The sequence below is a fragment of the Carassius auratus genome, chromosome 5, assembly GCF_003368295.1.
Source record: "Carassius auratus strain Wakin chromosome 5, ASM336829v1, whole genome shotgun sequence".
NCBI lineage: Eukaryota > Metazoa > Chordata > Actinopteri > Cypriniformes > Cyprinidae > Carassius > Carassius auratus.
Window position 1 is genome coordinate 6,775,873 of NC_039247.1, and position 112,603 is coordinate 6,888,475.

At 35.6% G+C, this 112,603-nt stretch overlaps 6 protein-coding genes, 2 long non-coding RNA genes and 1 pseudogene across 14 annotated transcripts; 5 read left to right on the forward strand and 4 right to left on the reverse strand.

Annotated features, from left to right (window-relative positions):
• The first annotated feature begins 12,940 nt into the window (after window positions 1–12,940).
• LOC113072713 (low-density lipoprotein receptor-like) lies at window positions 12,941–32,517 on the forward strand. Of its 5 annotated transcripts, none has more exons than XM_026245688.1 (21): window positions 12,941–13,084; window positions 14,704–14,877; window positions 15,364–15,582; window positions 16,721–16,960; window positions 17,095–17,307; window positions 18,343–18,572; window positions 18,676–18,805; window positions 21,276–21,463; window positions 22,339–22,522; window positions 22,933–23,145; window positions 24,039–24,222; window positions 24,366–24,567; window positions 27,171–27,335; window positions 27,478–27,678; window positions 28,363–28,906; window positions 29,424–29,543; window positions 29,650–29,757; window positions 29,835–30,068; window positions 30,874–31,192; window positions 31,259–31,364; window positions 32,424–32,517. In XM_026245688.1, the coding sequence occupies exons 1-21, from the start codon at window positions 13,027–13,029 to the stop codon at window positions 32,448–32,450; spliced, it is 4,059 nt and encodes a 1,352-aa protein (XP_026101473.1). In that variant the 5' UTR covers window positions 12,941–13,026; the 3' UTR covers window positions 32,451–32,517. The 5 variants fall into 5 exon arrangements, with proteins under 5 accessions (XP_026101473.1, XP_026101485.1, XP_026101491.1 ...); XM_026245683.1 differs by lacking the exon at window positions 12,941–13,084 and adding an exon at window positions 14,077–14,218; XM_026245694.1 differs by lacking the exon at window positions 12,941–13,084 and adding an exon at window positions 14,077–14,218 and having other exon boundaries at window positions 15,364–15,576.
• A 1,130-nt stretch (window positions 32,518–33,647) lies between these two features.
• LOC113072764 (uncharacterized) lies at window positions 33,648–36,643 on the forward strand. Its single transcript, XM_026245736.1, has 3 exons — window positions 33,648–34,695; window positions 34,832–34,914; window positions 35,664–36,643. The coding sequence occupies exons 2-3, from the start codon at window positions 34,852–34,854 to the stop codon at window positions 36,069–36,071; spliced, it is 471 nt and encodes a 156-aa protein (XP_026101521.1). The 5' UTR covers window positions 33,648–34,695; window positions 34,832–34,851; the 3' UTR covers window positions 36,072–36,643.
• Window positions 36,644–38,019: 1,376 nt separating this feature from the next.
• LOC113072758 (RING finger and CHY zinc finger domain-containing protein 1) lies at window positions 38,020–42,929 on the reverse strand. Its single transcript, XM_026245725.1, has 8 exons — window positions 42,859–42,929; window positions 42,329–42,448; window positions 42,081–42,196; window positions 41,872–41,950; window positions 41,685–41,788; window positions 40,215–40,244; window positions 39,899–40,019; window positions 38,020–38,636 (listed from the first exon to the last, which is right to left on the reverse strand). Exons 1-8 carry the CDS (start codon window positions 42,910–42,912, stop codon window positions 38,505–38,507), a joined length of 756 nt encoding a protein of 251 aa, XP_026101510.1. The 5' UTR covers window positions 42,913–42,929; the 3' UTR covers window positions 38,020–38,504.
• Window positions 42,930–45,550: 2,621 nt separating this feature from the next.
• On the forward strand, window positions 45,551–48,478 carry LOC113072748 (potassium voltage-gated channel subfamily V member 2-like; annotated as a pseudogene).
• A 2,439-nt stretch (window positions 48,479–50,917) lies between these two features.
• Window positions 50,918–52,590, forward strand: LOC113072773 (uncharacterized). The gene is made up of 4 exons (XR_003280338.1): window positions 50,918–51,064; window positions 51,280–51,334; window positions 51,928–52,026; window positions 52,108–52,590. It is a non-coding gene; the product is annotated as an uncharacterized LOC113072773 (long non-coding RNA).
• A 6,687-nt stretch (window positions 52,591–59,277) lies between these two features.
• On the reverse strand, window positions 59,278–79,911 carry LOC113072780 (tankyrase-1-like). Of its 2 annotated transcripts, XM_026245752.1 has the most exons (28): window positions 79,343–79,911; window positions 77,999–78,223; window positions 76,984–77,079; window positions 76,507–76,543; window positions 75,499–75,574; window positions 73,879–73,899; window positions 71,617–71,711; window positions 71,399–71,465; window positions 71,054–71,240; window positions 69,653–69,771; window positions 69,481–69,572; window positions 69,256–69,334; window positions 68,407–68,578; window positions 68,229–68,308; window positions 67,928–68,073; window positions 67,670–67,835; window positions 66,354–66,573; window positions 66,146–66,255; window positions 65,550–65,738; window positions 64,140–64,377; window positions 63,389–63,468; window positions 63,192–63,312; window positions 63,010–63,107; window positions 62,864–62,938; window positions 62,576–62,681; window positions 61,313–61,499; window positions 61,064–61,220; window positions 59,278–59,691 (listed from the first exon to the last, which is right to left on the reverse strand). In XM_026245752.1, the coding sequence occupies exons 1-28, from the start codon at window positions 79,833–79,835 to the stop codon at window positions 59,605–59,607; spliced, it is 3,819 nt and encodes a 1,272-aa protein (XP_026101537.1). In that variant the 5' UTR covers window positions 79,836–79,911; the 3' UTR covers window positions 59,278–59,604. The 2 variants fall into 2 exon arrangements, with proteins under 2 accessions (XP_026101537.1, XP_026101544.1); XM_026245759.1 differs by lacking the exon at window positions 73,879–73,899 and having other exon boundaries at window positions 59,450–59,691; window positions 79,343–79,835.
• LOC113072807 (uncharacterized) lies at window positions 79,788–82,192 on the forward strand. The gene is made up of 4 exons (XR_003280341.1): window positions 79,788–79,926; window positions 80,481–80,518; window positions 80,680–80,734; window positions 80,935–82,192. It is a non-coding gene; the product is annotated as an uncharacterized LOC113072807 (long non-coding RNA).
• A 239-nt stretch (window positions 82,193–82,431) lies between these two features.
• On the reverse strand, window positions 82,432–93,131 carry LOC113072791 (glycerol-3-phosphate acyltransferase 3-like). Of its 2 annotated transcripts, none has more exons than XM_026245769.1 (13): window positions 92,923–93,131; window positions 92,523–92,700; window positions 91,663–91,729; window positions 90,016–90,310; window positions 89,448–89,522; window positions 88,689–88,778; window positions 88,325–88,418; window positions 85,814–85,929; window positions 84,260–84,315; window positions 84,040–84,125; window positions 82,898–83,026; window positions 82,738–82,817; window positions 82,432–82,654 (listed from the first exon to the last, which is right to left on the reverse strand). In XM_026245769.1, exons 1-13 carry the CDS (start codon window positions 92,985–92,987, stop codon window positions 82,555–82,557), a joined length of 1,431 nt encoding a protein of 476 aa, XP_026101554.1. In that variant the 5' UTR covers window positions 92,988–93,131; the 3' UTR covers window positions 82,432–82,554. The 2 variants fall into 2 exon arrangements, with proteins under 2 accessions (XP_026101554.1, XP_026101562.1); XM_026245777.1 differs by having other exon boundaries at window positions 92,523–92,708; window positions 92,923–93,125.
• A 2,405-nt stretch (window positions 93,132–95,536) lies between these two features.
• On the reverse strand, window positions 95,537–106,439 carry LOC113087315 (uncharacterized). The gene is made up of 9 exons (XM_026255568.1): window positions 105,607–106,439; window positions 105,232–105,500; window positions 104,875–105,129; window positions 103,629–103,654; window positions 98,097–98,637; window positions 97,387–97,671; window positions 96,660–97,275; window positions 96,285–96,553; window positions 95,537–96,182 (listed from the first exon to the last, which is right to left on the reverse strand). Exons 1-9 carry the CDS (start codon window positions 106,437–106,439, stop codon window positions 95,884–95,886), a joined length of 3,393 nt encoding a protein of 1,130 aa, XP_026111353.1. The 3' UTR covers window positions 95,537–95,883.
• Window positions 106,440–112,603: the final 6,164 nt, after the last annotated feature.

A 112,603-nucleotide genomic window follows, 5' to 3' on the forward strand; every position in this document is an offset into this window, starting at 1 on the left:
TCCAACTTTTTTGGAATCGGGTTTGTAAAAACAAAAGTGCAAGTAAAATCAAGCCTGTTCTATATGCCTTAAAATGTTTAATTTACCAAATATTTACAGCCTTCTCTCCTTGTTATAACAAAAGCAACAAACTCACTGCTTATGAACTGGTGGCACTATCTCAGCTGGCAGCTGTCTGCTGGACATAAGCTGCTCTGGTAAATACAGTCTATGATTATGTGGTGAAAGAAGCAGGTCTAATTCCACCTCAGCATAAAACCTCAAAGCAACTGGAATGAAAGGTTTAGAAGTCACTGGAGATTAGAAGAGCAATCTGCAGCAGGAACCACTCTTTGATTGTGATTAAATATGAACAGAAATTTCCCATACCTGAAGATTTTGGCTCCTTGAAGGTGATGTTAGCAAAGCTGCTTTCAGGCATTTGCAAGACCTCCAACTCAGCCATGTGTTTATCAGCAGAGGTGACTATAAATTAAATATAATTATTTATGACTTTTATATGCAATATAATGGCAGAAAAAAAGTATTTCTGATTGTAATTGTGTTGTATAAAATGCAAAAGCAATTGGTATTTGCACTTTTAAATTATTTATTGGCACTTTTTGACAGTTATTGGCATTTGAACAGGGCATCAATGGTTTTAAAATTTAAAACCAAAAACAAATGTATTTTTGTCCAGTGGTTTGCTTGGTCAGTGTACTTGTGCTTCCTTCTTTAAAATAAACACATTTTCTTTGATATGTTGTTATCTAATGCACATTGGGGGCAATTCGCATTTTTTGTTATAGGCCAAGTTTTATCTTTTTAGAAAAGATCTTTTAAAGGGAAATGTTCTTCTTTTGGTTCAAAGGTGACATTTAGAAAATCTTGCATTTGTGCAAAGGAATAATTGCACTCTTGTCTTGGAAAGCAACCCATTTGAACTTCAACAGGCAACATAATAAATGTCAGAAAATCATGAAGCATTCTTAAACTTCTACTTCTACACAAACACACATACAGACATACAGACAAATGTGCTCACCCAGATCTGGAGAATTGTAGCCTCAGTTAACATCTTGTGAAGCAAAAAGCTGGAATCATGGAGATGTTTTTAACTACAAACTGTTACTTCCATAATCCATAATATTGCTTTCTCCAGTGGGAAAAAGTCATCTCATCTGAATCAACAGGATGGACTTTTTTTTCACTGCAGGAAGCATTATCATGGGTTATGAACTTGAATTTTGGCCAGAAAGAGATGACTTAAAGCTAACACTTTTATGATTGATTTTTCTATTTAACATGCAGCTTTTTATTTCACCAGGAATAAACTGATGGATTGCAGTGGTGTGGATTACTTGTGGACTATTGTGATGTTTTTATCAGCTGTTAGGACTCTCATTCTGACGGCACCCATTCACTGCAGAGAATCTACTGGCGAGCAAGTGATGCAATGCTACATTTCTCCAAATCTGTTCAGATACAGAAACAAACTCCTCTACATCAGTGGTTTTCAAGCTTTCAAGAGTGACCCTTTTTTGTGTGTGTGTGTGTGCGTGTGTGTCAGAAGACAAGGCTCATGTTCACTGAACTAATGTGTGTGTTTGTTGCTGTCGATGGAGCCAACGAGTGTGTGTGTTTTGCTGCCGATGGAGCGAAAGTGTGTGTGTATGTGTGTGTGTTGCTGCCGATGGAGCAAACGAGTAGGCCTAATATATATTAATGAGAAGGGTGGGCCCGCTTATTCTGCATAATTTGGTCGCAAGCCGGTTCGCAGGATGAGAGGCCAACACGCATGTCCGTAGAAGCATTCAGTTTGTTTCGTTGTTTCGTTTTCATTTTGGTTAAAACTGGGAATCCAGTTTCAAACATATAGTGGTGAAGGGTAGTAGCAATGAAATGCTTGCTTTGCTCAGCATGGGATACTCGGTGACAGGGGCGGATCTAGAAAAATATTGATGGGGTGGCGAGAAGGGAGCAGGGATTTTTGAGGGATGGCAACATATGGCAGACGTATATATACTGAATTTAGTCACAGTTATCACAGTTTGATAAATATATGTGCACACTACAAAAGGACACAGGATGCCATTTACAAACTTGTTCTCATGCAATCAATGTCTTGAATTTGAAACAGTTCATATAAGGAATAAGTGACCATATAAGCACCACCACTCTCACTAATGCATACAGTATGCATCGACATGTAATTAAGAGCTTTATAAAAGGTTCAGTGATATCAATATGTCAATTTATTATAAGAAACTTATAAGAAAGATTTTAACAGCCAATGACATTTCCAGCTGGGGAGACTCAACTGATTTTCTACTGTTTAGTGTTAATCACCATCTAACTCAACCAGTCAAGAGCTACATTTAGCCTTAGATGTTATATGAAAATGGTCCCTGAAGCATAGGTTTTATTAGCTGACAATAATAATAAATAAATAAACATTATAGGCACAAATACAAATGTACTTTTAGAAATTGTTTTTGAAAAATATGGTGTTATTGTTTTGGCAAGTTTAAATTAAAACTTCTATGAAAACTAGTGTGATATTCCTTTAAAATAATGTTTTAGTATATCTTTTAATTATATTTTACTAAGCAATTTCTTACATAATTTCTTTGAATTAGACCAAACTTTTATTTTGGTGGGATGTAAACAGAGTTTCTGTGTTTTTTAATTAACTATTATTATTAGCTATTAAGCCTACTTGAAGTATAGCATACTCTACTGTGCCATAGTACTAGATTTCTGTTTTAATGTCTTCAAGTTATACCAGAATTTTATTTTGACAGGTTGTCGTAAAGACATTGCCGTTTCTGTCAGTCTGTGTATACGATACGAATGAATGATGATAGTTTTATCAAATGAAATGGTGAAATCCTCTCATAGCGCACTGACGTGCACATGTGTAGCCTACATCATGCATCAATATAGTGAAGAGCTGAAAACACCACGCGTTCTTCAGTGTGTGTGTGTGTGTGTGTGTGTGTGCGTGTGTGTAGTAGAGCACACATTCCCAGAGACGTGTATAACAACACCTTCAGGACCGCTGCTGGCCAAATGGTTGCCCTGAGCAGGATTGTATTGTTGTGCCCTCCTTCCTCAAATATGATGATGAAAAAAAAAACACCTACTATAGCGGTGAAAAAAGAACTTTAATCAAATAAAAAACTAAATGAATAAATTGTTTTATGTACAAGTCACAATTGTAGTTCTCGACATTTACCTGTGGCTATAACTTTATTATGACTCTAATTTATTTAATAGTCTCAAGCATTCAGAAATCATGCAAAAGGAAACTAAGCAGTTTTACTATGATAAAACCATGGTTTATTTTTGTAAGGGTTGTAATATGCACGTTTTTTTTTTTTTGTTGAAGAAATTATAAAGGCTGTGTCATCTAGCAACAAGGTGGCCAAAAATGAAAGATTTAGTGAATAATTTGAATGAAATGTTTGGTCAGTAGCCTAAACAAGGATTTGATTGTCCTGTAAGTGTAACAGCAGCAATCACATGGCATTTGTAATAACATGTACATAAATTGTTTATTTTGTATTTGCTTACATTATGTATTGTAAAAGTGTAATTATTAACCAATCATTATTGCCTCATTTTTTTATATAATGCATTTTAAGTCATTTTAAAGGCTATTGATGGCTTAGGTATGTTTTTATAACAACAACAAACAAAAAAATATTACAGTATATTAATACTTTGTAAATTATTATTTGAAGTAACAAAACCATGGTTAATTTGCAGTTACCATGGCTACAAGAACAATGATTTGTGGTGTTATTGTTAAAACCATGGGTAATTTTTGTAAGGGAACCTGAGAAAAAAAGTGATAAACGGGCCTAATTTTTACCTAAATGATTTATACTTTATTGTAATATATATTAAAAATGTATAAGGTGTGCATTGTAGCTGACACCTAAATGAAAACATTACAATTGTTTTATGAATGCAAGTCTTTCTCCTCAAATGCTATTGAGTTTCAAATTTACCTTTGAGCCCATGTGAAAGAGTGGCATAATTTACATATGATTTATAGATTATTTTAATAAATATAAAACATTTAATTCAATTGTGCATTATAGCTGACACCTATATGAACAATTACAGTTGTTTGTATGACTATAAGTCATTCTCCTCAAATGCTACTGACGTTAGAAAAGTGTATAACAATATCGCATGTAACTTTAGAGATGGTCCCTAAATTTGAAACGTTTTTTTTTTTTTTTGGAGCAACTGGGATGGTGCCCCCTCTGGGAGTTGGTGCCCTAGGCATATTGAGTCAGTTCGGGAGTTCGGAGCGGGTTCGCGAATCATTTGAGTCAGTTTGGGGATGGCGAATAATTCGAATCAGTTCGGGAGTTCGTAGCGGGATCGCGAATCATTTGAGTCAGTTATAGTGATCGCGAATCATTTGAGTCAGTTCGGGAGCTCGGAGCGGGATCGCGAATCATTTTAGTCGATCAGTTCGGCAGTTCAAAGCGGGTTCGCGAATCATTTGAGTCAGTTTGGGAATGGCGAATCATTTGAATCAGTTCGGGAGTTCGTAGCGGGATCGCGAATCATTTGAGTCAGTTATGGGGATCGCAAATCATTTGAATCAGGCGTGGTGGCAGCAGGGATTGCAAGGCTTTTTTTTAGGGTGGCTTTTGTCCTATGCCACCCCGGTAGATCCGCCCCTGTATATTAGTGGTGGGCTGTTATCGGTGTTAACGTGCTGCATTTTTTTTTTTTTTTTTTTGTAAATGCTTGAAAAGTTTATAATCTTTTTTTCTGTGAAACCTCAAATGATAACGCAGAGGCAGCAAGAGCGTTTGTGTTTTTTGGGCGGCTTCTGTTTCTCTTGAGGCTTCTCAATGGTCGAGACCTGCTCTAGGCTCCGCCCATCACATAAAGAGTGGGTGGAGTCAGAGGAGATTGACTGGAGCTGTCCACACACAAGCTCGGCCACGTTCCCGTCTCTGTCCTCTCCCTTAGAGACATATCATCATCATCCTCATCGATCAGCATCACATCTGTTTTAACGTCCACCTGGATGCACGGAGCGGTCTGAGCATCCTCTGAGCTCTCCAGGTTACTAGAGTCAATGTTAGCCATGAGGAACGACTTTTCTATGTCCAGTGATGGGTCAATTAGACTGTCCTCAGTCTCCTGGTGCAGATATTGCATCTCTTTCAGATTCTGGAGATTGGAAACGCTCCATACGTTACACATCTGTTCATTCACAGTCGTTTCTATAACACCGTTCACTGAGACCAGATTCGTTTTCCTTCCAGCTTCGCCAGCTGTGACCTCTAGGGTCACTTCGGGTTCAAATATAGTCTTCTGCGGGTCCCTGTAAAGTGTCCCAGCCTTTTGGGAACTGTTCATCATACACTTTTGCTTCTTCACACAGGTTGTCTTGCCGCCAGAGCCTAGGACAATAAAAGAGAGCGCATATATTTTATTGAAAAACCTGTGCATGTAAAACTCTCTATGATGCTGTTAATGTTGCATTTTGGTTGCTTAAACAAAAGGGACAAAAAGAGTCTCGCTGATGTTATATCTATAGATCTTACTTGACTCCTTTAATATAAGCCTAAAAGATTGCTTTCACCCATTAGTGTCATCCAATCATATTTTCCAGCACTTCTCCTTGGCAAGCCACACAATTTGAAGTTAACATTCATGTACAGGAAAAGTTATGATGATTAGCAAGTAAAATTGCAATTTATCCAGAAATTTTTAATCTGTCTTTCTATCTATACTACCATTCAATATCTTTAAAAACTGTTTTGCAATTATTGGCTGCAATTATTTGTTCAAAAATACAGTAAAACAGTAATAGAACAGTTTTCTATTTTAATATATTTTAAAATGAATTTTCAGCATCATTACTCCAGTCTTCAGTGTCACATGATCCTTCAGAAATCATTCTAATATGCAGTTTCACTGCTCGAGAAACATTTCTTACTATCATCAATGTTGAAAACGGTCATTAATGTAATACATATGTTTATAATTTTTTTTGATCATGTACAGTGGGTTGAGATCATCTTATACTCACCAGAGTTAGCGTTGTCTTTGGTGACCATGGCAAGTCCTTTCTAACACACGTCTGAGAGAGCTGGTCCAAGAGACGGCTCACATCTGTACCGTCCAGTAAACAAAAGAAATAAGATCTCCTCTAAATCCTCTACAGTTTCAGGATTACCACAAACGAATTAACCTTTCGCCCTTCGACTACCACACTAATACCTCAACATCCTTTTACTTTTAGTATCCACAGATACAGCACCACTAATGCTCCAGATGTTGCATACAAGAAGGTAATGCAAAACATCCAGCTACAAATGCTTTAAGAAACTGAGAGAACAGAAAGATGAAGAAACAGGAGGAGATGAGGGGATGAGAATGGGCAGTTTTTTCTCCAGCACTCTCCACAGGATGAATAAAGGCATAAAGCCTTTAAAAAGCAGCAAAAATAACTCAAAGTTCCCACGAGACTTCAAGGCATTTTCAGAAGAAGAAAGAAATTCTATCTTGAAGCGGCCGTCACTCGTGAGGAACACAAAAACAGACACATCTGCATATCAAGCGTTTGGATGCAAATGATTCTTCACAAACTACAGAAAACAGCCTGCTTCTTTCGTAGTAAAGTTTTGCCAAAGCTTAGACGATGTTGAACTTACACTTTTCTTCTGTGATCACAGCAGCTCTTGTACTCACCGCTCCAAACACACTGATTACACATGACTGCACTTTACACACGACAGAATCAGGCCTTTATAAATTAATGATGTCTATTAGGCTATATGAGTACAGTCACTACACAACAGTAGTGTGTAGACAAGCCCTTTTTTTGTAAAGTTTTATATACTGTATATATACAGTCAAGAATTTACTATATACATATATATTTAGAATTCTTGACTATTACAGTAGATTAAAGCAAAAGATACAAATAATTTTCCTAAAACATACATAATTTATATACTTATATTATTATGGTTATAAGTATAGTTTGCTTTAGTGTTCCAGTCGGAAATATCATTTTTAATTTTCCAAACATTAACATTTTCCAAACAACAAATTATCATTTCGCAAAGATGGTGCATGCATGAAAATCTATCCACTAAATTCCATAAACATGACATTGCATCTACAATAATTAGAAAGAGAGAAAACTATGACGAGTAATTTAATTGTGCTTCAATGCTCACTAGGGCTATTAACAGAATAGCACTTATTAAGCAACAAAGATCGATTTTGTAGTGTATATTACAATACAAAATTATAAATGTCTGTGTATACCATGAAATATATAATACAATTATAAATGATACACACACACACACACACATATATATATATATATATATATATATATATATATATATATATATATATATATATATATATACATATATATATATATATATATATATATATATAAAATTAAGTTGTTCTGAAAACAACTTTAGTGAGAAACCCCCTACTCATACACTGAACATCTACTAATGAATAATACACATGGAGCACTTGCACATGTGTGTATGCAAAGGGAAAGAGAGAGGACACTGAAATATTCATGAGAAACAGCCCTCCACTCAAACTCCTCCCCTACCGACACAGACACCATTAAAAGTGATTTGATGTACAATGCATTGTGTATTATTTATTAATGTCAAGGAAAAGCAAACATTTTAAGTTGAATACTAAGCAAAAATATAGAAGAGGCAAAATGTAACACTTCTGTAGATTTTTTATTTCCTTTGAATGTTTCCTTGCAAAAACTTTATTTTGTTTTATATGTGACCCTATATGTGAACCACAAAATCAGTCATAAGGGTTACATTTACATTTTTGTTGTGATAGCACAATATTTGGCAGAGATACAACTTTTTGAAAATCGGAAATCTGAGGGTGCGGAAAAATCTAAATACTGAGAAAAGTTTAAAAGTAAAATTCTATGCAATGCATATTACTAATCAAAAATTAAATATTGATATATTTACAGTAGGAAATGTAAAAAATATCTTAATGGAATATGATCATTACTTAATATCCTAATGATTTTTGGCATAAAAGAAAAATCGATCATTTTGACCCATACAATGTTTTTTTGGCTATTGCTACAAATATACCCCAGCCCCTTAAGACTGCTTTTATGTTTCAGGGTCACAATATCCTATCTTTTTAAGGCGATGCCATTCTTTAGTAAATGGCTGATATGATTGACTAACCTTAGCTGTAATTCACACTGCTGTTCATCAGAGTGGGTCAAGTTCCTGAATATAGAATATGTATAAGTATTTTTCTTACAGGTAGACTGTGTGGAGTAGAGCCCTGCGCGGGACTGTTTTCTTCATCCCGCTCCCGCCGAATTTCTGACCATTACCGCCCGCTCCCGCAACATATGTGTTTCACTCCCGCCCGCTCCCGCAATATGTATGTCCACTCCCGCCCCGCACCCGCAAAACTCACAATAAAACGCACAATAATAGAGATGCATTGATTTTGTGTCTTCTCCCGTCCCGCAGAAAAAAACAAAAAACAAAAAAAAACACGTATTTGTATTATTATTAAAGAGATTCATGGGGTTGTTTGTTTCGTTTCCCTGACCTGCATGTAGAAAAAAAAAAAAAAAGACAAAACACACAATAGGGTCATTCATAGATATTAAACATGCAATTTAGTAATATATGAAAACACCATAATAAAGACAATACTGTTCTCTACCTTGCACAAAGAGTAATTTCAACATAGGAATTAATTATTTTTGCATTTTATTGCATTTTCTGCTGAAATTCTCATTATCGCAATGCGTCCAGCTGTATCTTAACTTATGTTATGTTGTAATTTAAACAAATTACAATTAAAATATTCTGAAAAAAGTAAATGGATATTCTTCTATAATTTTTCACATGACAGAAAAATGACAGACTGAATATTCATGTATAATAATAATGATACAATAGTGGAAATATAAAGTGTCCATGACTAATGTTCTCATCCTCCGCAATATTTTTTGAGGGTCATTTACGCACACAATTTTTTTTAAATATAAATCTTGATTTTAAATTAAGCAACACATGAGGCAGAACCTTCGAAATACCAGGCAGATATCTTCCTATTGTTCCAGTTAAAAGTGTAAAATTCTCTTGTCAGAATGTGTACACGACAAATTGATTATCATCACCGAAACGGGTAGTTTTCCACATTTAGAAAAATATTAGATTACAAATTTTCTATGAAAATATACTTCATTAATGACTGATTATATACACAGAGTAAAAATTTTGCTAAATCATCATGGCTTCTCTGTTGTTAGCAAAACATGCTAAGACACCTCAACCTCCGCAACACCATTTTCACTCACCGCAACAATTTAAGGCCAGTTGCGGTAGAGAGAACCTCTTTTTCGGTAATGAGAATTTAATCATACAGACTATTGTTAAATGTATATAATGAGTTATTAAATTAAATATTATTTAATAACAAAACAAAAAAGCTTAAGCAAAGGCTAGGGTGACCAATTTCAGAGAAAACGTTTATACCAACCCACCAAATCCCAGGAAGGAGAGAGACATTATGGGTTAGAGGTTACAGCAGTAGAGTAGTTATCAAAAATTGTTGGGAAGCCTACACAAATGTTGGTGCATCTATCATTATGAGGACTTTCTATAAGTGTAATGATTTTTATACTGAGCAACAGAACTTTGTGTGTGTGTGTGTGTGTGTGTGTTCACTGCTGTGTGTGTGCACTTTGGATGGGTTAAATGCAGAGCACAAATTCTGAGTATGGGTCACCATACTTGGCTGTATGTCATATTAGAATAATTTCTAAAGGATCATTTGACACTGAAACCTGGAGTAATGATGCTGAAAATTCAGCTTTATCACCACAGAAATAAAATTCTGGTTTAAAGTATATTAAAAAGATAACAATCACTTTATCATAATATTACTGTTTTTACTGTAGTTCTGATCAAATAAATACAGCCTTGATGAGCAGAAGAGGCTTTAAAAAAACTTTTTATTTTTTATTATTGATGCTAAACTTTTGAATGGCAGTGTATTTAAATATGAAAAAATGCAGCAGTTTTAAATTCTAATTCAAAAACAATTATTATAGAATGGTTAGGGTTAAATTGAATGAGAACATCTTTAAGGAAAAAATAAAAATATATTGTGAATCATATTTTTAGGATGAGCGATTTTGGAAAAACTTTAGGTTCACACTTGGGTATACTCTTTACCAGAACCAACTCTTTCAGTAGAAAGAAAAAAATCCACTTGAGTTATCAAAGACTACATTCCCACTGTCAATGACTATTAATAAATAGTTATTACATATTTTATTTTATATAATAATCATATAATTAAGAAACATTATTTTGTAATAATGCATGGTGAATAATTTTTTAATAATAAAACTAAAATTACAAAACTAATATTAGTCTTCTTTGTTTTCTAACATTACACTATTAAGTATTTATTTTTGTGGAAAACCACAGGGTGCCCTTTAAACTGCTTCTCATAAAACCTATTCATAAAGCAGCTGTGACAGAATTTTACTAAGGAATGGGGAGAAATCTTAAGCTAAGAAAAAGAGTGAGGATGACCTTTTTGGTATGGATGATGTCAGCATGATTACTAACTACACCCACAGTGATTGGCTGATAAGGGATGGGTCTCTGTCAGTTATTTTATAATAGAAATATTGTAGAATGAGATATCATGTTGCCATAATCAAATAAAGATTTCAAAATAAAAATGTTGCAATATTCAAATAAAGTTTGAACTAGAGTGTCTAATTATACAAGCATATGTTCAGCTAATTGTCAGCTTCTACATGTCTGCATCTTATAAATAATTGTTAAATGTATAAGCAGCCTTTTAAATAACAGACTAGAATTATTATGGCTGATATGACAGTAAGATTTAGTACAAAGGAAAAAGAAATCCAAACTGGATTGCTGTGGAAACAGCCATTTTAGGATTGTTTAGGATTTGGTCTTTGTGATTTAGGTGTCCTCTTGACTACCACTAACTTTTCACAGATTTAAGAGCTGATTTTTACATAAAAACACTTTATGAAGTACTCGAAGAAGAGTCCTAAAGATGTGGAGTTAGGAGCAACATTTAGTTTCACTTAAAATATTTTGTGAAAATGGCCCCTGGTGTTTATACCCTATATTATCTAGTTATGAAGCACTGCAAAATAATTTATGCCAATATTATCTAATTTATTTTCTACATTAAATATTATTTGTTTGACTATACCACATACTTAATATGCCTATTATCATTACCGAAATCATGAACCTCATTTTCGTAACCTAAATATATTTTATTCCAGAGTTTTAAGTAACTGTGCATGACTGTTAATAAACCATTTTTAAAAATGTGAAAATGTATTATTTTTCCCCACATCACTGGACTTTTCAGAGTGTTACGGTAATGAGATTTTTAAGGACATGTTTTGGAAAATATGTTCAAAAAGTTGTTAAATTGTCAGTAAAACTTTTTTAAATTTATGGTCACTGACACTTCAGACCCGGCTCTTAATGCTTAAAAAGAAAATTTGTTGATACAAACATTTTTTTAAATGTCATATATGAAATCTTTGAAACTACGATTTCGTGAGAATCACCCAATAGCCTACATTCAATATAATTTCGTTTTTATCAAAAACTTTGCACATAAAAATAGACTGCTTTGCAAAAAAAATATACATAATATGATAAACTAGGCTACATGAAAAACAGCTTTACAATTATTAGCCAAATGTCGCAGGTATTATGTTTGAAAAATACAAATAAGAATAAAAACATTCAAACTTAGGCAGCCTGCTCAATAGCACTGGCATCATCACGCCTCTTGACCTAATTAACAAATGGCAACTAGGGGCTGTGCTCAAAAAACAACATTAGGTTCTTTTCTACATCATCTATTGACATCTTCTCCATCATGTCGCTAGGCAACCTCCCTATCCCGCGGTGTTTTTTTTAGCCGCCCATTCCCGCCCGCAGTAAAATTCTAACCGCCTGCTCCCGCGAGATTTGGGTTGGGTCCCGCGGGACCCGGCGGGACTCAATCCCAATGCAGCCCTCTACTGTGGAGGAAGTGTACATTATGAATGTTTTAATCTTTGATATTATTTGATCCAGATTTTAAAAGACTTTATCGCCCTCTAGTGTCTGGGGAAGTCAACTACCAAATCCCAGTGCTGCTAAAGTGATGACAGTGGTTGCTTTTACTTAATTAACTGGTAACACTTTACAACAAGGTTCCATAAGTTAATTTTAGTAAATGTATTAACTAACATGAACGAACAATGAAAAATAAATTTATTTATTAAAGTATTTATAAATCTTTGTTAAATGATAGTCAATGAAAATACATCCTTCATGTTAATTCACAGTGCATTAACTAAAGTTAACGAGCACAACATTGAATTTTTAATAATGCATTAGTAAATGTTGAAATTAACATTAAATATGAATGCTGTGGAAGTATTGTTCATTCTTAGTTCATGTTAACCAATGAACCTTCTTGTAAGTATTACCAATTAACTTTTATAAATAAGTATTAATAAACTATACGATAGAATTATACATAATTATATAATCGTATTTTAAAATTATGGGTTATTTGAAAGGCTATTGTAATAATGAATGTATTTTATTAATCCTACTAAAGTACTAATGTTAATGAAATTATGGAATTTAATAAATTATAAGTAAATTACCATAGTAATTGCTTGGGTTTTTACGTGTATTCGTTATATTAGTAGTAGTAATTTATTTTTATTTATTTTTTTGCATTATCTAATTAAAAAAATATATTATTATTATAGAAATGAATATAATTACACAGTATTTAAAGTCTATTAAACGTATTAAATCTGACATGACTTGTGGGTCTGTGTGCTGTGTGTCATCTGATCAATCAAGACGATCGTTCTCAGCCGTCCTCACGCGCGATTAAAGCGTCACAACTCGAGCTGAAGCGGTTTAACCGCTTTTCCTTCCAGTCATGTGTTTCTTTGTGCTGCTGAATGTCGCTTCAGGGATCTTTTTTCTTCTTCTGAGAGGTCAGATACAAATCTCAAGTTAAACTTCGATGTAATATTTTCCTCCGCTAATTTATCTCGTGCAGAAACCGAGAAACTTGCAACAACAAACAGGCCTTCGTGCGAAGCGACAAACGTTCTGCTTGTCAGCACTTCATATAGGCTAATGTGTGGTCATTAAAATGCAGTTTTTTTACCAAATTATTTTTTACATGTTACGTCATTAGTTTACTTAAGAACTATATAATAGTAAGTTCTTTGAGGCGTTGCCTGAATTTGCATCAATTAAAATATACAATTTGAAGCTGCCCGTGTTAATCAGATCCATGTCATGGTGGTTGCTTTAACTTAATTAACTGGTAACACTTTACAACAAGGTTCCATAAGTTAATTTGAGTAAATGTATTAACTAACATGAACGAACAATGAAAAATAAATGTATTTATTAAAGTATTTATTAATCTTTGTTAAATGATAGTCAATGAAAATACATCCTTCGTTCATGTTAATTCACAGTGCATTAACTAAAGTTAACGAGCACAACATTGAATTTTTAATAATGCATTAGTAAATGTTGAAATTAACATTAAATATGAATGCTGTGGAAGTATTGTTCATTCTTAGTTCATGTTAACCAATGAACCTTATTGTAAGTATTACCAATTAACTTTTTTAAATAAGTATTAAGTATACGATATAATTATACATAATTATATAATCGTATTTTAAAATTATGAGTTATTTGAAAGGCTATTGTAATAATGAATGTATTTTATTAATCCTACTAAAGTACTAATGTTAATGAAATTATGGAATTTAATAAATTATAAGTAAATTACCATAGTAATTGCTTGGGTTTTTACGTGTATTCATTATATTAGTAGTAGTAATTTATTTTTTTGCATTATCTAATTAAAAAAAATTACATAATTACACAGTATTTAAAGTCTATTAAACGTATTAAATCTGACATGACTTGTGGGTCTGTGTGCTGTGTGTCATCTGATCAATCAAGACGATCGTTCTCAGCTGTCCTCACGCGCGATTAAAGCGTCACATCTCGAGCTGAAGCGGTTTAACCGCTTTTCCTTGCAGTCATGTGTTTGTTTGTGCTGCTGAATGTCGCTTCAGGGATCTTTGTTCTTCTTCTGAGAGGTCAGATACAAATCTCAAGTTAAACTTCGATGTAATATTTTCCTCCGCTAATTTATCTCGTGCAGAAACCGAGAAACTTGCAACAACAAACAGGCCTTCGTGCGAAGCGACAAACGTTCTGCTTGTCAGCACTTCATATAGGCTAATGTGTGGTCATTAAAATGCAGTTTTTTTACCAAATTATTTTTTACATGTTACGTCATTAGTTTACTTAAGAACTATATAATAGTAAGTTCTTAGAGGCCGAATTTGCATCAATTAAAATATACAATTTGAAGCTGCCTGTGTTAATCAGATCCATATCTCATGTACCCTAAAAACAATTTGCAAAAAAAAAAAAAATACAATTAGAATGTGCTTATACTGGAATAATACTTGGTGGTCCTGAATGGCTTTAATTTTTGTTGGTTTAAATTATTGCTGTAATTGGAATCTGTTGAGGTGGTTTGCATGAGATTGACTTGCTTTGGCTTTTTTTGCTCTAGCTGAATGTGTGCAGGCTGCAGGGGCTTCTGATCATGTTCCCCTGCACTGCAGACTGGGCTTCAAACCCTGCAAGGACGGATCCGAGTGTGTGCTGTACAGTCATGTGTGTGACGGTGAGAATGACTGTCCTGATGGCTCTGATGAAGACGAATGTGCAGCTGTCTGCAGCATAGGTATGTTTTTATAGATTTTAGTAAACATCTTGGTCCTCACAATGCACATTTACTGTATAGGCCTAGAAGACCTATTTATTTGAATTGCATGTACAATTTCCATCTTTTTACACATTTTTAACAAAAGACTATTCAGTTTTAACAAACTAATAAATTTAATGTGGTGCATATTTGTAAATACATAAATTAAGCATGCAAGATTTCTGCACTCAGAAAAAGGCACAATTTATTTTATATTTGCATCTAGATTGCCTAATCTGATTTTCCAAAATGCATTGATTCAAATGGATTAGAATCTAGATAAATCTGTCAATTGAGAATTTTTTTGAATCAATTTAATAAATATGAATATGGTTAAATAAAATAATTAGTTAAAAACAAATTGGATCATTGATGAATGTACACAGTGGGTATAGTTGGAATAAGTTCACCCATCCCTTATATATTTGCCTAATATTAAAGCATTGTATTTCCATCTGTTGTCAGGTCAGTTTCAGTGTGCTCATGGGAAGAAGTGCATCGAGCGCCGGCAGGTGTGTGACGGTGTGGCTCAGTGTCAGGATCGCTCGGATGAAGTCGACTGCTTCAAGTCAGAGGAGGGCTGCGGCCATCGCTGCGATAAAAACCGCTGCATCCCAGAGTCCTTTGTTTGTGATGGAGACACGGACTGTGTGGACGGCAGCGATGAGGCCAGCTGTGGTACAGGTTTGAATTAAGTTTAAAAAGTAGGATTAATGGATTCTAACTAGAACAGAGTGTAAAATCATCTGGTTGGATCTGGTTCACATTGTAAATATACACACTTATTACTGCATATATTTCACATAAAATGAAACCATATATAACATTTAAAAAGTAAACATTTTCAATAGTAGTCAGGTGAATTCAGGTACACTGGGCCATTTTTTGCTATTGAAATGACTGGGGGGGTGGGGGGTACAAAAGCTGTTTGTACAGTACTCTCAAAAGGTTCTTAATGTACCTTTAGGAGTAAATGGGCTTCAGAGGTATACCTTTTTTTTCTGAGAGTGCATGTTACATTTATCACCTGATCTCATTACATTGCATATTTAAAAGGTGCTTATGTAATTTTGACAGCTAGCGGTTGAAATTTGTATTGCATACTAAATTCAAAATATAAGAGTTGTTTCTCTTGCTCCCTCCTCCATGGACTCCGCACTCACGCAGGTTCCATATTGAAGACAAAACTTGAACGAGCACAATTAACACTGGAGGGTGACGAATCTTACACTTTAGGTTGAGGAGTTGATTTATACATGTTTTAATGCCTCTGGTCATAGAGGTTTATAGATGGATGCGGAGGCTTTTTAGTACTGGAAGAATCTGCGATCTCTGACCCAGTTTGTTTGCTGGCTTCCTATCTGTAATACGCTGTGTTTTCCACCAACTGGTCTAAATTTACTATGAACAGAATCACAAAGACAAAAAAAATTGACATCGAACACATTTCGAAGTTGTATGTGAACTTGGCACATTTCCTAAATATCTGCAAACATGCCATTTTTATGCTTTAGAGCAGGCAAAAAATATAAATATACATACAGCAATTAAATGAAAATTAATTATTTACTCACCCTCATGTCAGTTCCAAACCTGTTTGCATTTCTTCTGTGGAGTAAAATCAAATATTTTTTGAAGATTGTTCGTAACCAACTAGTCTGACCCATTGACTTCCATAGTATTTTTTTTATTTTTTTTATCAATACTGTGAGACCCAAACATTTAGGTTATTACAACTACAGTACAAAAAAATTATTATATTTAAAAGTGATTGTTTCCAAAAACATGCCTTTAATCTTGAAGATTGCTTTTGTCTTCTCAGATATTAACCATGATGACGATGATGATGATGACAGCAAAGAGGATGAAGAGAAGGGAAAGACAATAGAGGATGAAGTCTCAGGAAAAGCTCCTGTAACCAAAGGACCTCTACGCTGTTCAATCGGCTCGAAGTTATGCAGAGACGGGACAGACTGTGTACTCTATAATCACGTGTGTGACGGCGAGCACGACTGTAAGGACGGGTCTGATGAAGACGAGTGCTCTGTGGAGTGTGAATCAGGTGAGGAAACCTCGTGGTAACGTAATAGCAGCTGCTCACAACATGCACTTATATGTACTTTAACGTGGTCAGAAACTCTTCCTCAATTCCTGCTCTTGTGTTCATATTGCAATAGTCTGTCCATCTGTTGTCAGGTCAGTTTCAGTGTGCTCATGGTAAGAAGTGCATCGAGCGCCGGCAGGTGTGTGACGGTGTGGCTCAGTGTCAGGATCGCTCGGATGAAGTCGACTGCTTCAAGTCAGAGGAGGGCTGCGGCCATCGCTGCGATAAAAACCGCTGCATCCCAGAGTCCTTTGTCTGTGATGGAGACACGGACTGTGTGGACGGCAGCGATGAGGCCAGCTGTGGTAGGTGAAAACCTATACTAACTAAACGAACTAATGAAAGGTTTAAATTAATCAAATTAAATTGAATAATATAATATTAATATATTTTTGTTGTTAATTTTTTTTTTTTTTTTTTTGTCAATGGCAACTAAATGTAATAAAATGATTAACCCTTTAACTGCCCCACCAAGAAAAAAGCATTTGAAAAAATTTTTGTTTGCATTTCTTATCTCCTTATGTCATTAGTTACCACACTCAAATGTATTTTTTTTTTTCAACACGTCCCATAATTTTTAAAATATCGGCCTCTACCAAATGGTTGATATGTCACTTTATGGCAAAAGTACCGGAATTCATACACATGCTATGGAAATCAGAAAATATGAACTATAATGAATGATCAGAAAGTTATATTTCTCAGCAAATAGTACATTCTGACAGCAGAAAGGATTATCTGAAAACATTAGCTTAGCTTTTCTACGTTTACCATAAAGTGACAAATCAACCATTTGGTTGAGCAGGCAGTTAAAGGGTTAATGAAACTGAAAGGAAAAATATTATAAAAGCAAAACCACATAATAAGGTAACTAAAATATTATATTTCCATTTGAATTCAAATGTATATTTAAACATTTATATTTTTGGGGTTGGTTTTTGTCCAGTGTTATTATCTTTACTGAAACTATTCTAATAAACTGAATTAAAGCAGAAATGAAATTAAATTAATTATAAATATTTTTACAAAAAATTAGAAATGTTACCTCCACCTAATTGGACTGAAATATTAAAATGAATAAAACTAAAATAAAAGCGAATAAAAATTGCAAAAGCACAAAAATGATTAAAATTAAAACTGGAAATATATATTAAAATCTAATTTGAAATGTTAATAAACACTATTTTAGCATAGAAGTAATATTAAATTCACACTGGTCCATTATGCATAATGTTATGCACATCTGAGATCAGCTTTACAATAGAGTGCAACAGCAAGGTTATGGATGTAAAAACCAGACTGGTTTTCTTCATAATGAAATGACGTGTCCTGTCCTGTAGGAGAGGAGAGCTGCAGCAGTTCTGAGTGGCAGTGCAGCAGCGGTCAGTGCGTATCGGTCAGTATGCGCTGTGATGGACCGCCGGACTGCAGAGATCATTCAGACGAGGAGGACTGCGCTGAACCTCCACCATGCAGCACACGACGCCGCTGTCCGAAGAGCCAGGAGTGTCTGCTGGACGAGTGGATATGTGATGGAGAGATAGACTGCAAGGATGGCACAGATGAGAAGGTGTGCTGGGGAATCCGTGCATTAAATGACCAAACGCACTACATTGTGCATTATAACATGATTAATTTAGTTGTTCTAATCTCACCTTTTCTATGTGAGACAGAACTGTAAGGAGTCTCCAGTGCAGTGTGGTGAGTTCCAGTGGCCATGTGTCTCTAACACGCAGTGTGTTCCACAACACTGGCGCTGTGACGGCTCTGAAGACTGCAGGGATGGAAGTGACGAATCTGGATGTGAGTTAACAGTTTTGTCAAACTGGAACAGGCTGAACCCAGAGAAGACCCCCATGAAAGTTCATCTTCATTAAACATTAGAAATTATTTTTAAAGTCAACATTGAAATACGAACTGATCCCATTTATTTCAATTCTCCAACCACGTATCATACAGACTTTTTACATAAAGAGAGTTCTCAAAGGAAAAAAATAGGTTTCACTAATTTTATATTCTCAAAAACTCATCACATGTATCATAAATGCATCGCATTAAAGAAGTTTTAAAAGAAACTTAATTTAAAAGTAAAAACAAAAAAAAGTTTTGTTTATTATAACTTTCAAGTTTTAAAATGACGTGTTTGGGGTTCTGATTAGAAACACTTTTAAAGAATCCCCATTTAGAAATGGATTTTGTTTGAGAATAATTGGCTGAACATCTGTATAGACTAAAATTAAGGAAATCTACCATTAAAAAAATTTGAGATTGGTATGGTTTTCAAAATATTTTTGAAAGGCTGCATGTATTTAGAAAAACAGTTATATTAAATATTTTAACATAAAAGAACTGTGTATATAGTGCTGTCAATCGATTAAAAAAAAGTAAATAATTAATCGCACAATTTTTTTAAATTAATCGCAATTAAAAGACTGAAACTTTTTGGATATGTAAATGTAAAATGTAAATAATTAATGTAAACTCAAGACAAAGAAACTATTTAAATTCAAAATATGATTGTTTATTGGAATTTTTGTTTATCTTGTAACACAGATTTTCTCATGTAAACAACATACCTGCAATAAACCATCAATATCCTCCAAATTAACTGTTGGCTTGAAAGCCATATTTATTACAGAAATAAAAACACAGGTATGTAAGTACCATTTGAATTTCAAAACAATCAATGCCAATAAAAAAACACAAATTATTTCCATGTTGAATTCTAAGTGGACTGCAAAAAAATTCCAAAATATAGTCATTGCCAGTGCTTTAAGTGGGCCAGTACGCACTGGTACCGCCACTTCCAAATATAGCTCTTGAGCGTACCGCCACCTCTCCGTGCGCCCAGAACGTGCTTGTAGCGTATCGGTACGCTCATTTGGACATCTGTTTTAATAGAGGTTTTAATCTTTTACCTGCGCTGCCGCTTTTCAGAGCTCCCTTCACAATGCAAGCTTCCTAATTCATCCCACCCAGAGCAGAAACTACATTACCCATTCACCCTTAAGTTATACAAGTGAATAGCGCATGTGTCGCTTTTCCCACTGTTAAGTGTCAACAACTCAACGTGGCCGGAGAAGGTGTGTGAAACTCGTTGTGAGTTATACTAAAGCAAAATCTTGAGTATTTATTGTCTGATAAACATTAAAAACTGTCTGCGGAGGTTGAGTCGTCCTGCAGCCCCCGCTGGCTGCTCATTGGCTGCAGCATCTTTTTTCTAAGTTCTAAAAAAATACCGTAGACGGCAAGGCACAAATTTAGATATTCATTTATCTAATTAATCTATAGCCTATGCACAAAGACAATATGATCTTTTTGTCCCCTTTTTGTTTTAAAGCTTGATGAAGAGAGAGAGCGCAAGTTGCTGCAGCTGAGGAGGACAGTGATGCAAGCGTACAGGAGTGATTGACAGTTCGCGGCACTGTGTACAAAAAATACTCCGCTACACAATTATTTCGTTATTTTCGTTTAAGCTTATTAACGTTAGCGTTACAGAAAGGTCTGATTTACGCACTGTTACAGTCATTGTTTTTTTTTGTTTTTTAAACAATGACATTTGAGTTCATGATTTTAATGTTACTGTTTCTTGTGGCAGACTAAATGAAGAGTAATGTTTCTTGTGGCAGACTGAAGAGTAATCCGGCAGAGTTTTATACTGAAACTTTCCGTCTAAAAGTCCTTCCTTGGTCTTATCCATATTTCTTTGCACGTTGAACACACATGGCCACAACTGGAAATAAAAAAAACTGCAACCGCGTTAATTGCATTATTTTTTTTTAACGCGTTAAATATTTCAAATTAATCGAATGCGTTAACGCGCTAATTTTGACAGCACTTATATAAATATATATAAATGTCATGTATTCCTTTGATACAAAGCTGAAATTTCAGCAAAATTTCTCCAGTCTTCAGTTTCACACGATCCTTCAGAAATCATTATAATATTCTGATTGGAAACAATTATTCTTCATGTGGATTTTTGAAAAGTATAGCTAATCAGAATCCCAAAAATATTTTTTAAGCTTGAAAGTTAATCAACACACAGACGCTTTTTACTTCTGTAATATGATGCATTTGTCAAACAGGATATTAAATGAGTAACACCATTGGAGAATTTCCATATTTTACTTGAAACTGGGAGAGAGAAAAAGTGTGAACTATTTAAATAGGATTATTTAACAGTAATCATGGTTTCACTAAGATTACCTAGCTCTATGTCTGTATCTGATCTGATCTGCAGTAAATGAGTCTCTGGTCTGTGTTTTGGCAGGTCCCAGTGTGTCCTGTCCTCCTCATCTGTTCCAGTGTGACAGTTCGGAGTGTGTGGACCCATCTCAGCTCTGTAACGGAGTCACTAACTGTCTGGACGGTTCTGATGAGGGCGGCACATGCCAGACAGACAAATGCTCAGGACAGTCGAAGTGTGCACAGGACTGCCACAGCACACCTACAGGCACGGTATGAGCTCCTCTTTCTGTTTCAATGTTAGAAAATGTCTGCTTTGAATATTAAAAATATAAAGTTTGAATAATAATATTAACATTAAAATTAAAAAGTTTGGGGTTGGTTAGTTTTTATTTTTGTATTTTTTTCTATCTCTTCTGCTCAACAAGGCTGCATTTATTTGGGTAAAAAAAACAGTAATATTGTCAAATATTACAATTTGAATACATTTTAAAATGTAATTTGTTTTCTGTGATCAAAGCTGAATTTTTAGCATTACTCCAGTCTTCAATGTCACATGATCTTCAGAAATCACTCTAATATACTGATTTACTGCTCAAGAAACATTTATCATTTTCAATGTTGCTTAATTTTGTGGAAAGTTTTTTTTTTATTTTTTTTATTCTTTGAATAGAAATTTTTGAAATTTATTAAAAATGCCTTTGCTGCTATTTTTACATTCATGCATAATGCATCCTTGCTTAAAAAAAAAAAGTAAATTTCTTACTGACCCCAAATGTTTGAATAGTAGTATGTTAACAAGTTTCTAACAAAAAGTCAATGTTAATCTGTTACAAAAAATATCCAGAAAATCAGTTTTGGAAAAAACATTTTTAGACTGATCATTTAACCCAAATTTGATAATTTCATTGGATAAGATTTTTGAAAAAATCCATTAATACTCTGCATGACTAAAAAGCATTTTATCAATGTTGACCAGTTGGTGGCAGTAGCCCCAAACTGCTCGGTTGCATTCAAGACATTATGTAAATGAGTTTTGTTTTTGTATAGTACACCAGTTTCAGATCAGACTCTCACTTTGGTGTTATTAATAAGCAGCTGCTTACCATTTTGTGCTTCCTGACACCACTTTTATCTTGGTCCAATAGCGCTGTTGGTGCAGGATCGGCTACAAGCCTGTAGATGATGGTGTGGTGTGTGTTGATGTGAATGAGTGTGTGGACCGTCCAGACTTCTGTTCACACTACTGTAACAACACTCAAGGCTCATTTGCGTGCTCTTGTGGTCACGGTTATGTTCTGGAACCTGATGGCCGCAGCTGCAAAATCACAGGTATACAAATTACAAGCAAGAGCAAATATTTTTCTGGTTGTAAAACAAATGGCATGTTCGGAATGGCATGCATACAGAGAAATATACTCTGTATTTAATAAAAATGGTCAGACTGTATGCATTATACAACAAATGGTAGTATGCTACATTTTATGTTATATAAAAAATTAAGGTATTTAGCATTTCAGTTATGTTAAAAACAGATGTAATTTGTTACACGGCAAGTGCAATGCATTGTGGGCTAGAATATTTCACATGAGTGTTCAGATAATGAGTATGGCTTAAATGCACTTTATAATGCAGTTTCACAATATAATGCAATTTCTAATACACTCATGCACTTCAAGGTACATCCATCCTTTTATTTACACAAGCTAAGACTGAAATGGAAGGTTGTGCTCCTGTCTCAGGTGAGCCATACCTGCTGGCATCTGTGCAGTCTGAGGTCTTCCTGCTGGGTCTGAGGAGCTCCAGTCTGGACGTCCTGCTCTCGTCAGAGAAGCAGTTTGTGCTTTCACTTGACTATGACTGGCAGAAGCAGAGAGTGTACTGGATCAACCTCAACACAGACAACATCAAATGGTTGTCACTGGATCAGAAGAGCAAAGGAACCTTCATTAAAGGTCAGTGTTGTTGTTAAATACAAATACATAATTTTTGTTACTGAAATAATGACAGATACAATATAGATATGAGACAATACATTTAAATGTAATAAAAAAAAATCTTAAATGGAAATTAGATCGGTTTCCTTGGCGGATGTTAAAAATAACAAAAGCACATAGAAAATGTACCTATATATATATATATATATATATATATATATATATATATATATATATATATATATATATATATATATATATATATATATATATATATATATATATATATATATATATATATATATATACACATACACATACACATACACATATATATATATATATATATATATATGTATATATATATATATGTATATATATATATGTATATATATATGTATATATACTGTATATATATGTATATATATGTATATATATATATATATATATATGTGTATATATATATATATATATGTATGTATATATATATATATATATATACTGTATATATATATATACTGTATATAAGCTAAATCCAAAAATGAAATCAAACTTGTTTCATAATTGATGAATTTGACAACATTAACACTGTTATTTTCCTATTTATTACTCCAGTATATCCTATTCATGATAAAACCATCTGTATTGTATGAAGCGCTACATAAGCTTTACTTGACCTTACATATTGCCTGACCATGACTGGACTAGTCATGTTGCAGAAGAACAAACAGCTTTAAATAAGGCTGGTTATTTGTCTATGTAATAAAGTTTTTGATGTGACAGAATTGTGAATGACCTGTAAGTCTCTCTCTCTCTCTGTCTCTCTCTCTCTCTCTCTGTCTCTCTCTCTCTCTCTGTCTCTCTCTCTCTCTCTCTGTCTCTCTCTCTCTGTCTCTCTCTCTCTCTCTCAGGTATCCATGCAGACAGTCTGGCAGTGGACTGGGTGGCGAGGAACCTCTATTGGGCTGATAGTGTCAAAAGCCAGATCAATGCATTGGGACTGGACCGTGATTCCACCAGAACCACAGATATTGTGATGATCCTGGGTGAAGATCTAGGGCAGCTTCGCTCCATCGCTCTGCTGCCACAGAAAGGGTTAAATAATCATTATTTTCTCAAGGTTTTTTTATTTTTTACACCGAGCCACTAGTGGGCACCACAAAGTACAAGAACCACTGTTTTAGAATGTTACTTATTATGTAAATGTATTTGTTTACCCTGATATGTCCCTTTTTCAGAATTTTGTTCTGGTCTGAAACCGGGGATGATGCTCAAATAGAAAGAGCAGGCATGGATGGTTCAGACAGACGTGTGCTGGTCAGTCACTCTCTCCGATGGCCAGTCAGTTTGACGGTGGACTCTCTGCATCACAGAATCTACTGGACAGATGAGAAACTAAAGTGCATCGGATCAGCCGATATAGATGGAGGAAATATTAAGGTAATGGATGTCCACCATTTCAGAAAATGTCCAATAAGGCCAAACATTGGCTTCAAACATGCTCTGATACTACCTGAATGTTTACAATTGCTTACCTTGAAAGATGTTTCTGGATCAACATTCAAGTACTGATCGATGAACCATGGTTAGTTATTAAAGGGGGGGTGAAATGCTAGTTTTCACTCAATATCCTGTTAATCTTGAGTACATATAGAGTAGTACTGCATCCTTCATAAATCCAAAAAGTCTTTAGTTTTATTATATTCATAAGACAAAGATAGTCTGTACCGTTTTTTCCCGGAAAAACACGACCGACTGGAGGTGTGACGTGTGGGCGGAGCTAAAGAATCACGAGCGCGAATAGGCTTTTGCGTTGAGAGCATGTGGAAGCTGTGACATTACCGTGAGGGAAAACCCATCATCCAAAACAAACCATGGCACAGTCAGATTCAGCCGTTTATTTATGATCCAGAATCAGATCCAGAGGCTGAAACTGAACGAAAGCAGCAGCAGCAACGACTCGCTCCGAGCGGGGCTCGAACCCGGGTCTCTGGCATGGGAGGGGACGCACTAACAAGGAGGCAGAGATATTTGAAGCAGTTTTACTCACCGCATGCGGTTCCAACACACGATCGTGACCCTTTTTCCTTGGGATTGCATCATTAAGAAATAAACGATACACAAATCCGGTGTCAAACTGGGCCTTGTGAACAAGCATCTTCGAAATGCAGGGAACAAACAAAAACACTTGCACAACTCCGTTGATGCTCTGTAAAAATAAACTCCATCCACTGGTCCCTTAATGCTGTTTTTTTTTTTTGGTAATCTGTGCAGGGTTGTCTTGCCCTGGCAACCAAAAACACACTCCTTTTGTGACTTTTCGCGACGCTCTGATCAGTGAATCGCTCTGATCAGTGAAGTCTGTTGTGCTCTCAGTGCTCTGCTATACGGGAGCGCGGGCTCTTCCGGCAGAAGTGCCTTAAGACCCATATAAGGAAATTCCGCTCCATCTAACGTCACACAGAGCCATACTCGAAAAAAAACTTTCCGAAACTTGTGACAAACCGGAAGGAGTATTTTGGGAACAAAAATACTCCTTCAAACGTACAACTTAATTTTTGAAACTTTGTCCATGTTTAGCATGGGAATCCAACTCTTTAACAGTGTAAAAAACTCAGTATGCATGAAATGGCATTTTACGCCCCCTTTAATAAAACTTATACACTATTAAAATCTTAAAACTTCAACGTACCAAAATATCACTTTAAATTACTGCTAATTCAAGTGCGCAAACTTTTTTCCCCCACAACCAACTCTTTTCAAAACACGCTGGTTTGTGGAATTCTCCTTTAATGATAATGAGCTCTGCTGACTCCGCCCCTCTCTTCCATCTGTTCACTGAGAGACGGTTTACGTTAGTCACATTCATAGTGAAACTTGTCTAATTAGCACATTATCAGGAAAGTCGATTTGCAATGGTTCATTAAAATAAATTACTCACTGCTTCTGTGGGTGAGGCTGGATCATGAATGATTTGCGTGAACAAACGCATTTAAAGGTACAGGTTGTAGGACCTGCCACTAGAGGGCGCACTATCAAAACCATAACAATCGCGTGGTTTGATGCTAAGGAGGAGTGTGGAATGATGGGATTTGTCTTCTACCCACCGCTGATGGCCATCAATCAGACGGGAAGATAAATCATGGATTTAACTCGAGTTCAACGATATGCCCGAGTTGATTACATGCAAAGTCAATGCAAAGACGCGATCAGAATTTTCTCAAGATTTACAAGTAGTTGAAAACATTAGTGATATTGTTATTAATCAGCTGGTCAAAATATATAACACTAGCCTAGTGGTTTTGGGATATTTTACTGCAAATATCTTACAAATTGTACCTTTAAGTAGATCAAAGTCGCATTCCCTTCAGATCCAAACGTAAATGAATCCTCTGCGTCTTCAGTCGCTCAGATGTTGGGAGTAAATGACTACTGCCATTATTACATCCAACAACGAAACACTTGTCAAGTCATGCTTGTCTGCATCTCAGACTGATGACCGCTCACTCAGGGTGGGTCTGAGGTAAGACAAGTCCAGTCTTTGCTGAAGCGCTGCTGTCAATCAAACAATCATGGGAGGGGCCTCTGACCGTGTGACGTCAGATGGCTCGATTTGAGAATGGGGAAAACATTTAAGCTTACAAAAAACATCACTTGGTGGTTTTTTTTATCATTATAGGGTGGTTGTGTACACACACTGCCAACACACATTTCAGTTTAAACGACTTGTAAAAGTGCATGTGGCATTATATGACCACTTTAATAACAAACTTTTCATGCCGTAAGTCACATGCAACATTCAAGCTTTGACCATATACCAATTCTTTGGCTCATTTTGACTGGACCAGGTTTGCCAAAATAAAAATACTCTAAAGTACAGATGCTTAAATTTACTTACTGCAAGTACAGTAATAGGAAAATTAAAACTGTACATCACTAGTTAGATATGGATCTTTAATGAATAAAAGATCCACTGAGTCTAAAACATATTCCAGCATCTTCTAAAAGCATTGTTCAATCATTTCCCATCTCCATTTTCGCAGCTCCTGCAGATGATGGAGACTCCCAGTCCATTCTCAGTGTCTTTATTCAATGATAAGGTCTACTGGTCTGATACTAAAAGAGGAACCATTCAGAGAGCTCACAAAAGCACCGGTAAACAGCACCAAGTCCTGCTCAAACGTCCTGGACAGCCGTTTGGTTTGAAGGCAAGTATCCCTATGCACTGTGGTCATAAAAATCGAATTAAACCCCAAAGACATTTGGAAAGTGCAAGGCTGTATTTGCTTGCTTTGAAACATGCATGCGTAAGATGTAAATCAGGCAACTGGTTCTTGTGTGTGTGTGCAGGTCATTCATTCACTTTTCCAGGTGGGCGTCTCTAACCCGTGTGCTTCCCAGCACTGCTCTCACCTGTGTGTTTTATCTCCGGAGCTGAAGGCTGTGTGCATGTGTCCGTCTCAGCTCCTGCTGGATGAAGATCGACTGACCTGCTCCAAACCCAAAGACTCGTCCTTCCTGTTGTTTCTTTCTCCATCTGCAATCACACAGGTGTTGCTCTTAATACCTTATGTCTTTTTTAACATCTAGTTTTGACCATATGTTCATTAATTGGCAAATTCATAGTAGTGCAGTTCATGTAACTTATCATACAGTGGTTTATTTTTAAAGCCTTGCATGCTTCGTCAGAATATTTTTTTTTCTAAAAAAAATAACGATGACACGTGCATCCATGTATTTGTTCACTTCACTACAAAAACAAAAAAAACTAAAATAAGCCTATTTGATTTTCTTTGATTATCTTGAATGTCGCAATACAGGCACCACTTCGGTTTCATTGCAACTTTAAACATTTGAGTCTTTGATCTATTCCACGTTATTACAGATTGGTTAGTGTTATCTAGCTGTTAAGTACAGATTTGGTGTGATATAAATTGTACAAATGATTAGTGAAAGTATCAGTAAGAATGTGATAAATCAGTCAGTAATGTTGCATTAAATGCCACGGTCTTCCAGCAAATAATAATGTTACGAATTTGAGTTGCATTATAGCTGTCTGAATTCCAGATGAATCACACAGACATTATAGTGTATAAATACAATAACATACAGTAACAAAATAACTACTGTCCAGAAAAATTTACAATTAAGCCCTTGATACACCATCTTTAAAATATGCAAAGTCGTCCGTGGAGTTAAAGTTGATTAGACTGTAACACAATTTGTCCCTATCAGATTTATTTACAGAACAGACACCGCAAAGTGGACCTAAAGAACTGGCCTGAACATCGCCGTTTTGACCTTCCCAACATGAACAAGTCAAGCATGTTAGATTTAGTGCTGCGTGACCTCACCCTGTACGTGTCTGATGGCAGTCAGCCAGTCGTGGGGCTCTTTAAGATGAAGGACACAGCGCTGGTGCCTCGTGGGAAACTACTCCAGCTACATAAGGAATCACTGCGTGCGTTCTCAGTGGACTGGATCACCCTGAACGTTTACTGGAGCAGTGAGAAGCTGCCCGGCCTGCAGGTCACCTCACCGGATGGCACACACACCAGTGTGTTGATACAGGACGGTGTCGGAGCCATTGAATCCATCGCTCTGGACCCACCCAGTGGACACCTCTGCTTCTCAAACACAGTCCAGGAAGGCCGAATGACCCAGCTGGAGTGTGCCTATATGAATGGACAGAACAGGACAGTGGTGTGGAGTAATTCAGTCCGGCCAACATCACTGAACTTGATGGACGAAGGCAAAAAACTGTACTGGGCTGACACTGGTATGTTTGTGTGTATATTAGACACACACGTATCATTTTTATACACATACGTGTGTGAGTATAGAAAAGAATAACCCCCTCTTTAAAATGATCACATTTTGTTGCTTTGCAGCCGGAAATGAAGACAGACACAGGTTGTGTTTTATCCAGCTGTATTTACTCAGAGCAACAATCCATCTTCATTTCCGGCTGCAAAGCAACAAAACGTGTTTATATAATTTTAACCCATTGTAATTTATCTGATGATATTTACAGTAAAAAGAGTACTGGTAATATTGTGAAATAACAGTTTGAGAACTATTTTGTTTTGATTTTAAAATGTCATTTATTCCTCTGACGCAAAGCTGAATTCTCTGCATCATAACTTCTGTCTTCAGTAATTCTTCGGAAATCAGTCTTATGCTGATAATATGCTGGAATAAATGACATTTTAAAACTTACCCAAATAAGTGTGTGTGTGTAATATAATTACACACAATATGCAAAAATAGTAATAGTAATCTGATGGTTTCTCTAGGTCTTGGAGTAATTGGTTCAGTTGGTGTAGATGGTTCTGGATACAAGGAAATGAAGACAGAAGCCGGACTGATGGCGTTTGCTGTGGTTAACCAAGTGCTCGTTTGGATGACTAAAGAAGGTACATTTGTGTGAGGACATTGAGTTTCTCCTGTTGGGGAAAAACCAGGTCATACTAGGTTAAGATGTTTGTTTTTTCTTCTGCTAATCGGTCCATTGTTGTTCAGACTCCACTAAGTGTTGGTTTAGTGATGATAAACACACAGGGAAGCTGTGGTTTGAAGTGGACTCTGACATCGTTAGTCTGAAAGCATTCGCAAAATCAAGACAAAAAGGTGGGGATATAATCACATAATAACCTATTACGTTTATGTAAATTATGAAGCAGTAATGACTCAATTTTATATTTTAGGCACTAATCTCTGCTCTAATGGTAATGGAGGCTGCAGTCACCTCTGTCTCGCGTTCCCTGGAGGAATGACGTGCCGTTGTGCTCATAATCACCGTCTGGTCAACGGCAGAGACTGCAGTCCAGACTCCCGCTGCCCTCAAGGAACCAAACCTTGCCTGAGTGAAAACATTTGTCTACCTCTGGAGCAGTTCTGCAACGGCGTCGCCGACTGTCCAGATCATTCTGATGAGAACTGTGAGGAAACATCAAATCCTAACAGTCTGGTTTAAATTTTACAAATGTTTTTGGGAGGAAAAAGTTTGCTTTACCAATAACATGAATTGTTCTGTTATGGGTAGCTGCCATTGGGGTGCTTTTTTTTCACAGTGAAGAATGTATACTGGTCAATTTTACCCCAAAATCAAATAAGAAAAATGGGAAAATTTGAATGATTCATAAAATTATTCCTAAAATAGGCTTTATTTTTTTGGACAATTTAGATAATTTTTTGATGTTTAAATATTTTTGCTGTAATGCATCATAAATAAATTAGAGTAAATAAAATTAATACGAATTTGATAATGTTAATTACTCCAATGAAAACTCCCATATATATATATATATATATATATATATATATATATATATATATATATATATATATATATATATATATATATATATATATAAAAATGTGTGTATATGTATGTATATATATGTATGTATATATGTGTATATATATATATATATATAAAAATGTGTGTATATGTATGTATATATATGTATGTATATATGTGTATATATATATATATATAAAAATGTGTGTATATGTATGTATATATATGTATGTATATATGTGTATATATATATATATATATATACACACACACATACTATGTGTGTATAGAATCAAAAACACAGATTTTTATTTTATAATTGTATATCTACATAACTACCCTTTTAATTTTGAGTGAAAGACCCAGACATGATTTCATTAAATTCACTCAATATTAATAAGATGCATTCAGGCGTGTTATTCTGTCTTGTCTTGAATTCTCAGGTCTTCAGGATACACATAAAAACATCCGGATCAATCCTAAAGCGTTTCGTCCAGGTTTGAGCGATAATGTCATACCAGAGAACGTGGAGTCTGAGGCATGTGGTCTTTCACGGTGTAATGGCAACGGTAAATGCTCGACCCAGAATGGCGTGCCGGTGTGCGTCTGTGATGCGGGTTACAGTGGAGAGCACTGCCAGGATCTTTCGAGTGGGCTCTCACAGGGGCCGGTTATGCACGGAGTTATTGGACTGTGTGCCGCTGTGGTTGTCCTGGGGGTAATCGTCGGCTTCATTCAGAAGAAAAAAGCCACAGATCGGAGGTATGCTGTAATCTGCTGACGTTGAAATCATATTTGTTTTTAGGATTAAACAGTGTTTGTGTTTAGGCATGCAGCACGGGCTGTGGATGTGCAGGAGACCGACATGAAGGAACTAGAGAAAAGACGAGAGACGTCTTCAGTAAAAAATGGAAAAGACACCGAATTCTCTGAGGTATGCATTAAGAGAATGGTAATTATGTTAAGGGAATAATTTACCCCAAGATGAAAATTTGCAAAGTTTACTTGCCCTCAAGCCATCCAAGATGTAGACATGTTTTTTTTTTTATCAGAAAAGAGTTTGCGAAATTAAGCATTACCTCACTAGCTCACCAATTGATCCTCTGCAGTGAATGGGTGCCGTCAGAATGAGTCCAAAACGCTGATTAAAAACATCACAAAAATCCAGTCCATCAATTAATGTTTTGTGAAGTGAAAAGTTACTTGAAACAAATCCAACAAGACATTTAATTTCAAACCGTTGCTTCAAGCTATAATTGGAGTAAAAAAAGGTCAATAATAAAGTGCACAGAATCAGGAGAGAAATATGCACAGATCAAGCAAATTTTTTGTGGATTTTGATGTGAGAGGACAACAGGGGTGGACTTTTTCACTGGAGGAAGTGTTAGGATGGATTATGGACTTAAGACTATTTAAAACTGAAATGCCTTGATGGATTTGTTTCTTACAAACATGCATGAAGCTTTTCACTTCACAAGATGTTAACTGATGGACTGCAGAGGTGTGGATTTCTTGTGGATTATTATGTTTTTATCAGCTGTTTAGAGACTCATTCTGACGGCACCCATTCACTGCACAGGATCCCCTGGTGAACACTCCTCTACACCTGCCTGAGAGTTGAGTCAAGTCACCTTTATTAATATAGCACTTTATACAATACACTGTCAAAGCAGCTTTACATGGTCTCCGCTGAAATTCAGGGCTGTAGAGGTCGTCTCTAGGTGCTGATTCACCATCTGATCTGGATACGGACTGGATCTGGTGGCTACGGTGACCTCAGAATAAGAATAAAACTGACTAATATTAGCGTAGATGCCATAAGTACATCTGGTGTTATGGGATGTGTTCCCGTTTCTGGTTGAGGGAGTACATTTTCTACCAATTTTCATTTTGGGGTGTACTAAAATTTGTTCCAGAAAAAAGTTTGGTGTCCCATTTGCTGGGAAAAGGCTTTATAAGGTTTTGAAATAACTGAGAATTTTTCTGTCTTTAGGAAAACGTGGTAACATCTGTGGACTAGCTTCAACATGTCGGCTGCAGCATCTTGGTTTCTTTGAAATAAAGTCGTTGCATTTTGAAAACAAAAATCCATGGTCTATTTTGTGCAATTTCCTTCTATACCATGCGTAAACAAACTGTTTCGTAACTGTCATTTTGTTGTTCTTCAATGTCTACAGGCAAAATATGACTCTTACCAACTTAAATGAGTATATCTTGGTTTACCACATAACTACTGCAGAAATTGATTTTACCAAAGTACCACGTTGTAAACCTGTCAAGATGAAAGATTAAAGTCCAAATTTAAGAAACGTGTTGTAAAAATGATGCTCTTGACCACAAACATTTGAGAAGAAAGTTAATAAGCGGTGCTACATAGAAAACATTGGCCCCACCGTACAATTTGACCTCATTTATACAACAAAGAGGTTAAATGCATATTTCATGCAATTTAAAGAATACAAAAGGGAGGTACAAGTCTAGAGAGGGTCTGTAACTTCTGAAGGAAACAATTCATAATTTGTCTTTTTGTATGTTTTTATTTTGTTTTCCTTATTTGCCCATTAAAAACGGCTTTCTAAAATATGAAGAATCTCATTTTTTGCCGGCCTATTAAGCATCACCCTTGCCTTTCTAGTGGGTTCACCTTTATATAAGGTGTTTCACAATAGATCAAATGGAATTTCTTTTAAAATGTAAACATTATTTTTCTAGATAAATATTAAATTGGTTTAAAGTTGAATTGAATTCAGTAAAAATGTAACTGAACTAACATTGCAGTCTAGTTTAGGGATCAATTCTTGCTACTCACTAGTTGCTTAGCATGCGTACCAACATATTGGCTGTTTATTAGTATTAACAAATCACAAATTAATGTCTTATTTTTCATAACTATCTAAGAGCCCTTAATTCAAACACATACCTAAATTTAACTACCTTCACTATTAATAAGCAATAAATCAGGAGTTTGAGGCATAATTGTAGTTAATAATAGTGAGAACTGGTCTGAAAGCTAAAGCATGACCTTAATAATTAAGATTTAATGATTCATTATTAATAGTTAATAGAGATATTTACATTGTATTTGATTAATTATATTTTTGTCACTGACTTGCAACATTTCAGTAAACTGTAGCCTAATCAATTCAAATCATAGTTTTTCTTTTTATTCATATCCAAAGAGAAAGACAAAGACGTCTGCTATGGAATTAAAATAAGAGGTAGTGTGCTACTTTTTCAATTCTCAGTTCATATCACAATTCTCTCTTTTTTCTTAATAACAAAGAAGCATATAAACTCAGTTGTGGGAGATTAACTCCACTGCTAAACTTGCAATTCTTAAAAATTAGAATTGTAAGATATAAACTCAATTGCAAGAAAAAAAAATCAGAATTGAGTTTGCATGTTGCAAGTCTTCCTCCCCCTCAGAATTGTGAGATGAAAAGTTATTGTTGGTGTGAACAGGACATCATCAGTACATTTGGTTCACTGAATTAAGCAAGCTGCAAAGCATTTGTTTCTTAAATAATCATTTACTTATAAATTGTTGGAAAATGAACAAAACATGATGAAATGTTAAACCATAACAAATTACCCTCATGTATTTTTATTTTATGCAATGAAACCATAAGTTCAACAAATGGCACCATAAAGTCCACATAATTTGTCCACCGTACTATAAATTGTTTTTTTTTAAACATTGTTTAAAGGGATAGTTCACCAACCCCATTATTAACCCTACATTATTTCCAAATGTAGCTTTGTGTTGGTTTAAATCTAAAGATTTGACCAGTTCCCTGCTGTTTCTGTCCTCTGACTGAAATCTCTGCTGTAGGCTGTCTCTGTCATACCGTGGCTGGTCTGATCATGTTTTCACCACTGACATGATTAATGTGTTTTGTTATAAAAGCATTTGTGGGTTTAAGTAAATTAATCTTTCCCATAAGAGTTCACAATGACCAGATTAAAAACAAACAATAGGATGAGCCCCCGAGTGTGTTTTCAATCGAGCCCAGCCAACCACCTCGTGGTTACATTTCCTGAAACAAACATGTTTACTGGAATTAACAAGACTGATCTCTCCAGTCTAGGTCTGACTTCCGTCTAAAACTGCAAACCAAATGTGAAATTACAGAGATTCACGATTTGACACCAAACGCAAGATATAATTAAGTCGTATATAAATATGCAGTTCTGTTCCACTCTCAGCACAAGACTGACAAACTTGGAATATTCTTGCATTTTTCACAGGAGTTTGAACAAACAAGGTAATATTTTACCAATTTATACTTTCATATCCAGAGCACATATTATTTTTTTTAATGTGTAATGTTATCTAGTAATCTTGTTGCCCATTATTGATTGTTTTCATTATTAAGATGAATAATTTTCATTCTCTAACAGGGAGAGACGTTTAATAAAAGATGGATGGTTTGGGACTAGCACTGTTTGGAATATTTTTAGTGTCATTCACGATTTCTACACCGGTAAGAAGATTATATGTTTTTATATTTACATTCAGACTATGTTTATCTATGCATTCTCATATTAAGCATGGTTACTTAAGTGAACTAGGTAATTTAGGTTAGAAATAATACATTATATATATATATATATATATATATATATATATATATATATCGGCTACACTATGGATCATACGTGCTTTAAAAATTCATTTTGATTTGCATTTGAAATATTTTCAGGAACTTTGACAAAAATCATAATTATCGATTATTCCCTTGAAATTGTAATTGCGATTATTAATTACGATTATCACACATTCCACTGAATGAGGTTTATGCCATTGTATGATTCAACTGCATGATGTATTTTTTATGAAAATAAGTTGAAAACACTCAAACTGAAAAACATTTAGTGCTTTTCTATAGTACTAAAAATGTGACCCAGGAGCACAAAACCAGTCTTAAGTTGCTGGGGTATATTCGTAGCAATAGCCAAAAAAACATAGTATGGGTCAAAATTATCTTTTTTTTTTTTTTTTTGATAATTGACTATTGACTGGATATTGACTAAAGATCATGTTCCATGAAGACGTTTTGTAAATTTGAAATATGAAAAACCCATCTTAAGCACACAGAACATAAGTGGACTTTAAACGATTAATTGCCGCTTTGAACAATTACGTAATTGTGACTTCCATAATTGTAATTGCGATTGATTGTGCAGCCCTAATTTGAAACCTATTTATTATCTATCTATAATCCTCTGACAGGTTAATCATAATGACAAGTCAGCAGAATCCAGTTTTGAATCCTCTGAATCAAATGAGTTGAGCTCTTCAGAGGAGGTCACAGTACTGAGGACGACATTAAAACCCATTGAGCTGAGCACCATGGGACCAGACGGTCCGGGGAACAATCTGCACCAAGTCATCGAAACTACCCCACATCCACCCCTTGAGCAGACCACATCGCACCCTTCCCTCACAGAACAAGAGGTTGTGGAGCCCGTCATGAATATAAGCATTGTTCCTCTTGAACCATTTGTGCCAGTTACTGGAGGAACAGTTACTGGACGACCAGTTACTGAAACCCCGGGTATAAACGTCTCAGAACTGCAATTGTACACGGTCGCGCTCACCAGTCCTGAGGAAAAACCTGTCAGAGGAGACAACATTTAATCAGCCAGTGTGCTGAGTATTTACTAGACTTGTCTATTCCCCAAAACATGGTGCTATAGGTGGAAGGGTTACCTTGATAAGAGGATGATCAACCTTGTATCATCTTCACTGTTCTTCAGTAGCATTTTACAGTTGAGCCGAATTATCTTCAGAATTACACAATATCGTTTTCAGCTAATATGGTGTCTATTCATTTACAATTTTTAATTATTAGCTGAAACAGTATTTCTTAAGAAGTGTGAAAGTTATATAAAGCAAACCACAAATAGGCATGATGCATGTTAGACTAAGTTTTTCCAGGAACTATGCATATTCAAAAAGTAATAAAAACGTGCAAAAAAAAGTATCGTCAACTCATTTCATATTAATACATAAAAAACACAGAATGCCTTTTATATGGGAATTGTCATCTCATACAGACCCATGTTAAAGGAATGCACTGGGTTCAGTACAAACTGTTGTTTTGGTATCATTAATATACAATTATAGTTTTTAATATTTTGAATTTATTTGTCAAGTTTTTGTTTTGTGTTCTGACGTATACAACTCTTAATTATACTATTAGTTCTAATAAAAAGAGAGATGTGTAGTTGAAATAAACTTCCTGTTTTTTTTTCTTTTCTTTCCAGTTCATCTTTAATTTTATTTCAAGTTATGATTTTTTTTTTTTTTTTTTTACATCCTCATTGGGGTTGTACATAGAAACAGTGAAAAGTAGTGCAGTGAAAAGCAAAAACGCTGCATTCTAAAAAATGTGTTCTGTGAATGTCCCCTTAAACACTTACCTGGAAAACATTCACACAGCATGCATTTTGCTGTGAAAATTTGAAAACAGTTTCTCAAGCAGCTCACAACATCTTGTTAATATAGTGACAATATAGCTGCTTGCAGCAATTTCAAAAAGTTGGCCTGATGGTTTGTCTGATCCTTGTATCCACAGATTCAACATTGTACAAACAATCCATAGACACCAAGATCACGATATTCTGACAACATGTTCAAAAGTTATAATCAAAAATATCAATTTCACATATCTTATGGCCTGTAGGTGGTGCTGTTCCCAAATTTGGTATGGGCCCTCAGACCATGGTTCTGAAAAAGCATACCAATTTTCATTTCAAATCATCAAAAAGTGTCCGAGATACAGCCTCTGAACCAATTACGGGTCATCTCTCCTGTGACTAAAAGCTTGTATTTCACAACCCTTTCAATGAAGGCGAGCTCACCATTCACTGCTGCCAGCTAAAGTCAAGACTAAACATATGTGGAGGCCACAAATAACCCACACCCACAGCTGTGGGACAGTAGTAACGGCAGATCTTAGGTGTTTCATATCAGGGGGGTGCAAATGCTCAGGGGTTTTGGATTGATTTGTGTTGGCAATTAAGTGTTGCAACCATTGTATTTGAAGTGCAACAGAAGTACGCTTTGAAAAAAGAAAAGAAAACAGAAATTTAATTCTCAAAAATGGCTGAATATCAGTATTAATGCCTGTTCACACCAAGGACGATAATTATAAAGATAACATTTAAGAAATAGTTCTAAAAATCGTTCTCAATATTAAAGAATAGCAGAGTCCACACTACAGCTATAAAGATGAAGGCACAGGGAAATGGTATCATTGGAATCATTTTCAGAAGCATTTGTTTTCCAGTTGATGAACGATAAAAACATTAACATCAGAATCAATCCTGCTATAAAGCGAGCTCGAGAATTTTAAGTGGCAGACGAGCGTCTGCTTGGAATAAACAGACGATAATATAGTTATCATTCTTGGTGTGAATGGGCTTGTAGAAATAAACAATTTCTCGAATCATACTCAATGAATCAATTAAAAAGAAGCAAGAATTACAGAGAACGAGATTCCTTTTAGAAGACAATCTTCAAGAACCAAAAAATAAGAACCAATTTTTTTTTTTATAAGATTCCTAAAAAACATAATATGCAATGTGATCATTTTATTTTATTTCTTTAATACAATGTTTGTGGCTTGTCCAGCATTAATCAATAAATAGCATTAAATCATTTTAAAATGAACAGAAGTTCGGCGATGATGTCCACTGGCCCTCAATGAATATCAGAGCCAGATAATTTTCTGATAATCAGATATTTTTCATTAATATGAACCAAAAATGCTCTTGATAGATACTGAGGATTCAGTCAACAAAGCAGCCTATCCTCAAGCACAGGATTATCTAATATCAAAATTAACATATACAGAAGTTGCAAATCTCACACAACTGACTCTTCACAGACAGAAAATTAAAGAAGCCTCAAATATGCTCTTATCCTTTTTAATCAAGCAAGAAGAAAAAGAGCAGCTGTACAGCAGCGTGAGAGGAGAGCTTGTATTTCTATATATCAGTTGTGTAAAAGCTTAACTCAGAGCTGATTTCTTTCGTGGTGCTCCATGTCGTGCTCTTCTTCAGACTGTCATGTGTTAACAGCAGGGGCGCCGATCAGCCCTCCGTCCTGCGCCGTGTTGTAAGAGCCACAGGAGCTGCACTTCAGCCCCAACACGTGGAAGGAGACAGTGCAGTGAGCCTGGCAGTCATTGCATATGATCTGTGAACATAAAAACACATGCATTCATAAAGTGTTACATAAAGTGACTTGTAAAGGGGAATCTCACAAGAACAGATCATATTTCACCGTTACACCAAAGGAAAAAAGAATACTTCTACATAAATAAAAGCTAACCAAATGAATAAAATAAACTAGATTTAGGACCATTTATGATTGTGACCAACACTTTTTTGTAATTCCCAATAATTCTATTATTCTAATTTGTGGTCAACAGTAAAAAGTATAATAACTTTGTTTATTATTAAATCAGTATAATTAAAGGCAAATTCTACTGTGAGGAAAAAATATATATATTACATTTATTTAATTAGAATGCAATTTTTATTTCAGAAATAAGAACTGGTGAATGGTCCCACAAGAGGTGTAGTTTTATTTTGCAATATATAAAAAATTATTATAAACATAACGACTATAAATAAAACTACATAATTATAGAACATTTTTTATTAAAAAAAACAGGTAAGGTTTAAAAAAGCTATTATAAATCATTATATTACCTAAAGCTATTAGAAATCATTTTTGTTCAATGAAATAAAATATAAATATTAGATGAAATGCGCAAATTAAAATGAGGAATGTTTCCAAGTTAAAAACTAAAATAACTAAAACTGAAAATTTACTGAAAATGAAAGTCAGATAGAAACAATTCATTTTCAATTATGATAAATTAATTCATCATGATCAATGTATCACTTATTTTGGTAAAACATCATGCTTTTGGATTTAAATATTGAACAAAGCATGCAAACAAACGGCCGCTTTTATCATGTTTGTTTTGTGATTGCACTAGATCCAGTGATTTATTTCTTATTGGTTTTGTGATAACTTCTCTTTGTCTGTGAAATGATGGGGTTTTGTGACCTTGCTTCTGAGATGCGTGTAAAGGGCAGGTTTAAATGAAGCGCAGCGCAGCTTGTGGCCCGACGGTGGAAACGCACTGTTATTTTGGCCTCGGTGCTACAGGTCCGAGGTCATTAGCTCTGCCCGGCCTATCTGAAGCACTGGCTCACACTGGCCCGACAGTGGAAACAGCTATTCTTCACAGTACAATGACCAAAGTAGATGTAGCCACATCAGATCTGAATCTTTTGCCATTTTTCCTCCGCAGGATACGAGCACATCTCACAGACTCATAAACCAACATTCAATTCTGCTTGTGTCTGCATTGCTCCTCATTTGAATGGTTATTTAGATAAAGTGTGTGCTAAATGAATACATGTAAATGACGATGGCTCTGTTACCTTGACCGTAGTGTCCCGGTACTCTGTGGGCATGGGAGACTGGGAAATTTCCTTATCTCTCTCTTCCCAGACCTCCTCCATGTTGAAGACCGAATGCATGCACAGAGGACAGCGGTAAGAACTGCGGGACAGACAACATGAACTCGCCTCAGAACACGGAGCGCAGTGAGGATCAAAACATGTAAACACAGCTCAGAGGGACAACATGTTCCTGTGCAACAGATGAGTGTGACACTTCTTGAGTCTATGAAGAACTAGCAGCAAGTCATAAGAAATTATTTATGCAACGGTCACAAAAAAACCCATCATTCCTTACCCAGTTATGCACATGTCCTCAAAGCATGTTCTGCAAGCAACAACAAACATTAAATCACATTCATTTGACGACACACAGATGGTACACAGTATGATCTTAAACATACGATTTCAGCATTTTTAATAGAAAATATGTTTCCTAGCATATATACTGAAGATAAATTTAAAAGTGTTTAGGAGCATTTAAATGCAGTTGTGAATCTACCAAAATCTATCATGTTCTATTCATGACTTTTTATCATTGACAGATATTTGTTCTTGTTTTAAGCATAAACTTTTAAGCAATTTTTCAAGAGTTTTCAAAACTATACACTTTCGTTCAAAAGTTTGCAATCAGTAAGATTTGTAATGTTTTTTAAAGAAGTCTCTTCTGCTCATCATAGATGTATGTGTTTGAAATTAATTATGAAATATTAAACCTGTGAAATATTATTGCAATTTAAAATAATGTTTTTCTATTTTAATATACTTTTAAATATAATTTATTCCTGTGATGCAAAGCTGAATTTTCATCAGCATCATTACCCCAGTCTTCAATGTCAGATGATTCTTCAGGAATCAATCTAAAATGTTTTTTTTTTTGGAACCTGTGATACTTTTTTCAGGATTCTTTGATGAATAAAAAGTTAAAAAAGAACAGCATTTATTCAAAATATAAATCTTTTGCAACAATATACACAACCATTCATAAGTTTGGGGTCAGTATTTTTTAATTGTAATTTTTTTTTAAAGAAATGCCTTTATTCAGCAAGGATGTGAGAAATTAATAAAAAGTGATGATGAAGACTTATATGGTTTAAAAAGATTTCTATTTTAAATAAATGCTGTTCTTTTAAAGTTTACAGTACTAAAAAAATAATCACAAGTTCCATATATACATATATTATTATATTATCATATGCTTATATAATACAAGCGCAACTGTTTCCAACATTAGTAATAAATCAGCATATTGGAAGGATTTCTGAAGGATTTCCACAAAATATTCAGCTTTGATCGGATCAGAAAAATGTATTATATTTTAAAGTATATCGAAATAGAAAACCATTATTTTAAATGGCAATATTTTACAATATCAGTATTTTTATTTTATTTTTTTTTGGTCAAATAAATGCAGCCGTGATGAACTGAAGAGACTACTTTAAAAACAATAAAAAATCTTATGGATCCTAAACATTTAAACAGCAGTGTATATCTTCATTTTTGCATATCAAGTTAATAATATATCTTGATTCAAGAATGTTTCAATATTTGTATAGAGAGGAAAAAAGAGAGCGAGAAAATATAAGCATGCAATGACTATTAATTTAAGACTTTCTGCTTTGATTTCAGGCCTTTAAAGGCCTTGATTAGTGGAAGGGTGACATTTTAAGATGCACAAAAACCCAGATTTAACATTTTATGTCAAATAAATGTATTCAATTGTGTCCAAACCGGTAGTTAATATTACTAGTAATAATCAAACACTCACTTGTGTAGCAGATGACCACAGGGGAGCACATGAGCCCTTATTCTGGACGAGTGGATGTCCTCCATACATACAGGACAGTTCTGCCTAGACACATTCTCAACACACTGAAACAGCAGGAACTGATTAATATTTCCCTACTAACTACTAAACAATCAAGCAATGTTCAAGAATCAGGAAGAGACATTACCTTGTGATTATCTTTTAGATCAGTGGCTAAACATAAATTGCACTTCATACAATGGAAGTATTTCTCTTTCGGGCCAATTCTGAAGGTAACAGAGAAGAAGAAGAAGGTGGTCAATGAGAATCAAATGTATAGCTGCGGTTGAATAATGAAGACGCCTCTAATTTGTACATTGTTTTGCATGTTTTGTTTATTCATTTGCTAATGCAAACCTGCATATCCCGCATAGCTGGCAGTGGTACTGCTTCTTGTCTTTATCAAACAGATGGCAAACGTCACAGTAATACTCCCCGAACTTCACCTCACATTCTTTACATGTCTGCCGAGCCTGAAAAACGAGTAAGCACAGCAGCTTTAAACATTATCAGAGAAATATGCATTAAGAAAAATGTTTGGTGAGATTCATCCAAGCAAAGTCTATTTTAAATTTATAATTTAAATAGCTTAAATATGTCTTTACCTCTTGAATAGTATTGCATGCTGCACATCTGACCTCTCGGACCTTAAAGCGGTCCATCTCATGGTTCTCTTCACCATCATGACAGAGTCTGCAAACATAAAACTTCCCACAGCAGGGCGCCTACAGAGAGAGAGACAGATCACAAACACATAACAATATCAATGCACGTTCAACAGTCCAGTTTACTGCACGAGAACATCGCTGCCATCAAACAAAACTCTTTATTTACTTGTCCCTATCGAGCATAGCGTTGAGTCTAAACTAACATATCGAATCCGTTGCCTTTAAGCCAACACTAATTTGATTTGAGTAAAAAATAAATCTTATACTGAACATTAAAACCTGTCAATAGGTCTTCAGAGATGTTTATTCCCATAAGTTAGCTAGTATGCTAATTAGAATGGTTTCAATCACACGTTCTCGCGCGACAAAGCCTGCATTTAACCAAATAACCGAGCTAACTCTTTGATATCAGCAAGCATGTGCGAAACACAAAGTCTACATGTAACGTGTAAGTACATGTCGCTCACTTTTAACAAACAGCTCCGAGCGTAATGCACACATCCATCTGGCGTGGCGGCCATGTTTCATTTAAAATGATAGATATCTTTATTTAAAAGTCCTTTGACATTCGTGCTTGGGGTTCTCTATCTTTTCTATCGAACTACAAAAGGGAATAAAACAAGTTCTATAAATCATATTAAATATATATGTATTTTTTAACATGAGAAAAAATAATTAATGTAATTTAATAGTATCATAGTGAAGCTTTTAGTGACGCGTTTTTTTTAAATTTATGAAAACAGAATATTTTGGAAGATACTTAACAATGTCAAGTTAGTCTATCTATCGTAATATACTTATAATAATTATAAATATAATTTATTCCTGTGATGCAAAGCTGAATTTTCAGCATCATTATGCCGGTCTTCTGTGATGCTTCAGAACTCATTCTGATATGCTGATTTGTTATCAATAATGTTAGAAACGAAAAGATAAGCGTCCAAGCTTCCGAAAAAAAACATTGCTGGATAAATAACCACATAGAATTTTTAATTTGTTAGACAAGTTAACCAACAAGTTAAACTTAACCAGTTAAGTTTAAAAGTGTTTTAATGCCAATATATTCAGGGCCTAACATTTTAACCTGACTCTATCAGGTCTGAATAGTCTAAAAGGTCAAAAATAAGAGTGATATTATTACTAATATGTCTGTTTTTCATGAAACCCATTTGAGATTCATGAATAATTTTATCTAGTCCTGAATCCGTATTTAAGAGAGTAATGGGTCTCCAATTCCAAGTGATCTTTTTCTGTCAGGGAAATTGAGCTTTGTCTCAACAATGGCTTTTTCTAATTTATACCAGCCAGAAATGTTTTCTGATATATACCAGAGATGTTGATAAAACTTTTTTGTATGTTGCAGAGCTAATTGCAATTCTTCTCTCTTACGGTCACAAAGATTTTCTAAGCCATTATTAATCATTGGAATCAAATTTTGAATATGGTCAGTAAACGATCTGCAGATATCATAATCTTGTCACAAACTGACCACAACTTTGCTTGTTACGAGGACGAAATTTAAGAGAAGGGGTGATCTGCTATCAGATCAGCCATTTTTAAAAGTTGCTTAAAAATCCACTTCCTCTCTCTAGCCTTTGCTAGTGTAGAAGGTTGACTTTTATTGCTTTTGTGGTTTTGTGTTGTTGTTTTATGATGTGATTTTTCCCTTACCAAAATGTTTTATTAATGTCTGTTTAGCACTTTGGTGCAACTCTTTATTGTTTGAATAGTGCTTTAGAAATAAATGATATTAAATGAATGAAATGACAGTGATTAAAAACATACCCATTATTTCCCTAAATGATTGCTTAATCTGATCTATTGTGAATTTAAGCCCTTAAGAGTCTTAAAGCCACTGAATGAACTTCATGTTATAAAACTAGCTAACATGTTCAGTCAGGCACCACTGTTATGTTATACAAGATTATTTTGTGTATTGGTTTTATCTTGCATCCCGTGACGCTTTTATATGGGGGGGGGGGTGTTTTGCAATATAAAGAGATATAGGACATAAAATAAAAATAGAATAGTGGAATGGATTATTTCTGAATAAGTGATAATCTAACAGAGGCCACCAGTTACTAAATATTTATTCTTTCATTCTTTTTTTCTTATTTTTTTTTTCCCAAAGGACAATAGATAATTGCAAGGAGAATAATTCATGAACATAATGGCAATATAAGAAGCATATGCCAAAAATGTACCTGCAAAGTTAACAGGAATAATTATCTCAGTAATTAAACTTAACAACACACCCTTTTGACAATTGGAAACAATTTTGGTGAATTATTGGCTAATTTGTATGAATTTAGGGGTAGGGTAAGGGCGGACTTTCATGCTTAATTTTTTCTAAGGATCCTATATTACATCGAAATCACATAGTAAAAAATCATATAAAAATCTCCACATTGTTAAATAGGTGGGTTTTCTCAGGAGAACAAGTTGGAACTTAAGGTTTTAAAGTCTTAGTGACCTGGTTACCTTAAGTGACTTTATCTGGCATTAACTGTCCTGCTCTTTCCATTGTTTACAAAGCTAGGTTCATTGAGTAATGGCTGCTGAAAATTCAGCTATATTTGAAAATGTATTCAAATAAAAAACAGTATTTAAATTTGTAATGATATTTCTAAATTTTACTGTTTTTACTTTACTTTTGATCAAATAAACACAGCATGGTTAGCCTTTAAAAAATAAAAAATCTTAATTACTTCTAACTCTCTCTCTCTTCAATAGTTATAGTTTAATTCATGAATTTTTCATGCCTACTAATTTCTTTGTCTGTTTGGGTGCTTGTTTAAATCTAACTATCATTATCCTGTAGTAAATATGGCACTCTATTTCTAACTACTGTGGCTAAAGAGCCTCTTGTTTAGAACAAGTTTATGAATAAGAAAATGGGTGTTTAAGGGGGGTCTTAAACTCATCTGTAACTTGGTAAGAGCATTCATTCATGGACACATGGCAAGCATGCCATTTCAAAGAACTCAAAGCAGACATAACAAACAAGCAAAAGCTTAAAGGATCGTGGCATTTAATTTGAACTCTTAGCTCCTTATGGAGAGCATTAGAGCTCTGGCGCTATCTCCTGCTTGCCTCTTTATACTTAAATAAGGTAGATTTAACATCAGTAATGCTCTGAGATTTACAGGTGTACGGTACACTAGCTATCCTCCTCGAGGAGGATAGCTGAGGACTGAAAGGATGTTCAACTTTCAGAGAAACAGGAGACAGAGCCTCTTTCCCAACTGTAAACTAGCAACCTCTGAGTCAACAGACGACACTGCTCCGTTCGCTAAACAGTGTTTGTTAAAACAGTGGAGCTCTTTAGGCGAACTACAGACGGATATCTATGAAATCTTTGGTGATGATGAGGAGGTTGAGATGCATTCGGAACCAACACTGTGGTTTGCAAACGCATCACCCAGCAGGAATTGCATGCTTAACCTCAACGTTGGTGGAAAGTCCTACTGTATCACCTACAAAATGGCAGCAAGATACCCACAGAGCAGAATTGGACGTCTTGCAACCTATACAGACCTCAACATGAAGTTGAAACTCTGTGACGACTACATTGTAAAGGACAATGAGTATTTCTTCGACCGAGATCCAGACGTCTTCAACAGCATCTTCAACTTCTACAGGACCGGCGTGCTGTGGATCAAGGATGAGCTTTGTCCGAGGAACTTCTTGGAAGAGATCAATTACTGGGGCGTTCGGATCAAATACTCGCAACGGTGCTGTCGGATCCTCCTTGAGGAGAAACATGATGAGTTGTGCGAACAGCTCAAGGTTCAGAAGGAACTGGAGGAGGAGGTGGAAATCGAAGAAAACGAGGACGCGTTTGATAACATGTTCCTAGGCAAGATGAGACGCTCGATTTGGAGCTTCATGGAGAAACCCGTTCTCCTCGATACCAGCTAAATTAATGGCGGTCGCCTCGAGTATGTTTGTGCTGGTGTCACTGGTTACCATGACTTTGACTACGGTAGACGAAATGGAGAACATGGCATCTGCTAACGAGTTTAGCGGAAAGACATATGGAGAGCTTGTAGAGACTCTGTGTATAACCTTCTTCACCTCCGAGTACCTATTGCGTCTAGTTTCAACCCCAGATATCGGTTGCTTTGTTAAGAGCATTCTGAACACGGTTGACCTCATGGCCATCCTGCCGCAGTTTCTCCAATTTGCTCTTGAAAGCATTGAGACCTTTGGTTCTAGGAAACAAACCGCTGACGTGGAGACTGTTGGTCAGGTGAGCAAGGTGGGACAAGTGTTACGAATCATGCGACTCATGCGTATTTTTCGTGTTCTGAAACTGGCGCGTCACTCAACGGGGCTCAGAGCGTTTGGCTTCACGTTGAGGCAGTGCTACCAGCAGGTGGGATGTCTCTTCCTCTTTATCGCCATGGGGATCTTCACATTCTCCGCCATGGTTTATACTGTTGAACACGACGTCCCTCAAACCAAATTCATCAGTATTCCACATTCTTGGTGGTGGGCATCTGTAAGTAAACTTTATTTCTATTTATCATGCAGATATGATATAATTGTGTTGAATTTAGTTGAATTGCTTACTCTCATGTCTTTTAAAACCAGAATTACTTTCTTTATTTCTGTGGAAAATAGAAAAGGAGATATTTAAAGAGTGGTGGGTTCTGGAAGTAAAATACCAATCATTTTCTCTGTAGGGGAATTGGTTTTGAAAGACTTACTGTGAGCTCCACGGTTGTTTAATTGACAGTGTATGCTAATGTTTAAGCGATCAGTATAGATTATTCCAAATTTTATCATTTCATTTTATATTACATATAATCATGTTTAAGAGTGGAATTCCTCATGGAAAACTACATTACCCATAATTCTGTAAATAAATCTCTAGCAATCAGAATCGTACCAAGCAAATTGTACCAAAAGAATTGGCCACTCATGAAGCATTGCGTTTGACATAATTAGGTCATGTATCCCTAAGCTCTAAAATTACTTAAGCATTTGTATGAATAATATGTATATTTAGCAATAGATATGTGACCCTCGACCACAAAACCAGTCTTAAGTGTAATTTTTTTATATTTATTTAAACTATAAACAATCTGAAAGCTGAATAAATAAGCTTTCCATTGATATATGGTTTGATCTGAATATTTGGTTGAGATACAACTATTTGAATATCTGGAGTCTGAGGGTGCAAAAAAATTTAAATACTGAGAAAATCGCCTTTAAATTTGTCCAAATTAAGTTATTAGCAATGCATATTACTAATCAAAAATTAAGTTTTGATATATTTACGGTAGGGAATGTACAAAATATCTTCATGGAACATGATCTTTAGTCAATATCCTAATGATTTTTTTGCATAAAAGAAACATTATAAATTTTGACCCATACATGTTTGATACAACGTCTCTAAACAAATTGCTCTTTTCCATAACAGTGAAAGTGAATGGGGAAGTTTCAAGTTTCTCTCACAAAGCTACTATACATCTTCAGAATTGCTTTACCACTTATGGTCTCCATGCACTTTCACATAAGGTTGGGTGAATGATGAGAGAATTATAATTTTATCACTTTACCAATATTTTCTCGTTCCAGGTTAGCATCTCTACTGTAGGATATGGTGACATGTATCCAGAGACCCTTTTGGGGCGGCTATTTGCCTTTGCCTGCATTTCCTTTGGGATCATTTTGAATGGCCTTCCTATCTCCATGCTCTTTAATAAGTTCTCTGATTACTATGCCAAACTGAAGTCTCATGAATATACTTCCAACATGAAGAACAGAGGGAAGGTTAACTTCATCCTGAGAGCCAAGAAGAAACTCACAGTGTGTGGCTGCATTGAAACTAATGACACTAATGTTTTGTAGAGACTAATGCAATCGATTGAATCTTGTCTGAATGAGATCAGTTTCTTAAAAGCCTCTTATGTAAAAGTGCCAACTGAAATTTTAAAACACAAGTAATAAATAACACAGATTTAAATTATCAAGTGGTACATACTTACAGTCTGTTATTCCTCACATCTTGTTCCTGGTGATTTATCAATTGTTTAGTTTTCATGACATGTATAATTCTTTGACAATAAAGTTATACTACAGCATTAAAGTAGCCTACATTTTAATGTTTGGACATCAAGTTTTTTCTTAATTTTTATCTCACATTTAGCCACAATACACTGATGTTAGCCTGCATTATCTTCACAGTTAACGTTCTACTGTACCTTACCTGGCCTTTTGAGTTTGACCTGACTGAACAAAAATAGAAGATTAATCTAATTTATAGAGTTCCCATGACGTGTGGATACTGAATTAACACTGTATTTAGCAACCAAAAACCCAGCGATTCGTTGTTTGTTATTTGTTTTTGAGACCATACAAGTCATTTTCAGTTCATTTTTCACAACACTTCTTGTTCCAAAGGTATGGAGTCAAATTAATGCCACATATATTTGCAAAAGAATTTAAGTTTTGAAAAAGAAAATGAAAGTATTCAGAAAGAAAACAATGTGCTTTTTGCAAACAAAAATAATGAATTGAAAAAGAAATGAAGTATTGTGAGAAAAAAGTTTTGCAAACAAAAATAAATAATTGCAAAAAAAAAAATGAAACAAAAGCAATGATTTTGTAACATATTTACCATAGCCAAAGCTACTAATTTATATGCAAAGCTGCTTTTATTTTAGTCAAGTGTGAGTTTGCGATACCTTTTTTTTCCTTTGTGCTTCACTCTTATGTGCATTACACTTTATGGCAATAGGTGTGTTCAACTTGAAGCGATGTTGCACAGACCATTTGTCATATGACATTAAATTTTTGTCATCGGCCTGAGAAGCAGATCACAACTGATCATGGCACCATTGTTGAGCAGAAGCATGTGAATGGATCATTTCCTTTTATTAAATCACGCAGAAACATGAAACCGAAAGGGAAAAAACAGTATTGCAAGCTCACGCTTGACTGAAGAGCTAAATAAAAGCAGCATTGCAAATAAATTATTAGCTATGACTAATTTATTTATGCAAAATTATACAGATTTCGCATGCTCACAAGAAACTTTTGCATGGTGCACAAGAAACCTTTGTGTACACACAAGAAAGTATCACATGCTCACGATAAAATCTCAGCCAATTAGATTTCACGGGCCATTTTCATCAGTTAGTTGTTCAAATCTGATTGGTTGATAACTTTTTTACAAGGTTTAGTCCATGTGTGAAAAGAATTAATTTCCAGCACACAGAACACAGTTTGAGTGCACACACAAGGACACTTTGAGTGAGAGAAGAGATTCATGTTAGCAATGGATACGTTGGAACTCTACTGATTGCGTCCTGTTGTACGCGTTCTCATACAGGCAAGTAAGGCATCTTCTTCTTCTTGCTTTATGGTGGATCGAAGATTTATAAGTGCATTACTGCCACCTATCACTCAAGTGGACCATTGATACTCTACCTACAATCTCAATTATTACTATCCCTTTAAAGGTGCTGTAGGGAACTTTTGTAAAAAAATATTTTTTACATATTTATTAAACCTGTCATTATGACCTGACAGTAGAATATGAGACAGATAATCTGTGAAAAAAATCAAGCTCCTCTGGCTCCTCCCAGTGTCCTATTGCCATTTGCAGAAAGTCATGCGCCCCCGGTAAAAAGCAACCAATCAGAGCTGCGGTCCGTAACTTTGTTTGTGTTCAAAATGTAGAAAAATGAACATAATAAGCGAGTACACCATGAATCCATTTTCCAAACCGTGTTTTTAGCTTGTCCTGAATCACTAGGGTACATCTATAATAAGTGTTTATATTCAGACTATTTTAGATTGCTTCGGGGGTACCGCGAAGGAGTAACCCAGTACCTTTGTGATTCTTCATAGACATAAACAGAGAGAAGTAGTTCCGGCTACAATGTTCTTCCCGCAAGACGCAAGCAGTTCTGTTTATTAACCGCTAGAGCGTCAAAAGTTCTCTACTGCAGTGTGTGCACACTCTCTGGGTGAGAGCAGTGTATATCTTAGAGGACGCGGCCGGTTTTGTGCCAGAGCAAAAGAAATCATATTCAACAGTGCGCTCTTCAAATTTGTCAGTAGAATACTAATGCTAATATAAAATACTTACACCAGAAATTGAAACTGCGTGTGGATGCAAAACCTTTTTCACGCTTACGTGAAAGTTTCTTGTGAGCATGCGATAGTTTCTCGTGTGCAGGTGTATTTTTGTGTACTGTTTTTTTTTTTTTGGAAAGGTCCCTTTAGGGGCTCCCTATTGCTTTCATTTATATTTTGCCATTATTTATTTTTGTTTGCAAAAAGCACATTTATATTTTCTCAATCCTTTCATTTTCTTTCCCAAAACATTATTTTCTTTTGCATTACTGAGATTCTTTTGCGAATATATAGTTTAAAATATTGACAATAAACTCCCAAGATGTTTTGTATCATAAACGAGGAAGAAACCTTAGTTGGGACCTGGGAGGGACATCCTAGATCAGTGGTTTAGACCTAAAAGAAACTTCCTGTAATACGTCCCCAGGCCTGTAGGGGCGCCACTGTGACGTCACTGAGCGCTGATAAGCGTCACTTCTTCTTCTCGTGGTGCTTACGCTTCTCTGACCTCTGCAGACCGAGCGCGGTCCTAAACGCAAGGAAATGTCTCCTCCAGTTCAAGTCTCACCGCTGATTAAGGTTTGTATTCATAAATCCATTATTCAGGATGTTTATGACTGATATTAAACGGAGAAAGGCGTCTCTTTCCCTCATTTCTGTCGTGCTTCTCTCCGAGGTCAGAGCGGACTGTGATGTGTTGACATGGCCTGCATGCTGAAAGTCAAGATATTTCTTAGATTTCTTGTTAATAAGACAGAATTATGGATATTAATTCGATTTATTTTGTCTTTCAGACAGCCAGATGGTCTGCATTGCTCGTTGGTATTCTCTACGGAAAGCGCAGATATGGTAAAAACAGAAAGTTCTTCTGAAATATTGTGACTGGTGTTCAAAAGACGTTCTGTGGACGTGTTAAAAAATATGTTCTAACAGACAATATTTTACACAAACACACACACTTTTTTTTGCAGGTGGCTTATGGAGGTCACATTGATTTGTTTAAAGGTTCATTAACACAACTATAAAGTGCATGTTTCTGTAGTAATGCACTACATATAATAATAGTGTATTTAATTTTTAGAGAAATTAAATGAAAGAAAATTCTTGGTTAAAATAAGGAAGATTGTTTCCACTATGGAACAAAAAGTAAAAAAAAAAAAAAAATGGCGCAACTTTTTTTTAACCTCAGAATTGCAAGAATGTATTTTTTATTATTATCATTTATTCCATGTCTGGAAAAAATAACAGTTTCCAGATGTAACCTCAGAATTCCAACGAAAAAAGTAATCTGTAATTACAATTTTTATTTTTTTTTTAATTCCATGGTGGAAAGAAGGTTCTAACTAAAAATGCTGCTATATCTGTTGTTGAAAGTCTCCAAAAAACAATCTATACTCAAAGACCTTGCATTTTAGTTAAAAGTTTTTTTCTTTTTGCTCCAGATAATCTGAAACCAATTGCGGAGGAGGAGAGGAGAATAGAAGAGGAAGAGAAGAAGGTACGAGAGGAGAAGGAACGCATTGCTAAGCAGCTAGCAGAAGGTGAGGTTTTCTCTTGACATTTAAATAGTTGACTCTTCTGCAAATTGATGAGTACTGACTCTAAATATTTTTATCCAACAGCTAATGAAGACACAATCTTGAAGTGAGCTGCTCTAAATGACATCTGTATAATTTCTGTTGTAAAGATCGTAGAGTAATGCTTGTGTTCTGCCACTTTGGTTTTACAGTGCCCTTATTACACCTTTCACTGTTTTCAAATAGATCATGTCCGATTAATGCCTCATTGTGTTAAATAATTACTGAATACATGAAAATGTGTATAAATTTCCTCCGATTGACTCAGTTTCTTCTTTCATTGAAGAATCTCTGATTATAATGCGATGCAGAAGATGTAAAGCTTGCAATGTAATGTTGAAAATACACTGAATCATAGTTCCACTTCGGTAAACATCCACACCAATATTTATTAATAAAAAGAAATCGGGATTAACAGTTTGTCATTTTGAATGTCCAGGTAGTTCAAAGTCTGATGGCAGCATTTAATATTACATTTTTACAAGGAAATACTGTAAATAAAATTTAAAGTTGTTGTTCAAAAATTCATCATCCAGTCCATTCATCTTTTTTTTTTTTTTTTTTTATCTCATATATACCTGTGGATTGTCCTGTTTGCATGATGAATACAAATATGGCAAACAGAGGCTGTGCAGACTTAAAATAGTTGTATAAATTATTGCAGCATCAGATAAACAGTCCAAAATTGTGTTCAGACAATTTGCATGTTGGCCAAACCAATGCACCCATTCACTGCAGAGGATCCATTGGTGAGCAAGGGATGTAATGCTACATTTCCCCAAATACATTCAGATAAAGAAACAAACTCCTCTACGTCCCAGGTGACCTGAGGATGAGTACGATTTCAGCAAATTGTCTTTTTTGGGCGAACTATTCCCTTGTAATTCTAGATCCAAAGAAACAAATAGTCAGTCACGTATATCCAAACCTCTGATTGGTAATGTAACCTTTTGGTGCAACATGCATCTAAAATGAGATGGCTGTAATGTTACTGCTATGTCATATTAGCACTAACCTGGTTGGGCCCTTCCTTAGACTGGGCACAAACATGTACAAGCAGCACTGAGGGGACAGAAAGGGTTGCCTTCAGTGTCAGAGAGCCATCGGATGGGACCGGAAGAGGCCCATCACTCTGGATCCTATAGCATACACATTAAAGATGTCATAATATGAAAAAAAATATTTTTCTAGTTGTTTTGTAGATACTCATTCAATCTATGTTGAACAAATGCAACAACTCATGATCTTATTAACATAGACACCCAGGGCCGTTGCAAGGGGGGTGCGAGTTAGAATTATGAAATCAAAATACAGAATTACTAAATATAAATTCAGAATTTGTTTGATATAAACTCTGAATTCTGAGAAATGTTAGAAATACAAAATATAAACTCAATTGCAAGATATAAATTCAGAATTCTGAGAAAAAGTTCAGAATTTTGAGAAAGTCCTAATTGTAAAATATAAATTAGCAATTTAGGGAAGAAGGTGCAAATACCTTTCTATTTTTTTATTTTTATTCAATCTAGGTCAGGACTCAATTAAATGTGATACACACTCACCTAAAGGATTATAAGGAACACCATACTAGTACTGTGTTTAACCCCCTTTCACCTTCAGAACTGCCTTAATTCTACGTGGCATTGATTCAACAAGGTGCTGAAAGCATTCTTTCAGTTCTTCTTTCAGTTAAGTACAAATTAATTACATGTGTCTATTTCATCCCTCAGCATGGTACAACAAAATTGTTGAGTTCTATTTAACATAATATGAACATAAAAAAGCTGCAATTACAGGGCTTGAGTTTGTGGTGCTCCCATGTCAGGGTCCCATGTGGTCTCAAGACACTTTTCAAAAGTTGGACAACTTTGACTATTATTAACTTGAGATGGCATCTTAAGAAATGCAGCACTCGTGGCAGGATGCATCAAAAAAAAAAAAAAAAGTCGTGGTGGTTCGGCTCATTCCGACAAAGCCAAGGCTGTATTTCCCTGCACACACATGAACAAATGCAGTCAGAACTTATGCAGCTTTGTGGTAAAGATCCAGATGATTAAACAAAATGTTCAAAAAAGGAAATGAACTAAGAAAAAATAATAGTATATGTAATCTTTTGCAAAATCATAATCTTAAAGAAATGTTCTTCTTTAGAAATGTTGGCCCATATTGATAGGAGAGCATCTTGCAGTTGATGGAGATTTGTTGGATGCACATCCAGGGCACAAAGCTCCGTTCCAGCACATCCCAAAGATGCTCTATTGGGTTGAGATCTGGTGACTGTTGGGGCCATTTTAGTTCAGTGAACTCATCGTCATGTTCAAGAAACCAATTTGAAATGATTCAAATTTTGTGACATGGTGCATTATCCTTCTGGAAGTAACCATCAGAGCATGGGTACATGGTGGTCATAAAGGGATGGACATGGTCAGAAAAAATGCTCAGGTAGGCCGTGGCATTTAAACAATGCCCAATTTGCACTAAGGGACCTAAAATCTGCCAAGAAAACATCCCCCACACCATTACAACACCACCACCAGCCTGACCAGTGGTAACAAGGCATGATGGATCCATGTTCTCATTCGGTTTACGTCTCAACAAAAATCCAGACCAGGCAACATTTTTCCAGTCTTCAACTTTCCAATTTTGGTGAGCGTGTGCAGATTGTAGTCTCTTTTTCCTATTTGTAATGGAGATGAGTGGTGGGGTCTTCTGCTGTTGTAGCCCATCCGCCTCAAGGTTGTGTGTGTTGTGGCTTCACAAATGCTTTGCTGCATACCTCGATTGTAACGAGTGGTTATTTCAGTCAAAGTTGCTCTTCTATCAGCTTGAATCAGTCGTCCCATTCTCCTCTGACCTCTAGCATCAACAAGGCATTTCCGCCCACAGGACTGCCGCATACTGGATGTTTTACCTTTTCACACCATTCTTTGTAAACCCTAGAAATGGTTGTGCGTGAAAATCCCAGTAACTGAGCAGATTGTGAAATACTCAGACCGGCCCGTCTGGCACCAACAACCATGCCACGCTCAAAATTGCTTAAATCACCTTTCTTTCCCATTCTGACATTCAGTTTGGAGTTCAGGAGATTGTCTTGACCAGGACCACTTCCCTAAATGCATTGAAGCAACTGCCATGTGATTGGTTGATTAGATAATTGCATTAATGAGAAATTGAACAGGTGTACCTAATAATCCTTTAGGTGAGTGTATTTGCATTTTATTATCACTATAACCCTCATGCACTCTGGAGAATAACAGGAGTCTTCCGGACCCCCGAGACTCAAGAGTGGACTCGCTGCACGAAGGCCCTCAGAGCGGCCTCATAATAGTTCATAAACCCCTGGACGAGTGGAGACAGACAAATACACATTCACAACATTGAGGCTGGTGGCTTGCCCGCAGCACAACTAATTCTTCCATGTGGTAACATTGAATTAAAACTGTCAGACACTTTCCTGTTTTGTCTGCACCACAAAAGTGTGTTTGAGAACACCATGTGCAGGAAGACAACACAAAAACATGGCATCTGCCAGCAACACAAGCACTACTATACAAATGGCAACGTTTTCACAGATGGACATGCAGTTATTAAAACAGCTTGTGTGGTTGTCTCCATCCAATCAGTGTTATTGATCTTATAAATATGCAAATCAGAATTAAAAACTAGCTACTATACCAGTCAGTTAGTTTTTAGTCTGCAAGGATGCAAAACAGTTAACATTTAAGATACGTTCTAGAATCTTATACTAGACAGTAATAGAATGTTACAAAAGGTTTCAATTTCAAATACATGCTGTTGTTTTGAACTTTCTATTCAAAATTTTTTTTTTTTTTACGTTTTCCAAAAGGATATTAAGCTGCACAACTTTTCAACACAAAAATAAAAATAAAAATACAGCAAATCAGTATATCAGAATGATTTCTGAAGGATCATGTGACACTGAAGACTGGAGTAATGATGCTGAAAATTCAGCTTTTTGATCACAAGAATCAAATACATTTTACAGTACACTATATACAAATAGAATATATATATATTTTTTTTTTGTAATAATAATTTCAGAGTGGTTTAACTGTATTTTTGATCAAATAAATGCAAACTTCACATTTAACACTTCCCCAAACTTCATATATACATGTTTGCCCAACATACAGACATAAACATGGACCCTAGTTCAGTTAAGTACAAATTAATTACATGTGTCTATTTCATCCCTCAGCATGGTACAACAAAATTGTTGAGTTCTATTTAACATAATATGAACATAAAAAAGCTGCAATTACAGGGCTTGAGTTTGTGGTGCTCCCATGTCAGGGTCCCATGGGGTCTCAAGACACTTTTCAAAAGTTGGACAACTTTGACTATTATTAACTTGAGATGGCATTTAAAAAATGCAGCACTTGTCGCAGGATGCATAAAAAAATAATAATAATAATAATAATTGTTGCTTTTAGTCGATATGGAAAAAAGTTATAAACAGAATCTGACTGTAAGATCAACGTTGAGCTGTTGGTGGTGCTGGATGGTTTGAGACCACTAATAAAATCAATTCAAATTGATTGAGAAAGATTGACAGGACTATGGCTCAGATTACAACAGATTATTTTTAGACTGTACCATTGACAAAGTGATGTTGTCAAAGACGTGGTGGTTCGGCTCATTCCGACAAAGCCGAGGCTGTATTTCCCTGCACACACATGAACAAATGCAGTCAGAACTTCTGCAGCTTTGTGGTAAAGATCCAGATTATTAAACAAAATGTTCAAAAAAGGAAATGAACTAAGAAAAAATAATCGTATATGTAATCTTTTGCAAAATCATAATCTTAAATAGCACTGAAAGGTCACACAACAATTTTTTACATTGATATATGTAAATGCATATTAATATTCATATTCACATCTGCAAATTGGAATGATTTTTGAAGTATCATGTGACAAGACTGGAGTAATGATGCTGAAATTCAGCTTTGCATCACAGGAATAAATTACATTTTAAAATATATTCAAATAGAAACTTATTTTAAATTATAATAATATTCCACAATATTACTGTATTTTTGATCATATAAATGCAGCCATTGTCAGCAATTTCTTTTAAAACACACACACACACGTAACACATTAAATAATATCTGGAAATAGCACTGCTTGCAATGTTTAACCACAATCAAAGAAAAACTGAGTGAGATGCATATGCATATTAATATCAATCTTGATATCTGAATAACATGTGCAAAGTATATTTTAATATTTCACATTTACCAGATAAAAGAAGAGAAAGAGTGTCTGTGGTAATATGGTGTAACTGAGTGCATCAGTGTGTGGCTTTGCTTGGCTGCAAAAACAAAAGACAAGAGTGCAAGTGATTTTTACTCACTAAAGCAATCACACAGACACTTGACACTTCCAGATGTCACTAATAAAACATTACCAGAGGCCACGGCTCAAATTTTTGATTTTGCTAATATTTTTTCCTGAAGAAAGACGCATAGTGATGAAAGCCAAAATATTTAATATCACAGATACATTTACTAAATAATCCACTCTTTTGTAGAGGGGGGTTTTCACCTGAGATTTAGAGCCATATTACAGGGGGTTAAAAATGACTTCAGAAAGGTGCCAGCATCATGATGTTATTTTTACTCAGAGATTGGTAGGTCTGTTAGGAAAATCAGTTGACTTTAGCAATCTTTGTTGCATCATGTACCAATACTGATCATTCAAAAATGGGGAAAGAGCCCCTTTCAAGTTTTTTCTCCAATGTTTGCATGTCTGTTACTTACATAACATTTACATTTATTGCTATATATGTCAGAGGTCGCACGCCTCTGGAGCAACTAGGGGTTAAGTGTCTTGCTCAGGGACACATTGGTGTCTCACAGTGGATTCGAACCCGGGTCTCTCACACCAAAGGCATTTGTCTTAACCACTGCGCTAACAGTAACAGTATTCAAGATAGCTTTATGCTCTTTTACAAACTGGGTCTTAACAAACTTTCCTTTTGTCATCTTCATTTGGTTCACTTCCAGATATTGGAATTTCAATATTGCTCCAGGAATAAATTGCTCAATTGTACACATTTTCACACACTTTACATAAATATGATCCTTCTTTTCTTTTAAAGAGGAATGTCTGAAGAACAAACAGTGTTTAAATTAGAAATGTATCTTTGTTTCTTTCGGTCAAAACAATAACTGCATTGAACATGACTGTCTGAGTGCCATAAGTATTATTTTCCCAAAGTTTGCATGCCTATAAATTAAGAAGCATTAAAATATATCACACTATGATTTTAGATTCTAGTTCTTAATAAACTTTTCTTTTGTAGTTTTCATTTTCATTTTCATTCAGATCCAGAGATATGGGGACCTCAATGAGGCTCCATATTCAGATTGTTGAATAATAACTTATAAAATCAAATGTTGCTCACTTTGTATACAGCCAATACTTACTTTTTATTGCTATAAAATTCTGAAATCTGGTTGATTTGACACGTAGTGACCCAAAACGTATTATGCCATTACCACACTTTTATTTTTTATTAATTTTTTGGAATAAGGTAACATACTTTACAGTAGTTCAAGCATGTACCATAATACTAATCTATTATAGTACTGCTATTTTGTAAAATTTTATGGTATATATACACATGTACTAAACTATGGTATTCTTTACTTTGGAGTATCATGTAAACACTGCGATATATGAATATGTAATCATGCATCACGTTATGTTTTCCCTAAAACAGTACCATGATGCAGTGATTATATCAGAAGGAAATACCATGGTAATGAAATTCACATACCATGGTATTTACATGCACTTCCAATGTTGAAATGGTTTCATAAAGTATCTAATAAAACAATAGCTGTACCATGGTACGGAGTAAGGGTTGTGTTTACAACACTACAATTGGATCCTACCAGAATCCAGTCCTTCCCCAAAAGTGCTTCAGGTTTTGTAGTTGCTTGTCAACATTCACTGATGAAGATATAAAAGACTGAATATTTTTACTGTATTTTTGTTAGAGTAATTGTAGCCTGGGTGTGAAAAAGAAACTTAATTAAAAAATATGAAAAACATTTAAATTGTAGTGCATTATATGCTTCTACTATTATTTTGACTCCCCTTTGCAATTCACCCTTAAAATGCAAACTACATATAATAAAGGCTATAACATTCTATTTGAATAAACAATCAAAAAATGAACGAGTCCTGTTCTGATGATATTTATTTAAAAGAAATTAACAGACTCAAAAAAAAAACAAAAAAAAAGTTCCATTAAAATACAACTCAAATAGCAGTCAGTTTTACATGTTTTCTTTATACTACCTGTACATTTGACTTCACAATTGCAACTATTTTCAAATAACTTAAGTAACTTGTTTTTAAAAGTGCAAATTCATAATTCATACAGAAGAATTCCAAAATCTGGGTACATGGGAACGTTCACATTTCCATTGTGCAACTAGAGTGAGAAACAATGAGTGAGTGAGCGTGTGAGCGAGTGAGTGAGCGAGTGTAGAAACGCAGTGTCTGACTATGATTTCTGCTCTGCTCCTGTGGAGGACTGAGGCGTGCTGTCCGGCTTCAATATCTGATAAGTGATGAGATACTCTGGGAAGGCCTGGAAAACAACAACAACACCAGAGTCACACTTATTCATCACAGCCTGCACGCTTTCATAAGGACACAAACACGATCAGAGAAGAACGAAACAAAAGTCAAACTGAACTGAGCTGAATAACGACACTTCTGTCTTCTGTAGAGCTTCTTCTTTATAGCCGAATCAGATTGGTTCATAACTGCCAAATTTTGTAACATCAATACTGTTAATGAACTGAACTTATTTAACATTGAACTGGCATGAATTGAATAATGAGACCGTTATCTTTATAGAGCTGCTTACATCTGAATTTAACTCGTTTCATAATTCAAGAAATTTACATAGTTAATGAAACTGAATCAACACTGAACTGATTTGAGCTTAGGTCCTTATGATTTCTGCAATTCTAAAAAACAAAGATCCAGTCAAAAAATAAATAAATAATGTACTATTTTTCGGACTATAAGTCGCACCTGTCCAAAAATACGTCATGAGGAAAAAAACATAAGTCGCACTGTACTATAAGTCGCATTCATTTAGAACCAAGAGAAAACATTACCGTCTACAACCACGAGAGGGCGCTCTATGACTTCAGTGTAGACTACAGGAGAACTGAGCAGCATAGAGCGCCCTCTCACGGCTGTAGACAGTAATGTTTTCTCTTGATTCATTTCTCTTGGTTCATGCCAAATTAATTTTGATAAATAAGTCGCACCTGACTATGAGTCGCAGGACCAGCCAAACTATGAAAAAAAGTGTGACTTATAGTCCGGAAAATACGGTATATAACGTTGACTGTCACTGAAGTTGTTAAAGTGTTACATTTAAGTTAAATTTGGATAATTGTTTTTTAGAAATATAAAGAATCTGGGAAAAAAATAATCCCACAGAGTTCTAAGAATGACATCTTTGTTAAGTTTTCTTTTTAATAAATTGTTGTTAAATTGTATAAGCCTTTTGATTTCTATTAATTAGACATGCTTTTTGATGAATTTAACCATTAGGGTTAGGGTTAGGGTTAGAATCCATGAAAAAATTATAATAGAAAATATGTAATCTGAGAATAGGGTCACAGTGCCCTAAAAATTATAATTTATATAATTTATATAAAAATAAAAAAAATACAATAAACTAGTTAAATTCATGTATTTCAAATGTATTATACATGCTTTTTGATTACTATCATTTCATTTAACCATTTAAAATGAAAACCGAAAAAAAAAAAAAAACTATTTAAGAGCTATTTCATGAATTTGCATCACTCATTCTTTTATTTTCCTGTTTATTACTGTGAAGCTGCTCTGAAACAATCGGTATGGTATAAAGCACTACATGAAATAAATGCAGACCTTACTATAGCTGTAGCAGTGATGCTTTAAAACAGGATTCATACCTGTTCTCCGCGGTAGATCACGTACTCGGCGTAGGCCAGGCCGTTGACACTGGGACGGCCGATCACAGAATGATGTCCAGGGGGAGCGTGGGCCATTTTCATGGCGCTGAACTGCAGGAAGGACTTTCCCAACGTCACACGGCAGAACAACATTTGCCTTTGGGAAATCAACACAGAGGAGAATATGAACCCCATCTATAATGCACTGTTTGTGTTGCATTTCTTATTGCATCAGGTGTGTTGATGTACCTGTGGCACACGTAACAGGACCGGTCTTTATGAGTGGGGCAGCCTGTGCCGCCTCCGATGCCATAGACATACTGGTTACTCTTAGAGGAGTTCTCTGCAAAATATATGCCAGCTCCAAACATGCCACCGATATAGGCATGACGCTCATCAAATCCTTTATGGATGATGGCATTTATGAATGGAGATCCTGAAAATAACAATGGCAAAAAAGGTTCAGGATTATGATATTGAAAACAGTTACATTCATCAAAAACTAGAGTATGAACAAAAAAAGCAATTTAGGGCTAAATATAGCAGCAATAGCACATTTGATTGACAAAAAGGTACAACACTGTGTCATGTTGTTGTGCATTTCAAATATTGAAATTTTGAATTTAAACTTGCAGATTAATTTATTAAATTTTACTTTATCTTGCAATTATGACTTTATAATACACAACTGAAATTTGAGAATTCTGAGAAATAAAGTCGGAGATATAAAGTCGCAATTCCGACTTTCTTTTTCCTGACTATTGCTAGTTTATATCTCTCAATTCTACTTTTTTTTTGTCAAAATTGTGAGATATAAACTCGCAATTCAGAGAAAACAAATCTGAATTGCGTGATATATAACTCACAATTTTGACTTTATAACTCGCAATTGCAAGTTTATATCACGCAATTATGACTTTATAACTTGCAATTTTGAATTATAAAGTCAGAATTGCGAGATGTGAACTCACAATTCTGAGATTAAAAGTTGCAATTACCTTGTTTTATTTTTTATTTAGTGGCAGAAACGGGCTTCCATAGTTTGTGGTTTGTGGGATGGAAACTAAAACTAACAACTTACTAATGCTAAATAATTTAGAAACATTCCTGTATCCTGTTTGTTTAAGACTGCATTAAAAATATAATTAAAAACAAATATTGTGAAATTATTAGAACTTAAAATAACAATTGTACATGCAAACATATACATAATAAAATATATATATATATATAAAAATTATAATTTATTCCTGTGATCAAAGCTGAATTCTAATATACTGATTTGATGTTAAAGCAACATTTATTATTATCAATGTTGAAAACAGTTTTGTAAAAACCATGATGCATTTTTTTCAGGATTCTTTGCTGAATGCTTTGTAACTTTATAAATGTCGTTATTGCTATTTTTGACCAATTTAATGCATCCTTCTCAAATAAAAGTATACATTTTCCCTTTAATCTGTCTAGAGTTTTTAAGAGAAGCGTTAGAATTAGTGCCAATTCAGCACTTACCGTGAAACAGCATCCGTTCATTTTGGTGGCTGTGATTCTCATCTCCGATCTCTTTCTGCCTGTGTGCGTATCGCTCTCTCAGTTTCTTATTCACCACCTTCTGGATCTGCATGACCATTTCAGTTCGATTTAGTTTAGATTAGAACAGACAAATACGATGCTATCACATCTATCTACCATACTGCATATGATCATCCAGTATGTTTTAAGTAAACCTTTTTTGGACATCAATACCTATTTTAGAAGAGTTAAATGTCACTAATGTTGAATGCATTCGCCGTGTTTTACCTTGAGAATATTGTATCGATTGAAAACGCCACCTGCGTTTCCTCCATCCCTGTGCTCTCGAATTGTGCTTTGCATCTGTGACCAAAAAACAAAGTTATCACACAGCCGAAGCAGATGGGAGAGCTCCAAGTGTTGATGTTTTTTACCTCTTCCTCAACAGACTGAAACTCTTTATCATCCACGGCCAGGTCGATCAAAACTGTGCCCTGATTGGTGCAGTGGAACGCCAGGTATGGGTTAGCACCTGTGCCATACACAAAACAGGATTCAAATCTAACGAAAATACACAGGAGTAGCATTTAGGAGCAGTTTTCTGAGAGACATTCACCCTGCTGTCCTCCCAGCAGCCTCTCGATGCCTTTGATGAGCTTGTGACGGTGTCCGTAAGCATTGATCCCGATCTCCTTGAGTTCCTCGTGACCCATATCGGCCAACACATCCAGAGTGATCTAATGGACACGGCGTTAAAAACATGAGGAACACTCAAAACACCGTGCCAGAAGAAATTCTGAAGTTCTTCCTCACCTGTTCTCTCTCGAAGATGTCCCTCAAATGCTCGAGCCCCAGACTCTTCATGAATTGTGAAATGTTCATATCCAGGACTGCTATAAAGCAAAAAGAATAAACAATCTTAACAAATTAAGAATATGCTGGACAAGAGGACAACTGAAATGAACATCACATGGAAAAAAAATGTAGTTGGTGTAGTCTGATTCCCAAACTAATGACTCCTAATCGAATCATATTCATATAGCACGATCAGTGTAGTCTGATTCACGAATGGATGACACTAATGAGGCAGTTCTTCAATCAGTGTAGTCTTAACCAGAAGAAATTAGTCTTTTGAGGTCACTCTGTACTTATTTCAAAGATATACAGTTCAATCAGTGCAGTCTGATTCCCGAATAACTGACTCTTATGAAGCAGCTCTTCTTAAGGAATCAAAATCATACAGCGTGATCAGTGCAAATGTCTCATACGAGACTGTTCTTTAGTGAATCGATCAATGTAGCCTGATTCCTGAACAAATCACTCATAATGTTCTTCATAATGAATCAAAATCATTTCACTGAATCACTATAGCCTGATTGACAAAAAATGACTCGTATGTGAATGCTGTGTGAATCAAGACCATACATCACAATGAGTGTAGTCTGTTTCATGAACAAATGATTCTTATGAGCTGGTTCTTTAAAGAGAATCAAAGCCACACAAGGTGATCAATGTAGTCCGATTCCTAAATAAATCACTCTGAGATTGTTCTATTGTTTCTCACCATCTCCTTCCTTGCGCTCTGTTCCGGAGGCCCCATCAGCGGGTCCTATCGCCCCTCCACTGGCCCCGTCGCAGAGGGGCCCGGCCAGGTTATCGATGCTGGAGGCAGCGGAGAGGCAGGAGGGTGTGGAGGCGGGTGATATGAGAGCGGCGCTGAGCACGGTGGCCTGCGGTTTGAAACAGCTGGGCAGAGCATCAGGGGGCATGGCGTCCATCAGCAGCGCACGGATGTCATCAGCCTGTTAAACACAGATCACAGATGAAGGACAATACACTTCATACTACAATCAACACAGAACCAATTTAACCAATATTATTACAGCCGAAGTTCCCATAATTCCAAAGCTCAATGGATATAAGTAAATCACAATATTTTTAAATGCACGTCTTATGCAGAAGTTAAAAGTACTGCGAAATAATTCATTTTCATACTTCAATATTTCATCGCAATGCTATAATTTTTATCTTCTGAGATCAATCTCTTATTTTAGCCTACTGTATCAGAATTTCTAACTCCTCTAAAATATCAACATGAAAAACCTGTTCTATATAATATTATAGTTTGTGATTTTTTTAGCAAGTAAAAAGCCCTTTCGTATAACTGTAAAAACGACCCCCTTCAGGTTGTGATTCGTTTCTTTTTGCTATGAAATGTTCATTTTTATAAAGTAATTTAATATGAATATTTTATTAAATAATTGTATATGCTGATTATACTTTTTTATAGAAAAATCATATCAGGTTTTTAAGGAATATATATATTTATCCATCTCTCAATAATCATTGAATTATGTTTTGCACCCCCTCCCCCCAACAAAAAATAAAAATAAAAATAAAAACTACAGAGCTTGTCACACTTTAATTTTACTAAGACATATTAATGGTAGATATAGACTGATGACTAACATTTATATGCGTTTTATGTAAATATTCTGTTATACTGTAATAATCCCAGGGCAAAAAAATAATAATCTAAAATCGCAATCGAGAAGAAAATCGCCTTTAAAGTTATCCAAATGAAGTTCTCAGCAATGCATATTACTAATCAAAAATTATGTTTTTATATATTTACAGTAGGAAATTTACTAAATATCTTCATGGAACATAATTTTTACTTAATATCCTAATAATTTTTGGCATAAAAGAAAAATCTATTATTTTGGCCCATTCAATGTATTTTTGGCTATTGCTACAAATATACCCCAGCGACTTAAGACTGCTTTTGTGCTCCAGGGTCACATATAAGCCTGATGCATCAAATTCTCAACAAAAAAAATTTTTTTTTTAATATTTTGTCTAAAGGCTCAAACTCAAACTTTTTTTTACTATTATTTCATTTGTCAGAGACTTTTTAAGTCAGCGTTTATCTTTGAATAACTCCAGTATTATCAGCTGCAGTGGTGGTGTTTACCGTGGCCAGGTCCAGAGCCGTCTGTCCCTCCTGGTTCTTCATGGTGGGGTCAGCGCCGTGCGCCAGCAGCAGTGCACACAGCTGTGTGCGGCCCTTCTGCGCAGCTTCATGCAGCGGTGTGAACGCCCACTTATCCGTCGCATTCACGCACGTGTTAAACTTGATCAGGAGGGCGGCGATATCCACATGCTGGACAGAACGAGAGAACGCAATTACAGAGCATTAATGACAAATATGAAGCAGCACAACTGTTTTCAACACTGATAACCAACAGCGATGTTTCTTCAGCAAATCAGCATATTAGAATGATTTCTGAAGGATCATGTGACACTGAAGAGTAATAATACTGAATATTCAGCTTTGTATCAGAGGAATAAACTACTTTACAATATGCATAAACAGAACACAGTTATTTTAAGTTGCAATTATATTTCATGATATTCCTGTATTTTGATCAAATAAAATGCACGTTTGGATATTTAAACCTTAGTTTATAATTCTCTGGAATCCTTTCTGATTTGTAATTTTCAAATTTTACAAAACCCATCCTTCACAGATTAAATCATTTATCCTTGCAGCATTCCCTATCCTCTCACCCCATATGACGCAGCGTTATGCAGAGGGATCAGTCCTCCTTTATCCTGAGCGTTCACATCTGCTCCGTGCTCCAGGAGATACTCGGCCACCTCCAGGTTATTGTAACCAGCTGATCAAAAACAAATGATTTCATCATTAAACCACCAGACACATGTGATGAACATGGACTGAATGGTGAATGGGAGACTATGGCTCATGGTACGTTACCTGCAAGGTGCAGTGGTGTTGAGTTCCTGCCCTGTGTGTCTCTGCAGTTGATATTCTCAGGGCTGCAGAGTTTCTGCACGCGGGCCAAACAGCCCTTCTTGGCGGCATCCAGCAGGGCGGCGTCTCCACGCAGAAGGTCCTGGATGTCCGTGTCTCCGTCCTTCACCATGTCCAGAGCAGTGTTGCCATCACGGTTCTTCTTAGACGGGTCTGCGCCGTGCTAGAGAGAGAGTAGAGATGTTACCACAAAAGATCTGTGATACTCTCTTAATAATCATCATCAATAATCCTACATTAATTACATTTAAGACTGCAAAAGTTAGATACGTTTATGCTAAAGTCACAATTTCACATTTAACATGAACTTACAGAGAGAGAGACAAAAATAGCTTGTAAAGTAGCACATAAAATGATGCAGGATTAACTGGATTTTATTTAATTTATTGTCAAATAATCTTTAAAATAAATCAATTACATTTAAATAATTTAATGTTATCATTTATGGTTTTTTATATTAATATTAATAATCCATTTTAAATGAATAATATTTACAGATATTTAAAAATGTATATAAAATATTATAATATTTAAAAATTTTAATATTCAAATTTTTTTCACTTTAAGATTTTGGCCCAATGTAGAATTTAGGACAAGAATACAAAGAAAAAATTAACCTCTCAGACAATTATTTTTAGGTCACCGTTTAATTAGAACATCATTAATAATAATAATAATAATAATAAATAATAATAATAATAATAATAATAATATAGTTAAAATATATGTAACTTCTTTAAATTGTATGATATTTATAGATATTTAAATATTCTTATAAAATATAATATTTCAAGAATTTATAAAATTTCTACATTTTTGGCCAATTCATCTAGCATTTCAGACAAGAAAAAAAAATCTATAGTAAACAAATGTAAATATCAATCTCAATAATTTATTCTATCTGTTAGAATTATTATTATTTAGAATTATTTTTAGGTCAATGTTTTATTCAAACATCAAAATTAATAAAAAATAATAAAAAAAATAATAATAGTTAAATTATATAATATTTACAAATATGTAATTTATAATATATTAAAATAGTATGAATTTTATGAATTTCAAAAAATTTAACTTTATTCTTTTGGATTTTAGCCCAATGTATCTAAAGTTCTAAATTTTGGTGCATCAATAACTATCAGTGCATAATTGTAACTCGTGATAAAACTAAACATCATTAATATTATATGAAATTCCCACACAATGATATTCATAATTATTGCAACATGTGCATGATTTCTCCGTCTGAAGTATCAAACCTTGAGCAGTAGTTTGCAGATCTCATATTTGCCCTTGGCTGCAGCCTCATGTAACGGGGTGAACTTCCAAAGGTCCGCCACGTTCACAGACGCTCCATGTCTCACCAGCAACTCCGCCACCTCGTAGTGACCGTACGAACATGCGTTGTGCAAAGGAACCAGACCACTGATAAAGAGAAAGAAAGAGAACAAGTGCAATCAGATCATTCTGACACAGTGCAAAGATACTCACGCTAATTCAGATGAAGATGATCGTACCCTTTATCTTTAGCGTGCACGTCGGCCCCATGATGCAACAGGTATTCCACGACGGCCACTCGGTTGTACCCTGCCGCAAAATGCAGTGGGGTGGAGTGACGGCCCTCCAGATCACGACAGTTCACGTTCTGAGGGGAGCACAGTTGCTACGGAAGATGCACAAACAAATCAATATTTATTGATTTCCTGATCGATTTTAAATCTTTAGAACAGATTATGTCCCCTGTTTTGTCACACTGCAAAAGTGAAACAGATTTAGACGTTGACTTTAAACTGGCTGAACTCTGAAACTGTGATTTACCTTGACTGTGTCAAGGTCTCCGGCTTTAGCAGCCTCGAGGAAGCGGTAATCCACGTCTGAATTACGAGGAGGAATGTTCTCTGGAGAAATTAATTCCGGACATCGTGTTGTTAGAATAACTGGACAGTTAATTCATCAGTCATACTGTAATATGTAAGATGTAAAACTGGAATAGTACCATTGAGTATTTGCTGTACGGCTTCATTGCCCATCTGTGATGCAGTGAAGCCCTGCAGTGAAATGATTGAAGGGTCAGCACCGTAATTTAGCAACAGTCTGCAAGTCTGGATGTGACCGGCGAGGGCCGCCCTGTGCAGGGCTGTCTGTCCCAGTGTGTCCACAGCATTCACCTAAACACACACGCAAAGGTTTATCACAAAGAGAACTCTGGGTTTAGTAAGTTAATCACGAATATGAAGCAGCACTGACAATAATAATGAATGTCTCTTGAGCGGCAAATCAGCATATTAGAATGATTTCTGAAAGATTGTGTGTCACTGAAGACTAATGATGCTAAAGATTCTGCTATGCATCACAGGAATATATTTTAAAATATATTCAAATAGAAAACGGTTTGTTAATTAAGTTTAAGTTGCAAAAATATTTCACAGTATTAGTTTTTACTCTATTTCGGTGAGCATCCATGATTATTATTATTTTAGACCTATATTTGCTCTAATCATAAGCAAATATAGCTGATTTGTAATCATAAGATTTTTGCCAAAATATAAGATCCCTACAAACACATCTGCAAGTTTTGTCAGAAAAAAAAACGCAATTTCATTTTTTTCCCCAAATCATGCAGCCCTAGTATATAATATAGTATTTAACATGGTAACATAGTACAGCAGAGTACATAACAATATGAACTTATTGTTTTAGCATCTACAAACTGATTCATTAAAAAAAGAAGCCCTGGAGTCTCGCATAATATTCAATTTAGTGTCCAAGAGATAATATAACAAGCTTTAAACATATTCCATGACGAAAGTAGCCACATACTATCTCCTAATGAGGATGCTTATACCTTTGCTCCGTGTTTCTGAAGGACTTCAAGCACATCATTATGTCCTCGTTCAGACGCTACGTGGAACGGAGTCATAAAACTAGAAAGAGAAAGAATATGTGAGAATGTCCTACTTGCCATTTATTTCTAATAATTTGATCAATTTACTAGCAATTTTTGAGTGAGTTGAGATGTTCTCAAACAAATGGTACACCATTTTTTTCCTATCTGAAGTTGAACACTCACTCTTTGTTTTTCTCGTGAATGTTGGCACCTTTCCGCAGCAGCAGCTCTGTGACCTGTTTGCGTTTGGGATGAGGAGAGGCTACGGCGCAGTGCTGCGAACATCATAAAGGGATTTTAATAAACACATCAGTAAAACCCTCAGGATTCAGAGGAGACCGTGTGCTGTGCTCACCAGAGCCGAGTCCTGCGAGTGAGGGTGTTTGAAACTGATGATCTCTTGAGCAGTTTTCTTGACTTTTGCCATGTCCGCCTCACGGGACGCCTGCAAAAGCGTGTGCCCTTTGAACTCATCTGGAAAAAGGTCAAACCATTACTAATAGGCAGCCCTGCATCTTAAAAAAAAGCCAAAGATTACATAATCTGATCAGGTGGAGTACAAAAATATCAATAAAAACTTTCCATCACATAGTTGTTCTGTTTTTTAACAAAATAATAACGAGTATTATTTTTTTAATAATATGAGCTTTAATGGACTTACCGAAATGTAACGCACTTACAAAAGCAGTCAGATGTCAAAAATTATGTTTTAATGACAAAAAAGTATACAAAATGTATCATTTTATTTTACAAAAAATACATTTTAGTTCAAAAACTTAAGCTTCGCATTTTCTTTTCTCACTGGCCATAATTCTAACCTAGAAATCAGGAGAGAGATATCTTGAAAAGCAGGGGGGCTGACAAACAATAAAAATCCTAATATATATATATATATATTTATTTATTTAAGAAATTTGAAATCATTTGACAATGGACTAAAAAAAAAATAAACATAAATATTTACAAATATTTAATAAAATAAATATTTAATAAAATAAATATTTAATAAAAATATAATTAAAAAGGAAGTAAACACTGTAACCAACAGGGCACTTAGATTTCTGGGAAGTTTGTGTGAATTGGGAATCATATTTTTCAAACAAAGCCAAGGTAACAATCATTTTACATACACCACACAGATAAAATGACATGACAGTAGGCAAATGCATAAAGCACTGCATAATTTGAAATCACAAGTTTAAAATTTAAGCTCTTTAAGCATTAATTTCACACAGACAGATCGTCACACAGAGAACACGTGATCATGCCGGATACACATGCACACTTGACAAGATCTCACAGACTTCCATCTGTATTAGAACTGTTCACAACGACAGAGAACAAGAGGAAGAATGTGAGCTGTGTGCTCAGGTGCTGCCGTTCTCAGCACCATCAAGATAAAAGGCTGGAGCACCGTCAAAATAAAAGAACACATCGGCCAAGCAGAAAAACTTATCGGCTGATGCTGATATTTGAAAAATGCCAAATATCGGCCGATATATCGGCCTTGGCGACATATCTGAGAACACCTATTCAGAACACTTGGAACATAGTGCACAGACACTTTATGATGCTTTATAATGTTTTTGTGCCTTTCATGGGGCTAAATAATAACACAAAATAATATACACAGAATATTGGATTTGGATCGGTCTCGAATGACCGATACCCGATCCGGCAGAAATACTGGATGTCATTCAGCAAATACAGTGCAGGGCGGTGATACTGTAAAGAAAGCAGTATGAATGTCACTTACAGGTGAGTCTCTCTTTAAGTTCAGGTGTGGGGGCCGCATCCACCGCGCTCTTGCCGTGGCAGTTGAGCAGTGTGGGATCAGCGCCGTGACTCAGCAGCAGTGAACACACCTCTACTCGATTCTTACTGGCTGCCTCGTGCAGTGGTGTGAACTGCCACAGGTCCATGGCATTAACGCACGCCCCGTGCTGTGAGCAAGACATACGCAATAAAACAAATGATTGATGAGTTTCTGTAAGGAAAAACCTATAATCAAACTAATAAAGCACCTGTTGTTGTTTTTTATCCCTACTTAGAGAGCAAATATATTTTGATCAGTAAGTATTGGCTGGATTGTTTTCTTTACCTTCAACAGGAGCTCTGTGACCTCATAGTGACCATAAGAGCAGGCATTATGCAGAGGAACTAGACCTCTATAGAAAGATAGAACAAAACAACATGGATTTAAGATCATGATTAAAGCATTTAAGGTTAACAAATTCAAAATCTGCCATGTTTACTTTCCAAACATAGAAAGTTCAAAAGAATTTATTTGGGTAAAGAAAGAAATCAGGTGTTGCTCACCCTTTATCTTTGGCATGGACGTCAGCACCGTACTGCAGCAACAGCTGCACTATACGCACTCGATTATACCCAGCGGCCAGGTGAAGAGGAGTGGACTGCAAAAGATGCAGAGAAATATTGATAACCTGTCTGAATACAATCAAGCTAAGTGATCATCAATTATACAAATGCTCGTAACCCAGCCTCAAAGATATCTATGTAAAGTAAACCTGTTTATAACTGGTCCCATCATTAGCTTAATCCCTACTAGCCAACTTTTTATGCTGTGAGCTGTTGTATGTAATGTAATTCAGTTTTGAAATTAGGTTCTTGATGTTTATGTGATACAAATGGAGGCATGGTACCTAAAAATCTGCTTCAGCAGTTCACAATGAATTTGTAAATATATTGATTTAATTAAGTATCTTAAAGAACAAGTAAAGGCCTGCTCACACCAAAAACAGAAGAAATGGAAAAAGAAAAAAAGAGATTAAAGGCGTATTTGACTTTTTCCACATGTACAGGTAATATATAGCATGTTTTGTTGTATTCAATTTATTATACAGTTAAATTAAACCTTTAGCCTACTTATTTAGAGGTGTATATAGTCAGAAAAATGATATTCAGTGAGTCATTATACTTTATACTCTAAAAGATGCTGGGTTAAATACAACCCAGTGCTGGGTAAAATATGGACAAAACCCAGCGATTGAGTTGTTTTTTAATCAACAGTAGGGTTAAATGTTTAACCCAACCTTCTGGGCAATAACCAACCGCTGGGTCAAAACAACCCAATCACTGGGTTTGTCCATATTTTACCCAGCACTGGGTTGTGTTTAACCCAGCATTTTTAGAGTGAAGTTTTAATTTGTTGCTTTCTTTCCTAATTATTTTACAATTAACATCACCCAGTTTTAACAGTTTTTTAAATAACTTCCCAACATTATTTTGTCACATTCCTTAAGAGGTGAAAAAGTCAGTGTCTCGACCCATAATCTTTAAGACAGAACCACCAATCAGAGAAAATCAATGGTACCAAGAAAACAGAAATAGATGGAAAAGAGCTCAGCACCAACCATAAACTCCCATAAAGCATTGCAAATGACAATTTTTATTGAGTCCCTCAATAAAAACATATATCGGTTTTATAATTAGAATCGATGACTCTAAGCCAATAGTTTAATACTGTACCATTGTTTTTTTTTATCAAATTACATCATTTGCATTGCTTCAAGAACACAGACCAGCAAATTTGTAATGCTCCTGCCAGAGCTGTTAAGATTGGTTCATGGCTTAAAACTCTTTATAGTAACATTAACTGAAATTCCTTTGGAGAAAAAGGTTATGCTTTCTCTAAACACTAAAAATGTGATCGATCACTGATGTGAACGATTGCCTCTTGGTGCAAGTAGGCCTTTATATCCATGATCTCTCTGAACAACTGATGAATCTGGTTTGACTTCGATCATTTAAGAAGATAAGTAACCACTAGTAACTAAAAATAGCCTAAGCACAAAAAAATGTAGAAATTTGTTTCCAGTTCATGCAGTGAATAATGAATTAATAATGGTGACATGCCTATTGGACAGCCTGAACACAACCACAGCAAAACAATCAGCATGACAACAAATCTCAACGCAGCCATTAAGTAATGAAGATCTGCCTTTAAGAGTATGATGCATTCATTCTCTCAGAGAGTTTTATTATTTGGTGCAGGGTGGAGGCAACATTAATGTTCATATCATTATTATGAGGTCTGAAATAGTACAGCACAAGCAATGGGGAACAGTGCAATGTTTCTAGCATACACACTTAATGGATCTAAACAGGACAGGATGTCAAGAGAAATCAGAGGTTAAACTCCACGTTCGTGGAGAGCATGCGTGCTGATCACAACAAATCAAACAAACAGATTCAAGAACATGAGGTGATGCACATGTGCAGAAGTGGGGTTTGAGACGGAAACATGGAGTTTTTGCAAAGGCAGACGATTTTAAGTATTGTAAAAAAAAAGTTAAAAAAATGAAGACTTTAAAGAAAGTAGTAAATGAAAGCCTTGTTCTCAGAGCCTGCAGGAGCCAACGAAACATTAGCAGAGCTATTGGTTGATTGATGGATTGTGACCAGCAGAGAATAAGGCAAGTTTCTGTGCGTTTTAAGTGTGAACCAGCATATGGATGGATTTTATAGGGACAAAAATTACAAAAGTCGAAAGGTAAAATACAGAATAAAAACACAGAAGACCAAATGAAACTCATTTCTGTTTCATAAAAATAAACTTACCAGCATTTTTTGAGATGTTGACTGAATGTCGCCAGAACAAAAAAACAAAACAAAACAAAAAATTAGCTAGAAACTAACATGTTATCCACCACAAAGCTGACTGTGGTGCTTAAAACTTAATAAATCAACATCTACAGCATCCTATCTTAAAATGCTAACAACAAAAGACTATATTGTTTTTAGCAATCAGTTCACACAGAAAGATAAATGCTACAGCTGCATTTGTGCTGTTTAATATTTTTGTAGACACATTATGTTTTCTTTCACTTTGATGAATAGAAAATAGTTAGAAAGAACAGAATTTATTTGAAATATTAACATTATAACTGTCTTTACCAATTTAATGCATACTCGTTAAATAAAAGTGTTAGTTTCTTTAAAATCCCAAACTTTTGAATAGTACATTTACACACAATTTAATGATAGAAAATGACACAAAAGCATTCAGTTATTTTATACAGTATTTCCACAATTTTCTATACAAATCAAATGACAGCATCAACTTACGTTATCATCATTTTGGTGCATCCTTAGGCCTATAAACATTTTCTATGCTCATGTACGGTGCTCCAAACAAATACAATATGTCAGCGGACCAGGGATATTTCAAGGTTTACAATGTCTCCAGTTTGACATGACTGCCAATATTCAGGTCTATGTAGATGTAGAGTACATCCAAGCATGCATTATGCTCAGGGGTCAACTATTTATATTTACACATTCAACGGATGCTTTATCCTGAATGACTTACACAAATATGAACAAAGCAGTTCATCAAAGAACAAAGCATTTAGTCAAACTATAAAGTCCAGTATTTGATGTTAACACGCTACTCTCATAATATCAGTCGAAATGACTCCACTATACAAAATACAGGCATCAAGATCAGTATCGGAGAGCACAAAAATGAAAGCAGCTGCAATACTCGGCCTCTAAAAAAAAAGAATAAAAGTACATTTTATCACTACACTCCAGCATAAGATACAGTATGTAACTCAACTTCCACTAAAGGAGACTAACAGAGCAACAAACCCACAGTAAACTAAAATTCCTAAAAAGCCCTTCTGATATAAAGACACAGAGTCCTGGAGGGAGGGAGTGACCTGAAATGATCAGGGATGACAGAGGATTTGAGGGGAAATCAAGGTCCTGTTATTATGTTGTGATTAAAGGAAAAAAATGGATCAAAAAAGCTCTGGTCTAAAACATCCCGAAGATGAGAATTGGATTCAATAGGCATCAAAGATCAACTGAAATCCCTTTGGAAACGAGTGACATCCGAAAGCAGCCCAGACTGAACAAAGGGGCAGTGTAACCTCGAAAAAAAAACATTCTAAAACGACATCAACCATAAATCATAACTTATACTCATCATGGGTAAAACTCGGCCAGCGTGGTTTACTCTAAAGTCAGTATTACGGCAAGAAAAAACTAAAGCAAGGGGATTTGGGATTGTCTTGACCTACATCTACGCCATTTCTACAACCAATGAGATCACATCCTGTGTTCCAGTTTAAATAGAGCTCGAGTTTAGAAACAACGGACATGTTTTCTAAAACAGTCACATTTGACATTGACATCTTATCAGATATATGAAATGTTTATTCTTATCTGTGTTACCTTGCGCCCATCGCTGGCATGACAGTTGACGTTAAGTGGGGTCAAAAGTGCCATCAACTTTTCCTCATTTCCGCTCCTAACAAGGTTTTCCAAACACAGGGAGACAAACTCTGTTAGGAACAGTAGTTTCGAGGAATGACATTTCTAGATTCCAATGTACTTAATGAAATTGAAATAGCTTTTCAAATATAAGAAACTTACCATGTAAACAATAAGTTTCTATATAATAAAACCTTCCTTTCGACTATTTATTGAAACTTTTATTGCTAGCAGTTTTGTAAGCAGCTATTAAAGGATGGTGCAGCGGTATATTGGACTACACGGTTACTCATTTCAGATGTGAATGTTATTCAGAGGTGAATACTTATCAAAAATATGTAATTTGGTGCAGCTGCAGATTTTTATAAGGCCAGAAAGTAAGATTTAAATCTGATAGCTGGCAAAGTAAATTAATGAGATCTTTATGACAATATAGCAATTTTTTTTTAAGCTACATAAAATGCATTTAAATATCAGTAGTCACACTGTATCTCCCAATAATATGTTTTATTAGGATATTTAAATGTTTAGTTTTATGCAACAAACTCTGTAGTTTTTTTCTGTGGGGCAAAACGTAATGCAATGCAATACAATGAATACAAAAGAAATGAACAAATTCCTCAAATGCTGATCATAATTGATACTCAAATTTTAAAATGGTTTTTCAAAAAATGTATGTATGGTTAATCAAGTAAACCCAAGTTGGCAAAAATGTCTCATTCTGATATTCTTGGATTTCTTGGAGTTTTCTAAGCATGAACATAAAACTGTTCCAGGTTGTGTGTAGCACCTACAGCTCTGTACTTTCATCCCAACATTCTTCTCAAAGGACTCCAACATAAGAAAAAAGTAGGACTGACTGACAAGCTGCACAAAATGTGCAAAATATAATTGCGTTTTTGCACCACTTCAGTTTTTAATCTTAGTAATACATAGATATTAAATTTTTGTATTGCAACAAAAACTCACCTCGCTGCCTCCAACAGTTCATCCTTCTTATATTCACCTGATAAATAAATTCAAACAGCAGGTGTCAGACAGACTTGAGTTGCAAGATTCATTAATGTGGGTGTATGGATGTATTTAGCATTACAATAAACAAACTGCAAAACTAGCATACTTCAAGCAGCACATACCTTACGCAAGATGCAATGTTAAGGCTATTACATTAACCTCACTACATTTAATTTGGTATGGCATCGAGTTGGGATTTTAATCCATCTTTGTGTGATCAACATGTCAATCAATTAATATTCTGTGGAAATATGGCTGTAAATAGCCTTCAGAGTGGAGAGCAGTGCATTGTGGTAAACAGCACTCACACAGCATGCTCTTGATATTTTGGCATACTGCATACTACAAAAACATACTAAGTGTGCATTTGCATGAGACTGTGTGTGTTGTTAATGAGTGTAAAGCAGATGTGTGTGTGTGTGTGTGTCTCACCGGTGAGGACGGCCTTAGCAGAAGGGTCTGCCAGATCCAGAGCTGATTTGCCATCAGTGTTTCTAATGTTCGGATCAGCGCCGTGCTGGAGCAACACTGTAACAAAACAGAACCAATCAATACAGTCACCGATACTGAAACTGACCATACCAAAAGCAGATCATGTTTTATGTTGTGGTCGATAAGTGTTTTCACCTAAAGTGTTCATACTAGCTGGCTAAAACAGATTAAGTTAAATTGAACACAGTTTAAGATATTTTAGATTTAGTCCGAGAGCTTTCTGTCCCTCCATTGAAAATGTATGTATGGTATACTGTCCATGTCCAGAAAGGTAAGAAAAACATCAAATTAACATGAGGGTGAGTTATTAATGACATAATTTTCATTTTTAGATGAAAACCCTAACCCCTTAATATAAACCCTAACCCTTTAATATAAAAATAGAAATGCATATTTAAAAATAATATTAATGATCTGATAAAATCAGTTTCCTTCCAATATCAGACTAATCAGCACAATGCCACAAAAAATACTAATAATAATATTGACTAATAATGATATCACCAACATATTGCACATCACTTACAGTCACTTCTCCACACTTTCGCCAAATACCTCCGAAGAAATAGTTTTAAACAAAGTAACACTCCGTACTCGGACAAACCTATTCATCATGTTAATAATGCAAACATTAGAGATTCCTGCTGTCTCAGCACAGGGGTATTCAGCAACACTCTACTAGAAAATACTGCAGGACAACTACATTACTATCACAACAGAGCAATCCTGCAGCATGCTGGACCACCACATCAGCTCTCTAGACAACTGCTGCAACGCCACACTATGTTGATTGGGACTTATTAGACCCTGATTCATTGCCTTTCTGCTAGGGATGAACGATATATCAGAGACCATCAGAATTGCTCTTTATTAGAGCGGTTTCAATCAGAATTGGTCTGATTGGACTACAATTGGAAACGGATGAAATTATAACATTTCTACATTTAATCCATACCAATGCACACGTCTATTTTGCCCTTGATGGCGGCCTCGTGCAGAGGTGTGTAGTTCCAGTTGTCTCGTGAGTTGGGGTCAGCGCCGCTACACAGCAGCAGACTGACCACCTCCGCGTGCCCAAACGAGCAGGCGTTATGGAGCGGGATCAGACCGCCGTCGTCGCGGGAATGGACGTTTGCTCCGGTCTGCAGGAGATGCTCCACCACGTCCTTTCTGCCAAAGCCTGCCAAATATTACATAGGCCAAACGGGTTAAAATGCAATGAATCTAATATGATGAAATTAATTAAATACTTTGTTACACCCAATGAGTCTAGGTTTAAAATTATACATATATGTATGTGTGTTAATTTTATTTTTGTGCTGCAACCATCTCAGCTCTTTTCAAACCAGTTGACTTTCTTCATTAAATACATAAACCTACTGCTTTATGATTTATTAAACCAACTTTATTACCTAGTCGCCATTATGTAGATCATTTAAAAGGCCCTGCACTGTGACATTTTAAGTGCAAATAAATCCATATAGTCTCCCAATCATTATGAGATGATGAAAACTTCACACTTATGCTTACTAGTGAAAATCTCTCATTATGTAGAGATTCCACTCTGTAGGACTGAAAACTGATGGCTAATGTTTATTTGGACTGATGTCCATGTGATTAAAAACAGGAGACAAAATGTAATATCTGAAGTTTTTAAGCTTATAAACGTCTTCATTTATAACAGACTCCTTGGTTAGCAAATTTTCAGGTATGTCCAATTAGAAATGGATTTAGTCAGTTCATATGATAAATGCACAGACTTAGATTTTTAAGGTTTTACACACTTTAATTAGACAATGCCTAAATATTGAATTAATTTTCCTGTCCGCAACGTTCATTTTAAACCTCAACACAATTTTCACCTGGAAATAATTCATGAAATTTAAACAGTTTGTATAAAAATCATAGGGAATATTAGTACTGTATTAGTATTAGTACTGTATGCTTAGTACGTCAGTTTCGCATGAAATATTATATTTTACTCATGTAGACACATGACGTAATATTAAATTAAAAGCGACCTTGAGGCCTGGAAAGGAGCTATATAAATAAAAAATGTGTTATTATTATGCCATGACACAACCACTATGAAAAGTCAACACACACACACATATATTTATTTAAAAAAAAAACACTCTATACATAAACATATGTATACTTCAATTGAAAAATCTAATGCTTGTATAAATAAACTCCAAATCTACTGGAACCAAAAATACGTTTGGTTCTTTTATAAGGTCAAAAACAAGCAAGATACTCACACAGGCGCATTATATTTAGCAAATACATAAAGACAGACCTGCAGCGAAATGCAGAGGAGTTGATTTTCTTCCGGCCATGTCTTTGGCGTTCACATTCACCGAGTCTACAAGCCTCTTCACCCGCGACACATCTCCGTTCCGACAGGCCTCGAATAGCTCTCTGAAAGCCCCGCCGGCCCCGCACTCTCCGTCGCCGGGACTGTCCGCTCCTGAGCCGGGGCTCTGGCTGCCCGCGGTCGCGCTGGAGCTAATGCTGCTGCAGCTGGAGCTGCCGAGGGCTGACGAGGCTGCGGCGGACGCTCCTGTTGAGGCGGGCCGGTCCGGGGAAGAGACGGAGGAGGAGGCCGCTGCGGACTCCATCGTCGCTCCGCCGCATTCCACTGCGCCAGCGGCCGAGGGGCTCAATAAACTCGACGATTCGGGAATAATCGCGGCCGGCGATTCAGGTGGGGGGGATGCGATCACAGCGTTCCGCGGAGACGGCTGGAGGTTGCTTTGTTGGTGCTGTGAGGATCGACGGGACACCGCCATTTTCCCCCCGATGCTCCGTCTGTCAACAATAACAGCTGGAGCCACTGCGCTTCCGCTCAGTGCGAGAAGGCTTCCGGTTGGAGGCTATGCGGTACTGGGTTATGTTAAATGTTTCATTTTCTTTTACTCAATATTTAAATTGATTGTAACGTCATTAAAGTATGACACAGAGCTTAAAATATACGAAATTATAGTGACCGTGAATAAATACTATCTGTCTGTCTGTCTGTCTATCTATCTATCTATCTTTTAATACAAGAAATACATATTTTCTATCATTTTAAACCAGGGGCCTGATTCACCAAACCTTCTTAAGAATTTTCTTAACTTCTTCCTAAGAAGACGTTTGTAAATCTGGCCCCAGGTGTCTGACTTAACATTGAAACTGAAAACAGTGTTACACCCAAAAGTTTGGCCCAGGGTGAAATGATCTGCTCCTGCACCTCTTTATAATACAGGTATATGGGCCCCTGTTGCTATGGAAACAAAAAGCCAGCAGGGTTGTTTGGGTGGCTAGAAATTATATCGAATACATTTTAACAACACATATATTAGCTCAGGGCCTGCTTGTGTCTGTTGGTTGTTTTGTATGTTTTAGTGCATTGTGTTGTTAGTACTGAATGTCTGGTTCCTCTTGTGCTACAGAGACAGATGGGAATCAAGATTCATATCTGAAGAGCTGAGTTAAGCATACATACACATCTCTAATACATTACACAGAACCAGTTTTTGTAATAATCAAATACAGTATATGGCAGACTGGTTTGTATCTGCAAATGAAAGTTCACTAAAGGTCACTATATGTTATAAATTATATAATTTTGAGTAACGTGATCCATTGCAGATATTACAGAACGCTTCCAGAGGAGAAAAGATCGATGCTTAAAAAGTCTCTGATGGTATGTTGCATATATATATATATATATATATATATATATATATATAACACATAAAAATGAAATTATTTTCGGAGCACTTAGGAAGAATAAATTATGATATTTTCATTTTTGCATAAACTATTCTGGTTAAATACAAAAAAAAAAAAAAAAATATTGCAAATTATTTGAGAAATTCTAATGACAATGTCTTCTTCATTCAGGATGCAAATAATGACCAAGCCCACGTCGGTGGTCAAGGGAAGATAATGGATGCCAAGAATCCCAAAACTCCTTATTTGCTTATTGCTTATCATACATAAACATGAGAATTATCTTACTGATAAACACTTGCCAGTCATAATCATTTCAGTAGATTGAACTTATTTGAAAATGCTCATTTAAATGCCATATTTTGTATTAGCGGTATTATTTTTACCCCTTAACCTCGTTTTAATAAGGTTTTTCCCTCTATTTAATAAAACATTATGTGACAATTGATGATTACATTTGCATTAACTACTGGGATATTTTTGATTGCATTAACCAACACTCTGTCACTTTATAAGTTCAGGTTCAAAAATAAATATGTAAAAATAATAATAATGTTTTCTAAATCTAAAACACTTACAGATTCAATGTAGACAAGAGTCGGTTTTCTGATATATGGTGCTTGTTTCAGATCAGCACACATGCACCAAAAGAACTTTACCCATGGTGCCTTTTGCACTTTTGACTGTTCACACAGAGAAAGTGTGAAAATGCAGAGAAAATACGACCAAATGCTTCAGTTTTGTATGTTGTAAAACCTCTAACACAGATGTGAAAATAATAAAAAAAATTGAAGTGAACATGCTGCAGCTTCAATGTTTAGCCTGCTCAGAACAGCTAAGATGAAATCAAAGATTTGACATATTTTTTGGTTAGACACTACATGCTTGTAATCAGTTTGAATGTTTGCTGAAGTATACACCGATGTGACAGACCTGATCTCAAGTGAAGAAAACCAAAAACAAATGGTCAGTAGTTAAAACATACTGACATTTTACAGGATTCCCATAGCTTTTGAGAAAGGCATTTCCATAAATTCTCCAGTAATTTGAGGTTATGCAGAAATGTTAAACATATTGCAGACTGCTATCACAATGAACAACTTTTAGCTAAATAACTTAGATCGGAGCATGTTTTTTGTTTGTTATTTTTTTCAGATTTTATTATATTTAATTAGACATTTTTGACAAATAATGATGAAACTGAAATCTGCATTACCTACTGGGATATTTTTATTGTATTAACCAACACTGCAATCACTTCAGAAGTTAAAAAAGAAAAAAAAATGTTGACAATAGATATTTGAAATTTCTTTTTTCCCAAAAAAAAAAAAATCATAATTTATCCCTCATATTTCCAGGATTTCATGGCTGTGGCAACCTTGAGTTTAATAAAATAAGTGTATTTGGTCATGGACTAATCACAATACTAGACATATGTGACTCAAAAAATTAAAGTAAAAAAAAAATATATAACAAAAACAAATGTTTTTTTGCTCTGAGAAATAAATTATCACATACCAAAGTCAATATTAACCCCAATCGTGCATTTATAATTTTGTCCTTTTTAAAAATGAACTCGCAAAAGCCTTTTCACCCAATTTATATTCCAGCAAATAAAACTCTTCACAGAAAAGCAGTGCAGCTCATAAGAAACTGGGATCTATAGCATTTGCATTTGCAATGTATATTTATTTATATCTATGCCCCATTTATAAATATCTTTAAAGCGTATTTTAGCAGCAGTAGTATAAGTAGACCCTCCTGTACTTTTGTGACCGGGGAATGATGTGTTCAGTCACTGCTGTCGTCACCCACCACCATGTGACTGTACTTCTTCTGCTGTTGCTCCTTAAACGAATCCTTCACCTTTGCCCTCTTCAGACCCCCATCCCTGGGAGACATACAGAGTAATGAACCTTTAACTTAAATTCAATCATTGTAGCAATACAGCTGAAGACAAACCCATGTACACACCAGGCCAAGTCCACTAAACCTCCTTGTTGTGCAATGGTTGATTTCACTCTGTTGGCAAACTGCACAGCATCCTCTCCTTCCTGTGCGCACAGGAAATGAGTCAGTGAGGGCGTAATCAGTCACATTACACTATTATACACTTTCCAGCTTGAGCTCTCACCTCCTGTGTCATTGGAGGCAGATACCAGACGTTGCAGACTATAGCCCAGCTCGTCATCATCCGCAGCAGATAGCTCACCATGCTATATTTACTGCTGTTCCAGAAAGCATCTCCAAACTGAGGGTCATACTATATATAACACACACACACACACACACACATACTGCATGAGGGTCATAGTAGGTCAGTATTCAAACACACACACTATGAAGATCACTGCAACATCTGACCAAAAGACAGTACTAGTCTGTATATTACTGATTTATTCTCAATTTTATGTTATTTAATGATACTTATTATATTGATTTTTTTCATAATTATTTTTATGAATGATCAATTTAAATGGCTGCTACATGAACTATTTTTTAGAATAATTGAGTGTCAAAAATAATTATTACATTTAAATATATATTACAATTAAAATATAGTGTAATATTACACACACACACTATTGGCCAAAGGTTTGGAGTAAGTTATATTTTTTAATGTTTTTTTAATTTTAAAATTTTTAGTTTTTTTCATGCTCACCAAAACTGCATTTATTTGATCAAAAGTATAGTAAAAACTAAATTTGTGAAATATAAGAATTTCTAATTCAAAAAAAAATAATAATAATAATTTAATTAATTAAAATAATAATAAAAAAAAATAATTATAATTAAAATTAAAAAAATATTATTTTTTTCAAAAAAAACTGTTTTCTATTTGAATATATGTTAAGACGTAATTTATTCCTATGATCAAAGTTATATTTCCAGCATCATTACTCCAGTCTTCAGTGTCACATGATCTTTCAGAAATCATTCTAATATACTGATTTGCTGCTCAAGAATCTTGAAAAATGTGTCGTGGTTTCCAGAACAATATTTAGCATCAACACTGATGATAAAACAAAAACCATAAATAATAACTGAGCACCAATTTGAGAGAATCAGCATATTAGAAGGATCATTGAATAAATTACACTATAAAATATATTTAAATAAAATAAAATATTTTAAATTAAAATAACATTTTCAAATATATACATAAGTTACTATAGTGCATTGCATTTTTCAGGTCAACAAGAATTTATGAAAATCACCCCGTCACTTTACATTATAACAGGTAATGTGCATAAAAGACAAGTACTGATATCTTACCTTTATAGCCACGGGGTATATAGTTCCTCCAATTTCAAAACTTCCCTTTTTAAACATCATTACTGATGTATTATTGATGCACGTTCCTGCAGGGGCAACCAGGTGCAAGTATTAAACTTCAAGCGTTGAGCTTTAAGAACAAAGCTGTAGAGCAGGACCTGTCCTCAAATACGACTGAAACCGTATCTCGGTGTGTTTCTCATTGTTAGTATGAACTTACCCTCAGGGAAGATGAGTATTGGCAGCTTGGTTTTGTTATTTACATGATCTCTTAACCTGGAGAGGATGAGAAAACAAGAAAGATGAACAGACCAGCATGATACCATGAAAGACAGGATGAGGAAGAGATGGAAAAACTGAACTGATCACAACACACATACACACACACACACACACACAAACACACAAAACACACACGCATATATATTTATATACAGGCAGAGTTATACAGATATTAATAGGAAGTGAGGGATTAATTCTACATTTTCTCAGAAAAAAACTACATAATGAACACTTGCTATTTTAATTAATTTTCTTTAGTATTCCAGATTAAAATGTAGTGGTCATGAATGACAGATGGATTATATTCAGACAAAAATCGAGTATTTTAAAATGAAATTTTAAACATCATCTCAACATTTATATATTTTTTTATTTAGATTACTGGCAGAAGATTACTGAAATTAATAGAAAGTGAGGGATAAATTCTGGATTTCTTAAAAAAAAAAAAAAAAAATCTCTATTTTTTTCTCTATTATGGTATTCTAGAATAAAGGGTGATGAATGGCAAATGGATGAAATATTTAAAAATGTTAGTTTAGCATTTTCCTAATCATATAAAAATATAATACTTTTATATTAATCTTTAGATATAATTTTGATTACATTTACAGGCAGATTAGTACTGAAATTAAAAGTGAGGGATAAATTCAGGAGGAAATTTAAATAAATAAATTGATTTTTGAATTAAATTTATTTTTTTAATTCTAGATTTAAATATAGTGGTGATAAATGGCAAACAGATAATATTCAGCTTTACTGACATGATGGTAAAATAGCCTTTGACTAAACATGCTTTACAATGGCATATAAGGATGGCAGTTTATTTTAAGGACCAATTCTCACTATATCTAGTTGTTTATTATCATACATATAACTAGCATACTGACTGTATAAAGCACAAATCAATGATTTATTCTGCAGGAGTATATTTTAGATCTGACCCTATACCTAAACTTAACAACTACCTTCCTAACTATTAAACTATTAATAATATGGAAATAAGGAGTTTAACAGGACAGCCATAAAAAAAAAAACTGACAATAAACCAAACTATAGTATTGCAGAAATCATCTATGCATGAAATGATATTAAACTGCTGCCATTTCATACCATAACTATGCATGTAACATGACTTATATTACAAATATGCAAGCAAATGTGTGTGTGCTGGAGTAATGTCATTTCCAGTGCTGCTTAAGTCTTCAATGCATGTCAGAACACTGTTGTTTTTAAATAAGTGTTTCTGTTGTGCTGTAAGGCACAGAGCAGCTGACTCAGACAGACATGACCCAGCATGCAACAGGGAGGTATGTTTTTAATAACATATACAGAGAAATATATGCTTGCATTTATGCAGCTTTATACTGTAGAAAGATGAACTGAAAAAAAAGTTAACATTTTGAAAACCATGTCTGTTTGTTCTGTTTTTTTTTTTTTTTTTGTAGTGATTTGCTTGACTAACAATAAAAGAAGATCATTATGGTGGTTTTACCTCTGTGTCACTAGGTGGCGGTCTCTCATCTCTGCTCTCTCAAACCAGATATGAGGGCAAGATCTCTCCATGGCCCGCTGGAGAACCCCCATTAAACCACCATGAACCTGTCCTACCTGCTCATGACAAAAGGCTTTGGTTAGTTGTGACATTTTTTTTTTTACCTCGGGACTAAGTGTGAAGACAGATAATTAGTTCTTCTGTGACTATAATGCAGTGGTTTTCTAATGTTTTTGTTGATGCCACTATTCATTATACACACACATCATTTACAAGTATTAATGTAGCTAATACTGACAAATTAAACAAAAAAGAGTAGCAATAATAACACACAATATTAACAGTTATGTTATAGTAAAAATATTCAGCATTTTCTTTCAGCTTTACATATATATGTTTTAGTGCTTTTTACTTATTTTTTAATCACATTCCAAAAAAAAAAATTTTTGTTTACATAATATATGTGTGCCGTGTATATTTATTATGTAAATATAAATACAAACACATGTATATATACAATGGGGCTCGAACGTTTGGGCACCCTTTGCAGAATCTGTGAAAATATGAGTAATTTTCAAAAAATAAGAGAGATCATACTAAATGCATGTTATTTTTTACTGTCCTGAGTAAGATATTGTACATAAAAGATATTAACATTTATTCCACAAGACAAAAAAAATGCTGAAATCATTAAAATAACCCTACTCAAAAGTTTGGGAACCCTTGGTTCTTAGTTCTGTGTTCTGTTACCTGATGATCCTCGACTGTCTTTCTGTTTTGTGATGGTTGTGCATGAGTCCCTTGTTTGTTCTGAACAGTTAAACTGAGCAGCGTTCTTCAGAAAAATCTTTAAGGTCCTGCAGATTCTTCAGTTTTCCAATATCTTTACATATTTAAACCCTTTCCAGCAGTGACTGTATGATTTTGAGATGCATCTTTTCAGACTGAGGACATTTGAGGGACTCAAACACAACTATTTAAAAAGATTCAAACATTCACTGATGCTCCAGAAGGAAACAAGATGCATTAAGAGCTGGGGGGTGAAAACTTTCAGAATTTGAAGATCAAGGTAAATTGTACTTAATTTGTGTACCGGAAAACATACAAGTATCTTCTGTTGCTTACGAAGGGCAAAACTAAATGGAAAAAAATTATATTTCAACAAAATAAGACAAATTTGGCCATCTTCATCGTGTTCAAAAGTTTTTACCCCCCAGCTCTTCATGCATCTTGTTTCCTTCTGGAGCATCAGTGAACGTTTGAATCTTTTTAAATAGTTGTGTTTGAGTCCCTCAAATGTCCTCAAATGTCTGAAAAGATGTATCTCAAAATCATAAAGTCACTGCTGGAAAGGGTTCAAATATGTAAAGATGATGGAAAACTGAAGAATCTGCAGGAGCTTAAAGATTTTTCTGAAGAACGCTGCTCAGTTTAATTGTTCAGAACAAACAAGGGACTCATGCACAACCATCACAAAACAGAAAGACAGTCGAGGATCATCAGGTAACAGAACACAGTACTAAGAACCAAGGGTTCCCAAACTTTTGAGGGGGGTATTTTAATAATTTAATAATTGTCTGGTGGACTAAATGTTAATATCTTTTATGTACGATATCTTACTCAGGACAGTACTAAATAAAATATAACATGCATTTAGTATGGTCTCTCTTATTTTCTTAGAAAATTACTTGCATTTTCACAGATTCTGCAAGGGGTGCGCAAACTTTATACACACAATATACATGACTATATATATATATATATATATATATATATCATAGAAACAAAACTTTTTTATATATATATACAAGCATGTGTGTGTATTTCTTTATATACATTATACACACAGAGCACACATATATATTATGTAAACAAAAACTGTTATTTTGGATGCGATCATTTGACAGCGCTATATTTTTAAATAATGAATAATAATGAATAATAATAATAATAATAATAATAATAAATAAATAAATAAATGCATGTTTTTGTATTTATATTTACTGGATAATGTGAATAATTACTGGATTTATATGAATATTAATGTTATTGAAAAACATACTGAAAGACATAAAGTTTCAGTATTTTCATTCTGTTTTCTACATGATGAATAACAAAAAATTATATGACATAAATAATGTTTTCTAAAAAAAAGAAAAAAAAAAAGAAAAAGAAAACATTTGAAGTATTAAAATATGACTCCTAAAACACTCTACAAATTTATTAAAAGAATTGTATACAAATTATACCCAAAAAAATATTTCAATTTATTATTCATTTATGATGAATAACATAAAACATATGTTAAAATAAATAGAATACAGAATCAATTTTTAAATGCCCAAAATACCAATGGTGTCTCTCCAAACCTATATGATGTTTTCATCCATTAAACACAAAAATGCTAACTTGTTGACTGTTAACAGTGACTGTAACCTTAATTCCAAAAAGCAAGTGCAAATAAAAGATTTGAGAACCACTGCGCTAAAGTCTTATATCGGTCTCACTCACCATTGCATAACAGCCATCATTAGCCAGAATAACGACATCGATGGGCGAAGTGTGATTAGCTACACAGATGCCTCCTCTCTTAGGCCTGTTCTGTCTGAAAAAAACAATTAACAATGCACAATTAGACTCATTTAACACACAATTTACACATTTAACACAGATGGTTGTTAGTAAGCACCTTACAACTACAGGATCATGGGGAAAAACCGATAGACACAGTCATTTCAGTTCAGAAACAGCTTCCTATGTAGAAATCCAGCTCACTGGGCTTTGGAAAAGAGCCACCGTGTCTGTACAAGTCTAGACCAGATTATTGTTTCTTGATTAGACCAGTTGTTGTTGTTAAATGGAGCCTTGAACTCACTTGTTGTGGTAGTGAATGGTAGCTGAAAGGCCTCTTGCACAGATCCTGTAGCACATCAAGTGGACCAGCTCACTCAACCAACCCTTCACTCTGAAACAATAAAGGACTGTAATCAATATGATTTAATAATACATGGGTTGAACATTATTATGAGATGTCCTTTGTTAAAATGCATTTTTCATCTTTCTGCATTCATGTTTGCCATTTACATAAAAATAATGGGCTTTTCTTTGCTAAAGCATCTCTTTTGATATAAAACACTGCATTGTTATGATACTTAAAATGATATCTAGTTGGAAAAAATGGGATTGTGTGTTTGTGTGTAAATCATTTATATTAATCCAGATTTAATAATGCTTCTCACTTGTCGTTGATTGAATAAAATCTAAAAATTAAACACACTGTTTTTTTATTTTAATGAAAATTAGAACTGAAATAAAATGTTTACGAATTATTTGAAAGCTAAATAGAAATATTGCACAAATAATGCAAAATATAAAAAAATTGCTAAAATGAATTCCTTTAATTACAATTTATTAAAAGAAAATACTATTTAAATGGAAATCGAAAATATAAAAATAAAAGCTATTTCAAATAAAATACTATAAATAATACTATAATATAATAAAATACTATACTAGTGTCCACAAAATACAATATATGCTGCTGCTCAGCAGTGCTGGTCTCTTCAAAAATGGACAGAGACTCACTGGAATTGCAGTGCAATTATAAGTTATTCATGCATTTGTAAAGCATTACCTGAAATTTGGGAGGAAACCCACCAACGTTGTGCCAATCACCAGCCAGCTCAGCCCTATAGCTGTGAGTGTAATCCTACAGACATGACAATAACAGAAAAACATGACACCATTTTTATTTTAGAAACCTAATAATGCATTATTCGAAAACAATAATATACTAATGTACCTTTCAAATGTTTTTAAATGAAGTCTCCTACAGTATGTTCAGCAAGGCTGCATTTATTTGATCAAAAATATAGTAAAAACTGTCATTTTGCTAAATATTATTATAATTTATAATAACTTGTTTCTATTTGAATATTATACTTTAAAATGTAATTTATTCCTTTGATGCATGGCTGAATTTTCAGCATCATTACTCCAGTTAACAGTTATTTTTGTGGAAACCATAATACATTTTTTCAGGATTTTTTGAAAAAAGGTATAGAATACTTTTGTATCATTCTAAAGTCACTTTTGATCAATTTAATGCATTCCTGCTCCATAAAAGTAAAAATCTTTCTGATGCCAAACTTTTGAACAGTAGTGTATCAGGCATAAATTCTTGAGATGAGATGGTAGTGTACCGTAGAGGAAGCAGTATGCAGTATCTCACGACCACACCAACTCCCCACAGTACAGTGAGTCTGAGAGAGATGTACTGGAAGTTGTTGTTGGTTCGGGTGAGGAGGTTCCAGGACTGCAGCTCCTCGGAGGTGAATCTCTGCGTGACATCGTCTTCCACAATGCTCTCAATGCCTTTCTTGGTGAAGTACAGGACGTCGCTCAGAGTGAAGTCCCCACGCTCGGCCGACTTCGGCCGATTTCGACGCAACTCCTCGATCTCCTGCTCCAAAGATGAATTATCCCGCTGAATTAAACCTGAGTCACACAGACAAAAGTGCTGGTTCATTATAATTTATAATGATCAAAAATACAGTCAAATCTGTTATATTGTGAAAAAGTATTACAATTTGAAAGAACTGTTTTTTATTTGAATATATTTTCATCTGTAATTTATTTCTGTGATGCGAAGCAGAGTTTTCAGCATCATTACTCCAGTCTTCAGAGTCACATGATCAGTAATCAGAACTTTTTTTATAGTATTCTTTGATATACAGAGAGTTCAACAGAGCAGCATTTATTTAAATCAGAACTCTTTTGTAACACTGTTAATGTCCATTTTGATCAATTTTAATGTGTCCCTGCTGCATAAAAAGAGCAATGCAGTGCATTTGAATGGTAGTGTATTTTGAGCTTGAAGATGTCTAGGCCCAGTCGCTTTCATTATGGAAAGAAATCATGTAAAAGATTAGTAAATGATGACAGACTTTGTATTAGTAGGTGAACTAGTGTTTAATATGATGAAAGCACACAGAACACAGTGGCCATTCTGTGCCATCTTAAGAAACACATTCAAACAATACATCTTTATAACCAGGACTAATCAGATCTTGATTAATCAGTGAGGTATTGATAAAGAGTTTATAAATCTATGCAGGGTGTCAGTGATAAAGATGGGCTGAAGTCCACTGTGAGCTTGTGAGAGAGCGAGAGAAACTGTAGTCATTGTGTAATGTGTGTTTGCTGGAGAAGACAGATAAGCTGAGAGATCTCAGCACTATTTGTGTCTTGTCAGACCACTGATCGTATCTAGAGGGAAACAGCCATCGTGCAGCAAAACTAAAGCTGTTTACTTTTACGAGAACCTGAGGAGCGAAATAGAAAAGGCCAGCTCTTTTTTCCACTGAACACAAAAACTGAAATCCTGAGTAATTTTTATGCAGTGAGGAACCGACTGAGGTTTAAGACAATATTTAGAAGTAAAAAAAAACAATCGTTCAACCTCAGTTTGACATTGTCAATAATGGTTTAAAATTCAGGCTGTTCTTCACATAAAGTTATATGACAAGTCATACGTTGCACTTTCATTGTGCTTTTTCATCGTGTGAAAATTCAGCTTTGAACACATAAGTAAAATACATTTTACAACATATTGCACTAGAAAATATTTCTTTTAAATGGTAATAATATTTTATAATTTTGTGGTTTTTACTGTATTTTTAATTAAATAAATGCAGCCTTGGTGAGCAGAATCTGTGGATTTGGGATATGGGAATGGATAAAAGGTGAGAGAATTTAGATTCAGGGAGAATATGAATTTTATTTTATTTTATTTGGTTATAAAACACCTGGATCCAGATGTGTTTGTGACTGTATGTGTGTAAACTCACCATTTGATGCGGAATGTTTCAGTATCTCCTCTGCTCTACTTGCCCTTTGGATTCTGTGTGTTGCCCACTGCAAAAACACCAGGCAACACTTAATATATACTGTATGATTCCAATTGTTCCTGACACTAGGCTTTAGACTTGCATAATGAATCACAATTAAGAGCAAAGGGCACTTAACAATGTGATGATACAGCACGTTTCAGGTTGAGAAATGTATATCATCAGATTATGACACAATGTTCATTTGTCAAAAAAAAAAAAAGTGGCTTCATTTCCCCTTAGTGAGTGTGTGCAACAGCCTAGTGTCCTGGCAGACGTGGCATTTCAAGTAGTCTTCTGGAGTGTGTCATGCTGTACTCCTTAAATGTTTTTAAAACATTGTCAAAGTCATGTTTAATTAATATATATGCAGTTTTATGAGCTTATATCAACTTAGAGACTGTGATTTTACAAACTCATTACTCCAGGTTTACTATTTGCAGCGATATGTTATATTTGTTTCCTTAATTGGGTTTATCTCTTTGGAGCTAATAGGAAGAAAATCGGGTGTTGGAGTCAGACCGAGTGTGAAATAGCTATGAGACTATTGGTTAATATTATCCTGCACAGCTTACGTGACATCAGTGACAGAAAAGAGAGTTGTTTCTTTTGTGGAGGAAGTTACAACATTTTGATTAAGGATTCTATTATATTTTATGTTCTTTTTTTCAGATTTGGACATTTTTATTAGTGTTTCTATTTCAGTTATTTGCTAATGCATCTAGTTTTTATCTCTAGTTTTTCATCTAATATTTATATAGAATTTTTTTCTATATTTAAAAAAAAAAAAAATCTACGATAACAACACTCATCTTCCATACCTCTAAGGTTTTGAGGAGGATCTTCATGTAGGTCTCAGTGATGCCCAGAGAGATCCCAAACATGGCAGGCAGCATGATCAAGACCACCAGACAGGTGAACCAGACCCTCAGCACGGGGAAAAACACAGCCCAAAACCCCTCCATAACCACACGGACCAGACCGCTTCCACTACATACACTACAACACTGGGAGAAATCAAATAAACTTCATACAGCCACGTTTATTTATTCTAAAACACTTATAATAACATCAAAACTTGACTTTTGATGATGTGATACACACTTTTAACCTTCTATCTTTCGAGGCAACTCGGAGTTTAAGCCGTGAAGCAATATATTACACAAACAAATCAGTCAAACAAAACCTAGCTTTCGACTTTTTTCAGTGACTCGAACTCACCTGGTTTCATGAAATGCCAGCAGCTCTACAGGACAGAAAGCAAAGAGACTGATCCTCGCTGTCATACTCCTCTGACCCTTAACATGATGAAGACTGGAACTTAAGGTGTTTAAAAGGCTGTTTAAGGAACTTCTGCGGCATTTACACAGAGCGATTAGGAAATATCAATGCTGGAAGACATCCTAGACCTGTACAATTTAGAACAAAGTTCAAAAGCAACAATAGAAAACTGCGCCTGTGCGCCATCGTGAGGATAGTGTTGTAGTGCATCTCTCTCTCTCTCTCTCTCTCTCTCTCTCTCTTTCTAGTGTACAATTGTAATAAAAAAACAAATAATCAAATATTTAATTTTTTCTGAATTCTAAATGTACGAAGTCACAAATCTGCATGCATAATAGTTATATACAATACTTACACAAATGTGTAAATTAGTTTCACTTGAAGTTTTGCACACACACTTGTACTTGGTTGGTTAAATGAATGCAAAAAATTCAAAGAATTTCCCCCCCAGTATTTCACAGCGTTTTCCACATTAATAAAGAATGTAAGAAATTGAGTAGTAAATTAATGGTTATAAAAAAGTTACAGATATCAAACCCCTTGCAACAACAGAGCAATTTGGGCTTTGTTTGTTGTCCGTATGGATATGAAATCTTCTCTAAAATTAAGAAGTCTTTAATTGCTTAACCAAGATGAGACACTAGTACCAAATAGTTTACATGAGCAAAATGTGACTTTGTGTCTTAACTCAGCATTCCCGTAACTCAAACAGTAGGTTACAGCAAGATTCATTGATTTAATTAGTGGGCTTTAAACTATTGGCACACAGTCCAATGGAATACTAGATTATTAGTTATCTGTTCAAAGAAACACCGCAAAAACATATGTAAATTTATTTTAATATCCGAAAGAAAGGTCTCCTAGATCGAATATGAAGATCAATCATAAAATAGTAGGTGTTTTGTTTTGTTTTTTCCCCCTTTATCCTGATATTTTTCTTAGCCAGACATCTGTTCTACAGTCCAGTCCAGCAGGTGGCGGTAAAGCACCTATTAGCTGGATTGCCAGCCGCCTAAACGCTTAAGAAGAAGAAAATTGTTGTTTATTTTTTTTATTTTTTTAGGAAAGGGTGTTTTATTCCTTTTTTATTATTATTATATTCAGAAATAGGACATACAGTAGGAAAACAACATCTTCTGTACATCTATAAAGTCTATGGACAGATTACAAATAAGCCAAGGAGGTCAAGGGGTTATCAAAAACAAAGTAATGAAAAAAAAATTAAACAAATATCTTGTAAAGCTTACAGAGGTAATATGATCTAACAGCTTTTTTGTTTGTACACTCAGATATTGAGAGAACATAGTGCTAAATATTAGCAGCAAGCAAGTTCCAGAAAGCTTGTTTTGTTGTGCAAATAAAATTTGGTTAAAATAATAATGAAATTTATCACATAATACTCTGAACATAAACTTTTGTCATGTTGAGTAAAACCAGACAAAACATTTTCCCACCGCAATTCAAATTGAGGGTAAATATGGAGAACAATAAATTGAGACACTTTGCTCCAAAGTTTCTTGGTATGTGGGCAAGACCAAAATAAATGCACCAATGTTTCGTTTAGCTCTTCACAGAAAGTACAGCTGATATCCAAGTCTTTTTTCATTTTTTTAAGGTAATAGTTAGTGGGGTAAAACCTGTGGAGCATTTTGAATGAGATCTCTTTGACTTGTGCGGCAAAAGCCAAACTTTTTCCCTACAAATGTCTCCAACAAATGAGGACAAATAAGATACAGCAGTGGGAGTATTCCTAATATCCTGTTGAAAAAGTTGACGAATTGCTTTATTCTTGCTTTTAGGTTGCAGTGAAAAACAGATATTCCCAACAGTTGTTTCCTTCACATCCACCAGTGTAGGGAAATCCACAAGTCCATTAACCCCTTTAAGAAGTGAGATGACAGCTGAAGGGTTCGCATCGAAGACGATAGAAAAGTCCTTTGGTGAAATAGGGATACCAAAGTGATGAATAAATTCAGTGTAGTTATAAAGTTGACCATGTTGATTGAATAATTGATTTACAAGCAAAATATTATTGTCATACCACTTTTGAAAGAAAAGGGATTTGTTTTTGTACAAAATATATCTGTTGTTCCAAATATAAAATCTATGAGGATTGAAATTGTTTTCACACATATTTTTATCAATATTATAAGTGATATATGTATCACTGTATAAATAAATATTATACAGCCGCAGTTTGCAATCAACAGTTTAGCGTTTCTATTGCTTTTCAATACAACACATGATAAGACACTTATTCAACTTTTGCACTTATGCCTCGTGCGTGAAACTTGGTTCTAAAAACCTGTCATCAAAGAATTTAAACTTAAAAAAAATGTGTCAAACTGGTGATGGGAGAAAATAACCTGCAAAACTTTGAATCAACTGAACCAATTGCTTCACAAAATTATTAACTTTTTAGAAGAGCTCGAAATGCCACATGTTGGGAACGCCTAGGGTTTTCAAGAGCGATATAATGATACTAAGGAAACTGGTATTTCTTATATTATTTTAATGTATTCTCGTAATCCTAAACACTTGTTTTAAAGGCAAACACATCTACCATTTTCTGCATTTTATTTTCTGTTATTTATGTAAAGCTGTGAATGAATTTTTTAATTTTTTTAAATCAAATCTTTGCATAGCAATTATATCATGAAACAGTGGCATCTAACAATGCCTATATTTCGTTTTTTTATCTGTGCACTTATTCATTTGCACTGTAAGCAATTCATTAAAGTACATAAATAAAATACATAAAATACAATGCTGATAGGATTATATCTATCCTATCTATTATATCTATCAGTACAGATATTTATTTGCACTGTAAAAAACAAATACATTACAAAACAAAGCAGCTCATTATCAGGACATTATCCATAAATTTTATTGACATTTCTATATGTGCACATTTTCTTTTATATCTTTTAGTATATCTCTACACTTCTTTTTTAACTGCCATTTTCTCCTTTTTTTGCCTTTTTTTATGTCCTCTAGCCTTAGTTTTCGCTTGTTCACAAGGTCAGCATTGAGGAGCATCAGCTCCTTCAGGAAGTCTCTGGAGGGCTGGATGCGTCTCGACTTTATGACGTCATCAATGGCATCCTCCACCATCATGTCATGGCAGATCATCAGATATGCCAGAAACAGAGTCGCAGAGTGGTCGACACCCTGCTTGCAGCAAATCAACACCTTACCTGAGGAAACAAAAAAAGAAATATGGTCAAAAAAACTCATTAATAGACTATAACACACTTGATAATAGACAAGATATGGAGTGTGTTTGTGTCAGCCCTTACTTCCTGGCTTATTCACGGCCTTGTCAATGAATTTTGCAGCTGGCATGAAGCACTTGCTGATGTCAGAACAGTGTCTGTCCGTTGTAGGCAAGCTGTAATAATTGATGTGCAAGCCTCTGTAATATCTGGACCCTGTATTGACTGTTCCTTCTAGATCTTCAACATAAGATTTTCCCAAGAAGTAGTTCAAGTCCTTTTTGGGCGCTGCAGCGTTCAGAATGTGAGTGATGCACATCTCCTGCAGCATATCTCGGTCTGTTGCAGCCTCTCTGCACAAGAACACAACAGCCTTGGTTAGTCTTTTATATAAAACTATTTACGTTGTAGAATAAATGACAGAACAATGAGAGAAGTACAATTGTGTTGCAGACTTACTCATCTCCGATGAAGACCCTGGGCCAGACATTGGTGACATGTCTTTGTTTGAGCAGTGTACACTGCTTCAAACGATCCTCTAGTTGGAGCATGTTTAAAGGGACGTAGTTTTCCAAACTTGCAAGTTCAGATAACACTGTAGACTCTGGCTCAAGAACGCTTGGACTTGGTGCACCCAAATCCACTGGAGTAGCCAGATCCCATTCAGGTCGTGGCTTGAGAACGCTTGGACCCGGGAGGTACAATTCCACTGAATCAACCAGATCCTCTTCAGCGTCTGGCTCAGGGACACTTGAACCCGGGGCGTATAATTCCATCGAGTCCTTATCCCATTCACGTTCAAGAGGATCATCCAGATCCTCCTCAGAGTCCGGCTCAGGAACGCTAGGACTCGGGGTGTACAGTTCCACTGCATCAACCAGATCCCATTTAGGAGGAGCAACCAAATCCTCAATAGGTTTTGGTTCACGAACATTCAGATCCATCTCAGGCCATGTTGAGTTCGATCTGTTGTTCTGGAGGAAGGTTTTTTTCGTATTCCTCACTGTAGCATATTCTACTCTCTTTGTTACAACGAAGCCAAGAACTTTCTTATTCTTCATGGCTTTGGTAGTTTCTGACAAAAGAAGAAAAACATACAATGTGGCATTAGAAACATCTCTCACCAGATTAAATATGATTAATTAGTCCAAATTGTAAGAAGACATTTCTATTTGCATCTTTTCACCTTTTGGGCTGGCACATGCTTCCTCTGGATCAACCAGATCCAGTTTAGGTTCAGAAGGAACCACGAGATCCACTTCAGGTTCAGGGATACACGATTGCTCGGTATCTAACAGATCCATTTCAGGTTCTGGCTTGAGAGCACTTGGATCTGGAACAAACGATTCCTTTGGATCGGGAAGATCCAATTCAGGTTGCCCAACAGTTTCTGGCATTTTTGCCTGGAAAACTGCACAAATCTGCTGGAAGATTGCCCCCATTTTCCTGGTTATCTCCCAGACAGTGAGTCCTGAAAAAAAAGAAGAAAACAAACTAGATAAGCCTTGTCTGAGAGTTAAAAAAAAAAAAAATTTAAAAGCTTGAAGTTTGAAAAACCTTTCAAACCCCACTATTTTTAGCAGATAGATCGAGAGAGTGGTTGAAATCTAAACAAGGCATTACTTTCAAAAGTTTTCAGCGCTAAATGGAAATCTATCAGCGTTTGGAAGCCGGCTACAGGAATTCCATAAGTCAGATAATTTAGAAAAAATATAGCAACCAAAATTCAAATCAGCCTAACGGTCACTGACAAATCTGGAGGTTGTAGCTTGAGAGCTCAACGAGGTGTAGGAAAACAGTATTAGGTCTTTGTCACAGCCAACATATAATAATTTACTATTAGAAACATCTCTAACAACACAAATAAACATGAATAAGACATATGCATGTCTTCACCTGTTGGACTGTTCTCAGCATCCAGGCCACCCTGATCATTGGCCTCTTCCACTGAAGGTCCTGCTGGGTCGCTCAGATCTTCAGAGACCAGTGTAGGACTCTTCAGCTCTGAGATGCTGTCGTTCCTGTTCATCTCCAGCTGCAAATCTTTCACTTCACAGACTGAGATGTTGTCACTAGAGTTAACCTCCAGCTGCACACGCATCTCTCCTGGACTGCAGTATCTGCCTGAGACATGATCCACTGTCACAACCTCCAGCTGCACATCTAACTCTCGAGATGCACTGCTGCTGATAAGGTCGTAGATGTCATCGGTGATCTCAAACTCCAGCTGCACATCTTTATCATCTGATGCCCAGTAGGTGTCACCGAAGTAGAAGGCGTCATTGACGTAAACCTCCAGAAGCACCTCTCTCACGTCTGTGGACATTGTGTCTGTGGTTCTCATACTGACAGATAAGTAATCCGTATCTGGTAATGTCAGTTTGAACTGTAATGTTATCTGATACACACTGTCTGTACAGATTAAATATATCTCGATCTATACGGACTGGCGTTTGTACAAGTGTTGCTAGGTTTGTTTTCGCAGAGTTCACTCAAACGTCTCTGTTCCGAACATCACTCAACTAAAAATATTCTGCCAGGGCGAGTCCTTTTATACTGACTGGGTCTGTGACGTCATGAAACAGTGACGCGTCTTGTTCCAATTGCCATGGAAACGGATTGTTTACCAACGTCAGCATTTTCGCTTTGGCTCATTAGCTCAGAAAATTAATAATTATTTTTAATAGCGGTTTTCAACTATACTTCATATCGCGTTTATTTCACATTTAACGTTACTATGCTTGAATGCAGTTTTACCATCAAAAAATGATTCATTTAAGTTAAACAGTTAATTTTAATGTTTCATGATTGCATGGTTTGAATCTGAATCAGTCGGACGAATCCTTCACTGAATGAATTTGTAAGGCTACTGTAAGTACAAGACTGTTTAGATATTAAGCCATTTTTTGTGTACTTAAGACTCTAGATACTCCACTTATGGTCATTTCTGTCTAACTTTACCTTAATTGGGACTGATTTGTTCCAAATTATATTCCTTCATTATCCGATCACTTTCTTTCTCCGTCCTGCTTTCATCAGAAACTCCCCTCAGGACTGACTTTAACTATTTCATCGGCTTCAGTGCCTTAGTATATTTATTTAATGCGTTAATTTTGCATTGCAGAAACATGCCAATTCGGGTCAGAGTCGCGATTTTGCGGCTCAGTTTTGTTTTCTCTCTGGCTGCGAACCACGTCAAGAGCTCTGAACCGGACTATCTCTTTCCAGACACAGAACAAGGTTTGTGTTTCCATGCAAAAGAATCATATATCATACTTATTTACAACATTTAATTGTTTTATTCAGTGAAGTAGCTGGTAAGTGCCTCTGATATGCCAAGCGTTTCAATTAGGCGAGCTGGAGCTGCTGCAAAGTCTATGTTTCTGTTTTTGAAGTTCTGAACTTTATGCAATCTCACTCTATAAAAGCACATTTAACCCTTTAATAAATGAATGGTTTAATTTCAAAGGCAAAGTCTTAATGTGTAATTTTTTTTTCTTCAATATGATTGTCACAGGCCGGAGCGGACCACCAATTCAACGGGTCTCGCTCCTCCCCCTAACTTCCACCTCGAGGAGGTCCCACAACACCCCAATGAATGGACGGACAACCAAGATTAAAATGTAACAATTTTATTTGTTTAAAAGTTTGGGGAAAGGGGTAAGGAAACTTTAAAACTAATGATGACTCGAACTATTCTTTATCCACAAATACGGATTCCAGTCTCAGGAACACTCCTCTTCAGCCCTTCCTCGACAACACTCCACTTCGCCCTTAATTTCCCGCCGACTCCACTCCAGGTAAGTTTAAAGCAAGAGCTAGGCAGTTGACGTGCAGGGGTTCTAGCTCTCAGGTAAATACAGAGTTCAATTCACAGGTGAGTATTCACAGGGCTAAGCTGTTAGCGTGCAGGGGTTCTAGCTCTCAAGTAAGTACAGCGTTCAATGCACAGGTAAGTATTCCCAGGGCTGGGCTGTTGGCGTGCAGAGGTTCTAGCTCTCAGGGAAGTACAGTGTTCGATACACAGGTGGATATTCACAGGGCTGGGCTGTTAATGTGCAGCGGTTCTAGCTCTCAGGTAAGTACAGCGTTCAATACACAGGTAAGTATTCACAGGGCTGGGCTGTTAATGTGCAGAGGTTCTAGCTCTCAGGTATGTACAGCGTTCAATACACAGGTGGGTATTCACAGGGCTGAGCTGTTAGCGTGCAGGGGTTCTAGCTCTCAATGTAAGTACAGTGTTCCATACACAGGTAAGTATTCACAGGGCTGAGCTGTTAGCGTGCAGGGGTTCTAGCTCTCAATGTAAGTACAGTGTTCCATACACAGGTGGGTATTCACAGGGCTGAGCTGTTAGCGTGCAGGGGTTCTAGCTCTCAATGTAAGTACAGTGTTCCATACACAGGTGGGTATTCACAGGGCTGAGCTGTTAACGTGCAGGAGTTCTAGCTCTCAAGTAAGTACAGTGTTCAATACACAGGTGAGTATTCACGGGGCTGGGCTGTTAATGCGCTACTCACCACTGAAGATATTCAGAGGTCTGTATTCCAAGCAGATACGGGTTTAGTCGATGACTGACGGCTGGTGGGCCTTACAGGTGAAACTGCAAACAATACTGGGCTTCCCGCCCAGCTTGACAAGGGGGCACACGGGGGAGGATCGGCTGTTGTCCTTCGCTTCCCTCGTCAAATAAACAGCACAGACGACACGCACAAGGCCGGTGGTTGCCGACAGGGCCAAGGACACAACATCACATGGACAAAAAAAAAAGGATAAGGCTTTGATTTAAAAGCTTACAGGGATTGCTGCGTGGGCAACGACATCCAACCTCCTCCAGAGGCGCCTCCAACACGTCCGAGCTCCAGCTTACTTAAGGTAAAGACTGTGGTTGCCACCAATACACTACTCCTCTCCGTCAGGGCTCTTCCTACGACCAGGGACACAACCACGGACAAACACCACACACCACAAAGGCACTACAATTCTTCTCGTGTGTACACTTCAATATAGCAGCACTCACCACACTCCACACACTCAGTGAAAGAAGATCGGTGGTGTATTCCCGTTTTGGGCTCAGAGTCCTGACAGGGCGGGTCAGATGGACAAAGGCAGGAGGGCAGACCACAGCAGGCAGATATATCGTACACCGGAGTCTCTCCGTCTTTCCCAGCGATCTCCAACGCAAGGCACTACTATCAACACTGAGTAAACACACAAGCACTGAGGATTATCAGATCAACACAAGAGGGGGGGGGGATTTTCCACTGCTACGGAGAGATATGCAGTCGGAATCCTTTCTTAAAGGCAGTTAGTCTCCCTCCACATCCGTCATTCACTCTCCACAATATACAAGAAATGTTCATAAAGTCTTCACCCACCAGTGCACAGTGTTGTCCTCTCCCAACACGAATTCAATGATCTCCTTCACTCAGGGGCCTTCCAAACGTAGGATCGCTCCTTCAACTCAATCCACAATAAGAGGTAAACACAACATACAAAAGGTCGATCACTTAACTTCCTCCGCACTTCCAATATCCATTTTCCTTGGATTCACCGTTGCAGCCCGTAAATCGCAACATCCACGCCACACCAGCCACTTCCGTATCCCGTGGAACAACAGCAGAACAAAAACCTACTCCTGTTCATAAACCAGCCCCTTTTATATCACTGCATCCTTCCCGATCCTCCAATCGGTATCCAACACGTCCTCTTCCCACACCTGACATGTATTTTGGATAATTTCCCCACCTTGGGCCAACCGGAACAGAACTTATGTTTCACTTAAATTGGTCCGGGCGGAAATATTTCCCACACTACAGTTCCGCCCGGATTAGTCACCCAGTGACATGATCTTGTATAGCATGCATTTTGCATCAGTCATTTTGACTGTGTAAATATTGAATGTATGTGATCTCAGTTTCCTCGAATTCCACCTAAAATATTGTAATGTAAAATAATTCATACACACACAAATATAAAATACACACACACACACACACCTTGATACTTCACCTTGATATCTGGATACTTACTTATCCAGAGTGAGAAAAAGGCTGTCAAAATCACTCTGGACCCCTCACATCCAGCACACTCCCTCTTTGAACTGTTGCCATCTGGTCGACGCTACAGAGCACTGAGCACTAAACGACCAGACACAGGACCAGTTTCTTCCCTCAGGCAATCCATCTTATGAACAGCTGATAATAACGGCGAACACACTACACTTTATATTTATATACACATACACTTTATTTATCTAACACACATACTTAGTATACACTTACATTTTGCACATAATATACATGTATATACATAACTGCATTTTGTAATATACCTGCCTAAAATTGTCATTTGTATATTGTCATTCACTATCTACTTATTTGTATTTTTCATTCTTTTATTATGTGTTTTATGTTCTGTCTCTGTCATTCTGTTGTACTGCGGAGCTTCTGTCACGAAAACAAATTCCTCGTATGTGTAAACATACCTGGCAATAAAGCTCATTCTGATGATTCTGATTCTGATATTTTAGCGTAGATGTATACCTAGCCGAATCTGTAGGGGGCGAGAGCGAGTCTTTAAACCTGTATGAAAGCCTACTATGAAATTACCACATCAAACTTGGTGTGCTAACATGGATGCAGCTAAGATGCCGCCGGGTTTGCTTCAGGGAATTTAAATTTTATTTTTTTAAGAAGCTTCCCAATGAAAACCTCGACAAGACGCACGCCTGTTTCACACATAATCTGTCTGCAGTCTGCATGCAGTCCGCGGCATGTGCGTGTGGTGCAGAATCAGCTGTATGTGATGTATTTTGGAAACAGGAGATGAGCCCCTGGTATAATGCACCACCTGGCTTGAGAAACCCGTTGTCAAAGACTTAATGTTACTTTTAGTCATTATTTTATTTGGGTAGCACACATATTCTGAATGCCTTCGGCAGAATTCAAATGAGCCATTTTAATCTAGATTAATCTAGATTAATTCCAAGATTACAGTGAGATTAATCTAGATTAAAAAAACTAAAATGGGAAGATAATCTCATATTCTTTATCACATCACTTCACTGACAGGCGACATAAGAGGGACCTGAATTCAGCAGAGAGACGAGTGTTTTACAGACTTAACTACAAAGGTCAAGAGTTGACTTGACTCTTATAGATTTTTACATTGTACAGCCGCAGCTTGCAATCAACAGTTTAGCGTTTCTATTGCTTTTCAATACAACACATGATAAGACAGACTTATTCAACTTTTGCACTTATGCCTCGTGCGTGAAACTTGGTTCTAAAAACCCGTCATCAAAGTAAAAGAATTTAAACTTGAAAAAAAGAAATGTGTCAAACTGGTGATGGGAGAAAATAACCTGCAAAACTTTGAATCAACTGAACCAGTTTGCTTCACAAAATGATTAACTTTTTAGAAAACCTCGAAACGCCACATGTTGGGAACGCCTAGGGTTTTCAAGAGCGATATAATGATACTAAGGAAACTGGTATTTCTTATATTATTTTATGTATTATCGTAATCCTAAACACTTGTTTAAAGGCTATTTTCTATGCTGTTTTCTATTCTTTAAAAAATCTAACTACCTTTCTAATCTTTTTGTATTCTATTTTCTTTCCATTTATTATGCAATTGTATATTTATGTGTGTGTATATGTGAAAAGACCTCTATCTAGCTTGCTCTATTATTTTATTTTTTTATTCCATCTGTTTTCTTTTTATTTATTATATTAGTTAAAATCCCATGCTATGTGTACTGTGTTAACCTAACTGAGACTTGTTATAGCACTTATATATCATTGCTCTTTTTGTTGTTTTTGATTGCTTCCACTGTCTTCATCTGTAAGTCGCTTCGGATAAAAGCGTCTGCTAAATGAATAAATGTAAATGTAAATGTAAATGTAAAGGCAAACACATCTACCATTTTCTGCATTTTATTTTCTGTTATTTATGTAAAGCTGTGAATGAACCGGAAATCCCACACCTTCACGGAAAACAACTTCCACATTGCAAAAATAAGGTGGATAAATAAAAGCTCCTTAGCTAAAAAAAGTTATCTAACTATTTCAACTACTTTATAAAAGTAATGTAACTGATTACATTTGATCACTTTTCTAAATTTCCAATGAATGTTTTCAGCTGTTAATCATTTTCAAACATTTAAACCAGGCAGGGTTAACCTTACAGTGCTCAGCACTGACTACTGTCAAAAATCATTTTAAAGCACAGCACCACAAAATCAGACTTTAGCTCATCTTTTTACTTTGAGATCATTCTAAGGGAAAATACAAATTTAAAATCATAACAACATATAGTTTAATAGCTATGATACTGAAATATTTTTTTAAATCAAATCTTTGCATAGCAATTATATCATGAAACACTGGCATCTAACAATGCCTCTATTTAGTTTTTTTTTAATCTGTGCACTTATTCATTTGCACTGTAAGCAATTCATTAAAGTACATAAATAAAATACATAAAATACAATGCTGATAGGATTATATCCATCTTATCTATTATATCTATCAGTACAGATATTTATTTGCACTGTAAAAAACAAATACATTACAAAACAAAGCAGCTCATTATCAGGACATTATCCATTCATTTTATTGACATTTCTATATGTGCACATTTTCTTTTATATCTTTTAGTTAATCTCTACACTTCTTTTTTAGCTGCCATTTTCTCCTCTTTTTGCCTTTTTTTATGTCCTCTAGCTTTAGTTTTCGCTTGTTCACAAGGTCAGCATTGAGGAGCATCAGCTCCTTCAGGAAGTCTCTGGAGGGCTGGATGCGTCTCGACTTTATGACGTCATCAATGGCATCCTCCACCATCATGTCATGGCAGATCATCAGATATGCCAGAAACAGAGTCGCAGAGTGGTCGACACCCTGCTTGCAGCAAATCAACACCTTACCTGAGGAAACAAAAAAAGAAATATGGTCAAAAAAACTCATTAATAGACTATAACACACATGATAATAGACAAGATATGGAGTGTGTTTGTGTCAGCCCTTACTTCCTGGCTTATTCACGGCCTTGTCAATGAATTTTGCAGCTGGCATGAAGCACTTGCTGATGTCAGAACAGTGTCTGTCCGTTGTAGGCAAGCTGTAATAATTGATGTGCAAGCCTCTGTAATATCTGGACCCTGTATTGACTGTTCCTTCTAGATCTTCAACATAAGATTTTCCCAAGAAGTAGTTCAAGTCCTTTTTGGGCGCTGCAGCGTTCAGAATGTGAGTGATGCACATCTCCTGCAGCATATCTCGGTCTGTTGCAGCCTCTCTGCACAAAAACACAACAGCCTTGGTTAGTCTTTTATATAAAACTATTTACGTTGTAGAATAAATGACAGAACAATGAGAGAAATACAATTGTGTTGCAGACTTACTCGTCTCCGATGAAGACCCTGGGCCAGACATTGGTGACATGTCTTTGTTTGAGCAGTGTACACTGCTTCAAACGATCCTCTAGTTGGAGCATGTTTAAAGGGACGTAGTTTTCCAAACTTGCAAGTTCAGATAACACTGTAGACTCTGGCTCAAGAACGCTTGGACTTGGTGCACCCAAATCCACTGGAGTAGCCAGATCCCATTCAGGTCGTGGCTTGAGAACGCTTGGACCCGGGAGGTACAATTCCACTGAATCAACCAGATCCTCTTCAGCGTCTGGCTCAGGGACACTTGAACCCGGGGCGTATAATTCCATCGAGTCCTTGTCCCATTCACGTTCAAGAGGATCATCCAGATCCTCCTCAGAGTCCGGCTCAGGAACGCTAGGACTCGGGGTGTACAGTTCCACTGCATCAACCAGATCCCATTTAGGAGGAGCAACCAAATCCTCAATAGGTTTTGGTTCACGAACATTCAGATCCATCTCAGGCCATGCTGAGTTCGATCTGTCGTTCTGGAGGAAGGTTTTTTTCGTATTCCTCACTGTAGCATATTCTACTCTCATATTAACCTCCAGCTGCACACGCATCTCTCCTGGACTGCAGTATCTGCCTGAGACATGATCCACTGTCACAACCTCCAGCTGCACATCTAACTCTCGAGATGCACTGCCGCTGATAAGGTCGTAGATGTCATCGGTGATCTCAAACTCCAGCTGCACATCTTTATCATCTGATGCCCAGTAGGTGTCACCGAAGTAGAAGGCGTCATTGACGTAAACCTCCAGAAGCACCTCTCTCACGTCTGTGGACATTGTGTCTGTGGTTCTCATACTGACAGATAAGTAATCCGTATCTGGTAATGTCAGTTTGAACTGTAATGTTATCTGATACACACTGTCTGTACAGATTAAATATATCTCGATCTATACGGACTGGCGTTTGTACAAGTGTTGCTAGGTTTGTTTTCACAGAGTTCTCTCAGACAAACGTCTCTGTTGCGAACATCACTCAACTAAAGAGATTCTGCCAGGGCGAGTTTTTTTTTTTTTTTTTTTTTTTTTTTTTTTTTTTTTTATTTGACTTACAAACTTACAAACTTACAAACATTAATTCCAGCAAATCAACATACAACTGCAGTATTTCACAAGACAAATATCATACCTTTAGACAAGATGACAAATCATAACAACAGCAAAAAAATAAAAAATAACTAAAATAAAATAAATGAGTAAAAAAAGAAAAAAAGAAAAAAGAAAAAGCAAACAGCATATTACCTTTTTCCTAATTAGACATTCATTATACATATATACATTTTTGAGAACACAATGGGGACTTTACAGTATCAAAAATTTCTCCATAAATTTTAACAAAATTTCGTTCTTTTTATTTTTAACTAACTTTAACGATTTCTTTAGCGATTCCATCTCGATTAAGAATAGACTACATTTAGGTATGCATTTTGCAAATTTTTGTTTATGGATGTAATATTTACCATGCAGGATATAAAAGTTCACCACATATTCAAACATTTTGCTTCTATGTGTGAAAGAACATATAACATCTTTTAGAGATAATTTATAATTCACCTTTCTTGGGGCAAAAAGAAAAAAACTAACGTCAGACCAAAATTTTAAAGACACATCACAATTGTAAAACAAATGAGCCAAGTCTTCCTCGTGTACATTACAAAAAATACACTTGCTATCAATGTCCATGAATTTTGATAACAAAGCTTTACATGGGTAGATTTTGTGAAGTATTTTAAAGTGTAACTCTTTAACTTTATTTAGCATACAAAATTTGTTTGGATTTAACCATGTTTCTTTCCAACGAATATCATCAATTTGTGCATTCCAAAAAGATTTCCCTCTAGGAGAAATTTTATGTTTGGATTGAAAAATTAATCTGATATTTTTATTCTTACAGGAATGAGAAAATATTTTGATACCATCAATTATTAACTCAGGAAGTTTCCTTTCGTTACTTCCAAAAGTAAGGTGACTTTTCATCAGATGTTTTAACCCATTGGGAATAGCTTTAACAACTTGCTGAAACTCTTTAAATGGAATGGGGAAATTGTAAATAAACATAAAATCTTCATAAGACAAAACATTTCCATATTCATCAAACAAATCCATGACAAAATATATATTTTTTTCAAACCATTTCCGTAAAAATAAAGATTTATTCCTAGAGGTAATAAGACAATTGTTCCAGAGAAGCATTTTGTGTGGAGAAAAGTTGTGATGGAAACCAATTTTCCAAGCTAATAACATTTGCTGGTGAAATTTGGATAGAATCTGCCAGGGCGAGTCCTTTTATACTGACTGGGTCTGTGACGTCATGAAACAGTGACGCGTCTCGTTCCAATTGCAATGGAAACGGATTGTTTACCAACGTCAGCATTTTCGCTTTGGCTCATTAGCTCAGAAAATAAATAATTATTTTTAATAGCGGTTTTCAACTATATTTCATATCGCGTTTATGTCCGCATTTGCTGCGATCCATCTCCAGCGACACAGCATGAAAAAAAAATCACATTTGACGTTACTAAAAATCACATTTGACGTATTTGGTATCGAACAAATCGAACTAAAGTTACCTTAATTTGGACTGATTTGTTCGATACCAAATACATTTTGAAACAATGTTATTTCTAATGTTTGTCAATCATTTTTGTTTAAAGTAATTTAATTTATAACAGTTTTAAATAAAAAAAATGCATAATGAAGGGTCATTCCCACAAAACGCGTTTTTGATGTTGACGCATTAGCGCGCGCTCACTTACAAACTCTCTCTCTCTTTCTCACACACACACACCACAGTAGGCTATTTTCATTTCAAGTGATGCCTTAAATCTTCTGTGTTCAAGACAGTATTGTTTGATTGTTTATAGTGGATCATTTTCATATTTAACGTTACGTTATGAACTTGCAGCGGTCAAACGCATCCGTCAAGCGCAATGCAACAAAAACTCATTGCATTGAAAACATGCTTTGAAAAATCTTGCAAATATTTTATTCAAGCATGTTTTATTACTAAAATGTTCTTATTCTATTTGTATCTTTTTCTGGGGAAAAACTGGTATGTCAGACTAACTGAGACTTGTATACTGTTGCAGGGCCGTGCAGAGACCTTTGGAGGGGCAGGTGCTCAAAGTATAAAAGGGGCACATGGAACAAGGCTTTAAAAAGCGCGGTTCAAAATATCAATACAGCAATATATTGTGATGCATTCCTTGCCAATTTGCGTATTGATATGGATGATTATGTATTGATACGGCAGCGAATGCTGTGATGCAGTTTTGAAAAAGAAAAAGATTAGAAGAGACAATTTTAAGTTTAAAAGTAAAAAAGTCTACATTTGCCTCTTTTTCTTCCTCTATCTCCATCTCCTCATCTGATCTATTACTTTCCAGTCTCTGTCCATCTAGGAACAAGGCACAATCTACTATTTCATTATCAATCTATTATTTTAACCATCACTACTACTCTTGCACCTAATCAATAAGTCCACCTTAAATATTGATACAAAACAATAAACAACTGAGTCATGCTATGAAAGCACTGTATAACTTATATAGGCTTATGTTTTATTTATTTTTCCTTTTTATTCAAAACAATTCCAAACATGCTTAATATATCAGGAAATATCTCGATTCTCAAACGTGTAAGTAAACGCGTTTTGCACCTTTATAGATTGTTATTTGATCAATAAATGGAAAGGTAGTGTAATCTATTAACTACACATAAAACCCCGACCTTTTACTTAAGTGCCATATCATGCCATAAAATATTTTTAATACGACTGAATTTGCATTTAATGTAAATTTTAATAACAATATTGTAAGTTACTTATTTTAACTCTTTCATTTTGCAGAGAGTAAAGAACATTTACATTATCAAATAACATTTACATTCAGTCCAGGCACTCTCAAAAACTCCCATTAAAATCACTGAAGCACTTTATATTATATTATGCACATCAGGATTGTTTTTAGTTTTTTCTCTCTCTCTCTCTCTCTCTGAAGAAAGAATTCGCTAAATAATTCAGTCAGCGAGCAAGTGAACAAAAACACCGCGTTTCATGATGACTCTTCTGCACGTATCCGATTGGCCATTGCATTCGCGCAACAGAACCCTTGATTGGTTATCATCATGAAGCGTTGTTAGAACGTCTCTGGCTCAGCGCCAGCCAGCGAACACAGATTTTAATTTAGCAGCTGATGCTGTGCACTGAACGATCTAATCACAACAGTGTGATTATATCAAATATATAAAAAATATTATTCTGCTGTTTTTTTTTTGTCGTTTGGAAGCTGCATTTAAAATCAACTTGGCTCAGAAATCTTTGAATGGGCATGACGCCTCTGCCCCTCGATGCCTGTGAAACGTTTCTCCCTCAAACAGCACGCTAACGTTACTCTACACCAGTGGTTCCCAAAGTAGGGGTCGCGACGGACCCCGGCGCAGGGGTCGCGAGATGATTTCGATATAGGCTTTATATATTTTTGTTTCGATTAATTTAACTCTTTCGCATCGCACGTACGATCACACCGGTGTGGTCAGTCTAGGCTAGTCCCTGGAGTGTAACTGTTACGACCACACCGGTCAGTGCATGACGTGAAATTCAAATGTGCTCTCGCGAGTTGGCTGGCGCTGAGCCAGAGACAAGTGCGCTCAGAGCTGTCATCACAACTTTTCAGTGTTTTCAACCACATAATGTTTATTTTAGGTTTCAGACATATAAGTACTAGAAAAAACAATACATTTAGAGTTTGTAAAATACACACTGATGTCAAAGGAAGAGGCAATAATAATCTTTTTCATTATAATTAGACACATTTTATTCATATCAGATACACATTGTGTAAGTAACTTTAAAGTTTACTCCATTATTCTCCCAGTTCACCAGCCACTTACTTTTATGTATTTCGGGAGAAGTGGATGAATTCACGTGTTGTAAATCCAACAGATCTGATTCTCTGAACTGCGTCTGCGTCACAAACTAACACGGCGGCACCCATCGCGCATACAGCTCAACTAACGCGATCGTTATAAAGGTGTTTAAACAACAAAACACGTCCACTTGCATATATTTGACAATCGGAATATCAGCTATTTCATGCCATATCTAACAAATTTGTTAATATTTTGAATAAAAAAGGAAAAATGACAAAAGCAGATCATTCATTCAGCTCTGTTGTTGCTGCGGTATGTCACGTGACAAGCAAAGAAGCGTCACCATGGAAACCATAAAGTGACACATCTAACGGATTAGCATTAGTGTGTGTGTGTGTGTGTGTGTGTGTGTGTGCGTGTACGGGTGTGAGCACGCGTGTGAGCAGCTCAGACTTACTCGACTGGTTCCTGATGGCAGAATAATTAACGAGTTCAACCCAACATAGCTGCACAGTTACTTTCCGAGAGAGAACAGGTGGATATCGAGCAGCTCATGCAGAATTGTAATACTGATTTTGCACGCAGAACAATAAAATATAACTTCGTGTGCTTTGAGACTGGGCATAAAATCGATTTGCTGTACATTTCACGCGACGAGAGGTGTTTTTTTTTTGGGGGGGGGGGGGGGGGGTCGCGGGGCAGCAGCGCATTTATCATGGGGTCGCGGGCTAAAAAGTTTGGGAACCCCTGCTCTACACTACAGGCTACACACCGCAATATAAACAACATATCTGCATGTTCTCACATCACGTCGTTCTTGTAAAATAATAATAAGTAAATACATATCAAAATCACTTCGCTGAGAATGAAACACCACTTACCAGCTTCCGCGGTAATGAAAATATCCTCTGACAATTAAAAAATGCGCTGCGGCGTGACGAATTGTCCCGGTTGGATGAGGAGTCCGTCGTCAGGTCAAAGGTCATCATGTTGGTCATCTTATTGACGGCTAAATTATTATTCAAAATTTTACTAATATTTAGATTGGGCATGAACAGGCATTCACAAAAGGAAACGTTATTACAAAAAAAAAAAAAAAAAAAAAAATTAGAGGAAATTTTGCTTTGACAAAAGGGCACTTTGGGCACCAAAGGGCAAAGGGGCAGGTGCTCAAGCATTTCCTATTATCATCAAATGAGCCTGAACCCGAACATCCTAGCATCGTAGTAATCAAGTCTAGTTGATTAAATTTAGTTCTTCCTCAAGGACTATTTGAATAAACACAACTGGCTACACAAATGTAAAGTGACTTGAGAAATAAAAGCATGTCCTTTGTTCAGTTGAACATCTGAGCCAAGATACTGTGTTAATGCACGCTGCGGCGGGTCGAGGCCTGTTCATTAACATAAAACTTCTTACATGTGGCTGCTTACAATTTTATAGTTTGTTGGTTCACATTCATAAAAGCCCCACTTTTATTAGCCAGCATTAGAGGCGTGTGGATTCCTGACACAAGTGTTTAGTTGTTGTTTGCTCTGTTTAATCAGTTGGAAAACAGCGTGAGTTTTGGATTATAGATTATTGCCTAAATACTATTTGATGTTTGCATGGTAAAAATACCAATTAATTATTTTAGGTGTTTTTCTTCTTTGGGTATTATGCCTCGTTCACACCAAGAATGAAAAGTATAAAGATAACTATATTATCATCTTTTTATTCCAAGTACATGCTCGTCTGCTGCTTTAAACTTTTGAGCTCATTATAGCAGGATTGATTTTGATGTCAGTGGTGGTTTTGAAGGCAAACATCAATGCCTTGAATTTTATGCGAGCAGCTATTGGAAGCCAGTGCAAACTGATAAACAGAGGTGTGACGTTTATTCTTTTTGGCTCATTAAAAATGTATCTTGCTGCCGCGTTCTGGATTAATTGTAAAGGTTTGATAGAACTGACTGGAAGACCTGCCAAGAGGAAAATTATGAATTATAAATTATGAAACTTTTTTTATTGCAATTTATGTGATGCAAAGCTGAATTTTCAGCATCATTACTCCAGCGTTCAGTGTCACATGATGCTTCAGAAATGTCTTTACTT

What these genes read in the sequence shown, in the direction of transcription:
- LOC113072764 (XM_026245736.1), top strand. Translation starts at nt 34,852, where the DNA reads ATGGATGGTTTGGGACTAGCACTGTTTGGAATATTTTTAGTGTCATTC. An exon ending in CATTCACGATTTCTACACCG is followed by an intron (nt 34,915 to 35,663) that starts GTAAGAAGATTA and finishes ATCCTCTGACAG; the next exon opens with GTTAATCATAATGACAAGTC.
- LOC113072780 (XM_026245752.1), bottom strand. Translation starts at nt 79,835, where the DNA reads ATGGCGGTGTCCCGTCGATCCTCACAGCACCAACAAAGCAACCTCCAG. An exon ending in ACTCGCAGGACTCGGCTCTG is followed by an intron (nt 69,573 to 69,652) that starts GTGAGCACAGCA and finishes TGATGTTCGCAG; the next exon opens with CACTGCGCCGTAGCCTCTCC. An exon ending in AACACCACTGCACCTTGCAG is followed by an intron (nt 66,256 to 66,353) that starts GTAACGTACCAT and finishes GTTTTTGATCAG; the next exon opens with CTGGTTACAATAACCTGGAG.
- LOC113072758 (XM_026245725.1), bottom strand. Translation starts at nt 42,912, where the DNA reads ATGGCCGCCACGCCAGATGGATGTGTGCATTACGCTCGGAGCTGTTTG. An exon ending in CTCGGAGCTGTTTGTTAAAA is followed by an intron (nt 42,449 to 42,858) that starts GTGAGCGACATG and finishes CTCTCTCTGTAG; the next exon opens with GCGCCCTGCTGTGGGAAGTT. An exon ending in TGTGGTCATCTGCTACACAA is followed by an intron (nt 40,245 to 41,684) that starts GTGAGTGTTTGA and finishes TGTTGCTTGCAG; the next exon opens with AACATGCTTTGAGGACATGT.
- LOC113072713 (XM_026245688.1), top strand. Translation starts at nt 13,027, where the DNA reads ATGTGTTTCTTTGTGCTGCTGAATGTCGCTTCAGGGATCTTTTTTCTT. An exon ending in CAGCGATGAGGCCAGCTGTG is followed by an intron (nt 17,308 to 18,342) that starts GTAGGTGAAAAC and finishes CCTGTCCTGTAG; the next exon opens with GAGAGGAGAGCTGCAGCAGT. An exon ending in TAGATGGAGGAAATATTAAG is followed by an intron (nt 24,568 to 27,170) that starts GTAATGGATGTC and finishes CCATTTTCGCAG; the next exon opens with CTCCTGCAGATGATGGAGAC.
- LOC113087315 (XM_026255568.1), bottom strand. Translation starts at nt 106,439, where the DNA reads ATGAGAACCACAGACACAATGTCCACAGACGTGAGAGAGGTGCTTCTG. An exon ending in GGCCGTGAATAAGCCAGGAA is followed by an intron (nt 105,130 to 105,231) that starts GTAAGGGCTGAC and finishes TTGTTTCCTCAG; the next exon opens with GTAAGGTGTTGATTTGCTGC. An exon ending in AGCATGTGCCAGCCCAAAAG is followed by an intron (nt 97,276 to 97,386) that starts GTGAAAAGATGC and finishes TTCTTTTGTCAG; the next exon opens with AAACTACCAAAGCCATGAAG.
- LOC113072791 (XM_026245769.1), bottom strand. Translation starts at nt 92,987, where the DNA reads ATGACAGCGAGGATCAGTCTCTTTGCTTTCTGTCCTGTAGAGCTGCTG. An exon ending in GAAACATTCCGCATCAAATG is followed by an intron (nt 90,311 to 91,662) that starts GTGAGTTTACAC and finishes TGTGTGACTCAG; the next exon opens with GTTTAATTCAGCGGGATAAT. An exon ending in ATGATGGCTGTTATGCAATG is followed by an intron (nt 85,930 to 88,324) that starts GTGAGTGAGACC and finishes TGTCATGAGCAG; the next exon opens with GTAGGACAGGTTCATGGTGG.